At 41.9% G+C, this 144179-nt stretch overlaps 1 non-coding gene across 1 annotated transcript; it reads right to left on the reverse strand.

Moving 5' to 3' along the window:
• Positions 1-57121: 57121 nt before the first annotated feature.
• On the reverse strand, positions 57122-57193 carry Trnat-agu (transfer RNA threonine (anticodon AGU)). The gene has a single exon. It is a non-coding gene; the product is annotated as a tRNA-Thr (tRNA).
• Positions 57194-144179: the final 86986 nt, after the last annotated feature.

The raw sequence follows: 144179 nt of genomic DNA on the forward strand, positions 1-144179 counted from the left end.
CCTACCAAAAATGATGATTGTATTACAGTTAATGAAGATGTCCTTTTCAGTTTGTCACCTGGAGAAGCAAATATTTACCTGTGTTCTGATTCTGTCCAACGTAAAAGAACTCTTTAAATCACTTCGGTTTGCAAGCTCATGAATTCGTTTTAAAGAAAAATGCTATTATCATATTAATTAGACATTTTAACGCTGATCATGTATTAATTAATGGTGCACAATTAGTGGCAAGTCGCTTAGGTGAGTACATCGTCACTGCTAAATCAATGTCTCCGATGACACTGTGCTCACACCACGTACTAACTTCACACCTTCTGATCCTACCATGGCATTCCGAACGATAAGATAGCAATTCCCTACAAAAGTAGCCTTCGCTATGACCATAAAGTACGAGGTCAGACGATTAAAAGGGGAGGATTGTATTTACTAGAACCTCTTTCTTTGCAAGGATAGCTATACATGGCTTTTTCACGAGTTCGCATATTCAGTGATATGATACACACACATACAGACAAAAAACAAACGGTGATCTCATTATAACTGTTGACATGGCTTTCAAAAAAGTTTTATAAAATAAAGAAGTTTCAAAAAACAAATTTCACCTGATAGTGACAGTATATGATTTTTATGTTTCACATCTACCCATATTGCGTTTAATGATATCGATTTTTTACAGTGAAACTTACGTTTGCTACTACTATTCCAAATATAATACCTTTTATTAATAATACTTATGCTGTAGCTGTTTCAGACCTACAGTTAGGCGGACACTATTAATGTAAATTTATATATTTCAGATGCACGACTCAGATGATGTAATGCACATGGTTCATTCATTGTTGGTGTACGTCGTAAAGTCACCTGATACGATTACTCGTCAGCTAGAGGTGATAAAGTATTGTAAAAAAACATAAAAAATCAAAACACTCTGAGATAAGAATCTGATACGGGTGTAGATTTAGACTGATAACAAGAGCAATTTCTTCTTTGTCTTTTTTAAAGTGTTTCAGGACTGTTACAGTGAGAAAGATTTCATATCAGGAAGTTTCACTCGGAGTCTGCTGCGAATAATTTTACCCTGTGACTAATAACGCCATCAATAATAATTGTCATCCGACGCATAAAGTTGTTTGGCCGTCGGCCTTAGATAAAGTACTATCACAGAAACAACTATCTCACTTTCATCCACTTAATCATTGGTCGATTATACGTTACTTATGCGTCATTCACATCGTACTAACGACACAGATGTTGGAAAAGAAGTAACGAAGCAAGGATGGCTGACGATTCATTTTTAATATTTCGTCGGCGACGAGGTCGTTAAAGACGGAGCACAAGTTCGCTTTGGAGAAGGATGGGAAATGAATCCAGCCTTGCCCTTTTCTCAGGAGCCATCTCGATATTTACATTAATCCATTTAGGGAAACAACTGAAATTTGAATATGGATAATCGGACAGTGATCTGAGTTGCCATCCTTCCGTACGATAATCTAGAGTAGCAACCACTGCGCCTCATTCCTGAGTAGAGGTGTTGGAAGATCTTCGATGTTCAGTTCGAGTAGCTCGGTTTTGATTGTAATCATTGTAATTGTTACTGGTGACGAATGACTTACGTAGACTCTTGATCTCCATTAGCTCTACGTTTTGCAGCACTCACGTTTGAAAGGAGAGAGTATATTGTCAGAACTACCTCATGAAACGATACTGCCATGTAGATGACTTTGCATTTACATGCTACTGCACACAATGAAATTAACTGTTAGGTTTGACCAGGTATGCTCAGTAGAAGTTAACGCTGTCACAATCATATTTGTTACATTATAGCTAAAGCACTATCTCAAGCAACTCGATGTTATCAAACAAAAATTTGTTATACTGTACAATGCTATATTACTACACGATAAAATATACTAAAATTATTGTTCAAAATACGAAATATGAATGACACTCAATGCGCTAAAAAGGACTATTTAAGTTATGACAAAAAACTAATGATTGGCGGACAAGTCAGAAAGAATGGCCGCAACTGGTTTCACACATGCTACAACACTGAAAAACAGAACCAGAGAGACTTATGGAGGCCGGTCTCTCATCGCCGCGGTAAGTGGAATGTCATGAGGCGTAGCTCAAATAGCTCTAAGCACTACGAGACTTTAACATCTGATTAGATTAGGTTAGTTTTTCGTTCCATAGATCCGTGTTGAGGAGATCCTCGTGGATGTGGAACATGTCACCTTTTTTATATACATTTTTAAGCTGAAATAATACTAATAGTATAAATGTATACAACACATCATTTGTTTCTATTAAAAACTTCGTCAATGGAGTAGAAGGAGTTGGCCACTAGTACGTCTTTTAGGCTCCTTTTAAACTGATCTCTATTTGTAACTAAATTTTTTATGTTTGCTGGCAAATTATTGAAGATGAGTGTTCCTGAGTAGTGGACCCCTTTTTGAACTAAAGTAAATGCTTTTAAGTCTGAGGTCATCAGTCCCCTAGACGTAGAACTACTTAAACTTAACTATCCTAAGAACATCACACACATCCATGGCCGAGGCAGGATTCGAACCTACGACCGTTGCAGCAGTGCCTAGAACCACTCGGCCACCGCTGCCGGCTGGGGCGTAGCGTACGAAGCCAGTAGTCATACCATGTACGTTCAGTGGACATGACACTCGAACGACGGACGAGAAATCGCGTTTTAGCACACTCTATTGCATCTAGGTCGTAGATGTCCGACGCAATGCATGCACAATGTTTTTCGCGTATCATACTATCAGGGGTGTACCGTGAATGCCTCCATACGAGGTAAAAGTATCTTCATGAAGTATTCCTTCGCGGGGGGTGTACCTGCGATTAAAGGCGTTCCTAATACTTCTCTCACTGGCGAACAACAGATGAACTTACTGTCAGAGGATGTACGACTTCAGGATGCCCGACAATGCACCACCTCATCACTCCGAAATTGCGTCAGAACAATTTTCGAGCCACTCCACGGATCTATTTTGCAAGATAAATTCGACTCATGTTGTAATAGTGATTTTGCTCAGGGCAACCATCAGAAATAAAAACTTCTTTTCACTGTAGGAGATAGTAATTTATGTGTTTGAACGATATGCAACAAACTCCATTGCCCTTTCTTATACATCTCTTCACGTTAAACATAGGAACATAGATTTGTGGTGCCACTTACCGACTGAAACAGAAACACCACGAGTCGGTGACTTACCTCGTAGCTCAATACAAAGTAGTTTAATATAGGTTTATATTTTCGAGACTTCGGATTTATGTGGATTCTGCAGCTAACGATTCAAGTATGTCCTGAACTTTTCTGACGTGAATCTATTGTATTCTCGGTTAACCATTAATAAAAGCGGGAGTTTCAAATTCATATATGAACAAATACACAGCTAATAAAGCACATTAGTCCTGTGTTATGGTCTTCAGTCCAAAGACTGGTTTGATGTAGCCCTCCATGCTACTCTATTCTGTGCAAGCCTCTTCATCTCCGAGTAACTAGTACAACCTACGTCCCTCTGAACCTGCTTACTATATTCATCTATTTGTATCCCTTTAAGATTTTTACTCCCCATGCTTCCCTCCAGTACTATACTGTTGATCCCTTAATGCCTCAGAATGGGTCTTACCAACGTGTCCCTCCCTTTAGTCATGCTGTACCACAAATTTCTCTTCTCGCCGATTCTATTCATGAACTCTTCATTAACTACGTGATCTATCCGTCTAATCTTCACCTTTCTTCTGTAGCACCACATTTCGAAAGCTTCTATTCTCTTCTTGTCTAAGCTGTTTATTGTCCATGTTTCACTTCCATACAAATGCTTTTAGAAAGGACATACTGACACTTAAATCCATAATCGGTATTAAGAAGCTTCTTTTCTTCAGAATCGCTTTTCTTGCCATTGCCCGTATACACTTTATATCTTCCCTACTTCTACCGTCATCAGTTATTTTGCTTTCCAAACAGCAAAACTTATTTACTACTTTAAGTGACTCATTTCCTAATCCGATTCTCTCAGTATCACCTGATTTAATTCGACTACATTCCATTATCCTCATTTTTCTTTTGTTGTTGTTCATCTTATGTCCTCCTTTCAAGAGACTATCCAGTCCCTTCCAAGTCCTTTGCTGTCTCCGACAGAATTAGTGGCATCGACAACCCTAAAAAGTTTATATTTCATCATCCTTGACTTTACTTCAAATTTTTCTTTTGTTTCCTTTACGGCTTGCTGAATGCACAGATTGAATAAAATAGTGGATAGGCTACAACCCTGTCTCATTCCATTCTCAACTACTGCTTCCCTGTCATGCGCCTCGACTCTTACAACTGCCATCTGGTTTCTGTAAAAATTGTAAACAGTATTTCGCTCCCTATATTTTACCCCTGACACCTTTTAGAATTTGAAAGAGAGTATTAAAGTAAACATTGTCAGAAGCTTTCTCTAAGTCTACAAATGTTAGAAACGTAGGTTTGCCTTTCCTTAATCTTTCTTCTAAGATAAGTCGTAAGGTCAGTATTGCCTCACGTGTTCCAGTATTTCTACGGAATCCAAACTGGCCTTCCCCGAGGTCGGCTTCTACTAGTTTTTCCATTCGCCTGTAAAGAATTCGTGTTAGTATTTTGCAGCTGTGGGTTATTAAACTGATTATTCGGTAATTTTCACATCTGTCAGCACCTGCTTAATTTGGGATTGAAATTATTATGTTCTTCTTAAAGTCCGAGGGTATTTCGCCTTTTTCATACATCTTGCTCACCAGATGGTACAGTTTTGTCAGGACTGGTTCTCCCAAGGCTGTCAGTAGTTCCAATGGAATGTTGTCTACTCCGGGGGCCTTGTTTCGACGCAGGTCTTTCAGTGCTCTGTCAAACTCTTCACGCAGTATCGCATCTCCCATCTCATCCTCATCCACATCCTCTTCCATTTCCATAATATTGTCCTCAACTGTATCGCCCTTGTATAGATCCTCTATATACTCCTTCCACCTTTCTGCTTTCCCTTCTTTGCTTAGAACTGGGTTTCCATCTGAGCTCTAGATGTTCATACAAGTGGTTCTCTTATCTCCAAAGGTCTCTTTAATTTTCCTGTAGGCAGTATCTATCTTACCCCTAGTGAGATAAGCCTCTACATCCTTACATTTGTCCTCTAGCCATCCCTGCTTAGCCATTTTGCACTTCCTGTCGATCTCATTTTTGAGACGTTTGAATTCCTTTTTGCCTGCTTCATTTAGTGCATTTTTATATTTTCTCCTTTCATCAATTAAATTCAATATTTCTTCTGTTACGCAAGGATTTCTATTAGCACTCGTCTTTTTACCTACTTGATCCTCTGCTGCCTTCACTACTTCATCCCTCAAAGCTACCCATTCTTCTTCTACTGTATTTGTTTCCCCCATTACTGTCAATTGTTCCCTTATGCTCTCCCTGAAACTGTGTACAACCTCTTTTTCTTTCAGTTTATCCAGGTCCCATCTCCTTAAATTCCCACCTTTTTGCACTTTCTTCAGTTTTAATCTACAGGTCATAACCAATAGATTGTGGTCAGAGTACACATCTGCCCCTGGAAATGTCTTACAATTTAAAACTTGGTTCCTAAATCTCTGTTTTACTAATATATGATCTATCTGATACCTTTTAGTATCTCCAGGGTTCTTCCATGTATACAACCTTCTTTCATCATTCTTAAAGTATTAGCTATGATTAAGTTGTGCTCTGTGCATAGTTCTACCACGCGGCTTCCTCTTTCATTTCTCTCCCCCAATCCATATTCACCTACTACGTTTGCTTCTCTCCCTTTTCCTACTGCCGAATTCCAGTCACCCATGACTATTAAATTTTCGTTACCCTTCACTATCTGAATAATTTCTTTTATTTCAACATACATTTCTTCAATTTCTTCGTCAGCTGCAGAGCTAGTTGGCATATAAACTTGAACTACTGTAGGAGGTGTGGTCTTCGTATCTATCTTGGCCACAATAATGCGTTCATTATGCTGTTTGTAGTAGCTTACCCGCATTCATATTTTCCTATTCATTATTAAACCTACGCCTGCATTACCCCTATTTGGTTTTGTGTTTATAACCCTTTAGTCACCTGACCAGAAATCTAGTTCCTCCTGCCACCGAACTTCACTAATTCCCACTATATCTAACTTTAACCTATCCATTTCCCTTTTTAAGATTTCTAACCTACCTGTCCGATTAAGAGATCTGACATTCCACGCTCCGATCCGTAGAACGCCAGTTTTCTTTTTCCTGATAACGACGTCCTCTTGAGTAGTCCCCGCCTGGAGATCCCAATGGGGGACTATTTTACCTCCGGAATATTTTACCCAAGAGGACGCCATCATCATTTAACCATACAGTAAAGCTCTGTGCAAAGCTCTACCAGGTGCCTTCCTCTTTCTTTCCTTTCCCCCAGTCCATATTCACCTACCACTTTTCCTTCTCTTCCTTTTCCTGCAATCGCATTCCAATCCCCCATGACCATTAAATTTTCGGTTCTCTTAACTATCTGAATAATTTCTTTTATCTCATCATACATTTCCTCAGTCTCCTTTCCATCTGCGGAGATAGTTGGCATATAAATGTGGTGGGTGTCGACTTTGTGTCTATCTTGGCTACAATAATGCGTTCAGTTTACAGCTATCTTCCGCTTTCCGCGTTCCTACTTTTTTGATGATTATTAAACCTACCCCGGCATTACCTCTATTTGATTTTGTATTTATAACCCTGTATTCACCGGACCTGAAGTCCTGTTCTTCCTGCTACCGAACTTCATTAATTCCCATATATATGACTTCCACCTATCGATTTCTCTTTTTAAATTTTCTAACTTAGATGCCCGTTTAAGGGGGCTCACATTACATGCTCCGGTCCGTAGATCGCCAGTTCTGTTTCTCCTGATAACGACGTGCTCCTGAGTAGTCCCCGCCCGGAGATCCGAATGGGGGACTATTTTACACCCAGAATATTTTACGCAAGAGGATGCAATCGTCATTATACCACACAGTAGAGCTTCATGCTGTCGGAAACAATTACGTCTGTAGTTAGTCTCCCCTTGCTTTTCACCGTTCGCAGTACCATCACAGCAAGGCTGTTTTAGTATATGTTAGAAGGCCGGATCAGTCAATCATCCAAAGTGTTGCCCCTGCAACTAGTGAAAAGGCTGCTGCCCCTCGTCAGGAATCTCATGTTTGCCTGGCCTCTCAACGCATGCCACTCCGTTGTTGTTCCCCCTACACTATGGCTATCTGTACTGCTGAGGCACGCAAGCCTCCGCACCAACGGCAAGGTCCATGGTTGATTAGGGATGAGGGGGGATGGGGAGGGGAACATTATTCTTAGATTCCGCCAAATTTGTAATCGTGCTTTGGATAATTACACTTAGTATAGGCATGACTTGAAGTGTACCAGATTAATGCACTAGTGTTGTACATTTATGTCCATTGCCATACCAGGAGAGTGTAATGATATTTTCTCGAATAATAGACCTACAACTACCAACAGGCTTCAAGGTAGAAGACTAAAGTCAGATTGTTCGCTTTGAATGTCGAATGTTGACACCATACATTACGGCGAAATTAACGATGGTAATGTACCACTCACTAAACTACTAATAATTATTGTTGGCTCGACAGGTTAACTATCTCTTACGCGTATAGTTGGAAATGTTTATCATTACTCACCCAGGTGTTTCTCATAAGGTATCACAAACCCTTCCAATACATCAAGCACAGGTACTCTGTTCTGATATTGTGTATTTTCCTACGTTTCAGAGCTTCTCGTTGCAGCCACAGACCATAACAATATACCCTTTCAGAACCGCTCATCTCAGAGAACTTCCTCATTTACGGCCTGTATGTTCGCTTTAATGGCTGCCCATTCGTCTCCCTTCGGCCTAAATTCTCTCCTTCCGGCGTCATGTGCACACCACACCACCAAGAGGCATTCAACCTCGTGGTGGGCAGTGGCCATAATGTTTTGGCTCATCAGTGTAAAATAAAAATAAGAAATGAGGAGACATAGACGCATGCAGCGACTAATGTAAATCTGCTCAATCTACCTTCTTATGGTTCAAAATTGTTCAAATGGCTCTGATCACTATGGGACTTAACTTTTGAGGTCATCAGTCCCCTAGAACTAAGAACTACTTAAACCTAACTAACCTAAGGACATCACACACATCCATGCCCGAGGCAGGATTCGAACCTGCGACCGTAGCGGTGCGCGGTTCCAGACTGTAGCGCCTAGAACCGCTCGGCCACCCCGGCCGGCCTACCTTCTTAATCGAAATTAATTGTGCGTGTAAATCGCTTCTCTCGACTTCTCGTCTACTGCAGCAGTAGTTGGACACACCAAGGCCAATATTGATTTAACAGCAAACGAAACAAAACTGCTTTTCCTCCACACTAATGAATTACTTTTAGTTTCATTTGTTGTTTATCCACCAGTCCTTAATGAGGTCAAAAAGCTTCCCAGAGACGGGACTATTGTTACACCAGCAAATAAGCCCGCTACTGGAGGATGGGTTATATAATGCAAATTCTCATTTCTACACTTTATGCCATTCTGCTCGATTAACTCCCAAACCTGTCAGAAATTTTTAAATTAAATTTCCACAAAAAAATTAGTACATGCTTTTAAATGTTTCCAATCACTCAAGGTATATTGTTGCAAGAGTGCATTTGGTGTAAATGAAATGATTACATAGCGCAAGCGGTTCTGAAGTAACAGGTGTCGACTCATGCTGAAACACTCATATTAGTACGTGGTGTAGCTTCCATGGGCGGCAATGCAGGCGCTGAGCCTGGTATCCAGTCGATCGTACAGATAGAGAATACTGTCCTGGAATCCACTGTCCGACGCCTGCTCGAACTGGTAACGTAGTGTTGTAAGAACTGTTGGTTGATGACTCGCAGGAGTCACTTCTCGTTCCATCTTATCCCCCACGTACTCGTTTACAGACAGGGAAATTGCTGTACGTCTCTCAGAGCAAGTTCAGTTTCCCGGCTAATACGTGGGTGATCATTATCCTTTTGCAACAACACATCACTTTCCGGTTGCAAGAGCGATAAAAGAACGGGCCTGCAACTTTCAGCACATACCAACCGCTGGTTAGCGTCCCCTCCAGAAACACCAAAAGAGGGTTGTAGCTTATCGCACGACAGACTGTAAGGGTGGGGTGGAAGTGTCTTGGACGAATGCACTCTACTAGACAGCGCTCACTAGGTCTACTTCGTACTCGCAAACGACCATCACTTGCGTGCGGGGAGAACCCACACTACTGGCTATTAAAATTGCTACACCACGAAGATGACGTTCTACAGACGCGAAATTTAACCGACACGAAGAAGATGCTGTGATAGGAAAATGATTAGCTTTTCAGAGCATTCATACAAGGTTGACGCCGGTGGCAACACCTTCAACGTGCTGACATGAGGAAAGTTTCCAACGGATTTCTCATACACAAACAGCAGTTGACGGGCGTGTCCTGGTGAAACGTTGTTGTGATGCTGCATGTAAGGAGGAGAAATGGGTACCATCACGTTTCCGACTTTGATAAAAGTCGGATTGTAACCTGTCACGATTGCGTTGGTCTGGTTGCAATGACTGTTAGCAGAATATTGAATCGGTGAGTTCAGGAGGGTAATACGGAACGCCGTGCTGGATCCCAACGGCCTCAAATCACTAGCAGTCGAGATCACAGGCATCTTATCCACATGGCTGTATCGGGTCGTGCAGCCACGTCTCGATCCCTGAATCGACAGATGGGGACGTTTGCAAGACAACAAAAATTTGCACGAACAGTTCGACGACGTTTGCAGCAGCATGGACTATCAGCTCCGAGACGATGGCTCCGGTTACTCTTGACGCTGCATCACAGACAGAAGCGCCTACGATGGTGTACTCATCGACGAACCTGGGTGCACGAATGGCCAAGCGTCATTTTTTCTGATGAATCCAGTTTGTGTTTACAGCATCATGATGGTCGCATCCGTGTTTGGCGACATCGCGGTGACCGCACATTGGAAGCATGGATTAGTCATCGCCATACTGGCGTGTCACCCGGCGTGATGGTATATTGTGGCATTGGTTACACGTCTCGATCACCTCTTCTTCGCATTGACGGTACTTTGAACAGTGGACGTTACATTTCAGATGTGTTACGACCAGTGGCTCTACCCTTCATTCGATCCCTGCGTAACCCTACATTTCAGCAGGATAATGCACGACCGCATGTTGCAGGTCCTGTACGGGCCGTTCTGGATACAGAAAATGTTCGACTGCTTCCCTGGCCAGAACATTCTCCAGATCTCTAACCAATTGAAAACGTCTGGTCAATGGTGGCCCAGCAACTGGCTCGGTACAATACGCCAGTCACTACTCTTGATGAACTGTGGTATCATGTTGAAGCTGCATGGGCAACTGTATCTGTACACGCCATCCAAGCTCTCTTTGACTCAATGCCCAGGCGTATCAAGGCCGTTATGACGGCCAGAGATGGTTGTTCTGGGTACTGATTTCTCAGGATATGTGCATCCAAATTGCGTGGAAATGTAATCACATGTCAGTTCTAGTATAATATATTTGCGCAGTAAATACCCGTTTATCATGTGCATTCCTTCAAGGTGCATCAATTTTAATGGCCAGTAGTGTACTTTCATCGCTGAAGACGATAGCTTGCCATTCCATCTTCCAAGTGATCCTCTGACGGCACCAGTCGGGCCGTGCACGTCGATACTGTTTAGTGAGTGGAAGAGGGGGACGAGGTGTGCGTGCCCGTAGTCCCAGTTCTAATAAACGACCCGCAACAGTTCATGTTGACACGTCTGGGCTCACAAAGCCTCTTATGTGTGCTGTGGTAGCTGTTCGATCCGCTATTGCTGCCCTTACAACACGATGGTCCTGCCGGGCGTCTGCACTGCGTGGACGTCCGAAACCTCATCTACGGGTGTGAGAATGTTCAACTGACCACTGATACGAGCACTGTTCCACAAATGCCACAGTGCGTCCGACTTGCCTGGCAATTCTCTGAAAGGAAAATCTCGTCAGTGGGAGGCACACTTCGACCCCTTTAAAACTCTATCAGTTGGGTGTAGATAGTACTAGTCCGTCCCTACGGCATGGTTACGTGCTTGCTTCACACGATTGCAAAACACAGAAGCCTCTGGCTGTAAGAAGTCCGTGTTAGAGACGACGTTGAAATCATTATCAGTACATCTACTATAACCCAGGTGGCATATGCCGCCATCGGATGAGAATCAACGTCGTCTTTCCAGGTTACTATCCTTTTTCCGGCAATGTATGTTTTTCTGATTGTTAAAGGGATAACTAGTACACGTCACAAGCATTTGATGGAGCGATCCAAGTGATAGAACAATGATTAAGTATGTCTGTAGATAAGTAAATTCTAGAAGAAAGAATTGTGTAAAAAATAATTTAGCTACCGTTCACTGAACATGCTTTCGTCCCTGGACTCCTTATTCAATCTAAATAAATGAACCCGTGGAAAAAAGTCAAATAATAGTTACAGAGCTTGCAGCAGGTCTATTTGGTTGCAAGCCGGAGGTAGTAGAGACACCACTAGAAGATTCCAATACTAGGGTACAACGCCTACTGTAAAGATATTTCATGTGATGGAAATTGTGTTTTCAAAGGATTTTAAGGACACAATTGTCACGTCTACATCTCGTCAGATCTTGTCACTTGCTCTAAATCTAACATTGCTTTTGATTGTCTCGGATTTTCGTTGGACATATTAAAATTTAACAGTAGGAGACACTGTGGTTTGCTGAGATAATGCATCAAGTTTTTGCCTGTGTTATGAGAATGAATGTTGTGGTTACTAATGCAGGGGACTGCTATGTTGCTGTTATCATGGACGAGAGAGGAATCTAATACAAGGTAGCTGGTGAAAGACAGTACCGCTTCTAGTTTAGGTTATTGAATCAACATTAGTGAAGTCATAGGGATTAATGTACCTATCTGACAGATGGATCGCGATCGAAAATGAATCTTTCACTCTACGGCGTTGAGCGTCACTGTTTTTAAACTTGCTTGCAGATGACAATGGAGTAGCGGGTCATATTGGATCCCAGTACCTTACCGTGCACTGCCATTTCTCCTACTGACCGTGGTAACCAGACAGGACATGCGACCTGCCCTCAAAACTTCGATTCCGTGAGTCTCTTATTTTATATACTTGACGTAAGCGCCTCTGTATATCTTATTGGATTTGCAGTCCTCAATGAAAAGAGATGGCGAAGTTGTGTCTTTGTGACGACCTAGGTGTTTGTGCCTATAACGAACGAAAACCTCTGCACCATAGTGTGTACAGTTTAAGGAAAAGTCGCCAACAGATTCGGACAATGAAACACAGTGTGTTGACCCGGAATGATACACCACCTACCCTCCTTCAACCGTCACCCAAATACTTATGAAATATTTAGACGCATCACCGCTATCTCTGAATGGATGATCACCTCTCTCGTGTTAATTAGCAACCTGATCATAGTGGATAGGTTCTTGCTCTAACAAACTTCAAGTTAAAGGGAACTTTGTGTTCCTTTACGCATCCGCTCTTAGAAATGAACATGCTGCGACTAACGACTGATCTCTGAATAAAAATAAGACTGAAACATTGTGCGCTGCAAATATCATTTGTTCTTGGAAGTTGTATGCAGTATACTAAGCAAGCATTACATTATATTTAAGCAGTTGGCGGTACGCTAGTGAGCCTGACCTAGGACCGCTTTGCTACAATTTATCAGAGACATGTTGTTGGTAAGATTTAGTTAGAGTATAAATTAACCTACCCAAGTGTGTGTGTGTGTGCAAGGTCCACGATGAAGTTTTGGACTACTGAAAAAAACAATGCGTACAATGCATCTTGGTCCCTTAGTAGTTTGTTAATGTTGCTGAGAGGGAAGAACAATACGGACTCAGTGTAGTGCAACGCAGCACAATCGAGCTGCCTTCGCCGGTAACACACTTTTCTTCGTCGGCCTGTAAATATATCAAAGAATACTAGTGTGTTAGGTATATTGACAGTATGAGTATTGAAGATGGCGTGGTTGTGCACACGAAAGGTAAAAGAAGAATATCAGCGTCCAGTAAGTTAACAAAAATCAGTCCTCTGTCGTTACCACCGGCTAACATTCATGAGATTGTCGCCAAGAACATAAACGTGAAAGGTTTCTACAGTGAATAATCAGAGATTTTGTATTATGGGTGTAAATAATTGTGTCTATTTTTACAACTACATACCATGTCGCATGTGTATTTGGCGTCGCAGACAGGGAGACGGCACTATATTTGTCGTACAGTCATTTTTATTTCTCATGTGCAAAGATGTTACGTTAGCTGTGTGTTAGTAACGCAAGTGACGGTCGGACTGGTTTCAATCTATGACAACGAGAGGAGTGGTTAATTTTCGTCTTCACGGGTATTGGGTTTCTAAGAGATAATATCGAATAAAGGAGCCCCTAGCTCAGATAATTGTGAAGGAGCCGCCACCTTAGTCGCTCAATCTTTTGCTGCATATGGTCGAGAAATAACTCTCCGATACTTCTGCCATTTCATATCTCCCTCAGACTAATTATCTAAGTCACAGTTTACTAAAATTTACGAAATAAATAACTAGACTTTTTTCTTCAGTGGTGATTCTTCTGTAGCCATGTTGTCTTTAGCCTACTACCTAGTAATGTTACATTGCTTATTCGAGGTACAAATGGTTTGCCTTGACACATTTTATGTGGATGATTTCTGAATGTATTATCTTTGGCAACTGGCATCCTCCCTCCCCCCCCCCCCCCCCCCCCCCCTTGAACCATGGAACTTGCCGTTGGTTGGGAGGCTTCCGTTCTTCAACGATACATATGGCCGTACCGTAGGTGCAACCACAACGGAGGGGTATCTGTTGAGACGCCAGACAAACGTGTGGTTCCTGAAGAGGACCAGCAGCCTTTTCAGTAGTTGCAGGGCAAGAGTCTGGATGATTGACTGATCTGGCCATGTAAAACTAACCAAAACGGCCTTGCTATGCTGGTACTGTGAACGGCTGAAAGCAAGGGGAAACTACAGCCGTAATGTTTCCGAGGGCATGCAACTTTACAGTATGGTTAAATGATGATGGCGTCCTCTTGGGTAAAATATTCCGGAGGTAAAATAGTCCCCCATTCGGATCTCCGGGTGGGGACTACTCAAGAGGACGTCGTTATCAGGAGAAAGAAAACTGGCGTTCTACGGATCGAAGCGTGGAATGTCAGATCCCTTAATCGGGCAGGTAGTTTAGAATATTTAAAAAGGGAAATGGATAGGTTAGGTTTGGTATAGTGAGAATTAGTGAAGTTCGGTGGCAGGAGGAACAAGACTTTGGGTCAGGTGAATATAGGGTTGTATTTACAAAATCAAATAGGAGTAATGCAGGAGTAGGTTTCATAAGGAATAAAAAAATAGGAGTGCGGGCAAGCTACTACAAACAGCATAGTGAACGCATTATTGTGGCCAAGATAGACACGAAGCCCACGCCTACTACAGTAGTACAAGTTTATATGCCAACTAGTTCTATAGATAATGAAGAAATTGATGAAATGTATGATGAGATAAAAGAAATTATTCAGGTACTGAAGAGTGACGAAAATTTAATAGTCATGGGTGACTCGAATTCAAGAGTAGGAAAAGGGAGAGAAGGAAACGTACTAGGTGAATATGGATTGGGGGTAAGAAACGAAAGAGGAAGCCGTCTGGTAGAATTTTGCACGGAGCATTACTTGATCATAGCTAACACTTGGTTCAAGAATCATAAAAGAAGGTTGTCCACATGGAAGAATCCTGGAGATACTAGAAAGTATCAGATAGATTCTATAATGATAAGACAGAGATTTAGGAACCAGGTATTAAATTGTAAGACATTTCCAAGGGCAGATGTGGACTCTGACCAGAATCTATTGGTTGTGAACTGTAGATTAAAACTGAAAAAACTGCAAAAAGATGGGAATGTAAGGAGATAGGACCTGGATAAACTGACTAAACCAGAGGATGTACAGAGTTTCAGGGAGAGCATACGGGAATAATTGTAAAAAATGGGGCAAAGAAATACAGTACAAGAAGAATTGGTAGCTCTGAGGGATGAAGTAGTAAAGGCAGCAGAGGATCAAGTAGGTAAAAAGACGAGGGCTAGTATAAATCCTTGCGTAACAGAAGAAATATTGAATTTAATTGATGAAAGAAGAAAATATAAAAAAGCAGTAAATGAAGCAGGCAAAAAGGAATTCAAACGTCTCAAAAATGAGAGCGACAGGAAGTGCAAAATGGATAAGCAGGCATGGCTAAAGGACAAATGCAAGGCTGTAGAGGCTTATCTGATTAGGGGCAACACAGATACTGCCTACAGAAAAATTAAAGAGACTTTTGGAGAAAAGAGAACCACATGTATGAATATCAGCAGCTCAGATGGAACCCCAGTTCTAAGCAAAGAAGGGAAAGCAGAATGGTGGATGGAGTATATAGAGGGTCTATACAAGGGCGATGTACTTGAGGACAATATTTTGGTAATGGAAGAGGATGTAGATGAAGATGAAATGGGAGATATGATACTGCGTGAAGAGTTTGACAGAGCACTGAAAGACCCGAGTCGAAACAAGGCCCCGGGATTGGACAACTATCCATTACAACTATTGACGGCCTTAGGAGAGCCAGTCCTGACGAAACTCTACCATCTGGTGTGCGAAGATATATGAGACAGGCGAAATACCCTCAGACTTCAAGAAGAAAATAATAATTCCAATCCCAAAGAAAGCAGGTGTTGAGAGATGTGAAAATTAATGAACTATCAGTTTAATAAGTCACAGCTGCAAAATACTAACGCGAATTCTTTACAGACGAATGGAAAAACTGGTAGAAGCCAACCTCGGGGAAGATCAGTTCGGGTACTGTAGAAATATTGGAACACGTGAGGCAATACTGACCTTACGACTTATCGATTAAGGAAAGGCAATCCTACATTTCTAGCATTTGTAGACTTAGAGAAAGCTTTTGACAATGTTGACTGGAATACTCTCTTTCAAATGCTAAATGTGCCAGGGGTAAAATACACGGAGCGAAAGGCTATTTACAATTTGTACAGAATTCATATGGCAGTTATAAGAGTCGAGGGGCATGAAAGCGAACCAGTGGTTGGGAAGGGCGTGAGACAGGATTGTAGCCTCTCCCCGATGTTGGTCAATCTGCATATTGAGCAAGCAGTGAAGGAAACAAAAGAAAAATTCGGAATAGGTATTAAAATCCATTGAGAAGAAATAAAAACTTTGAGATTCGCCGATGTCCTTGTAATTCTGTCAGAGATAGCAAAGGACGAGGATAATGGAATGTAGTCGAATTAAGTCGGGTGATGCTGAGGGAATTAGATTATGAATTGAGACAATTAAAGTAGTAAAGGAGTTTTGCTATTTGGGGAGCAAAATAACTGATGATGGTCGAAGTAGAGAGGATATAAAATGTAGACTGGCAATGGCAAGGAAAGCGTTTCTGAAGAAGAGAAATTTGTTAACATCGAGCATAGATTAAAGCGTCAGGAAGTCGTTTCTGAAAGTATTTGTATGGAGTGTAACCATGTATTTATGTGAAACATGGACGATAAATAGTTTGGACTTGAAGAGAATAGAAGCTTTCGAAATGTGGTGCTACAAATTAATGCTGAAGATTAGATGGGTGATCACCTAAGTAATGAGGAGGTATTGAATAGAATTGACGAGAAGAAGGGACCGGTTGGTAGGACATGTTCTGAGACATCACGAGATCACAAATTTAGCACCGGAGGGCGGCGTGGAGAGTAAAACTCGTAGAGGGAGACCAAGAGATGAATACACTAAGCAGATTCCGAAGGATGTATGTTGCAGTAAGTACTGGGAGATGAAGAAGCTTGCACAGGACAGAGTAGCATGGAGAGCTGCATCAAACTAGTCTCAGGACTGAAGACCACAACAACAACTGGCATGCCAAGCAGACGATGGCACTAGCTTTGTTCTCTTCTCTGAATTCAATTTCCGCCACCATCGCCTTATCACGGCTATCTACCACGTCAATGAGTAATAATTTATTACAGTGAAATATGTGATATGTTCTTAACACTTTTGCGGTGCTATTTTTCTTCGTAAATTTAAGATATTTCGTACGTTGCGGCCGTTACTGACCTTCAACCCTCTCTCTTTCCATATTTTACTTCATGAGACATGGATCAGAGTCGTTCCTACGAAAATGGGATTTACTCTCATTTTGCATAGCATTTTCTAGTTAATTGAGGCAGTTTCAATATGACTGCATTCGAGCGACGGTGGGAAGCTGAAACTTCTGTGACACTCATGTCCGTGAGAAAAGATTGACGTTTGGATGAATGCATAATAGAATTATTATACGTGTGTCACGTCATACATATTGTTTCTACTGCTATTCCTGCTATTTATCATTTATGAATACACACTTAATGACAGAAAAAGTTAATCACCTAGAAGACATGGTCGAATGTGAGTGTAACGTCGTACCCGTAAACAATATCGACGAGCCACGTTGGGTGGTTTTATGGCGCCTTGCCACGGTCCGCACGGCTTCCAACCACCCCCTCCCCCTCCCGGCCACCGTCGTAGTTTCGAATCCTCCCTCGGGCATATGGGTATGTGTGTTTTCCTGATAGTAAGTTACTTTAAGTTGGATTAAGTAGTGTGTAAGCTAAGGGGCCGATGATGTCAGCAGTTTGGTCCCACAGGAACTTACCACCACCAGCAGCGACGAGAATTTACTAATAAGAATTTCAAGTCTCTATGACAGGTTGAACAAGTACCATAGGGCACGAATGTTGTTCATGTTTAGTGTTGTTACCAGACATAGAGCAGTAATAAGAGCGGTAACTGCGACAGAACGTGAATGGTAGTATGAAGGAGATGCTATGAGCTCGTGTGAGACAGCGACATCCACACCTGAACGTTTTTGAAATCAGCCTCATTGTGAGTCTTCATTGGGCCGGTTGGCATCTCCGTAGCCCCTTCACCTCTGCATTTGCCATCCAAGAGCAACTAATGAGCTTCCTGCAACATTGTGCGTCACCCCGCACCAAATGTTGGAGACAAACAGTGGCCGGACTTACAGCGCGTGTGGCGCGGCGCCGCGCAGCGGGCTTTTCTGTAACTTCACAGGTTCAAATGGCACCGCGCAAATTTGCGACGGAACGCGACTGGGATGCGACACGCGCCTGCGACAGGTCGGGCGGCTTTGTGGTTGTGTCTCAGTTCCTCGTGCCGCGCGGTAAGCGATCACTGCGGGAGGGGTGAGGCGTAGAGCGAGGAGGCAGTCCTGCCATATGCTCAGTTCGGCATGGCGCATATGGGCAGCGTAAGTATTACATATCCGAAAAATCAGCCTTACGGTATACTGAATTTTATTGCCAGTGAGCAGTGTTTCGTTTCTCACTGTTTAAGCGCTCCATCCCTTTTCGTTAGTACATAACAGTTTTCAGTTACATATATCTGTATACTTTTGTGTTTTGTTTATTCTTTAGTCAAGAACAATGGACAGTTCAATAACTGGTGAGCCATTAGCCACTGGAAGAATATCCTTTGTTTCCACATTGTTTTCAGATGGTAAGAAGGAACAGACGATACATAGCGAGGGTAATCAATAAGGAAGTAATATTAGAAAATCATGTGATCTAGAAGCAACGCTGGAAAGTAAAACAAGGTTATGTACTTGCTGTGTGTTACGCTGACGTATCTCAACGATCTGTTACAAAAAGTCGAAAAGGTGTAACTTCCACAGGTATGACCCCTTGGTGCTCCTTGTAAAAAGCATCCGAGATATGAAGTACATAAGTTTCTCTATCATTATTTGGATACGGATGTAATAAGAGACATTTACTACGTACATATGGACATCACATTTCCACTGCAAGCTAGAAACAGTCGAGAAGCTCTCACAAATAACCATTTTTTGACCAGCTCGTGGTGACGAGAAAAAGCATTTCAGTGGTTGCATACACACTATCAGCATTAATAAACTAATTACACAACAGCCTACACAAATAAAGTAGTGGTCGGTATTATTCCGAAAGTGTAAGTATCCTGAAAGAGTGTGGTGATCTGATGCATTTATTTTCTTGATATGCATTGCTGACAAAGGCAGATCTATTTTCATGACTATGTTTTTCGAACGATGTGAACTCTTCCTCTCACAAAGCACACTTGGCTATCTTCTGCATTCCTGTCGCGTGCACTATTCTCAACTGCTGGTGATACACTGGCCACTGTGTTGTGCTACGTATCAATTGCTTACTTTTCTCAACAACAACTATTTTATTCTCGAATTACGTGTTGTAAGTTTGGCAAGGCATAGGTGAGTAACCATCATCTGGCATGTGCGTGTCATTCCACCTGAATGGTACTTTGATACTGCTCATATGAAGAAAAGGAATAAAATCCTTTCTTAAGTTTTTATTTCAGTCGCTCAGTGTTAAAAATACTATGGGTTATGGGATTCAACCAAAATTCCAACAGAATTGGTGATTTATTTTTTTGTGAATGGTTAACCTTTTCTCATTCGAAGAAGCATCACCATTTATGGGTCATGGCCACATTTCTCTTGTTGGCAGGTTTAACAGTACTTATTTTACCAAAACACAGTATAATTTGCACAAACTCATTTTTGCAGTAGCTATTGTGACAATTCTGAAACAGTTTCTCATTATACAAGTAATTGGCGACGAGACAGCTCAATAGCCACCAAAAACCTCATTGTGTTGGTTTGTGGTAACATAAGACAAAAAACTTCATGTTTATTTTCATACAAGGAAACTCTTGTTTCACTAGCTGTCGATTAGTATTAAAGATTTACAATCACTGGAATGAAAGAAAAGAAAGTACAACATATGATATATCGTCATAGATAAGAAAGTTCAGTGTGTTTACGAACTGGCAAAGTACTCTCTTCCTAGTGTGCCTTCATTCGCCAGAATCTCGTTTCGATGACTCGAGCGGTTAAGGAGATATGAGATATGTAAGAATATTTCATTCCGTGTGTGTGAGATCGGGATTTCATGCGCTACATAGAATACATTTGCTCGAGATCGGACACAGAGGCCTCCCCGCAAGTCTAAACAAAATTTAAGTATGGTAGCTAAATTTCATACGCAGCAACATATGATGTAATACTCACCAAACGCAAAATCATGGCGACCCCTATTTTTCATTGCAAACGTTTTGAGTTTTGCATCGTCTCATACCAAAATGTGCCGGCCGGGGTGTTCGAGCGGTTCTAGGCGCTACAGTCTGGAACCGCGCGACCGCTACGGTCCTGCCTAGGGCATGGATGTGTGTGATGTCCTTAGGTTAGTTAGGTTTAAGTAGTTCTAAGTTCTAGGGGACTGATGACCTCAGAAGTTAAGTCCCATAGTGCTCAGAGCCATTTGATCCATTTACTAAAATGTGTATATCATAACAAAACTTCGGGACAGGTTCCTTACACCAAAACAATAAAAAAAGGTCTAGCAAACAAAGGCTACAAACCGCATACCTGAAGAGATATGAGCAATTCTTCGTCTTCGATATTATGAAACACATCTCCTGTACTGCAAGCTCTTTGCTTTTCATATTTTGGGAGGAGGTACTACGGATCAAACAAGAAAAAATGTCCTTTAAACACAGGCTCTGAAATGCACACCTTAAGAGCTATGGACACTTATTCAGTAGAAGAGCTGTAGAAGGGATGTGTTTCACACAAGAGAAGATCAACAAGTGGCTGATAGCCGTAAGGTATGCGTTTCAGAGCCCATGTTTAATAGACGTTTTTCTTGTTTGGTTCATACTACTTCCTCCCAAAATATGACTCGCAAAGAAGTTGCAGCAGAAGAGATGTGTTTCATAGTGTCGAAGATGAACAAGTGCTCATACCTGTTAAAGCATACATTTTTGAGACAATATTTACTAGATGCTTTTTATTAAGTTTTGTTTAGGGAACGTGTCTCTAAGGTTTGTCTTATTTTTTTTGGGAAGGGGGGGGGACACCCTGTATATGAAGCTCAAATAGGATGTTGTAATGTTCCAGATTTAGACTCAAACTACGTTTAGATAACTGCACACACGTTGATCGCATGTACGACAGGACAGATACCACACACACACACACAGGGTTGGAGCGTCTTGTGCGAATACAGCACTCTCTGCGAACAAGTGGGTAAATGGACAGTGGATGCGATGCTATTTGCACGTGATAAGTTAAGAATATGAGTATGTCGGGAGCGTGTCCAGATGGCCGAGCGGTTAAGGCAGTCGTTAACGCTAAGGGTTCGAGTCCCGGTGCGGCATAAATTTTTAACTTTCACCAATAGAAATTTTCCATGCCCGATTGCGGCTCGTGTCGGTATTTCCTTCGAAATGCTCGTTAATCTGTATTGAAATCATTATATACTGCACTTCTTCATCACATGTAATCTTTATTCGCTGTGCGATCTTAAAACCGGCATTTTGCTTCAGACTGAAGTCACTATTTTAGGAGAAAAATAAGAAACGTTTTTTGCGATTTTCACGTAAAATTTTGGTACGGATAATCTTCATCTTGAAAGTGGCAAAATATTAATACCAACGTGTTCAGGACGAAGATAGTCAATTGTACAATCACTTGTTATAGGATAACATAGCATTATTTCTCTTTCAGCTTGTAGTTCCAGTGTACAGCAGTCTACAATCAGGGTCACAGGTAGGTGGCAAATTGTCCTCTAATTGCAGTATCACAGTGCTGCTAGGACCTTGCAAATGTGATTAGGTACAGAAGAATAGGTAAGATAGTATGTATTACTTCGCTGTAGTCAGAATCGGTAACTGCTGTGAGCTTTTGATTATAAGACAGTTACGTAATTTCACTGTGAGTGACAGCTTCGTCTTTTGTGCATTTTTAGTGAGCCTTTCTAATTAATAGTTTGATTGGTGAAGTTGTTTTCCGTTGTTCTTCAACATTTTAATCTTGGATGTAATATTCAATCTTAGTCAGATGCACTGGAATATTCAACTTTAGATGGATGCAACTTTACAACAACTCCAACACAGAAAAACACTTTCAACCTATGAATCGACAGAATAATATAATATTGAAAAGATTATTTTTTATCTCCTGTTTCGTTTGTAAAATAGTAAGAAATGTCTGTTAAATATGAATTAATGACTTTTTCTAACGCACATAGTGTAGTACTTATAGCTGGGGTGAAACCTGCAGATAAGGGTTTTTAATGAAACGCTCAACAGTTCACCAACAACAGACGGTTAACTGTGTGATACAAAAGTATTAACTAAAGATTTTATGAATTGTAATTCGAGCCGCGCTCTGGACGTCCTTCAAATCACTGTCAAGACAAACTGCGTTTTATGGTCGGCGAGCATTGCACGTTGCGTGGAGCTGACGAGGCACGTTGTTATACAGTTTGCCCGGCACGTGGCCGGATATTATGAAACTTGTAACGAGTAGTTTACTGTGTGATGAGTATCGGCAAAATCTGTAAGCAACGAGAGAAGCTGCCGAACAACCGAGAATGGGTCTGGCTCATCGGATTTACGCGTCACTTCGGTGGGCACGAATTGAACTTCGGCCCACGGCAAGTGAGATCAACTCTGGCGAGCTACGTATGGGAAACATTTTTGTAAATAAGATTGATTTACTTTAAAATGGCAGTATTTCCGCTGTGGAGTATACAAGCAGTTTTCCTATAAAATTATCTTAATTATTTTTTCAGGTAATTTAAAGCTTCGATTTCGTATTTCATAAAGTAAAAGCAGTACACGTAATTTTTACAGTCTGTGATGAACTGTTACCAGCTAACTCACCGTGTCAAGTTTGACATGATGATTCGTTAAATATCTACATCTACATCCATACTCCGCAAACCACTCGACGGTGTGTGGTGGAGGGTACCTTGAGTACCTCTATCGGTTCTCCCTTCTATTCCAGTCTCGTATTGTTCGTGGAAAGGAGGATTGTCGGTACGTTTCTGTGTGGCCTCTAATCTCTCTGATTTTATCCTCATGGTCACTTCGCGAGATATACGTAGGAGGGAGCAATATACTGCTTGACTCTTCAGTGAAGGTATATTCTCGAAAATTCAACAAAAGGCCGTACCGTACTCCTGCAGAGTCTTCCACTGGAGTTTATCATCTCCGTAACGCTTTCGCGATTACTAAATGATCCTGTAACGGAGCGCGCTTCTCTCTGTTGGATTTTCTCTCTCTCTTCTATCAACCCTATCTGGTACAGATCCCACACTGCTGAGCAGTATTCAAGCAGTGGGCGAACAAGCGTACTGTAACCCACTTCCTTTGTTTTCGGATTGCATTTCCTTAGGAATCTTCCATTGACTCTCAGTCTGGCATCTGCTTCACCAACGATCAACTTTATATGATCATTCCATTTTAAATCACTCCTAATGCGTACTCCCAGATAATTTATGGAATTAACTGCTTCCAGTTGCTGACCTGCTATTTTGTATCTAAATGATAAGGGATCTATGTTTCTATGTATTCGCAGCACATTACACTTGTCGACATTGAGATTCAATTGCCATTCCCTGCACCATGCGTCAATTCGCTGCAGATCCTCCTGCATTTCAGTACAATTTTCCACTGTTACAAGTTCTCGTTATACCACAGCATCATCCGCAAAAAGCCTCAGTGAACTTTCGATGTCATCCACAAGGTCATTTATGTATATTGTGAATAGCAACGGTCCTACGACACTCCCCTGCGGCACACCTGAAATCACCCTTATTTCGGAAGACTTCTCTCCATTGAGAATGACATGCTGCGTTCTGTTATCTAGGAACTCCTCAATCCAGTCACACAATTGATCTGATAGTCTTACTTTGTTCATTAAACGACTGTGGGTAACTGTGTCAAACGCCTTGCGGAAGTCAAGAAACACGGCATCTACCTGTGAATCCGTGTCTAAGGCCCTGTGAGTCTCGTGGACGAATAGCGCGAGCTGGGTTTCACACGACCGTCTTTTTCGAAACCCATGCTGATTCCTACAGAGTAGATTTCTAGTCTCCAGAAAAGTCATTATACTCGAACATAATACCTGTTCCAAAATTCTACGACTGATCGACGTTAGAGATATAGGTCTATAGTTCTGCACATCTGTTCGACGTCCCTTCTTGAAAACGGGGATGACCTGTGCCCCTTTCCAATCCTTTGGAACGCTACGCTCTTCTAGAGACCTACGGTACACCGCTGCAAGAAGGGGGGGCAAGTTCCTTCACGTACTCTGTGTAAAATCGAACTGGTATCCCATGAGGTCCAGCGGCCTTTCCTCTTATGAGCGATTTTAATTGTTTCTCTATCCCTCTGTCGTCTATTTCGATATCTACCATTTTCTCACCTGTGCGACAATTTAGAGAAGGAACTACAGTGCAATCTTCCTCTGTGAAAGAATTTAGGCAAAATCTGTGCAGAACTGGGACGTGTAAGCAAAGATTGATGAAAACTGATACCTGTTTATTGTTGAATAATTCTGAATCACTGTCATTTTGTGATATTGGTCCAACGGTCAGTTATTCAGTACAAATGGCAATATAGTTCGTTTAAAACTCTTCTGCTTAAGAATGATGTGTCATTTGTCCATGAATAACGTGTTTTAGATACGTATTACATAGCTACGACATAAAAAGTCGCACGTCAGTGAGTTGATTTTTATAGAACAGGAATGTATGTTACATTAGAGTTCCTTTTTTTAACAGTTTAACTTCTTCTGGATTAATTTCTTATTTCCTACAGCTAAATACACCTTGGAAATTAATGTTATCCTATATCTTAAGTTGTACATATAAACAAATCGTGCTGAGTGAGGCAATAAACTCCTAAAATATCTGAAAAATTATGTACTACATTTAGATTAATATAGTGGATCGCAACTCTGCTCATTTACCTATCGTATTGTTGTGCTTCATTACTGTAGCAGCAACATTTTCAGCTTCCTTGTCAACTACTTTACATTCTATCGAATTAATTTACAAAAAATGGTTCAAATGGCTCTGAGCACTATGGGACTCAACTGCGGTGGTCATTAGTCCCCTAGAACTTAGAACTACTTAAACCTAACTAAACTAAGGACATCACACACATCCATGCCCGAGGCAGGATTCGAACCTGCGACCGTAGCAGTCGCTCGGTTCCGGACTGCGCGCCTAGAACCGCGAGACCACTGCGGCCGGCAATTAATTTACAGCAAATGCTGCTGTGCCAATTGCGTAGAATGATTAACTGGAAAATTATCATTTGCTTATTACTGGCTAAGAAAGGCAGAGTTGACCGGGTATTTATTTATTCCAGTCTTTTACTAGACCATCTCCTCGTCCACCCTCTTTCTCTCTCTCTCTCTCTCCCTCTCTCTCTCTCTCTCTCTCCCCTTCATCTGTCTATCTCCTCCTACCCCATCTTATTCCATCATCTTCCATCTTCCCCATCTCTCTCTGTCAATCTCGTGATCCCCCTTCACTGTCAACCTCTTCCTCCCCCTCCTCTGCCTATAACCAAATTATCAACCTACCCCCCTACCCAGGTGGGAGGTTGGATGTTTGGCCATCACAGTATTTCTTTCCAGGTAATACGTAATGTGTCTACCACCTTTGGCTGAGATCGATCCAGAAGCGTAGAACGCGACGTTGAACATATGTGACATAATACACCCACATACGCCTGATTGTCTGCCGTTTTACACCATAGGACCGCAGGGCGGATGTTAAATTTGTCTATGATATCCAGCCGTTTGGCTTCATCTTAGCTCCCGAAACATTGACAAAATTGTTGTCTTACTGCAGTGCTCATTCTCGCTATTTGATTGACTCAGTGAACAAAACAGATAAGGGACAAATTACACCTTATACTTTTAAAAGAATTCCAGATGAACCAAATACAGTAAATGAATACCAAGTCTGTGAATATTCCATACCCCACATCTGTGCTAATGGGGTCTATCACTCCCACAGATTTTATGCAAATAACAAGCCATTCAGCTAACAACTTTGGTTGAAACTGCTCTAGGTGCTCGAGAGTTATACTTCTATGTCATTCGTTACCATTCCAACTCCTATGGGCAAGTCGTTCTTAAATCCAAAGTGCTTCTTTCCGTATGGTAAGTAACCAGTAAAGCTGATTCTTTAAAAAAAGGTACAATCTTCTGATTACTTTGCATATAAGTTAATATGTTCCGTATTTGAAATTAAGTATGCAAGTGAGAAACAGGTTAGTGAAGATTTGAAAACATTATTTAAAGTTTGTTGTGAGACGTCCCCTTAGAAAAATTATACATGACTGTGCTTAAACTGACACACAATATTTTTTTTTAGCGCAACGCAATCTGACTTTCAAAAATCCCTACAAAAGAATGGCCCTGACTAACATTAACCTATACGTTTCACAAATCACTTACCCCACAAAAATCTTGGTTACTCGAACTACTGCAATACAGCGAGCGCCACTACTGCCAGCTAAATAAAAGATTCAAACTACGGAAGGCACTAACTACTGATAGGCATAGTTAGCAAATGAAAGATTTTTATAAAGAACAAACAATGTATTTACCTTCATAGTCATAATATATATAGCAGTTCATGACATCCATTCTTACAAATTTCAAAACTCCGCCATCTCACTCCCCACATCCACCACTGCTGGCGGCTCACCTCCAACTGCAGAACACTACGCGCTGTTAACATCCAGCTTCCCAACACTACAATGGCAGACAACAATGCAAACGAGCCACAGCTGCACACAGCACAGCCAGTGATTTTCGTACAGAGCGCTACGTGGCGTTACCAATAAGAAAACCTAAACAGCCTACTTACAGTTGGAAGTCGGTAAGTGCTCTCATTATTGATTACTGGATGAGCATAGCTGTCAGCAGCTCGTGATTGTGCGGTAGCGTTCTCGCTTCCCACGCCCGGGTTCCCGGGTTCGATTCCCGGCGGGGTCAGGGATTCTCTATGCTTCGTGATGACTGGGTGTTGTGTGATGTCCTTAGGTAAGTTAGTAGTTCTAAGTTCTAGGGGACTGATGACCATAGATGTTAAGTCCCATAGTGCTCACAGGCATTTTTTGAGTACAGCTTGGGTAATTTGCACTCCGCTTTAAGAAAACCTAGTTTATCAAGCAGTCACTGTTTCTGACGTCATACCTCCAAAACTATCTGTCACATAATGATATAATTTTGCAGTTACATTCAGTGTTATACACTGAATCACCAAAGGAAGTGGTATAAGCATGCGTATTCAAATATAGAGATATGCAAACAGAGTACATAGCTGAGGTCTCCAACGCCTATATAAGACAACAAGTGCCTAGAGCAGTTGTTAGATCGGTTACTGCTGCTACAATGGCAGGTTATCAAGATTTAAGTGAGTTTGAACGTAGTGTTATTGTCGACGCACGTACGACCATTTCACGAGTGTACCCTGAATCCGGTAAAACATCAAATCTCCAACATCGCTACGGCCGGGAAAAGATTCTGCTAGAATGGTACCAACGACGACTGAAGAGAGACGAAAACTTTACAGAAGTGCAACCCTTCCGTAAAATGCTGCAGATTACAGTGCTGGGTCATCAACAAGTGTCAGCGTGCGAATCATTCAAGGGAACATCATCGGTATGGGCTTTCTGAGCTGAAGGCCCTCTCGTGTACTCTTGATGACTGCACTACACAAAGCTTTACGCCTCGTCTGGGCCCATCATTACTGGCATTGGTCTGTTGGTGACTGAAAACATGTTGCCTGGTCGGATGAGTCTCGTTTAAAATTTTATCAAGCAGAAGGAAGTGCGTGGGTGTGGAGACAACCTCAAGATTCCCTGGACCCTGAATGTGAGCATGGGACTGTTCAAGTTCAAATGGCTCTAAGTACTATGGGACTTTACATCTGAGGTCATCAGTCCTCTAGACTTAGAACTACTTAAACCTAACTAACCTAAGGACATCACACACATCGATGCCCGAGGCAGGATTCGAACCTGCGACCGTAACAGGAGCTCGGTTTCGGACTGAAGCGCCTAGAACCGCTAGGCCACAGCGGCCGGCACTGTTCAAGTTGGTGGAGACTCGGTAATGGTGTGGACCGTGTGCAGTTGAAGTGATATAGGATCCCTGATACATCTAGATACGACTCTGACAGGTGACACGTACGTAAGCATCCTGTCTGATCACCTGCATCTATTCATGTCCATTGTGCATTCCCACAGACTTGGGCAGTTCCTGCAGGACAATACGACACCCGCACATCGCGAATTAATACAGAGTGGCTCAATGAACACTCTTCTGAGTTTAAACATTTCCGCTGGCCGTCAAACTCCCCAAACATTAACATTATTGAGCATATCTGGGATACCTTCAACGTGCTGTTCGGAAGAGATCTCTACCCCCTCATACTCTTACGGATTTATGGATAACTCTGCAGGATTCGTGGTTTTAGTTTCCTCCAGCACCACTTCAGACATTAGCCGAGTCCATGCCACATCATGGTGCTGCACTTCTGCGTGATCGCGGGGGCCCTAGACGATATCAGGGAGATGTGCCAGTTTCTTTGGCTCTCAAGTGTATGTGGATACTAACTGCGAAATGTATTGCGAACAGAGTTACTAGTAAAGAAGGAATGAATTAAAAAGTCATGCCTGATGCGGCTGGTTTTCGCGCATCTCAATGCTTCTGACATCATACCTCGGAAGTGAGATGATCATAAGGCACTGATGGCTGTGAGTTTTCATCTAGGGAAGTTCGACTGCCAAGCTGGAAGTCTTACCAGTTGACGCCACATTGACGACTTGCGTGTCGATGGTAATGAGGAGAACACAATACGAAATCTCCGCGTTGATAAAACCTGCAACCCAGCCGGAATAAGACCCGAGGCCACTGCATGGCAATCAGAAGCGCTGACTACTCAGCTAAGTGGGCCGACATACTTCTCTTGCCGAATGAGGTTCTCACTCTGCAGCGGAGTGTGCGCTGAATTAAAACTTCCTTGCACATTAAAACCGTGTGCCGGACCGGGACTCGAAATCGGGACCTTTGCCTTTCGCGGGCTAGTGCTCTACCAACTGAGCTACACAAGCACGACTCACGCCCCGTCCTCACAGCTTTACTTCCGCCAGTACGTCGTCCCCTACCTTCCAAACTTTACAGAAGCTCTCCTGCGAGGTTCGCATTTGGGAAATTTCCCCCAGGCTGTGGCTAAGCCATGTCTCCGCAATATCCTTTCTTTCAGGACTGCTAGTTCTGCAAGGTTAGCAGGAGAGCTTCTGTACAGTTGACCATGATTACTGAAGATGAATTAAATGTAGCTACTCACTCAACAAACATGTCACAGAACACACATTTAATTTAAGATTTATACGACCACACGTAGTACAGCACTACCCCAATACGTCCAATGCTGAGATAGTATTCCAGTGTCGGAGAGCCCAGGTAAAAGTGACAATATAAGGGAAGATGTGAACTGGAGTTTATGTTTGGGAGGGTACTTGACTTGAGTAGTTCGTGCAGCCATGTTGATCATCATGCGCTGGTGGTGTAATGGTCAGCATATCTGCCTAATAAACAAAAAGAGCCGGGTTCCAGTCAACGCTGCAGCACAAACTTTAATTCACTTCTTTAGCTTCCAACGTTATGGTAGATAAATTAGAGACTTGTAAAGGTCTGAGGGAAAATTTAATTTAAGAAGGTTATGTTTTTTTTTCTATTTAGGTAGCATTGAATAGACCACTATGGTGGAATTACAAAACAAACGAGTGCGGTAGCGAAGATATTAAGGCGCCCATCGACTGCAGATGAGCGAGGTCTTTCACAACTGTGCCGTCAGCATTCTTTATGAAATTCACATTACCCAAACTCTAATTCTCTGTCATAACAAGAAATGTGAAAGATATATTTATTAGTAAACTCTCTTTTTCTCCTACATCACATCCATTTCACTATATGCACTTGACTTCCTAAAACTTCTCATGCAACAAAATCTTGAATGAAAGTAGTTCGTTAAGGTATTCGGTTTAGGAGCTTTTCTCATGTATAGGAAATTATACACACGTACTTAGCAACTATTGCTTGTTATGTAATTGTCGAATGTATCTTTGTTACAATTTCTAGAATACTACAACAAGACCAAGATGCACCAATCATATCCATAGATGTCTGCTAATTCTAAACTGTAAAAAAAAGTGTGCCGGCCAGAGTGGCCGAGCGGTTCTAGGCGCTACAGTCTGGAACCGCGTGACAGCTATGGTCGCAGCTTCGAATCCTGCCTCGGGCATGGATGTGTGTGATGTCCTTAGGTTAGTTAGGTTTAAGTAGTTCTAAGTTCTAGGGGACTGATAACTTCAGAAGTTAATTCGCATAGTGCCCCCATTTGAAACATTTTTTTGTAAAAATGTGAGGAAAAAGGTATGATTAGATCAATAAAAATATATAACTTTATATGCTTACACCCTAAGGCATTTACTTTGCTTACATTCTGTATCAACTCTGTAAACAGAACTCGCCTGCACATCATCATCAGCACTTCCATTAAATTGTGCTGGGGTATAAAATGAAAACATTGAATGCACAGCAGGGGAATGTGAGAATAGTAGCTTTGAGTTTTGAAATACTTACGACTGATGTCTTCATCAATTATCGTTAAAAATGAAGGGAGAGAGTGCTGTGCATGCAAATTTAAAACCCAAAACCGCAGATGTCCGACATCAGCTGTTATAGTTAATGGATACTTGTATTAATAACTAATACCGATGATGAAAATATGTGACATGATAAGCATGACAATCCTTGATGTATGTAGGTGTAGGAGGTAAATCTGGGCGTTCTCGGAAGTGTTCTTCATCACGTGCTCACCAGACCTTTACGGAATAGAAATACGTCTAAATTCATCTCCAGAACCAACACCTTCATACAGTTCAGTTGACGTAATACATGTCACAAGAGGCGAGGTTAGCATCCTTTGAGTGATTAATTGCTATTTAGCAGCGATCGAATGAAGTAAGTGAAGCGTGTTACTCTTACACTGGTAATGGTGATGAAAACGTGTGTTTTCGTTGTGGTGGAGGTTTAAAGCATTGATATGGAATGGATGGTCCACTGCTGTGCAGATGCCACAGTTTTAAAACATTGCTTATCATTTTTTCCCTCTTGTTGTCCATCAAAGCTGTGATACATATAGTTTCACATAGAAATGCATTTTATTGTCCAGTGACAACGTTTACACTGCGGTAATAAAACTCGTAGTTTACCTTCTAATATCATGACGGATGTCTTTCTGCTGAACGTAGTGTAACAGCTGACGTGGCATGGATTCAACAAGTGGTTGATAGTCCCCTGAAGAAATACTGAGCCATGCTGCCTCCATATCCGTCCACAATTACGAAAAAGTTACCGGTGGAGGATTTTGTACACGAACTGATCTCCCAAAAATATCCCATAAATTTTTGATGGGGTTCATGTCGGGAGATGTTGTTGTTGTGGTCTTCAGTCCTGACACTGGTTTGATGCAGCTCTCCATGCTACTCTATCCTGTGCAAGCTTCTTCATCTTCCAGTACCTACTGCAACCTACATCCTTTTGAATCTGCTTAGTGTATTCATCTCTTGGTCTCTCTCTACGATTTTTACCCTCCACGCTGCCCTCCAATGCTAAATCTGTGATCCCTTGATGCCTCTGCTTAGTGTATTCATCTCTTGGTCTCTCTCTACGATTTTTACCCTCCACGCTGCCCTCCAATGCTAAATCTGTGATCCCTTGATGCCTCAGAACATGTCCTACCAACCGATCCCTCATTCTGGTAAAGTTGTGCTACAAACTTCTCTTCTCCCCAGTCCTATTCAACACTACCTCTTTAGTTATGTGATCCACCCATCTAATCTTCAGCATCCTTCTGTAGCACCACATTTCGAAAGCTTCTATTCTCTTCTTGTCCAAACTATTTATCGTCCTCGTTTCATTTCCATACATGGCTACACTCCATACAAATACTTTCAGAAATGACTTTCTGACACTTGCATCTATACTTGATGTTAACAAATTTCTCTTCTTCAGAAACGCTCTCCTTGCCATTGCCAGTCTACATCATATATCCTCTCTACTTCAACCATCAGTTATTTTGCTCCCCAAATAGCAAAACTCCTGTACTACTTTAAGTGTCTCATTTCCAAATCTAATTCCCTCAGCATCACCCGACTTAATTCGACTACATTCCATTATCCTCGGTTTGCTTTTGTTGATGTTCATCTTATATCCTCCTTTCAAGACACTGTCCATTCCTTTTAATTGCTCTTCCAAGTCCTTTGCTGTCTCTGACAGAATTACAATGTCATCGGCGAACCTCAAAGTTTTTGTTTCTTCTCCATGGATTTTAATACCTACTCCGAATTTTTCTTTTGTTTCCTTCACTGCTTGCTCAATATACAGATTGAATAACATCGGGGAGAGACTACAACCCTGTCTCACTCCCTTCCCAACCACTGCTTCCCTTTCATGTCCCTCGACTCTTATAACTGCCATTTGGTTTCTGTACAAATTGTAAATAGCTTTTCGCTCCCTGTATTTTACCCCTGCCACCTTCAGAATTTGAAAGAGAGTATTCCAGTCAACATTGTCAAAAGCTTTCTCTACGTCTACAAATGCTAGAAACGTAGGTTTGCCCTTCCTTAATCTAGCTTCTAAGATAAGTCGTAGGGTCTTTATTGCCTCACGTGTTCCAATATTTCTACGGAATCCAAACTGATCTTCTCCGAAGTCGGCTTCTACTAGTTTTTCCATTCTTCTGTAAAGAATTCGCGTTAGTATTTTCAGCTGTAACTGATATTTCAGTAATTTTCACATCTGTCAACACCTGCTTTCCTTGGGATTCGAATTATTATGTTCTTCTTAAAGTCCGAGGGTACTTCGCCTGTTTCATACATCTTGCTCACCAGATGGTAGAGTTTTGTCAGGACTGGCTCTCCCAAGGCCGTCAGTAGTTCCAATGGAATGTTGTCTACTCCGGGGGCCTTGTTTCGACTCATGTCTTTCAGTGCTCTGTCAAACATTTCACGCAGTATCGTATCTCCCATTTCATCTTCATCTACATCCTCTTCCATTTCCATAATATTGTCCTCAAGTACATTGCTCTTGTATAGACCCTCTATATACTCCTTCCACCTTTCTGCTTTCTCTTCTTTGCTTAGAACTGGGTTTCCATCTGAGCTCTTGATGTTCATACAAGTGGTTCTCTTATCTCCAAAGGTCTCTTTAATTTTCCTGTAGGCAGTATCTATCTTACCCCTAGTGAGATAAGCCTCTACATCCTTACATTTGTCCTTTAGCCATCCCTCCTTAGACATTTTGCACTTCATGTCGACCTCATTTTTGAGACGTTTGTATTCCTTTCTGCCTACTTCATTTACTGTATTTTTATATTTTCTCCTTTCATCAGTTAAATTCAATATTTCTTCGGTTACCCAAGGATTTCTACTAGCCCTCGACTTTTTAACTACTTGATCCTCTGCTGCCTTCACTACTTCATCCCTCAAAGCTACCCATTCTTCTTCTACTGTATTTCTTTCTCCAATTCCTGTCAATTGTTCTCTTATGCTCTCCCTGAAACTCTGTACAACCTCTGATTGTTTCAGTTTATCCAGGTCCCATCTCCTTTTTAAATTCACACCTTTTTGCAGTTTCTTCAGTTTTAATCTACAGGTCATAAGCAATACATTGTGGTCAGAGTCCACATCTGCCCCTGGAAATGTTTTACAATTTAAAACCTGGTTCCTAAATCTCTGTCTTACCATTATATAACCTATCTGAAACCTGTCAGTATCCCCAGGTTTCTTCCATGTATACAGCCTTCTTTTATGATTCTTGAACCAAGTGTTAGCTATGATTAAGTTGTGTTCTGTGCAAAATTCTACCAGGCCTCTTCCTCTTTCATTTCACTCCCCCAATACATATTCACCTACTACGTTTCCTTCTCTCCCTTTTCCTACTACCGAATTCCAGTCACCCATGACTATTAAATTTTCGTTACCCTTCACTATGTGAATAATTTCTTTTATTTCATCATACATTTCTTCAATTTCTTCGTCATCTGCAGAGCTAGTAGGCATATAAACTTGTACTACTGTAAAAGGTGTGGGCTTCCTATCCATCTTGGCCACAATAATGCGTTCACTATGCTGTTTGTAGTAGCTTACCCGCATTTCTATTTTCCTATTTTTTATTAAACCTACTCGTGCATTACCCCTATTTGATTTTGTGTTTATAACCCTGTAGTCACCTGACCAGAAGTCTAGTTCCTCCTGCCACCGAACGTCACTTATTCCCACTATATCTAACTTTAACCTATCCATTTCCCTTTTTAAATTTTCTAACCTACGTGCCCGATTAAGGGATCTGACATTCCACGCTCCGATCCGTAGACCGCCAGTTTTCTTTCTCCTGATAACGACATCCTCTTGAGTGGTCCCCGCGCGGAGATCCGACTGGGGGACTATTTTACCTCCGGAATATTTTACCCAAGAGGACGCCATCATCATTTAATCATACAGTAAAGCTGCATGCCCTCGCGAAAAATTATGGCCGTAGTTTCCCCTTGCTTTCAGCCGTTCGCAGTACCAGCACAGCAATGCCGTTTTTGTTATTGTTACAAGGCCAGATCAGTCAATCATCCAGACTGTTGCAACTACTGAAAAGGCTGCTGTACCTCTTCAGGAACCACGCGTTTGTCTGGCCTCTCAACAGATACCCCTCCGTTGTGGTTGCACCTACGGTACGGCTATCTGTATCGCTCAGGGACGCAAGCCTCCCCACCAACTGCAAGGTCCATGGTTCACGGGGGGGGGGGGGGGGGGGGTCGGGAGATATGCGTGGCCAAATCATTCGCTCTCATTGTCCAGAATGAACTTCAAACCAATAGCGAACATTTGTGACTCTGTAGCATGTCGCATTGTCGTCCATGAAAATTCCATCTTTGTTTTGCAAACATCAAGTCCATGAACGGCTGCAAATGGTTTCCAAATAGTCGACCGTAATCTTTAAAGTCAAAGATCGCATCATCTAGACCACAGAACAAGCGTATCCCATGTTAACACACCCCACATCATTATGGAGCCACCACGAGCTTGCACAGTAACTTGTTGACGTCTTGGGTCCATGGCTTCGTGAGGTGTGCAGGACACTCGAACCATACCATCAGCTCTTGGCAACAGAAACCGGGAGTCATTTCACCAGGCCACGGTTTCCCATTCATATGTGGCCCAGAAGAGTTGCTGCAGGCGATGTCGTGCTGTTAGCAAAGGCACTCGCGTCGGTCGTCTGCTGCCATAGCCCATTAACGCCAAATTTCGCATCGCTGTCCTAATGCATACATTAGTTACACGTCCCACATTGATTTCTGCGGTTATTTCACTCAGTGTTGTTTGTTTATTAGCACTGACAGCTCTACGCAAACGCCGCTCCTCTCGGTCGCCAAGTGATTATCGTCGGCCACTGCGTTGCCCGTGAGAGGTAATGCCCGAAATCTAGATTTCTCGGCACGCACTTGACACAGTGGATCTCAGAATATTGAATTCCCTAACGGTTTCCGAAATGGAATATCCCATATATCTCCAATTATCATTCCACGTTTAAGCTTCGTTAATACCCGTCGTGCGGCTGAAGTCACATAAGAGACAAATGGTTCAAATGGCTCTGAGCACTATGGGACTTAACATCTTAGGCCATCAGCCCCCTAGAACTTAGAACTACTTAAACCTAACTAACCTAAGGACATCACACACATCCATGCCCGAGGCAGGATTCTAACCTGCGACCGTAACAGTCGCGCGGTTTCAGCCTGAAGTGCCTAGAACCGCGAGGCCACAAGCAGCTGAAACTCGAAGATATACCGAGTGCAGTGCTGGCCAGCTGCATGTAGAACTCACTTCCAAAGCAGCTAGAAGGTGTGACTTGAATCTTAAACTAACTAGGCAGGGCTATAAAGTTATCACTGTTTTTAAAACAACAAACAACTACTTCGTCAAGGATTTTCAAACCCCTGAAGAAAATTTGATTGCACTGTATTAAGCGTCAGTAACTGACAGCAGGAATTTCGGTAGACTGTCGATCCTGCTCATATAACGTTCATTGGTGGACTGAAATGCAGACCTGATCTCATTCATTTAATAATATGCTTGCTGCAACATGCCCCACGCTCCAAATACCTATAGGCATATTGGTCTTGACGACCGAAAAGTCGAAAGAATTGGTTGTACGCTTTTACGTAGCTGTGAGCTCTCTGGCTGTTTAATGTACCTCCAAACATGTGCAGTAATATATCTTACAGATATTACTTTCACATAGAAAGAAACATAGCATTTCATTACTTGATAATAATGTTTATTTTACTCACTTTCATCAGTATTATACACATCATATTCTTGTAACAAATATTGAACCCACTTCACTTCCTCCAAACTCTTCTCGAAGACATGCAATTCAGCTGGAATAACTAGGCAAATCCAATTCAGCACCGCCTCCAGTGGAATACCAGCTGCAGTCACATTGTATATTATGGCGAATAACAATACTCTTGTGGGACTTGCCCGCGACTGAAGTTCCGGCTACAGCAGTGGCAAAGAGACCGGGTCAAAATATGGGGAAGACATCCTGCAGCCAGTGGCTGCTGTTGGTGCTGTCGCCGTGGCCCGGTATACCTGAGTGTTCTCGTCCAGCACTGGATCGGAGGCTCGTTGCCGCTGGTGCTGCAGCTGTATTACCATGTAACTGAATGGCACTAGACCAGGAAGACATCCTGTGAACGGTGGCTGCTGCTGCTTTTTTTGTTAGCAGAAGAGCCAACACCGTGTTACGAAAAAAATGGCTCTGAGCACTATGGGACTCAACTGCTGTGGTCATTAGTCCCCTAGAACTTAGAACTACTTAAACCTAACTAACCTAAGGACATCACACACATCCATGCCCGAGGCAGGATTCGAACCTGCGACAGTAGCAGTCGCACGGTTCCGGACTGCGCGCCTAGAACCGCGAGACCACCGCGGCCGGCACCGTGTTACGAGTGGAGGCCGAAATGCACGCTTTTTAGCTCAAGCAGGCTAGCATGAGGAGGAGGAGGAGGCGAGTGCTAGGAAGTGTCTCTAGACTAGACCTGCTGTGTGGAGGCGCTCGGTCTGCAATCGCTGATAGTGGCAACACGCGGGTCCGGCTTATACTAACGGACCGCGGCTGATTTAAAGGCTACCACCTAGCAAGTGTGCTGTCGGGCGGTGACACCACAGTAATAACTACGTGTCCTTGTCTGTAACAATAATAACAAATACCGTAAGTATAAAGACATACAAACACAATAAAGATAAAATAAGTATAATAATAACTAGTGATTCATGGAAAAAATAGTTACTGAGAGTCTTGGCCTTCCCAGCTGATGGCTGCTGCTGCTTCTGCTGCTGGCGAAGCTTTATACTGGACAAAGCACAGACTGTGCACACACAACCATATAATAAAAACTGCTCAAAGAGTGGGGACTTGCACGCCATTCGTGATGACATTGACGAGAATTGGCGAAGGGTGCAGGTACGCTGTGGGCGCAAGGGCAGGTGGCACGGGGTGGGAGTTGCTTTCATACGGCAATGATGCGATGTTGTCAGAATTCCTGGAGCGATGTAGTCATGGGCTTACCGACGAAATGATGTCAGAATTCTGAGAATGATGATGTCATGTACTTAAAGCACGTGACCAGACGTGTGATGATGTCACAATTCCAGGAATGCTGATGCTGATGTGAGCACTTTCGGGCCTAAAACTGGCATACCCTCTAATCATGATCTAATTAAAAATCGACATCAAAGTAGTAATTTTAACGTTCAGCATAAGCTATTACGTAATGTAAAAATATTCACCTCAACTACGAATATTGTTGTTTTCAAATTATTGATTGGGGTAAAGGAGCATAGTCTTATAGTCAAGTTAATACAGTAAATAATAAAGGCATTTTATTATATTCGCGGAATAAAAATGTTACAATAAGCCACTATTCAAATTGTGGTGAAATAAGTACAGTAGAGTAGTGATACAGTTTTCATGTTCCTGTCTCGTACTAAATGAATTTAATGGCTCTGGGGAAAGTGCCTGCCGCAAGTTATCTAAAATTCTTACATTTTTCTTCGTTACACAATAAATTACTAGCTTTATTTATATAAAGAAACTGAACTGCTTCTACAAAAACTTTGCACAACGTATATGACCATTTACAACTAAAGGTACGGAATCCGATTACTAGTTTTCACCTTGATAGAGATGGATGTTGGTCCCTTTATTCTGAGCGTTCCAAAATTTTGAACTATATAAGGTAAGAAATAAAATAAGGATACCACTTTTCATCTTCCCAGTCATTACTGGGAAGCTTTAGATAAACATTTCCCTAATAATGTCTTAGCGACTGTTTGGGAGAACGACGGTTTAATCCCACGTCCGGCCATCCTGATTTAGGTTTTCCGTGATTTCCCTAAATCGCTCCAGGCAAATGCCGAGATAGTTCCTTTGAAAGGGCACGGCCGATTTCCTTCCCCGTTCTTCCCTAATTCGATGAGACCGATGACCTCGCTGTTTGGTCTCTTCCCGCAACACAACCCAACTCTTAGCGTCTATCCAGCGTGTTTAAACGTGACAAAACAACTGATTACAAATCACCTACAAAAGCATGTACGCATCGCTATTGTGGCCAGTAAGAGCAAAATTACTTACAACGTAGTAAGTAGTCCGTCACCACGTTGCTTCTGAGACACCCTGTTTGAAATAAAGAGGTTATCTGAGGCAGTTACTGCTTTTTAGTTTTTCATGCGTGTCAGTCAAAGCGATGCAATAACGTGCGAATATTTTCTCGTGTGTGGTCGGTGATGGCACAACAGCCACGTACAGTACCAGCTCCATAAATAGCAGCTCCAGCTTTCAACGAATCGGCGAGGCTGGTTCTTTGAGCGAGCGCGCTCCACAATTATTGATCTGCGGCTGCGTGGGCGGGTGTGAACCAGGAACCGCTCTGCCCGCAACTCGCAGCTTAAGAGACGCGCTCAGTCTAGCAGCTTACTCGCTTCAGCAGCCAGATGCTTTAATAAGTCGCTACGATAAATGAGATGAAAAATATTTATTTTATGTTTGCTTATTAATATTTACGGTCCTGTGGCTGGTGTTCGTTACCGATCACGCGAATGTTTACCTGTTTGAACATATGCACTTCCATTGCTCAACAGATAAATGGTTTATTTATGAATTTTTATATTCACAGTTATGGAAAAGGTATATCAGATATCATTAATGTTAAATGCAAAATTTGTCCGCTACAGCACGTGACTCGTTTAAGCCATGGAGTTGTCCACCGGATGTCTGAACATAGCAGTTTATTGCACCGTATTGCTTGGTTAACAAATATAACAGGTCACTTTTTATGCCAGTGAGATTCGGATCTTGCATATATCAGGATGGAAGTGGATATATACCCAGACGTATATGATGGAGAGATGAATACGATCTAGGTTTTACTTAGAGAGCATAATTTCTGCCACTTAAAAGGAAATAGCTCTACATCTCCGACCAACAGTATTTTGTACACAACTGATAGTTTCAGATCACTGATGAGTTATCTCAGTTATTCATTATGCATAAAAGATTATTAAAAACTCTTGTTGGACTGACGGATATCAAATGAATAGGCACTTAAAAGTAGACATTAAAAGTATCCACGTCAGTGATTCCAGGCACATAGGTCCCATTTATGGCGTTCTTGTAGGTTATTGTATCGCAACATCCAATATCTGATTGCAAATAAATTAGGTTACAGTGCCAGCCAGAGTAAATTGGCTGTAACCCTTTCAACAAAGCCGAAATCGAATCCCACGCAAAAGATGGCAATCACTACAAGTTTGAGGAGCAAGAGGTGACGGAGAGGAGGAATGTGAAAGATCACTGTATTACACAAGTGTTGCTATAACATTTTGAAATGTTTCAGAAATCTACCAGTTCACATTGATCAAAGTAGAATATCTAGAAGTAAACCACAACACGGACTCCGTTACAAAAATGAAACATCGTGCTGGTGTTTTCGTTGCATGTATAAAAGTGCATATGAGAATATTGTTGGTGAAGTTCCGTACTAGTTGTGATTACGTTCTACTCTGTGTTCCGTTAGAACTGTTTTTGTCAATATATTTCTTGCTAACGCCGTGTTGTAAATCATGGATGATGGAGAACAATCGTTTTGCAACGTATTGTGGAAGAGTCAAAACTTATGGGCCGAGAATTTATAAGCTATTGGACATGCAGTTCTCGATTCATATAGTAATCTTCAAATTCTTGAAAGCGATCACGTTATACAATAATGCATTTCGTTACGCCATTTACGGGGAATGTGAGGGTAAGCCATTGACGTCAGTAAAGAAAAACTGACGCTTGGAAACACAATAGAGCTGACATATCTCATTAGTTGACTTGAGGCATATTTAACAACACTGTTGGCATTTGTGGCGCGTTTATCTGTTAAGCATACAACTCCCTACCGAGGAAATTGTTAAGTACATTTTATTGTTTCCGTACACGTACCGGCGCCTGCAGAATTTTTAGTAGTCCGCAGGAAGTCGTTTGAATTATATACAAGCTTAGTTAGGCTATTAATTCATATTCACTTGCTGCTCTCCTACAGGTTTTAGAATAGTTTTGTTCTGTTTTATTTGATTGGTTCAAATGGTTAAAATGGCTCTGAGCACTATGGGACTCAACTGCTGTGGTCATTAGTCCCCTAGAACTTAGAACTACTTAAACCTAACTAACCTAAGGACATCACACACATCCATGCCCGAGGCAGGATTCGAACCTGCGACCGTAGCAGTCGCACGGTTCCGGACTGCGCGCCTAGAACCGCGAGACCACCGCGGCCGGCTTTATTTGATTGTTAGACCATTAACAGCTCTTAATCTATACGATTACTACCAATGAACACTAAGGATCCGATGATGGTTTTTGTACATACAACACTTCAAACAATGATAGATGGCGTCCTAATGTGTGGTATGTTAACTGGGTTCGTGTTTGTTGCTCGCTGAGTTCGAGAATGGTAACGACATTTTTCCGTAGTATTTAATATGAAAGACTCATTGCAGTTCGTTACCATATTGTATTTTCAGACTAGAAAGAAACCATAATAAGCAAGAGCCAAACTGTAATAATCAATTTCTCCTCGCTATCAAGATCATTAATCACCGGGAATTTATACGGTACGAGAACTATTAGGATAGAAAACGACTATGTCATTTAGGATTCGTTACTGGCTTAAAATAATTTACAGAGACCATCAAAAAACTGTAGCGGTATGGGCAAACGGGGATTTTGAACTCAGATCCACCGTGCAAACCAACTCTTCAAATTAATCACTTGCTGGTCGGGGCAGTCGCAGTCCCATTGTGCTACTATCAGGCGTGCCTATAGTAAAAATAATAAATGTGTTGTGGTCTTCATAATGCATAACGAAAACGTTTGCGTATGACCACTAAAGAAACATACCACATAATTAGGCGCATCACATTTGGTTTTCGGTATCTAAAGGACGAGTGAGGTCAGTAGCACCAGCCATTTGAATTGTCTGCTTGACAATAAAAGTTCGACATAACTTCGTGTTGTTTCAGAGTTTAAAACAAATATCCTTCATCGGCTGTCAGTTCCTTCTCCGCCTAAAGTCGTACGAGCAATATTATGTTAGTGCATTCTTCAGTGCTACAGAATATGTTATTATTTTATTATAGCCAACAAAATAACAAGGTGTAACGCTATTGCTAACCAACGCTTGGTATTTCCATTGTGCGTCACAGCCATTCCAAAACATCCTTCGCTGGAAATGGAATTCAGGGAATTGGGGCATGGAGTGGTGGTCATTGTGTCGCCATCAACAGGCTAGAGACAAATCCGTCATGCAGCGTGGCAGCCGGCCGGCGCTTTATCGGCGCTCCCCTGGCCCTTTGGCCCTTCCTGCCCGCTGCCCGCCTCCCTCCACCCACGCATCCCCACCTTCCCACCCCCAACACCGGCCTCACTCGCCAAATCCTCTTATCCCATTGCAGCAGGCCCTGTCTGAGTCTGTTGGCTGTAATAACGCTCTGTGGTGGCCGAGGGCATTAGTCCGTCTGCGAATGTCCCAAAAGCCACTGTTACTTCCACTTCACATTGTAGAAACTTTGTTTTACACGCTAGTTTCCTTTTCGTTCTTTCTGCACGTTTATTACCGTGTCTGGTAACATCCATCCTATATAAAATATTTGAGTGATGTTCTTGCGTATTTATTGTTATTTATTACAAGTTAAATATATCGATGGTACTGACTCGCCAAGGTAGCCGCGCGTGTTAAATCGCTGCGTTCGTGACAGGGATATGCGCCGGCCACGGTTAGAATCCACTCGGTCGGTGTGTCGGTCAGCCTAGATGTGGTATTTAGGCGGTTTTCTGCATCCCTCTAGGTGAATACGAGACTGGTACCAAAGATACGTCTCAGTTACACAACTTTGAAACATTTAGCGCTCTTTCGGTCACTTTCACATGAATAAAACCAGAGGCAGCAGAGGGGGCACATTCCCTCCGTCACAGGAGGGTAGGGGGGGGGGGGGGGAGGGCGGGGGTTGAATCCGGGGTGAAGAGAGGACGTCGTCAACTTCACCATACCGAATCTGTTAAGAATGCCAACCCTGTGCATACGCGGGACAAAGTCACAAGAACAAGAAGAAAGGTATCGTATGTAGTACTTAGTACTTAAATTTTCCAGCAATGTATCTGCAAAGTACGCTGACGGAGGGGAATCATTAACATATTCCGAAATGAACTATATTTTGCGGCTACCCGTCTCAGCAACTCTTGCCCTCATTTCAGTATTTCCTGAAAGTAACTACGAGATAACACCGAAAAAATATGTCGGGATGGGTACTTTAACTCAGATCCACTGTATTAAGCAACTTGCCAAATCACTCTGTTTCCTTTACGAGACAACCACAGTCCTTAAATTCAAATGGTTCAAATGGCTCTGAGCACAATGGGACTTAACATCTGAGGTCATCAGTCCCCTAGATCGTAGAACTACTTAAACCTAGCTAACCTAAGGGCATCACACACATCCATGTCCGTGGCAGGATTCGAATCTGCGACCGTTGCGGTAACGTAATTCCAGAATGAAGCGCCTACAACTGCTCGGCCACTGCTGCCGGCCAGTCCGTAAGTTACTATTTAACTTTTCTGTATAAAAAATAACACGGACTTAATTAAGTTTGACAATCAGTACTGGACAACTACTCATTTATCAATATATCAGTATCTGAAGGACAGAAAAGACATGAAGTACAGATTTATCCTTACACCTGGCTCTGAAGAGGGAAAAGAATAAAGATTACAGTTTTGCGTCCCGTCGACGATGAGGTCAGTATTAGCTGGAGCACAAGTTCTGCTTGGGGAAGTATGCGGAACTAATTCGGTAGTATATTTTTTAAATACTGTCATTTTTTCAGTAACGCTCATTATAAAGGATGCCACGGAAAACCTAAATCTGGCTGGCCGAACGGTCTTTTAAACCAATGTTCTGCTGACTTCGAGTCCAGTATCTTACGACTGCACCACATCACACGATACCACGTTATTCGTAAAAACAGTGGTAGATACAAGCTCAGATATAGCGTATGAGAACGGGGATCGGCAGTGCTGTTTCAAAGCATCTTGGCATTCATCTTGTGTTGAGTGATCTATATTTCTATACGGGGTGTTTCAAGCATTTATGTTCAACATTATGCAGATGCAAGAATTTCCTAAAGTGGGTGTTTAAGATAAAGGAGAAATCACCAGAAACTAATATTTCACGCCTCGCGGGCTGTTGTGTGAGCAGTGCGTGTTAATATTGTGTTTGTAAATTTCTTATGTTTCGTAACAATAGCTGCCTACTGTATCGAAGTAGGTGAGGCTACCTCTAAAAAAAGTACAGGGTTATTCAGAAGTGCCGGCAGAGTTTCAGATAACTACTCTGAAGAAAGTACAAGACAAGCATAAAGAAGACATATACCAGTGGATAGAGCATCTAAACTTGCAAGTGCTCAGTACGGACACTGTTTGTGAGGTGGCAGATTTCACTACAGGCGGATAAGCATCAGTGTGCATAAACTGAAGTCGGTGAAGGCACAACGACAGGTTCCCGCTTTCTAAATCTGTTCGTTAGGTTGCGTATCTACAGTGGCGAACTAACTTCGTTCGCTAACACTGAGAGGTGATTTGTCTACATGTTCAGCCACGCCTACCCCATAGTGGTGCGCCCTTTGTCAATGTGTTACGAATCGAAACTTGTAAACGTGCTCTATCAACTGATGTGTGTTTTGTTATGTAGTTTTCACGAAGTCGTTTTCGGAAACCCCAGAGTCACTTTTGCTTAAACCTGTCCCTAACTTTCCCTGCCTCGTGATGGCTGGGTGTTGTGTGGTGTCCTTAGGTTAGTTAGGTTTAAGTAGTTCTAAGTTCTAGGGGAGTGATGACCTCAGAAATTGAGTCCCATAGTGCTCACAGCCCTTTGAACCGCCCATTTACGTGCCTATAAATTGCATATTACCGTACGAAGAGCAGCGATACAGAAACAACTGCAAACGTGTCATAAACAACAGGTGCAAAAGTGAGACCATATGATTCTGAACCCGGAGTTCTACCCATTTGCGACCTTTAGTTTCTTATCTCAAGGAATTCAGCATAGGATTCACTCCAAACCATGTAAGTTTTACTCTTGTGGCTTGGAACACCATGAATGCTACACAGAATAGTTGTGTGACATATCTTCTCTTCACGTTGTTCAAGAAACTGCAAATCCCATTTCAATGCCTGGTAGAGGGTTCATCGAACCAACTTCACAATTCTCTAGTATTCCAATCTCGTATAGCTCTCGGAAAGAACGAACATTTATATGTTTCCGTACGAGCTCTGATTTCCCCTATTTTATCATGGTGATCATTTCACCCTGTGTAGGTCGGTGTCAACAAAATATTTTTGCAGTCGTAGGAGAAAGTTGGTGACTGGAATTTCGGGAGCAGATCCTGCCGCAGCGAAAAACGATTTTCTTTTAAAGACGTCGACCCCAAATCCTGTATCATTTCAGTGACACTCTCTCCCCTATTTCGCGATAATACAAAACGTGTTGCCGTTCTTTGAACTTTTTCGATGTACTCCGTCAATCCTCCCACACCGCGCAGCAGTCTTCTAAAAGAGGAGAGACAAGCGCAGTAAAGGCAATCTCCTTACTAGATCTGTTACATTTTGTAAGTGTCCTGCCAATAAAACGCTGTCTTTGATTAGACTTCCCAACTACATTTTCTGTGTGTTCCTTCCAGTTTAAGTTGTTCGTAATTGTAATTCCTAGGTATTTAGTAGAATTTACGGCCTTTATATTTGACTGTTTTATCGTGTAACCGAAGTTTGACGGATTCCTTTTAGCATTCATGTGGATAATCTCTCACTTTTTGTTATTTAGGGTCAATTACCAGTTTTCGCACCATTCAGATATCTTTTCTAAATCGTTTTGCAATTTGTTTTGATCGTCTGACGACTTTGTTAGTCGATAAACAACAGCGTCATCTGCAAACAATGTAATTCAGCTGCTCAGATTGCTCCAAAATCATTTATATAGATAATAAACAGCAAATGGCCTATAATACTAACTTGGGGAACGCCAGAAATCACTTCTGTTTTACTGGATGACTTTCCATCAGGTACTATGGACAGTGATCTCTCTGACATGAAATCACGAATCCGGTCACATAACTGAGACGATATTCCATAAGCACGCAATTTGACTGCAAGCCCGCTTGTACGGCAAAGTGTCAAAATCCTTCCGGAAATCCAGAAATACGAAATCCATTTGAAATCCTTTGTCAGTGGCACTCAGTTCTTCACGCGAATAATGAACTAGTTGTGTTTCACAAGAACGATGTTTGCTAAACCCATGTTGACTCTGTGAATGCTGCAGGTCTGTCCATAAATCCACCTGAAACTGATTTGCTTTTATTCACTGCTTTGTACGTATTTGCAAATGTGAAACATAGCTGTTGATATGGGTCCTTCTCGAAATTTGTTTTCAAAAATCAGCTTAATTAATATTTGTGAACTTTGAGAAATTCTCAATCTCAGTTAGTTTCTCTGTACATTTGATCGAACTATGGTTTTTAGTTGTGTTGAAAAATCTAACATTTTGATTTTTAGTAAAAGTATTTTGTTGGCCTTCAGTTTAAGGAGTTGATCCATAGCTAAATTTTCTCTTAGTGTTTTGCAGAAATGATGTGAATGCAGATCTTCACAGCTACAACACACTGTTTGCTGTATATATTCAATAGACCGTTTTCTCCCAGGTAATTCATAATGTTCGAACGAGTGCCAGAATTCTGCTGCATATCGACGTTAATGATATGGGCCTGTAATAAAGTGGATTACTCCTACTATCTTTCTTGAATACCTTTGTGAGCTGTGCACCTTTCCAGTCTTGTAATGATATGGGCCTGTAATAAAGTGGATTACTCCTACTATCTTTCTTGAATACCGGTGTGAGCTGTGCACCTTTCCAGTCTTCGGGTACGGATATTTCGCAGAACGAACGGTTTTATATGATTGTTAAGTATGGAGCTATTGCATCAGTATTGCCGGCCGCGGTGGTCTTGCGGTTCTAGGCGCGCAGTCCGGAACCGCGCGACTGCTACGGTCGCAGGTTCGAATCCTGCCTCGGGCATGGATGGGTGTGATGTCCTTAGGTTAGTTAGGTTTAAGTAGTTCTAAGTTCTAGGGGACTGATGACCACAGTAGTTAAGTCCCATAGTGCTCAGAGCCATTTGAACCATTTTTGCATCAGTATACTCTGAATGGAACCTAATTGGTATACAGTCTGTACCAGAAGACTTGCTTCATTAACTAGTTTAAGTTGTTTCATTACTTTTACTTCTACTTTACTCGTGTTCCAGCTATTATTAATTAGAATTCTGCAATATTTACTTTGTCTTCTCTTGTGTAGGCATTTCGGAAGGCTGTGTTTAGTAACTTTGCTTTGGCAGCATTGTCTTCGACAGTATCTCCAGTGCTATCGCGCAGAGACGGCATTGACTGTGTCTTGCCGCTGGCATACTTCACATACGACCAGAATCTCCTTGGGTTTTCTGCCAGGTTTCGAGACAAATTTTCGTTGTGGAAACTATTATGAGCATCTCGCATTGAAGTCCGCGCTAAATTTCGAGCTTCTGTAAAAGATCGTCAATATTAGATATTTTGTGTCTGTTTAAATTTGGCATGTTTGTTTTATTATTTCTGCAACAGTGTTCTGACGCGTTTTGTGTACCTAAGAGGACCAGCTCCGCCGTTTGTAAATTTATTTGGTATAAATCACTCAACTGCAGCCGACAGTATGTCTTTGAATTCAAACCACATCTTGTGTACACTTATAATGTTAATTTGGAAGGAGTGGAAATTGTCTGTCAGGAAGGCGTCAAGTGAATTTTTATCTGTTTTTCTCAACAGGTATATTTTTCGTTTGTTTTTGGAGGATTTTGGGATTACAATATTCAATCTCGCTACGACAACCATGTGTTCACTAATCCCTGTATCCGTTTTTATGCTTGATTTTAACTCAAGATTATTTGTTGCTAGGAGGACAAATGTGTTTTCACAACCAGTTACTATTCGCTCTGGCACATGAACTAACTGCTCGAAATCATTTTCAGAGAATTCGTTTAGCACATTTTTGGATGATGTTTTATGCGTACCTCCAGAATTAAACATATCGAGGGTAAATTAAAGTCACCACCAACTAGAATCGTATGAGTCGGGTACGTGATTGAAGTCAAAGTAAAGTTATCTTTGAACATTTCAGTAATTGTATCATCTGAATTGCGAGATCGGTAAAAGGATCCAACTGTTATTTTATTCCGGTTGGCAGTAATGATCTCTACCCATAATAACTCACAGGATCTACATACTTCAGTTTCGAGACAAGATGAACCACTTCTAACTGCAACAAACCTGCCATCACCAACATTGTTTAACCTATCGTTTCGGAACACCGTTGATTCTTCACAAAAATTTCGGCTGAGCTTATCTCCGGTTTTAGCCAGCTTTCAGTGTCTATAACGATTTGAGCACAAGTGCTTTCTATTAGCGCAGGGAGCTACACAGCCCCTGCTACCCGCGTAGCCACCTGCTGCGTATAGTGGACTCCTGACCACTTCAGCGGAACCCGAAACCCAACTACCCTTTGCCGTAAGTCGAGGAATCTGCAGTCTATACGGTGAAAGAACCGTCTCATCCTCTCATTCAGACCCTCCACTCCGCTCTGTGCCACAGGTCTGTAATCGGTCCTGTCGACTAAGTTGCAACTCGTCAGCTTTGCTTTCATCTGGCAAACAAGACCAGCAGCCTTTACCACTGCTGTTAACCGCTGAAACCAGAGAGAATCTCTTCCGATCCAAAGTGACACACATCACTGGTAGCGACGTGTGCCATCAACTGCAGTTCGCTGCACCCTGTGGCCCTTATGGCGCCGGAAAGACCCATTCCACGTCTGGATTGACTCTATCTTCTATGCACACAGAGTGCACATTGAATTTCTTCCCCTTCTTGGCAGGCATGTCCTTAAGGGGCGGCTAACTTTGGGGCTCCCAACTATGAATAATCACACCCTCTGTGACTGTCGGGTTCATGCAGGCTGAGAGGTTTCCTCAGACACAAGGACAGGCGACGGCATCTGGCTCAGCGACAGTGTCAGCCACAGACGGCTCCTGGAACTTGTTTATCAGACTAACCAGGGAAGCCTTACGTGGCGAACCCTGGGAAATCTTTCGCTACCTGCTACATCGCGGAACGACATCCCACTCGACCATAGGTGAGGGGACAACCTCACTGCGAGCAATAACTGGGCTGGCCACCAGGGAAGACCTACCGGTATACTCGGATGTGCTGCACGTCCATTGGATCCCCACAGCCGCTCCACAACAGTGGTGACCATGCACTGCAGCCTCAATCTGTGTAACGGAAGCCATTACAGCCTGGAGCTGAGAGCAAAGTGTCCCCAGCTCTGCTCGTATCCGCACATGGTAAGCGTCAAGGAAGGCTGGTTTCTTACCAGACTTCAGGACTGGGACAGTAGAAATAGCCTTTGAATCATCTGAATGTGAGCCCGGGGCTGAGTCGTGGGCCAGGGCAGGAGCCTTAAGTAGTTCCCAGTCAGTAAACGGCTCATTATACACTGAAGAGCCAAAGAAACTGGTACAGCAGCCTAATATCGTGTAGCGCCCACACGAGCACGCAGAAGTGTCTCAGCACATTGTGGCATGGACTCGACCAATCTCTGAAGTAGTGCTGGAGGGGACTGACTCCGTGAATACTGCAGGACTGTCCATAAATCCACCTGAAACTGATTTGCTTTTATTCACTGCTTTGTACATTATTTTGACATTGGTCAACTTTCATATAGCAATCTGTACCCCAATTTAAACATTTTTGTTCCTACAGTAAAATGCTAAGAAATCTAGTACATTATGACTTCTTAAGAGAACGGAGGTAATTTTTAGGATCCGCTCGAACGTATTTGCAAATGTGAAACATAGCTGTTAGCATAATTAATATTTGTGAACTTTGAGAAATTCTCAATCTCAGTTAGTTTCTCTGTACATTTGATCGAACTATGGTTTTTAGTTGTGTTGAAAAATCTAACATTTTGAATTTTAGTGAAAGTATTTTGTTGGCCTTTAGTTTAAGGAGTTGATCCGTAGCTAAATTTTCTCTTAGTGTTTTGCAGAAATGATGTGAATGCAGATCTTCACAGCTACATCACACTGTTCGCTGTATATATTTGTGGCACATGTTCGATCAGTGATGCTATCATTGTAGTTACCCATTTCCTCGATTGACGAAGTATATGTCAAGACAGCGAAAGATGTTTACGTGAATGCTAGTCATTTTAGCTGTGATAATTGCCTCAGTGTTTTCAGGCCAAATTATGTTAATATTCGGCGTTCAGATTCATCTAGAACCTCTGTTAATTTATGAAGAAACATTTATACACTTCCATTATTTGATCGGTACACACACAGAATTATTTCACTCTTGTTGACTTAAAGTGCTACTATTTCGATATTAAACATTTAAAAACGTATTTTTTTCTTGTAAAATACACCAAGTTCATTGCTCAATTTTCTACATTAATTTTCTGCCATCAATATAGTATCCTCTACTCTTTGATGAAGTTCTATGATAAGAGATTGTTGTTTCAGTCTTTGGTAATACTACACCGCGCAAGGAATTAAAGGATGACTTTTTCTAAACCCCGTAATGCCCACTGCGTCTCTTAAGTTTGATATTTGGCTGGCACTTAAACCTTTCTCTGTAATGGTGTAAAAGTGTGACGCCCTGCGACGGTACTCTCAGGTTCTATGACGTATCAAACACCTAGGTGTCGACACATACTAAAAGAAGAAAAGGCTGCAGCTCAGAAGTTCATGTGACGTGTAAGATGAGTTAATGATGTCACACTGGCACCACATTTCATCAAAATTCTACACTACGCCACCGTGAGCGTTTCACGCCATCATAATGTCGTCACACGCCATCTTACCCACATTTTAATGTTTCTTTTGACGCTTCTGCGGTGGACATCAGAAACGCGACGCCTAGACTTGAAACCACACGGTTTGGCTATGAATGGCCGAAGAAATCAGTTCAGACACCCGTCGCTCAGATTCGGCACGAAAAACACACAGGGGTGGTGTAAAGGGTGTCAATATTAACACCCATTTTCCTGAGGAGTTGATTCCCACACATTTCGCTGATGGAAAGAATAAGCTTCCCTTGGTAATTCGGATCACAACTGAATTTCGTCGTACGGTGTTAAACGATCCCTAGTGGCTCCAGCCTATATACAAGACCAAAACCCGCGGTTACGTTGCGCTCCGTAGGGGCAGATCACGTTTATTGGGGATACAGACTGGCAATGTCCTTAGAGCAGCGCTGTAATACCCGAAGGCGTCAGCAGTGTCGACAGTTGTCTAGAACCTCTTCCTGTTGCTTACTGCACTGTGAACTCTCGTTGTAGACCTCGAAATGTGTGGGAATCAAAGCCCCAGAAGAACTGATGGTTCCATTGACGCTCTTTGTGTCATGTCTTGAGACCCTTACGTGCCGATTCTGAGCGGCGATGTGTTTTCTCCCGTCACTCGTAAGAAAACCGAGTGATTTCAAAGCTGGGCGTCGGTGTTATAACCACCATGACAGAGGTGTCAGAAGAAGGAGTAAAATGTGAGTAAGACGAGATGTGACGACCTTTTGATGGTGTGGCACTTCCACGGTGGAATTGGGCAGAATTCAGAATTTTGGTGAAATATGGTGCCCACCTGATATCATTAACCCTAGGACGCCTAAGGGGGGGGGGGGTGGTTCGTTGAATCCACCATTTCTTTATGTCCTTTGCATTTTGCCCAAATAACTTTCATACTACATATTCTGTTTGAGTTATTGTTTGTTGGCTATTTTATGAAACGTTAGTGCAAATATATTTTATAGAAAATTCCTACTTTGAAAGAAAAGATAAATAAACTTATTATGGGTCCAACAACCCCCTCCCCCCCTTAGGTTTCCACGCTATAGAAAACTTCCCTTAGTAGGATTTCGTATTTCTCATCTCTGCAACAATGCAAGTTAATTTCTTGTTGGTTGGTATTCTTGGTATTCACAACAATCGGTTTACTTTCAGAGGAAGTGATTGTTGATGTTAGTCAGCCGTTATTTATCTTGTAAACTTGCAGTGAGTTAGTGCAGTTCCCTACTGTTCACACTCAGAAATTACTGAATTAATACATGATTCATCTTTAGAAACAGTTGTGAATGAACTTTTAGATGAAGATTCTGACTCGCGGAGTGAAAGTGAATATGAGCACGGTGTTAAGGAGTATCATTCAGATCGGGAAAGTGATGTGGATGTTAGAGAAGATGAAGATAGCGCAGCTTCAGGCAGTGACCATCAGGATGTTATTGTAGCCAAGTCTGGAAGAAGGTACGTAACCACACAGCCTAGAATTCCTCGGAGGTCTGTTGCTAATATAGTAAGAGAGCAGGCAGGCGTAACTCCTGCTGGTGTTTGCCATTCACCCGGAGAAGCCTTGTAGTTACTTCTTTCGCCGGACATTATGGATGTTATAGTAAAACATTCAAATGAAGAGGCAGTTAGGCGAAATGTTACTTTGACTAATGAGAAAGAATTGTAAGCCTTTATAGGAATCCTGATACTTATGGGGGAAAATAACGACAATTCTGTCAGTGTACACTATCTTTGGTCAGACCTAATGGGTCGGCCAGTTTACAAGGGTATTATAGCAAGAGAACGTTTCAAGGAACTTATTGCAATCAAAGCCAGCTAAGAAGGGAAGCAGACAAGTTCACAGCAATCCATGATGTTTTCAACAAAGTGAATGATAGACTTCCACTACCGTATAAACCAGGGGTCCACCTGACCATTGATGAGATGCTCAGGTTGTTTCGAGGGCACTGCCCCTTCAAGGTATTTATGAATGATAAACCGGGCAAGTATGGCATCTTTATACGCATGATGTCCGATGCAGTTGACAGATACGTCTTGAATATGGAATCCTATGCAGGTAATGTTCTGAATTCGTCGAAAGAAGAACGGGGTTCAGCAGCTGTCGTCAAATGTCTGGTAGCAACTGTGAAAAATACTGGTCGAAATATTACTACAAACTGAATTGGCGTAACAGTTATATCAAGACTACAAAGATACTACAATAGGAACTCTCCAGTCAAACAGGAAGCATATACCAGACATAATGAAAAACACGTCAAATCGAGAGCTGTTGTTGTTGTTCTTGTGGTCTTTAGTCCTGAGACTGGTTTGATGCAGCTCTCCATGCCACTCTATCCTGTGCAAGCTTCTTCATCTCCCAGTACCTACTACAACATACATCCTTCTGAATCTGCTTAGTGTATTCATCTCTTTGTCTCCCTCTACGATTTTTACCCTCCACGCTGCCCTCCAATACTAAATTGGTGATCCCTTGATGCTTCAACAGATGTCCTACCAACCGATACTTCTTCTAGTCAACTTGGGCCACAAACTTCTCTTCTCCCCAATCCTATTCAGTACTTCGTCATTAGTTATGTGATCTGCCCATCTAATCTTCAGCATTCTTCTGTAGCACCACATTTCAAAAGCTTCTATTTTCTTCATGTCCAAACTATTTATCATCTACGTTTCACTTCCATACATGGCTACACTCCATAAAAATACTTTCAGAAATGACTTCCTGACACTTAAATCTATACTCGAGGTAAATAAATTTCTCTTCTTCAGAAACGCTTTCCTTGCCATTGCCAGTCTACATCTTAGATCCTCTCTACTTCAACCATCATCAGTTATTTTGCCCCCCAAATAGCAAAACTCCTTTACTAGTTTAAGTGTCTCAATTCGTAATCTAATCTCCTCAGCATCACCCGCCTAAATTCGACTACATTTCATTATCCTCGTTTTGTTTTTGTTGATGTCCATCTTATAACCTCCTTTCATGACACTGTCCATTCCGTTCAACTGCTCTTCCGAACCTCAATGTTTCTATTTCTTCTGTATGGACTTTAATACCTACTCCGATTTTTTTCTTTTGTTTCCTTCACTGCTTGCTCAATATACAGATTGATTAGCGTCGGGGAGAGGCTACAAACCTGCCGTTCCCAACCACTGCTTCCCTTTAATGTCTCTCGACTCTTATAACGGCCATCTGCTTTCTGTACAAATTGTAAATGGCCTTTCGCTCCCTGTATTTTACCCCTGCCACCTTCAGAATTTGAAAGAGCATATTCCAGTCAACATTTTCAAAAGCTTTCTCTACGTCTACAAATGCTAGAAACGTAGGTTTGCCTTTCCTTAATCTAGCTTCTAAGATGAGGCGTAGGGTCAGTATTGCCTCACGTGTTCCAACATTTCTACTGAATCCAAACTGATCTTCCCCGAGGTCGGCTTCCACTAGTTTTTCCATTCGTCTGTAAAGAATCCGCGTTACTATTTTGCTGCCGTGACCTATTAAACCGATAGTTCGGTAATTTTCACATTTGTCAACACCTACTTTCTTTGGGATTGGAATTATTATATTCTTCTTGAAGTCTGAGGGTATTTCGCTTCTTTCATACATCTTGCTCACGAGATGGTAGAGTTTCGTCAGGACTGGCTCTCCCAAGGCAGTCAGTAGTTCTAATGGAATGTTGTCTACTCCCGGGGCCTTGTTTCGACTCAGGTATTTCAGTGCTCTGTCAAACTCTTCACGCAGCATTATATCTCCCATTTCATCTTCATCTACATCCTCTTTCATTTCCATGATATTGTCCTCAAGTACATCGCCCTTGTATAGACCCTCTATATACTCCTTCCACCTTTCTGCTTTCCTTTCTTTTCTTAGAACTGGGTTTCCATCTGAGCTCTTGATGTTCATACAAGTGGTTCTCTTTTCTCCAAAGGTCTCTTTAATTTTCCTGTAGGCTGTATCTATCTTACCCCTAGTGAGATAAGCCTCTACATCCTTACATTTATCCTCTAGCCATGCCTGCTTAGCCATTTTGCACTTCCTGTCGATCTCATTTTTGAGACGTTTGTATTCCTTTTTGCCTGCTTCATTTACTGCATTTTTATATTTTCTCCTTTCATCAATTAAATTCAATATTTCTTCTGTCACCCAAGGATTTCCCCTAGCCCTCGTCTTTTTAGCTACTTGATCCTCTTCTGCCTTCACTACTACATCCCTCAAAGTAACCCATTCTTCTTCTAATGTATTTCTTTCCCCCATTTCTGTCAATTGTTCCCTTGTGCTCTCCCTGAAACTCTGTACAACCTCTGGTTTAGTCAGTTTATCCAGGTCCCATCTCCTGAAATTCCCAACTTTTTGCATTTTCTTAAGTTTTAATCTACAGGTCATAACCAATCGAGAGCTATATTCATCAATGTTCTTGTTCACAGACCCATCAACAGATAAGCCTCCAGCAACTTTGTTGTCCTACATAGCAAAAGCGAAACCAAGTAAAAACTTACTGATGTTGTCAACAATGCACCATGATAAAGGCACTGTTGGAGGAGAGAAGAATAAAACTGAGGTAAATGCATATTATAATTCTACTAAAGGTGGAATTGATACCATTGATCAAATGGCTCATATGTACACTTGCAAGAAGGGAACAAAGAGACGACATCTGTCTGTATTTTACTCTGTCATTGACATTTGTGCTATCAATGCAACCACCATATTCATACAGCAACATCCGAGATGGAATGACAAGAAACACAACAAACGGAAACTTCTGCAAGCATGGATGGAAGTAGTGAAATTGCAGGTAGAAGAAAGAATTGTCAATGCAAGAGGGTTATCTAACCAAATTGTTCAATCAATGGAGACTATTCTACAAAAGAAAATCAAAGAAGTTACAACAGAAACACGTCAGCCTCCTGCAGGGAAAAGTCGGTGCCATATTTGTGAAAGAGAAGCTAAAGCAAAGAAGCAGAAGTACAACAATACAAGTAAACCAAAACAGTATTGTGGACAGTGTCATAAAAGTGTGTAAAACACATTCAGAAAATTTTTTGAAGTGAGTCTCTTGCCTTGAAGTTGAGGACTCAGAGTAGTCTATTGTATATGAACACATCTGTATTTTGTATTGCAATATGTCAATTTTTATTCACTCAGTCCAATATTTATAACAATTAACAACATTTATAAACGGATGCCTTAGTTCCATCTCTGTTTCCGTTGTCCACATGTGACGAAAGTAGCTCTGTTTCGTACTTTCCGAGTCATTTAAGACAAATGCTGAACTCTCCGTAATCTCTACTATGAAACTCCCCCCCCCCCCCCCTTGCCACACGAGAAAAAAACATATATGACAAATTTTCTCTCTCAGACTGTAAAGCAAATGCTCCCGTTTTTCCTCGGATGCAAGTGTTTAAGTTTTCGCTTCTCTGTCGCTCACAATCATCATTCCTCGTATTCTACTGAGTTCCCCCTTCCACCCTTCTCCTTACTGTACTCTAACGTCCATAGCCACTAGTGCCCTCAGCATAATTCTATCTGCCTTTTATTTGTTCTCTGTGTTTTTATGCAGTGACTAATACCAGTATTTTTAAGTGTTGTATTCCATATTAAATGTAAGACTTCCTATGACACGTGTGTGATAATGAATACAATCTAAAAATTAGCACAATACCGAGTAGCATGTGAGAGAGAGCCTGTTGAGCCTTATCTTATGAGGAAAAATAAATAAATCAATAAAACCAACTACAGTAATTTATGACAATGTAGAAAAAGACATGCACTGACGGAAAAATCTCAGCACCAAGGAGTTGCGTGAGATAAACGAAAGTTTCTGCATCCAAAAGATTTCTATTGAAATTTTGTGCCAGTCGGATAAGAGTGGTGCTAGTGGCGTCAGTATGTGTTTGGTTTTAAATATGCACAGTAACGGTCCGGACGTTATCTACCTGTGAGAATGGCCGTGGTGAGTTAATGTTAGTCAAAAACGCTTTTAAGACGTCGCCTACGCCATTGTCGACAACTCACTGAGTTCGAATGAGGTCGTGTACGAGAAGCTGAATGTTCCTTCCGCGATATTGCAGAAAGATATGGTAGGAATGTAGCCACTGTACATGACTGCTGACAGCGGTGGGCACAGGATGGTACGATAGCAGGGAGGCCGAGCTGCGGATGGAGAGGTAAGTCCTTTGTGTTCTACGTATGGCTGTGACCTATCGTAACCCGTCCGTAGCAGCAGTTCGAGCAGCAGTTGGCAACACTGTGACACAATGAACTGTTACATATTGGTTACTTAAAGGACATGTCCGAGCCAGGCGCTCTGTTGCGTAGATTTCACTGACCCCAAATCACCACAATTAGCGTTCGGGGATGTCAAGCGAGAGCGCATTGGAGGGTGGAGTGGAGGTCTGTTGCCTATTCGAATGAAAACTGATTCTGTCTCAAATATGATCGAAGCAGACTAAATCAATTAAAATTTGTGCCGCGGCCGGGACTCGAACCCGGGTCTTCTTGCTTACTAGGCAGATATGCTACCACTACACCACCGAGGCACTATGGCAGACATAGCAGCACGAACTACCTAGATCGAGTTCCAGTTGCCATTGACGGTCGTGTGTTGGTTATAAATAGGGCAGTTGGAAGCCTGCAACCCATACGCCTAAGTGCTAGACACACTGGGCCTACATCTGGAGTTATCGCCTGGGGTGCCGTTTCGTATGACACCAATAGCACTCTCGTGGTTATCCCATACACCATGACTGTAAATTTGTACGTCAGTCTGGTGGTTCGACCTGTTTTGCTGCCATTCAAGAACACCACTCCACGGGATGTACTCCAACTGGATAACGCTCGTCCACATATCGCTGTTGTAGCTCAACATGCTCAACAGTGTATCGATATTTTGCCTTGGCCTGCTCGATCACCAGGTATGTCTCCAGTCGAGCACGTACGCTACATCTTCGGACGATAACTCTAGCGTCATCCACAACCAGCATTAACCGTCCTCGTTTTGACCAGCCAAGAGCAACAGTCATAAAACTCCATCCCACATTCGGCACCCACATTTACATGCTTGCATTAAAAATTTTGTTAATTACGCTAGTTATTAGTACACCAGAATTTCACATCTGCAATGACTTTTCCCGCGTTTGCATTAACCTGTGATCATGCAACGTTAATCACTTAAATACACTACTGTCCATTAAAATTGCTACACCACGATGATAACGTACTACAGACGCGAAATTTAACCGACAGGAAGACGATGCTGTGATATGCAAATGATTAGCTTTTCAGGGCATTCACACAAGGTTGGCGCCGGTGGCGACACCTACGACGTGCTGACACGAGGAAAGTTTCCAACCGATTTCTCATACAGAAATAGCAGTTGACCGGCGTTGCCTGGTGAAACGTTGTGATGCCTCGTGTAAGGAGGAGAAAAGCGTACCATCACGTTCCCGACTTTGATAAAGGTCGGATTGCACCGTATCGCGATTGTGGTTTATCGTATCGCTACATTTCTGCTGGAGTTGGTCGATATGCAATGACTGTTAGCACAATATGGAATCGTTGGATTCAGGAGGGTAATACGGAACGCCGTGCTGGATTCCAACGGCCTCGTATCACTAGCAGTGGAGATGACAACAGATGGGGACGTTTGCAAGACAACAACCATCTGCACCAACAGTTCGACGACGTTTGCAGCAGCATGGACTATCAGCTCGGAGACCATGGCTGCGGTTACCCTTGACGCTGCATCACAGACAGGGGCGCCTGCGATGGTATACTCAACGACGAACCTGGGTGCACGAATGCCAAAACGTAATTTTTTCGGATGAATCCAGGTTCTGTTTACAGCATCATGATGGTCGCTTCGTGTTCGGCGACTTCGCGGTGAACGCACATTGGAAGCGAGTATTCGTCATCGCCATACTGGCGTATCAATCGGAGCGATAGTATGGGGTGCCAATGGTTACACGTCTCGGTCACCTCTTCTTCTCATTGACGGCACTTTGAACAGTGGACGTTACTTTTCAGAAGTGTTACGACCCGTGGCTCTACCATTCATTCGATCACTGCGAAACCCTACATTTCAGCAGGATAATGCACGAACTAATGTTGCAGGCCCTGTACGGGCCTTTCTGGCTACAGAAAATGTTCGACTGCTGCCCTGGCCAGAACATTCTTCAGATCTCTCACCAACTGAAAACATCTGGTCAACGGTAGCCCCGCAACTGGCTCGTCGCAATACGCCAGTGAATACTCTTGATGAACTGTTGTATCGTGTTGAAGCTGCATGGGCAGCTGTACCTATACACGCCATCGAAGCTGTGTTTGACTCAATGCCCAGGCGTATCAAGGCCGTTTTTACGGCCAGGGTTGGTTGTTATGGGTACTGATTTCTCAGGAGCTATTCGCCCAAATTGTGTGAGAATCTAATCACATGTAAGTTCTAGTATAATATATTTGTCCAATGAATACCCGTTTATCATCTGCATTTCTTCTTGGTGTATCAATTTTAATGGCCAGTAGTGTATATTACACATACAAATGTATTCCCGAAATTTCATTACACTAATTTACCTGAATTTTTACGTTGTGATTTTTTTCCCTTCAGTGTAATAGTGTAAAAATTGTAGTCTCAGAAGGGAAGGTTACGGCATTTATTGCAGCATAAATGTCACTTGGCTCAGAGACTGGTAGTGCCAGCGTCTCGTGGCTGGGCGCGACGGATCTCGGCGTGGGAGGTGATGATGGCGCGGCGCGGTGCGGCGTTTGACGTCAGCGCAGCGCGAGGGTACGCACCGGACGGCTGACTAACTGATAGCTGAAATGCGCGTCATTACCGACCCCGGCCGCAGCCGCGGCCACGGCTTTATTAGGCCCGTTTCGCTGACATCTACCGACTGTCGCAGACTCGTGTTTGGACTTGCGGTTATGCAGATAACTGCAAATTTTGCTACTGCGAACGTTTGCTTCTAATGATACGCTAGCGAAGCCAAACCGTCGATAACATCGAAATATTACACTGTTTAAAGGTATCTACAAATATTAATCGTCAATACAGATTCACTGTTGGTAAGTGCACGGTGACATATGAACGCTTTACGAAGAGCAGTCGACTGTGATTTACTGTGAACTGTAGTAAATCAATTTTGCCTCTAATTAGTTGATAATAACCCGTATAACATTAATGAGTCCTCAGACTTTAACATACACAAATACAATAAAATAATTTAATTTTAGTCTACAGGTGTTTAATGAGCTGTCACCCAAAACTGAAAAAAGATTATTTCAGGCACGTTTGCTACGACATTGGATAGAAGAGACTAACACCTCCGGCAGACCGTTAGTAAGTAGACAAATTTTTCTCTCGCTTTGTCAGTTTCGACTTTTTTGTGTCTGTTTCAAGTTGAATGTGCACAATGTTTTCAAGCAAGACACTCTACTTTACGTAACTGCATTTTGATTTGGAAACGAATGTCGCCGGCCTCGGTGGTCGAGCGGTTCTAGGCGCTTCAGTCCGGAACCGCACGACCGCTACGGTCGTGGGTTCGAATCCTGCCTCGGGCATAAATGTGTGTGATGTCCTTAAGTTAATTAGGTTTAAGTAGTTCTAAGTTCTAGGGGACTGATGACCACATAATGCTCAAAGCCATTTGAACCATTTGGAAACGAATCTCAGTGCAGTGAATCTCGAGAGTGCACTTTCTGGAAGATATGACATGGATGGCATATCTAATGAAACGCTTCTCGTATTCCTCCTAACGGACTGTACGCTGAAATGAAATGAAAAGTCTCTTCCGGAACAAGCTCTAACGTGGAGCTTTGCCCTCCGCCGAGTCCTTCCTACGAAAGATGGTCTCTGCAGTAACAGGACATTGTTTCTGAACGATATTACAAACTTTTACAGGAGAGGTTTTACATTACAAATGTAATTTATTTTGTAAATTTTAGTTGTACACGATGTCTCACTAAACTCTGGCTTCTGCTACAACCTTGTTCAAATTGGCGTGTAAAAAGCATGGTAAGACAAATTTTGTTTATTTCAAAAACTTCTATCTGCTTACGCTGCTGAAAACCACTCAAAAATATTTAAAAAAATACAAAGAGCACTTGACTTTTAAAGGTATTTTTTCCAGAACAGCACAGCTGTATGTGACAAAATCAGTGATACAACTCATTTCAAAATTTGTTAATAAATGAGAGCGTAAAATGCACTGAATGTGACAGACACGCCGTGCGCCAGTTTTCGTACCTTTCCCTCGATACCTCCAGTACACGTAATTTCACAGTCTTCTTAAAGGAATGAATAATTAATTTATTTAGTTTTAATAAAGAAATGCAGCCGTGACCTCTCCAGAGACTGTAGAGTACGAACATCAAATAACTCGGTGAGGGTGATTGAGAACTACACTACTGGCCATTAAAATTGCTACAGCAAGAGGAAATTCCGATGATAAATATATTATACTAGAACCAACATGCGATTACTTTTTCAGCAATTTGGGGGCATAGATCCTGAGAAATCAGTACCCAGAACAACCACCTCTGGCCGTAATAACGGCCTTGACAAGCCTGGGCATTGAGTCAAACAGAGCTTGGATGGCGTTTACAAGTACAGCTGCCCATGCAGCTTCAACACCATACCACAGTTCATCAAGAGTAGTGACTGGCGTATTGTGACGAGCCAGTTTCTCGGCCACCATTGACCAGACGTTTTCAATTGGTTAGAGATCTAGAGAACGTGATGGCCAGGGCAGCAGTCGAACATTTTCTGTATCCAGAAAGGCCGATACAGGACCTGCAACATGCGGTCATGCATTATCCTGTCGAAATGTATGGTTTCGAAGGGATCGAATGAAGGGTAGAGCCACGGGTCGCAACACATCTGAAATGTAACGTCCACTGTTCAAAGTGCCGTCGATGCGGACAAGAGGTGACCGAAACGTGTAACCAGTGGCACCGCATACCATCACGCCGGGTGATAGGCCATGTCGAATACACGCTTCCAATGTGCGTTCACTGCCATGTCGCCAATCACGGATACGACTATCATGCTGCTGTAAACAGAATGTGGATTCATCCGAAAAAATTACATTTTGCCATTCGTGCACCCAGATTCGTCGTTGAGTACACCATCGCAGGCGTTCTTGTGTGTGATGCAGCGTCAAGGGTAACCGCAGCCATGGTCTCCGAGCTGATAGTCCATCCTGCTGCAAACGTCGTCGAACAGTTCGTGCAGATGGCTGTTGTCTTGCAAACGTACCCATTTGTTGACTCAGGGATCGAGACATGGCTGCACGATCCGATACAACCATGCGGATAAGATGCCTGTCATCTCGACTGCTAGTGATACGAGGCCGTTGGGATCCAGCACGTCGTTCCGTATTACCCTCCTGAACCCACCGATTTCATATTCTGGTAACAGTCATAGGATCTCGACTAACGCGAGCAGCAATGTCGCGATACGATAAACCGCAATCGCGATAGGCTACAATCCGACTTTTATCAGAGTCGGAAACGTGATGGTACGCATTTCTCCTCCTTACACGAGGCATCACAACAACGTTTCACCGGGCAACGCCGGTCAACTGCTGTTTGTGTATGAGAAATCGGATGGAAACTTTCCTCATGTCAGCACGGTGTAGGTGTCGCCACCGGCGCCAACCTTGTGTGAATGCTCTGAATAACTAATCATTTGCATATCATAGCATCGTCTTCCTGTCGGTTAAATTTCGCGTATGTAGCACGTCATCTTTGTGGTGTAGGAATTTTAATGGCCAGTAGTGTATGTGCTACAAATACCACACCATTCAAATTTTCTCGTTATGTTACACATCTCGTCCTCACATTTCAATATGTATAAATAAACAAATAAATAAACAATAAATTGGAAAGACCAATAATCAATGTTTGACAGTGACTGTGTCTAAGTATTAATAAGATGGAATTGTTTATCTTACAAATACCTTCGTCGGTTGTTCACGATATACTAATTTGTGTTTGTTCACGCTATTGGTCCCAGAAATGTTATCTATGTTCCATAATGAGGCCACTATAATAACCAGAAGGGAGTAGAGGGTCAAGTACCGATCTTCTGAGCGAACAACATATTTTTCAGGTCGTTATTTCATGTGAAGAAGCGTTCAACTATTATTTGCTGTCTATGCTACTTTTGTTATTGTACAGTGCAGCTGAATATTGTAAACAGGTGGCAAATATTGTACAGTGACTGGATTGTTGTTTGGGGCAAGTATGGGAGAGGATGTTGCACGTACCTTGCACCAAGAGACTGCTGAACTCGGGATATCGTGTAGAGGACGAACTGGTAGCGCCTTTTCAGTTATTAAGGCTTTTAAGGTGGTGGTGGTGGTTAGTGTTTAACGTCCCGTCGACAACGAGATCTTTAGAGACGGAGCGCAAGCTCGGGTTAGGGAAGGATTGGGAAGGAAATCGGCCGTGCCCTTTCAAAGGAACCATCCCGGCATTTGTCTGAAACGATTTAGGGAATTCACGGAGAACCTAAATCAGGATGGCCGAAGACGGGATTGAACCGTCGTCCTCCCGAATGCGAGTCCAGTGTGCTAACCACTGCGCCACCTCGCTCGGTGGCTTTTAAGGTGTATGGGGTTTAAGTGAGGACGGTAGTTCACGTATCAACCAAATTCATTACAGAGATATCATTATCTCGTATTTGGCAAAGACAGAGAAACGAAACGGTCTTGGCGATATTAGACGCAACTTCCCGACAATCACGAGCAACAGTTTATGAATACCGCGTAAAATTTAATACACAGACACCGTAAGGAGGTCTGAGATCCGCTTCTCCCGGAAGTCAGTGGAGTCACAATCCAGCGATATGGTGTTACTCTTTCAGCCACATACCACTCTCGTAACGTCTCTGCTGTACATGGGCTGGTGTATCAGATGTACACTAAGGTGACAAAAGTCGTGGGATGGAGATACACATATATACAGACGGCGGTAATATCGCGTACACAAGGCATACAAGAGCGGAGCTTTGGCGCAGTTGGCATTTGTACTCAGGTGATTCATGAGAAAACGATTTTACGTGACTGTGACCGCACAAATGGAATTAACAGACTTTGAACGTGGAATGGTAGTTAGAGCTAGACACATCTGACATTCCATTTGCCGGCCGCGGTGGTCTCGCGGTTCTAGGCGCGCAGTCCGGAACCGTGCGACTGCTACGGTCGCAGGTTCGAATCCTGCCTCGGGCATGGATGTGTGTGATGTCCTTAGGTTAGTTAGGTTTAAGTAGTTCTAAGTTCTAGGGGACTGATGACCACAGCAGTTGAGTCCCATAGTGCTCAGAGCGATTTGAACCATTTGAACATTCCATTTCGGAAATCGTTGGGGAAGAATTCAGTATTCCGAGATTCATAGTGTCAAAGGTGTACCGAGAGGAACAAATTTCATGCATTACCTGTCACCAAGAACAGCACATTTGCCGACGCCCTAACAGACAAGCAATACCGCGCGAAATAACCGCAGAAATCAATGTGGGACGCACGACGAACCCACCCGTTAGGATAGTGTGGCGAGATTTGACGTTAATGGACTGTGGCAGAATACCGCCGACGCCAGTTACCTTCGCTACCAGCACATCGCCTGCAGTCCCTCTCCTGGGCTTGTGGCCATATCGGTTGGACGCTAGATGTCTTGAATTCCGTGACCTGATCACATGAGTCCCATTTTGAGGTGATATGAGCTGATAACAGAGTTCGAGTCTGGCGTAGACCCCACAAAGCCATGGACCAAGACCAGCAATCTTTTACAGAAACTCGAAATTTAGCGCGGACTTCGACGCGAGATGCTGGTAATAGTTACCCCAACGAAACCTGGCAGAAAATCCAAAGAGGTTATGGTCGTATTGTAAAGTATGCTTGCGGCATGACACGATCAGTGTCTTCTCTGCGCAATAGTATTGGAAGTACTATCAATGACAGTGCTGCCAAAGGAGAGTTACTAAACACAGGCTTTAGACATTCCTTGATCCAAGAAGACGAAGTAAATATTAAAGAATCCGAGTCAGGTACTCCTCGGAGTAGTGAACCAACTTAAATTGCTTAACGAAAACAAGTCTTCCGTCCACACTGTATACCTATTAGGTTACCTTCAGAGCATGCAGATGCAATAGCTCCACACTTAACAATCGTTTACAACTGCTCACTTGTCGAAAGATCCGTACCCAAAGACTGTAAAGTTGCATACGTCAGACCAATACTCAAAAAATGTAGTAAATTACAGGTCCATATAATTAACGTTGGTATGCAGCAGTATTTGGGAATCTATATTGTGTTCGAACATTCTAAGCTCACTCGAAGAAAACGTTCTATTGACACATAGTCAACACGGATTTAGAAAACATCGTTCTTGTGAAACACGACTATCTGTTTACTCGCACTGAATGTTCAGTGCTATTGAAAGGGGATATGAAATGGATTCCGTATTTCTAGATTCCCAGAAGGTTTATGACACTGTACTCCACAAGCGGCTTGTAGTCCAATTGCGTTGACGGAGAGTCATCTAGTAAAACAAGTGATTTCTGATGTTCCCTGAGGTAGTGTTATAGGCGCTCTGTTATCCCTTATGTATATAAACGATTTAGGAGACAATCTGAGCATCCGTCGTAGGTGGTTTGCAGGTGATGCTGTCGTTTATCACCTAGTAAAGTCATCAGAAGATCAAAATCAATTGCAGAAAGATTTAGGAAAGTTGTCTGTACGGTACGAAAATTGGTAATTGACATTGAATAATGAAAAGTGTTAGGTCATCCACATGAGTGCTTAAAGGAATCCGTTAAACGTGGGTTACACGGTAACTCAGTCCAACCTAAAGGCTGCAGATCCAAATCAATACCTAGGGATTACAAGTACGAACAGCTTAAATTGGAAATAACATATAGAAAATGTTGTGGGAAAGGCAAACCAAAGACTGCGTTTATTTGGCCAACACTTTGACAATGTAACAGATCCACTAAAGGGCCTGCTTACGCTAACCTTGTCCGTCCTCTTTTGGAGTACTGCTGTGCGGAATGGGATCCTTACCAGATAGAATTAACTGAGCACATCGAAAAACTTCAAAAAATATCAGCTCCTTTTTTATTATCGCGAAATATGGGAGAGAGAGTTACTTACACGATACAGGATTTGGGGTGGATATAATTAAATAAGGGTCGTTTTTCGTTGTGGTGGCATCCTCTTACGAAATTTCAGTCAGCAACTTTCTCCTCCGAATGGGAAAATATCTTTTTAACGTCGATCTTATAGGGAGAAATTATCATCATAATAAAATAAGGGAAACCAGATCTTACACGGAAAGATGTAGGTGTTTTTTTTGTTTCACCCGCTGTTCGAGATTATAATATTAGAGAATTATTGTGAGGGTGGTTCGATGAACCCGCTGTCAGGCACTTAAGTGTAATTGGCAGAGTATCCATGTACATGTAGATGTAGATCCAGGTTGTTAACAAGGCACTGTGTAAGCAGATGGTGGCTCCATAGTAGAGTGAGCTGTGTTTACATGTAATTAACTGGATCGTCTGGCCCAGCTGGCCGATAATTGACTGTAAATGACTATGTTCGGCTACTTAGACCATTTACAGCCATTCATGGACTTGATGCTACCAAACATGTCACGAGGCCACAATTGTCCGCGAGTTGTTTGAAGAACATTCTCAAAAGTTCAAGTGATTAATATTGTCCCTCAGATCGTCCGACCTGTCCCAAATATATGGGACATAATCGAGAGGTCAATTCGTGCACAAACCCCTGCAACACTTTCGCAATTATGGACGGAAGTAGAGCCAGTATGGATCAGTATTTCTGCAGGGGACTTTCAATGACTTGTGGAGCCCACGGCACATCAAGCTGGTGCATTACACTATGCAAAAGGAGGTCAGACACGATAATGAGGATGTAAGCCATGACCTTTGTCACCACAATGAATAAGATTACCAGAAAGTTAATGAAATTAGAATTGTAAGTAGAAAGTTAATGAGGTTTCTAACTGTGATACACACGTGGTTTCTACTCCTCGAATGGTAATTATAGGTGCATTAAGATAAGTACCTGATTAAGTAATGGGAAGTGTTCCTTTCTTTTCCAAGCAGTTCACTCAAGATAAAAAATCTCGCATCTATTTAATCTTTGACTGAGTCATACGAGGTTTACCAAAAAGCCACTTGGGAAAGTTCAAATGGCTCTGAGCACTATGGGACTTAACATCTTAGGTCATCAATCCCCTAGATCTTATAACTACTTAAACCTATCTAACCTAAGGGCATCACACAACACCCAGCCATCACGAGGCAGAGAAAATCCCTGACCCCGCCGGGAATCGAACCCAGGAACCCGGGTGTGGGAAGCGAGAACGCTACCGCACGACCACGAGATGCGGGCACTGGGGAAAGTGTTTGAGGTGATGTGTAAGGTAACTTTCTTGACAGATCAGAATCTTCTCTAGCAAGCTATGTCTAACAGTTGAAACATAGCTAGGTGCCACAGTGCTTGACACACGAAACTGGAGATGGAGCAGTAAGATTTAAATCCAAGGCTGACCATTATGCGGTTCCCGTCAATGTCCTCGCTTGTTTCCTTCCTCTCTAGTTACCTCTAAGTCGATGAGAGACTGAAAACCAAGCATATCCCATACTTTGCGTCGATAACTGTCTAGTGTTAATCAAAATTTTTTATCTACATTGCTGCGTTTGTACACAAACAGCGCCATATTTGTAGACCATCGGGTAAATTTGTAATATCGACTGAATTGCAGTTAATGTAAACGCACAATACACAGTTTGTGCTGCGTTACCCTTGACTGATCACTAGCTATACTACTAGCGCGACAACTAATGAGACTGATGTTAAAGTAAGTAGCTGCTTCTATCTGGTGAGCTATAAGCCAACATCTCGTCACATAGACATCTGAAACATCCACTTTAATACTAAACCAATCGATCTAGGCAGTACGCCTTTCTGGCGCCAGTTTACAATGGAGTTCTCCATTCCCAAGTTTCTTGCTGTGCAGAATCTGAAAACAGACAAAGGACTGCCTGGCCTTTTAAACTTAATTCATTTTCATGAAAAGGAAGGCGAACAGGTATCGCGAACGTAGTTTACTTCTCGCAAGGGACGTCTCAGTAAATGGATTTCCTTAATTGGCATTGATAACTTTCACACCAAGATTAGAATAGGATTTAATCAGAAGTTCGAAGTTTCCTTTAATTAAAGCTTTCTGGAAAGCGTCAGACCTTAGCTTTCAATGATTTTATGCTTGCAAATCGTTGCTGAATGATAAGTTGTTGTACACTGATACTAATTTTCTGAAACAGAGTTAAACACATATTTCACGACAAGTTGTGTTAAATGTAAACTTCTAATAAACTATATCCTGCCCTAAACAAAACAAATAAATACCCCACTCATACGGTTATAGTTGGTGGGGACTTCAACCTACCCTCGGTATGTTGGCAAAAATACTTGTTCAAAACCGGTGGTAGGCACAAAACGTCTTCCGAGATTGTCCTAAATGCATTCTCCGAAAATTATTTAGAACAGTTAGTCCACGAACCCACGCGAATTGTAAATGGTTGCGAAAACACACTTGACCTCTTGGCCACAAACAATCCAGAGCTGATAGAGAGCATCATGACTGATACAGGGATTAGTGATCACAAGGTCATTGTAGCTAGGCTCAATACCATTTCTTCCAAATCGATCAGAAACAAACGCAAAATAATTTTATTTTAAAAAGCGGATAAAGTACCACTAGAAGCCTTCCTAAAAGACAATTTCCATTCCTTACGAACTGACTATGCGAATGTAGACGAGATGTGGCTCAAATTCAAAGATATAGTAGCAACAGCAATTGAGATATTCATACCTCATAAATTGGTAAGAGATGGAACGGATCCCCCGTGGTACACAAAAAAGGTCCGAACGCTGTTGCAGAGGCAACGGAAAAAGCATGCGAAGTTCAGAAGAACGCGAAATCCTGAAGATGGGCTAAAATTTACAGACGCGCGAAATTTGGCACGTACTTCGATGCGAGATGCCTTTAATAGGTTCCACAACGAAACATTGTCTCGAAATTTGGTAGAAAATCCGAAGAAATTCTGGTCGTATGTAAAGTACACAAGCGGCAAGACGCAGTCAATACCTTCGCTGCGCAGTGCCGATGGTACTGTTATCGACGACTGCGCCGCTAAAGCGGAGTTATTGAACGCAGTTTTCCGAAATTCTTTCACCAGGGAAGACGAATGGAATATTCCAGAATTTGAAACACGAACATCTGCTAGCATGAGTTTCTTAGAAGTAGATACCTTAGGGGTTGCGAGGCAACTCAAATCGCTTGATACGGGCAAGTCTTCAGGTCCAGATTGTATACCGATTAGGTTCCTTTCAGATTACGCTGATACTATAGCTCCCTACTTAGCACTCATATACAACCGCTCGCTCACCGATAGATCTGTACCTACAGATTGGAAAATTGCGCAGGTCGCACCAGTGTTCAAGAAGGGTAGTAGGAGTAATCCATTTAACTACAGACCTATATCATTGACGTCGGTTTGCAGTAGGGTTTTGGAGCATATACTGTATTCAAACATTATGAATCACCTCGAATGGAACGATCTATTGACACGTAATCAGCATGGCTTCAGAAAACATCGCTCTTGTGCAACGCAGCTAGCTCTTTATTCGCACGAAGTAATGGCCGCTATCGACAGGGGATCTCAAGTTGATTCCGTATTTCTAGATTTCCGGAAAGCTTTTGACACCGTTCCTCACAAGCGACTTCTAATCAAGCTGCGGAGCTATGGGGTATCGTCTCAGTTGTGCGACTGGATTCGTGATTTCCTGTCAGGAAGGTCGCAGTTCGTAGTAATAGACGGCAAATCATCGAGTAAAACTGAAGTGATATCAGGTGTTCCCCAGGGAAGCGTCCTGGGCCTCTACTGTTCCTGATCTATATAAATGACCTGGGTGACAACCTGAGCAGTTCTCTTAGACTGTTCGCAGATGATGCTGTAATTTACCGTCTAGTAAGGTTATCCGAAGACCAGTATCAGCTGCAAAGCGATTTAGAAAAGATTGCTGTATGGTGTGTCAGGTGGCAGTTGACGCTAAATAACGAAAAGTGTGAGATGATCCACATGAGTTCCAAAAGAAATCCGTTGGAATTCGATTACTCGATAAATAGTACAATTCTCAAGGCTGTCAATTCAACTAAGTACCTGGGTGTTAAAAGTACAAACAACTTCAGTTGGAAGGACCACATAGATAATATTGTCGGGAAGGCGAGCCAAAGGTTGCGTTTCATTGGCAGGACACTTAGAAGATGCAACAAGTCCACTAAAGAGAGAGCTTACACTACACTCGTTCGTCCTCTGTTAGAATATTGCTGCGCGGTGTGGGGTCCTTACCAGGTGGGATTGACGGAGGACATCGAGAGGGTGCAAAGAAGGGCAGCTCGTTTTGTATTATCGCGTTATAGGGGAGAGAGTGTGGCAGATATGATACACGAGTTGGGATGGAAGTCATTACAGCATAGACGTTTTTCGTCGCGGCGAGACCTTTTTACGAAATTTCAGTCACCAACTTTCTCTTCCGAATGCGAAAATATTTTGTTGAGCCCAACCTACATAGGTAGGAATGATCATCAAAATAAAATAAGAGAAATCAGAGCTCGAACAGAAAGGTTTAGGTGTTCGTTTTTCCCGCTCGCTGTTCGGGAGTGGAATAGCAGAGAGATAGTATGATTGTGGTTCGATGAACCCTCTGCCAAGCACTTAAATGTGAATTGCAGAGTAATCATGTAGATGTAGATCGACCAGCTCAGGCGTAGCCTATGGGTGGTTTCCGATTGTATTTGTCACAGTCCTCAAACATTTTGAGGCAAACAATGATTGACCTTCGGACACGCTCCCGGCTGCATGTTGTCAATAAAGAAATGCGCCTACTTTGGGGTGAAAAGAGTCATCAAACATCCACAGTTACGTCGACGAGTAGCGACTCAGTTTTGCTGATAAGACAAATCTCATGTCTTTCGCTTTGATGGTGTCGCCCCTGGGTGAATTTATTTCCATCCGCGTATATGTAACAGGTGTGAAGCATTTTACTCGATTTCCAATCCAGTGACTTCTTAGATACGGATTAATATCACTAATAATCTTAGTATTGTGTTCATTATATATAAATACTCAATGAACAACTCGGAAACGGCAACATATAGATCTGTTACGTAACCAGCGGAATAGTGTACATCATCAAATGAGACGAAATGGTGCCACTAAAATCGTTCAGATGGTTTTAATAGTGTCTATCAGTTTTTGGACAATTAAACTGGAATATTTCATAAAATATCTAAGTAAAAAACTTCATGCTTCGGCTATTGTTTAGTCATTACATTTTACTTTATATTAATCTACTTATCTTAGACACAGTAGCCGGCCGCGATGGCCAAGCGGTTGGTTCTTGGCGCTTCAGTCCGGAACCGCGCGACCGCTACGGTCGCAGGTTCGAATGCTGCCTCGGGCATGGATAAGTGTGATGTCCTTATGTTAGTTAGATTTAAGTAGTTCTAAGTTCTAGGAGAACCTAGAACCGCTCGGCCACCCCGGCCGGCTTCTATAGCACAATAGGAGGTTATAAAGAGAATTCACAGAACAAGCTACACAAAGAGTGTAGCATTTCCCCTGTCTTACAATCTGTCAATTTATACTTATCTGAAATTACACGTAATGTAGTCTTTAAATGGACGTTATTACGTCTTGAAGTCCGAAATTGAACTAAACATTGCATACTGAAGTCCTATCCACATTTGGAATTTTTATATGACTATGTGTCTTACTCGTGGATTTGTTATTACCACTTTTGCTAATGGTGTTCTCAAATTGCGGCCTACATGGATGTCCGTGAGTATGATGACTCTGGACTTTCGACACGAATCTTTTCCCTTACTAAAGCTCTGCTAGACTGGCGTCTACAAAGTATTTAAACTCAAATGGTTATAAATAATTTGTTTTTCTTGAAATTATAATATCTCTTCCAGACCTATTCATTTACGCACAAACTTTCAGCATTAAGCTAACATGGTGTAATATTATTAACATCGTCTGCCCCATAAAATTAACAACTAAATATGACCATACAGACGGGAAGAAGTCTAAAAAATAGTTCTTTAAAACATGACTTACTGATCATTACAATTGGAAAATAAATGGACGAATGAGACTAACAATCTTTCATCACAAAGAGACGACGGAAAACCTAAACGCCGTGCTCTTTCTTTTCTGGTAAACATTTACAGTAGGAGAAATCGCCACTTAACTGAAATCCTTTACGTCCTACGCTACTGTCAATGAGTACCAATGCGTAAAGCATCGAACAATCTTAAGCTCCGCTTTCTCAGTTGAGCTATCTTGTGCCCTGCCATGAAACGATGATTTGTGAAAATCTTAAGAAGGGAACTGTTTCAACTGTCAAGGTTACTGAAATGCTCTATTGCCTATTGATTTTAAGTAGTCGAGCCCAGCTATTTAATGTTACAATCTGAGCAAGGAGACGTATATTGAATGGTTGACCACTACACTTCATCCTGACAGTGGGGATTTCATCCGGTCGAAATACAAGGACGTTACAGTTTAGCACCTCGCAGACACTGAGATCATACCAGGCGGAGCGTGATCTCGATTGGGCTGTGCCTGGAAGAGAAATCAACCAAAGAATATCTGAAGAAACTATGCAAGAAAGGTGACACTATGGAAAATTAAATCAGGCTACCTAGGCAAGTAATATTATCTTCACTCTATCTAAATAATACATAGTTTAAGACCTCAACTACCCGAGAACAAAGGTTTCCAAGGCATGCTCTTGAAACAAACAACTGTGAAGGCCATATCCTAGCTCTACTGGCACGTCCAGAGCCCTTGGCTGCCGCATTCCTAGCGTCATCTCGTGCAATGGCTGCCCTTGCGGTTATCATCCTGCACAGAACTCGCTCAAACAGTTAATTTCAAGTGTTTCAAAATGCCACGGTTATAGGTTCTACAGAAATATGGCCTTTCCCATAGCGGTAGGAAGCTCTCTCTTCGGTCAAATAGTTGCCGCTTTTACAATTACTCATCGCCGACTTATACATATTGTAAGTAGGCTGTTTAGTTTTTTATGTCGGTAATGTCACCTAGTGCTCTGTATGAAAATCACTGACTGCTGTGTGCACTCTGTGGCTGGTTGGCATTGTTGGAATATTCGCCATTGTAGTGTCGGGCAGTTGGCTGTGAACAGCTCGTTGCATTGCGCCGTTGGAGGTGACCCGCCAGCAGTGGTAGATCTGGGGAGTGAGATGGCGGAGTTTTGAGAGCGGATGATCTGGACGTGTGTCCATCAGAGAGAGTAAATTTGTAAGACTGGATGTCATGAAATTATATATATTAACTTTTGAACACTATTAAGGTAAATACATTGTTTGTTCTCATTCAAAATCTTTCATTTGCTGACTATGCCTATCAGTAGTTAGTGCCTTCAGTAGTTAGAATCTCTTATGTAGCTGGCAGTATTGGCGCTCGCTGTACTGCAGTAGTTCGAGTAACGAAATTTTTGTAAGGTAAGTGATTCATGAAAGTTATAGGTTATTGTTAGTCAGGGCCATTCTTTTGAAGCGGTTATTGAAAGTCAAATTGCGTTGCGCTAAAGATATTGTATGTAAGTTTAGTGTTGATCAGAATAGGTGAAGAGCGAAACGTCTGACTACGTTCAGTTTTGCTCAGCTGTTTGAAAATCAAATAATGTAAGAGGTTTCTCGGCACAGTCATTCATAAATTTTTCTAAGGGGACGTTTCAATATTACTCCGTGGTTAATGCTTCACTTTTATGAATATGGTAGCGTTCCTGAACTGCGCAATATTACACTCCTGGAAATTGAAATAAGAACACCGTGAATTCATTGTCCCAGGAAGGGGAAACTTTATTGACACATTCCTGGGGGCAGATGCATCACATGATCACACTGACAGAACCACAGGCACATAGACACAGGCAACAGAGCATGCACAATGTCAGCACTAGTACAGTGTATATCCACCTTTCGCAGCAATGTAGGCTGCTATTCTCCCATGGAGACGATCGTAGAGATGCTGGATGTAGTCCTGTGGAACGGCTTGCCATGCCATTTCCACCTGGCGCCTCAGTTGGACCAGCGTTCGTGCTGGACGTGCAGACCGCGTGAGACGACGCTTCATCCAGTCCCAAACATGCTCAATGGTGGACAGATCCGGAGATCTTGCTGGCCAGGGTAGTTGACTTACACCTTCTAGAGCACGTTGGGTGGCACGGGATACATGCGGACGTGCATTGTCCTGTTGGAACAGCAAGTTCCCTTGCCGGTCTAGGAATGGTAGAACTATAGGTTCGATGACGGTTTGGATGTACCGTGCACTGTTCAGTGTCCCCTCAACGATCACCAGAGGTGTACGGCCAGTGTAGGAGATCGCTCCCCACACCATGATGCCTGGTGTTGGCCCTGTGTGCCTCGGTCGTATGCAGTCCTGATTGTGGAGCTCACCTGCACGGCGCCAAACACGCATACGACCATCATTGGCACCAAGGCAGAAGCGACTCTCATCGCTGAAGACGACACGTCTCCATTCGTCCCTCCATTCACGCCTGTCGCGACACCACTGGAGGCGGGCTGTACGATGTTGGGGCGTGAGCGGAAGACGGCCTAACGGTGTGCGGGACCGTAGCTCAGCTTCATGGAGACGGTTGCGAATGGTCCTCGCCGATACCCCAGGAGCAACAGTGTCCCTAATTTGCTGGGAAGTGGCGGTGCGGTCCCCTACGGCACTGCGTAGGATCCTACGGTCTTGGCGTGCATCCGTGCGTGTATTTTATTCCAACTGGTTTTTGCTTAATAATTCGCTTTACTGCAAATGCTTGGATAATTACACTACAGGATCACAGGTTACGACTATTTCTACAGTGAGTTTAACTGCTGGGCATGAAAGCAGTTATGTACGGCGCGATCCTACGATTATATCAAACCACATTTCTAAATGAAGCCGTGCATCACCCAACCATGTCTATTGCAAAATCTGATATAACCAATTCGGTAAATAAAAGGATTATTAAAGGCAAGTCGCAAATGAAGGGTCTGAAGCCCTTTATTTACAATAACATCCATGAACCATTTCAAGATTTGAAAGAGTTCTTGATGGTGTATGGCGTATACGTCCGTTTACTCGTTCTGAAATTCAAGAACGATGCTGGCCAGTGAATATGGTGGAGATGATCGTCTACGAAAAATCACCCGCCAGGGCAGCTTCATACTGACGGTCATTACGTACCTCATGACGAAGTCACAGAAGTCGCACATATGGCTGCAGCTACGTTTATATGCCAGTATGCCGTATACTGATTCCATTGTCACTGAACTGGTATGTTTCTATGATGTAGCTGTGACTGAAACTGCTATTACGTGTCATCCACATGAATATGCGACGAGAATCATTCTGAAAGCTGATGCTGGATGCGTAAGGCTACATATACGTGGATCTACATGGATACACAGCAAATCACATTTAAGTGCCTGGCAGAAGTTTTATCGAACCATCTTCACCGTTCTCTATTAATCCAGTCTCGTATAGCGTGCGGAAAGAACGAACACCTATATATATCGGTGCGAGCTCTGATTTTCCTTAAAATTTCGTGAGAAGATTCCGCTGAAACAGAAAACGTCTTTGTTTTATGATGTCCACCGCAAGTACTGTATCATTTCAGTGACACTCTCTCCACTATTTCGCGATAGTACAAAACGTGCTGCCCTTTGAACTTTGTCCATATACTTGTGTTTCGTTGTGGAAACTATATCAAGCCTCTCGCATTGTAGTCCGCGCTAAATTTCGAGCGTCTGTAAATGGGCGCAAGTCTTGGAAATTTTTGTCTGTTTAAATTTAGCATGTCTTTTTCGTTGTTTCTGCAACAGTGTTATGTCCCGGTTTGTACACCTTGGGGGATCAGGCTCCGTCGTTTGCTAATTTATTTGGTATAAATCTCTCAACTGCTGCCGATACTATTTCTTTGAATTCATGCCACATCTGGTCTACACTTATATTGTTAATCTGGAAGGAGTGGAGATTGTCTCTCAGGAAGGCGTCAAGTGAATTTTTTTCAGCTTTTTTGAATAGGTATTTTTTTCGTTTGTTTTTGGAGGATTTGGGAGTTACAATATTCAGTCTCTCTACGACAACCCTGTGTTCATTAATCGCTGTATCCGTTTTGATGCTCGTTATTAACTCAGGATTATCTGTTGCTACGAGATCAAGTGTGTTTTCGCAAACGTTTACTATTCGCTTGGGCTCATGAACTCACTGCTAGAAATAATTTTCAGAGAATGCGTTTAGCACTATTTCGGATGATGCTTTTGCGTACCTCCGGAATTAAACATGTATTTTCACCAACATATCGAGGGTAAATTAAAGTGACTACCAACTACAATCGTATGTGTCGGGTACATGATTGAAATCAAACTCAAGTTTTCTTTGAACCTTTAAGCTATTGTATCATCTGAATTGGGAGGTCGGTAAAAGGATCCAATTATTATTTTATTCCGGTTGCCAAGAATGACCTCTGCCCAGACTGTGGAAAGCAAATCACTTCGTTCATCTTGGTCTGATCAGTGAGCTGTCTTCAGAGATATATGTATTGCTGGACATCTGGCATGTAGATCATCTGTTATTGTCTTCCAGTATATGATAAGTACCGCTCTGAAAATTGAAAACGGTACCACTTCGAACTTTACTGAGTTTTGTGTAGTATCTAAGCCGAGCAATGGATCTTGTCGAGTCGTTACTGTTGGTCTATTTTATGATGCGCTTTGCCGAACATTTTGGCATCGCGGACCCATCAAAAACACCATGAAAAGTCATCTTGCTGCACATTCAGTTTTCCTGATGAAGCAGATTCTATCCGACCCGCTTAAAGTTGTCTCAGAAAAACCTGAAGAACGGTATTACGTTGCAGATTTCAACGAGATACGAAGTTCAACTGAGACATGATCAGTCTGACGTATTATCTCTGAATCAGGTGACTATTCGATGTATCAAATACTCTTTTCCTCTATAGACAGCTGGAACGTAAGGGGCAATTTAAGTGGCTGCACAACTCTTCTCTTTCCGTTTTACTCTTTCCTCTAATATTTTTAATATTTGGATACTAATCTTGTGGACTGTATCTAGACATCTGAAATACTACCTATACAGCATTCTGAGCAAACAGTATTCGACAAAAGGGTGGTGAATTTACTCTGTAACTGAGACTCGTGTAATTTCGTATGTCAAGGTATTTGGACAACAATGCTCTCTTCGAATAAGGAAATATAAGATGTATTTCCAAAAGAGGCGTTTCGTTGTATGACACATAACACTCTCTACGCTTCAACTACTTGCTTAAATAATTAGGAAATGGCAAAAAATTTGTTTGTGTGGCCATCCTCCACAGAAAGCATATAAATACTTGTTTTGTAAATTGAAAAACGACATACTGACATCAACAAGATACATAAAAATATAAAATTCACAATTGAAAGAGAACAGAAAAACCAAATTAACTTTCTGGATATAACAATCAAAACACAAAACAAGAAGCATATGTCTGAAATTTACCAAATCATTCCGCAGTCCTCGAACCACCCACACGCACAAAAGCAAGCAGCACTTCGACACATGCTCCATACACTCAACACAGTACCACTCATCAAAGAAAGCTACCAAAAAGAACTGTGCAGATAGCACAAAATAATGGTTACAGTAATAACACATTCACAAAGCTAAACAACAAAATTAAAAGTAAAATAAAAGCAGAAAACTCCAAACCACATACAACAACACAAAAGAATCAAACACACACGCTGTCCCATTACAAGTACACAGGAGAATCAGAAAAAGATCAAAGAAAACACAAGATGGTACACAATGACATACAAACACAAACTCACCCATAAAATCACCAACATTTTCAAAAGACGCAATAAACGTAGCATACACAACAGACAATTCTATACAAAAATACACACCAAAACTGACAATAAAGAGACACATATACCAGAAAGCAGGTAGAAATCAGCTACAGTGTAACATTTGTGAAGGCACATAAATAGGGCAAACAGGGATAACATTTGATGTCAGATACAAAGAACACATGAGAGCCTGGAAACATGGGACATACCACTCCACATTTGCAGAACACCTAAGAGAAAATGACCACAAACCAGCCACTAGAGAAGATGACATGAAAATAATTATAATCAACAATAAAAAAACACCTCCTAACCATGAGAGAAAATTGCCACATACAGAAAACCAAAGCAGAGGGGAAACTCCTGTTGAATCACCAAGTATACAAGCCAAGAAATTCATTATTTACACTAATAGATAAAATAATAGAATAACGTTCGGGAAAAGTAAAATACTGTCCCATTAATAATGATAGAACCCAACATCTTTACAGTCACTCATCCATGAACTCCTCCACAGAATAATAATAAAAATAATAATAATAAAAACACCTCGTCGGCTCTATCCCCCTCTCTCTCTCTCTCACTTATACACACACACGGTATAAACATCATAAACAGAAGTTAGTCTCAAACATATACTTCGTTAGGTTGGCAACAAATACGTAAACATACCAAAGAAGATGAAACACGTAACGGAGTCGCAATATTTACATTGTGAAAAATAGTGTATGACGAAATAGTTGTATCGAGTGACAAAAGAACTACAGTCCACCACAAAAAGAGTGAGAAACATGGTGAACAGTGTGTGGAAGGCGAGAACGCAAATATGTGATTATATAGCAGTCATAAAAGTGGTAGTGCGACCTCGAGACCAGATGTGAGGAAACGCAGATCAGCAAATTGTAAGTAATTACTTTTTTTACAAAAAGAATCGCGAAGTGAAATGTTTAATAATCTAAAACTAACAAAACTATATCGTTATAGATCCTACTCATGATGCCTTAGAACAGGAGAAGGCGAAACGCGTATGGGATAAATAAAGTAACTATCAGCAGGAAAAGGTAGTTTCATTTACAAAACAAGTAATTAGGAAATGTATTAAATATTAACCCCAGAAGGACTGATAAGCTTGCTTTCGGCTTGTAATTTAACTCATTAATAGCGACTGACTCTTTCAGTACGTCTCCGAATTGAGTTTGAATAAATGTTATCAGGAATGCACCGAGTGTCCGAATTATCATTGAAAAATGCTACAGAATAGTTAACAATATTGTTACAGATAAAATTCAATGTCAAAAGTTCTTTTTAATTTTACTCAGGTGAATTCTAGGTGGCTTTTTTGATTAAGCATTGTCCGGTTTCCATTTCTGTCATTGCTTAACTGGTCTAATTCCCCGTCTTCAATGCTCTCGACGTGGAAGGAACGCTAACATTGAACTTTTTATCTTCAGGACTTATTTGCTATAAATGACCAGAGTTATTAAAATACAGAAAGCAAATAAGTATGAATAGCTAGCTGGAAACTGAATCCGAGCGCTGTAGCGCACAGAATGTGAGCAAAGGCTAGGGACCGTTGACGGCCTCTTACGCGCCCCTGCGACTTGGTAAACCCTGTCACCAGGCGTTATCGGTTACCCATCCCAAGGCGGCTAACATATTTCTCAAAGAGCTCCAAAACGTTTTTTACTAGCGCTAGAAAGCAGACAAGCTGTTTACTAGATTTAAATACATGATTTTTAAGAACTAACTCTGCCAATTAAAGTACGAGGGTTGCCCATAACGTAATGCACTGCATTTTTTTTTCTCAGCCGAAAACAATGCTACGAATGCGAAACGTTACGTATGTATTATTTGAAGTCTCCTGAGTGAACGCGCCAAGTTTCTGTCACTTTCGACAGACAGAGCAGCTGCAGGATAGTTTCAAAATGGCTTCTGTAGGTGATGTACGTTACAAGCAACGTGCCGTCATTGAATTTTTCACTGCAGAGGAAAACACTGTGGGGAATATTCGCAAAGTCTATGGGACATCTGCTGTCAACAGGAGTACAGTTAGTCGCTGGGCACCGTGGGTGAGGTCATCAGTAGGCGGTTCGGCGGAGCTCCACTATTTGCAGCGGTCGGGGGCTGTCACACCCGACATGTTGCAGCGAGCTGGTGTTGTTTGGGCCATTAAAGGACAGCATTCGTGGAAGACATTTTGAGGACCACGATGCACTGGCTCAGGCCCCAGGACAGGGATTGGTACAGACAGGGCATACACATCCTTATTTCGCGCTGGTGGAAGGAGATTATGTGGAAAAATAGGATGTGTAGATAAAACACCATTCTTTCTTGTGTGTAATTCTTATTACGTTCAGTAAAGAACTGTTGAAGAAAAAATGCGGTATATTACTTTCTGGGCAACCCTCGTAGAAGGCCATATAATTTTTTTGAAAGCATTTGTTTAATGATATCTGGCATCCATATCAGTATGTGGTCTGTTATTTAATACGATTAATGTCCTGTGATCGATATCTGTAGGTTACCATGTCTGAAAAGAATTATTCAGAATATTTTCATTTACAATTGACGTGACAGAATTACAGGCTTGATGTAGATCAAACTCTATATAAACTGTTACTGTCTCCCCATAGAGTGATGAAATTGGTCTATTGCCTGGAGGAAAACAATAGTGTACTCATACCATAGGATTCTTAATTAAAAATCAGAAACATGTTTAAATGAATTAGTAGCTTTATGACTAGTTTCAGATTCTATAAAACAGGTTAGACTGTATGTGCGGTCATCAACAAACTTAAGAGTTCACATTAAATCACAACAATATGCACGTGAAATTATGATACCTTTGAAGCAGGCCGTGAAAACGTAGGAAAAGCTGAAGACCACTGAACTGTTGCCGCACTACGACACTCTACTCGAATCTGAAAACGTAAATTCAACTGCTAGGAAGCATTTTACGATGTGGTAGTAAGCGGTTTTTAGAGTCGTGTTTCTCAGTAGCAGGGACGACAGATACAGCACTCGCTATGAGTTGCAAATCCTAAGTTCTCTGAAATAACCAGTAGTTAACGCCAGTTGTCCTTGGAATGGAAATTTTTCTTGCAAGGTGTTTTGATGAAAACTCGAATTTGCTCGTAACTTTAGCTGTATCATGTATCTGACTGTAATGAGTGTGTGTCTAGTGAGGTGTCATTTTTGTACTGTTGGTGGTCATAAGGGAGGGGAGAGGATGAAAACTTAGTTCGGTACATATTCTACACCTCTCGGACTTCATCCAAACGGCCCTGAGTTTAGCGCCTACGCTAACGGAAGGGACACCATTAATAATGTCACATGCTTCCATCCTGTAAGCCAGAACACTGGTATAGAATACGGTGATCATGGGCTGCAATCCACCACCTCTTCCCGCCTTGCCGGGTATATACTGGCGATGAAAACTTTTCTCCTCTAAGGCACGAACCAGCTCCCTCAGACTCGTGTGCCCACTTCAGATCCTTGCATTAGTGAGCTCGGCGTCGCAAGCGGTTTGTAAGACATTACTTTCAGAAGATAAAAACGTGAGTTCACTAATTGTATGGCGACTGTGTGGTCAGTATTTAAATGAGCCAACACGGAAATCGTGCTCTGGCCAAGTATGTGACTAGTAAGTAGATTAACGACTGAAAAGGCCCACTGTGGTTTAGCAATGTAGTTTGGAAAATGGTAAGGAAGCAGTAGCTACAGCACTCTCGGTTAAAGAGAGAACGTTGAAATGACGATAGTCAATGGTTAGCAAAGATTCGTTCGTATGTGAAAGTGTGGTTCATTCGTAAAGGAGACCGCATGTAGGACGCTAATGCGACCTATTCTTGAGTGCTGCTCGAGTGTTTGGGATCGGTACCAGGTCGGATTGAAGAAAGACATTGAATCAATTCAGATTCGGGCTGCTAGATCTGTTACGAGTTGATTCGAACAACACACAAGTGTTACGGAGATGCTTCTGGAAATCAAATGCGAATATCTGGGGGGGGGGGGGGGGGGGGCACGAGTCTTTCCGAGGAACACTGTTGAGAAAATTTTAGGAAACGGCATTTGAAGCTGACCGCAGAATGATCCTGCTGTCAACAGCGTACTTTTCACGTATGGACAATGAAGATAAGGTGCGAGAAATCAGGGTTCGTACAGAGGCATATAGATAGTCGTTTTTCCTTCGCTCTATCTGCAAGTGGAACAGGGAAGGAAACGACTACTAGAGGTAGAGGGTACGCTCCGTTACGCACCGTACGATGGCTGGCGGAGTGTGTATTTAGATGCAGATTGAAGCAGGAAGAAAGATTAGAGAATAACGTACTGTTGACGAGACGTTATTAGAGATAGAATTCAGGGTCGTGTTGGGAAAGAATGGACAAGGAAAACAAACAGCAATCATCCCGGCTTTTTCCTCTAAAGATTTAGCAAAACCTCGGGAAACCATTTCGTGGATGGCCAGACGATGATCTATACTGCCGTCATCCCGAATGCGAGACCAGTGTCTTACCACAGCGCCACTGCGCTCTATGAGTCAATGATGAATTTGAAGAAAAGTCACGTATTCACTAAATACCCGAAATTTGACGATTTTGGGACAGTGAATCGGTGGGTTTTCTTCGACGGTGTAGTATGACTAGGGACCAAAAATGAAATCCAGCATATTGGTAGAGGCTGTCGCCTTTCTCTCTCTCTCTCTCTCTCTCTCTCTCTCTCTCTCTCTCTCTCTCTCTCTCTCTCTCTGTGTGTGTGTGTGTGTGTGTGTGTGTGTGTGTGTGTGTGTGGTGTGTGTGTGTGTGTGATCTTTCTGCCTTTCTCAGTGGGACCTGTCTACAGCAACACGCTGGTTCAAAATACGAATCGGCCTACAACAGGAATATGCGAGATTATTAACTATAAAATATCCTGGGACCCACATTAATCGTCAAGCCCTCCATCGGTTCAATCATCGTAATGTCCCCAACAGGAGCAGCAGTCTGCCTCAAAATCGGTATGAATTCATCAGAGGGAAAACAACAGTGAGTTGGCTGTGCGGTGGGTAAGTATTACATTACAAGTTAAGGGTTCGGCAGCTTGATGTACAGTTCGTAATAGCAAATTTTCTAGCACTTCACCTGAGTTTCAGCTCTGGAAACGCTTCTTGTAGGTGAAAAACGTCACGCTCTACAGAAATTTTGGCTGCTCCTTAATCTACAGCAGACCGGTTCAGGAGGTGAATGGGTGAGCACGAGCGCTCACGCTCTTTCGCCGCCTGGGCGATGAGCGTTCGTCATATCATGGGACGGTCAGAAGCGGCAGGGTAGTGTAAGCCGTGCACAGTCGTCAGGGGAATGATCGTGTGTTACAGACCGCCATAGCCTTATACCTAAGCGTATATACTTAATGGAGTGATGCTTTATATGGACAATAGCTCTTTTTAAATCGATGAAAAGGATCATTACGGCCGGATTAGGAACTTCAGAGTGAAGGTCAGATACAAACTTCACTGTACAAGACGTCAGTGTGTGACGTCTAGCTATAGTTAGAACTTAAAAACCTATAGTGGAACACACACTTTCATGATAAATTCTGTAATAAAACGAGTCTTGTAGACTCGTATAAAAATTTCCATCAACGGAAGTTTCTACTACTTCACAAGTTTGTAGCTGGGATTATCTCCATGTTAGGACCTACGCACTTGTGGGGGCGACACTTTGCTCTAATGAGGGGTACGAAGTCTACCCACAGAAGCTCACTCTGAGACCACAACTTTTAAGCTTGTGTTCGAATCAGAAGTGCTCAGAAAGTTGTTCGAGGCACTGATGCTTTAGTTACAAGCAAAATACGTAAAATTAATTTCCATATAGTGTTTTACGTTTGATCGTGCTTTAGAAAATAAATTTACACGAAAGGCATTAATTAGTCACCGCAAAACGCTACATTTCCTTAGAACAAACATTAGCGACCTTAGAGTAAACTCTTTGACAATAATAGTTTATCGTGTAACTCTGCCTTATCCGGATCCTCCCTCCCTATCCTTTCCCGCCTCACCCACCCTAGCCCTCCCCTCCCTCCCCCCTCCATTACCTTCCCTTTCCCCTGCTTCCCCTCCCCATCCCACCCATTACTTGCCGTGGGCCAGCCTGCTGTTCTCTGCCGAGGCGTGAGCACGAGCCAGCTCGCACGAACAGGCCGGTTAACAGGCCTGATGTAGAGGATAGCAATTGAGAGAAACGCAAAGGCACTCCACTTATAAAATTAATGGGCTGTTACGCTCAAACCAAATTCTGGAGATGTGAAAGATTTATTTCATTTTAACCACACCTATTATGTGAACGATAGCTTCCATAATGCGTTTTGTCTGAAGTGAAACAATGAAGGAATTCGTAGTTGTGTACAAAAAGACGCTGTGCCTTGCCGGAACCCACAGAAATGACACTTAATTCACGAAATTCGTATTGATGGATTTTGTTAGGCCCCATCTTAGAAGCCAGTTATGTAGTAATGATTTCAGTTGAAGCACCACACAGGGAAGTTTGATTAGACTTATAAATTATAGGAAAAAAGTACCTGTGTGTTACACATGCAATTAATAGGAAAACATGGTTTATGTGCACCAGCTGTAGTAAAGTAAGCAGAGTAGATAATTTTCCATCAAATGTCATTTTGGCACTAGATAGTAAATATCAGTTCTCTTTTACCCAATGCAATTAGGAAAAATTATCTCACATTACAATATTTACGTTAAAAAGACCATAACATGCCGATTATATTAATGAAACCGTCACTGGGTCGTTTGCCTTAGGTGTTTTACTCAGAGGCAACCACAGGATTTGCATGCCGACAAGCCGCGGGGATTAGCCGAGCGGTCTGAGGCTCTGCAGTCATGGACAGTGCGGCTGGTTCCGACGGAGGTTCGAGTCCTCTCTCGGGCATGGGTGTGTGTGTTTGTCCTTAGGATAATTTAAGTTAAGCAGTGTGTAAGCTTAGGGACTGATGACCTTAGCAGTTAAGTCTCATAAGATTTCACACATTTTTTGCATGCCGACTGTGAAAATGTATTTAAGAGTACGTCGCCACCAGGCCATGATTAGCTTAGCTTCTCCGATATCTGCAGGCACTGTATGCTACTGTCCACTACAAGTTATCAGCAGTCTTTGATAAGTATCTTTAATTAGCAGTTAATTACGTCGAGGGTCTTTTGAATTTGTATCTGCTATGGTCGATCGCAGGTGATGCTGTTTTAGATTAATAATAATGAGCGTATGGCATTGGTGGCCGGGAGACCCCACTCGGGGCGGTTCGGCCGCCGCTCCACAAGTTCTTTAACGCCACTACGGCGACTTGCGAGTGAATGAGGATGAAAGACACAGAGCAACCAGTCATCTCGAGGCAGAGAAAAGCCCTGACCCCGCCGGGAATCGAATCCGGGATCCCCCACGCGGGAAGCGAGAACGCTACCGTAAGACCACGAGCTGCGGACTCTTTTAGATTAGTCGGTTGTCTTCTGGAACTACGATTTCTAAACCTTCACAGTAAGTCGTTATTGTGGAACAATTGTCCCATTATTCTCTCTGTGCTCTACACTCGCAGTTTTTTGAGACCAACGCAGTGGTAATGGGAGGTGCCTACATCTGTACACTTGTGGAGCTGCTGTTTACCGTTTAATTCTGGTTTTTGAAACTACTTTCAAAGAGGATACCACATTAGTAACAATACGGGTAAAACGCGAACACAAGAAGTGTGCACTTAAAGAGACAGCGGTGTATTCTGGAACTGTTTCGGATGCAGTAGTTTCAAAGTCCCTGTTTTACTTATTATGTTGTATTCCTCCTCGAGGAGGCAATGATATGAACTATAAGATAGTACATATGTGGGCAATCTTCCGCTCAGGGGGGGATGAACAGTTCTACTTCTTCTCATTCCACCAGACTGAACTATGGTTGTTCAGACAATGCCATACTTTTATTTATTTATTTATTGTTCCGTGTGACCGAATTAAGGAGAGGTCCCCATGGTCATGGAACGAGTCCATACATGAAAATATAACACGATAGTAGAAACAGATAAAATGAAATACAAGAAACGTATTCAGGCGACAATTCTTAAGTTTAAATAAAGAAAATCAACAATGTAACACTGGAATTTGCTTAATTTTTCAGCTCTTCCAGGAGCTCCTCGACAGAATAGAAGGAGTGAGCCATGAGTGAACTCTTCAGTTTAGACTTAAAAGCGTTTGGGCTACTGCTAAGATATTTGAGTTCTTGTGGTAGCTTATTGAAAATGGATGCAGCAGAAGAGTGCACTCCTTTTTGCACAAGAGTCAAGGAAGTGCATTCCACATGCAGATTTGATTTCTGCCTCGTATTAAATGAGTGAATGCTGCTAACTCTTGGGAATAAGACAATATTGCTAACAACAAACGACATTAAAGAAAATGTATACTGTGAGGGAAATGCCAGAATTCCCAGACTATTGATTAGGGATCGAGAAGAGATTCTCGAACTTACACCACGTATAGCTCGAACAGCCAGTTTTTGAGCCAGAAATACCCTTTTTCAATCAGAAGAATTACCCCAAAAAATAATACCATATGACATAAGCATATGAAAATATTCAAAGTAGACTACTTTTCGTGTTGAACTGTCAATTATTTCAGATGCTGTTCGAATGGTAAATAAAACAGCATTTAGTTTCTGAACAAGATCCTGAACATGGGCTTTCCACGACAGCTTACTATCTATCCGAGCGCCTAGGAACTTGAACTGTTCCGTTTCGCTTATAATATGCCCATTCTGTCTGATCAAAATATCGGTTCTTGTTCAATTGTGAGTTAGAAACTGTAAAAACTGAGTCTTACTGTGATTTAGCATCAAATTATTTTCCACAAGCCACGAACTTATTTCATGAGTTACATTATTTGATACTAGAAGGCATATCATTTATATAAATAAGAAACAGCAGTGGCTCCAGCACCGACCCTTGTGGAACGCCCCACTTAACAGTGCCTCATTGGGGCTGAACATCACTACGACTCTCAATACTGCGGAGAATTACCTTCTGCTTTCTGTTCTTAAAATAAGAGTCGAACCAGTTGTAAGCTACTCCCCTTACTCCGTAATGGTCCAACTTCTGCAGTAATATTTTGTGGTCAACACAGTCAAAAGCCTTCGTTAAATCAAAGAAAACACGTAGCGTTCGCAACCTTATATTTAATCCATCCAAAACTTCACAGAGAAAAGAGAATATAGCATTTTCAGTTGTTAAACCATTTCTAAAACCAAACTGTACATTTGACAACAAATTATGTGAATTTAAATGCTCCAGTAACCTTGTATATACAGCCTTCTCGATAACTTAAGCGTACTTTGAGTGCTGAAAGCTCTTAATAACGTTAAAATCTTAAAAAACGGAATCGCGTCCTAATATGAAATGGGGAGTGACTCTTCAGGGCGAAAGAAAGCGGACTGGAAAGAAGAGAAATGTGAATTGCTGGAGAGAAGTCACGGCGCTGGGCGCCAAATGTGGAGTTGGTCTGCTGTGGCGAGGGGACGCCCCCTCGTTTGCACGTAAAGTAGTACTTGCCTCCGTATACGCTTCTTGATGAGGCGATCTATCGCCAGATGTGATCGTTCGCCGAAGCACGGGGTAGGCCGCTGCGGAGGAGAGGCGATGGCGATGGAGAGTCACAGCGGAGGGAGCTGACGTGAAGGTCGGTGGGCCCGCGTAACAGCGCGCGTGGCCTGCATTTTGCTGGGCTCTACGGCTGACAGAGCGACGCAATGCCGATTCCCCGGCGGCTCCTTTCTCAATTCATGACGATCTCTGGGATCAGAATTTTATAGGTTATGTGTCCACGCTTTATGGAGAAAGGCGGCGTAGCCGTGGAAACCAGCGCCTTCGTCTCCATTTTCATATTTCACTCACGAAAGAAGAGACCGCACTGGAATAAAAAATGTCGTTGTCAAATCGAATTTTCACTCAACTGTTACGATTTCTGTCATCTACTAGCTATAATTAACTCGGAAAACGCACTCAGATTGTATTCTAAATGAAGTCCTCATCTTATAATACTGAATTCCTTTAAGAATTCAACGTCACTGTCATTCATACTTTCGCCCTCAATATAAGTGGAATTACCCTTTCTCTTTCTATTTTTCATCCTGTTTTACACTCATTTAAAATCGTTGAATTCTTTTATCCATGATCACACTGAGGTGAAAATAATTCATAGAAGACCGATATGGTCATATACAGAAGGCGACAGCATAGCATACACAAGGTATAAAAGGGCAATTCTTGGCGGAGATACGATTTGTACTGAAATGGTTCAAATGGTTCTGAGCACTATGGGACGTAACATCTGACGTCACCAGTTCCCTAGAACTTAGAACTACTTAAACCTAACTAACCTAAGGACATCACACACATCCATGCCCGAGGCAGGATTCGAACCTGCGACCGTAGCGGTCGCGTGGTTCCACACTGAAGTGACTAGAACCGCTTGGCCACACCGGCCGGCACGATTTGTAATCAAGTGATTCATATGAAAATGTTTTCGACATGATTATGATCCCACAACGGCAATTAAGAGACTCTGAACGCGGAATGGTCAACGGAGAGACGTCTACAGACGTTAAATTAACTTCTGGCGTGCGACATGGGAGTGTTATGGGACCATTCAAATGGTTCAAATGGCTCTGAGCACTATGGGACTTAACATCTATGGTCATCAGTCCCCTAGAACTTAGAACTACTTAAACCTAACTAACCTAAGGACATCACAAAACACCCAGCCATCACGAGGCAGAGAAAATCCCTGACCCCGCCGGGAATCGAACCCGGGAACCCGGGCGTGGGAAGCGAGAACGCTACCGCACGACCACGAGATGCGGGCTATGGGACCATTGCTTTTCACGATATATATAAATGACCTAGTAGATAATGTCGGAATTTCCATGCTACTTTTCGCGGATGATGCTGTAATATACAGAGAAGTTGCAGCATTAGAAAACTGCAGCGAAATGCAAGAAGATCTGCAGCGGATAGGCACTTGGTGCAGGGAGTGGCAACTGACCCTTAACATAGACAAATGTAATGTATTGCGAATACATAGAAAGAAGGATCCTTTATTGTATGATTATATGATAGCAGAACAAACACTGGTAGCAGTTATTTCTGTAAAATATCTGAGAGTATGCGTACGGAACGATTTGAAGTGGAATGATCATATAAAATTAATTGTTGGTAAGGTGGGTGCCAGGTTAAGATTCATTGGGAGAGTCCTTAGAAAATGTAGTCCATCAACAAAGGAGGTGGCTTACAAAACACTCGTTCGACCTATGCTTGAGTAATGCTCATCAGTGTGGGATCCGTTCCAGGTCGGGTTGACAGAGGAGATAGAGAAGATCGAAAGAAAAGCGGCGCGTTTCGTCACAGGGTTATTTGGTAACTGTGATAGCGTTACGGAGATGTTTAGCAAACTCAAGTGGCAGACTCTGCAAGAGAGGCGCTCTGCATCGCGGTGTAGCTTCCTCGTCAGGTTTCGAGAGGGTGCGTTTCTGGATGAGGTATCGAATATATTGCTTCCCCCTATTTATACCTCCCGAGGAGATCACGAATGTAAAATTAGAGAGATTGGAGAGCGCACGGAGGCTTTCCGGAAATCGTTCTTCCCGCGATCCATACGCGACTGGAACAGGAAAGGGAGGTACTGACAATGGCCCGTAAAGTGCCCTCCGCCACACATCGTTGGGTAGACCGGAGTATAAATGTATATGTAGAACTAGAAGCACTGGACATTTAATTTCGGTAATCGTCAGGGAATTCGGTATTCTGAGAACACAGTGGTCGACGGCATTCACATTAGGACCGAGAGCATCGGTGTTTGCGTAAAGTTGTCACTGCTAACAGACAAGCAACACTGCGTGAAATAACCGTAGAAATCAATGTGGGACGTATGATGAATGCATCCGTTACGACAGTGCTGCAAAATGCGGTGTTAATGGGCTATGGCAGCAGATAACCAACGTGACTGCCTTTACTAACAGCACGACATCGCCTGCAGCGCTTCTCCTTGTGCCGTGATCATATCGTCAGGACCCTAGATCACCGTAGTACTTACTGTGACCTCGTCAGATGAGTCCTGATTTCAGTTGGTAAGATGTGGTGGTAAGTTTCGGGAGTGGCGCAGATACCACGAAGCCATGGACTCAAGTTACCAACGAGGAGCTGTGCAAGATGCTGGTGATTCCATGTCGGTTGTATTTACATGTAATGGAATGGATCCTCTGGTCCAACTGAATTGATCACTGACTGGAAATGTTTGTGTACGGCTACTTGAAGATCTCTCTTAGCCATTCATGGGCTTCGTGTTCCCAGACAACGGACGGAGTTTTTACAGACGGAAATTTGCTTTGACACCTGGCCACAGTTGTTAGCGATTGGTTTGAAGAACACTTGACAATTCCAGCAAATGATTTGGCCACTCAGATATCCTGAAATTAGTCCCATCGAACATAAATGGGACATAATCGAGAGGTCAGCCGTGTACAGAATCCTGCACCCGTAATATTTGCGCAATTTTGGACGCCTAAAGAGAAAGCATGGTTCAATATTTCTGCAGCGGACTTCCAGTGACTTGTTGAGTCAATGCTATATCGAGTTGCAGCACTACACTGGGCAAAATGAGGTGCGACACGACATTTTAAGAGATTTGTAATGACTCAGTGTACGGCGGCTTAGTTCCCTGGCAGTGGATAAAATCCAGCAACCAGCAACTTCATTTAACTTCATTAATGCTACTTTACGTCTCGGATGTTCTGCTGTCTTTAATTGATTTGCTGTAGTTAGAGATTTAACATCATTTACCCGCCAGGTTAGCCGAGCGCGCTAACGCGCTGCTTCCTGGATTCGGGTAGGCGCGCCGGTCCGCCCGGCGGACTAACGACGAGGGCCGGTGTGCTGGCCAGCCTGGACATGGTTTTTAGGCGGTTTTACACCCCTCCCCCCACCCAGGTGAATACCGGGTTGGTTCCCACGTCCCGCCTCAGTTCCGCGGCTTGCAGACGTCTGAACACTTTCGAACTATTCCATGGATTACAGTAGTCGCAGGCAGTTGGGGTACACTAATTCCTTCGGGGTGGCGCTAGGAAGGACATCCGACCACACCTTCAACTAACATTGCCACATCTGATTAACCATGCCGACCCTGCACATCCGCGGGAAAAAGAAAGAAAGAGATTTAACATGATTTGAAGAATGTCTGTTACATTTTGTAATGTTGCAAGTTTCCTTCATTTTGCATCCAGAAGCTTGTTATTCCAGAAATTGTTACACGAGGAGGCAAGTATGAGCGTGAGAAAGACAGATACCGACTATAGGAAAAATGGAGAGGTCTCTGTAGGAAAGTAGCACTAGTATGAATAAAGAGCTCACAAGAGAACGTTCGTATATAAACCGTAAGAAACACAATGTCAAAACTTATCTGCTAAGGCACACTGCATGCACTTAAAAAATTGTTGAAAATTGCCAAATTCGTAGCTCACTAGGCGTCTTGAGGAATGTACACCCACACGGCAGCTGTTGCAGACAAGACACGCGCAACATGGCAGGCACATTGACTTGATAGATAGCACTGGTAAACACGGATCGCGGCGCAACGCGATCGTAAGTTGTAAAGCGAGTTTCAGTTCCCACTGATAGTTTCACTGACTCAGTTGTTCATAGTTACTAATTGCTTGGATTTGCAACACATTTAATGTCCATAATAATTAGCAGTTGCCTTTTCGGTACAGCTAAGTGTTAACAATGGATGTAAAACTGAATTAACTGTGTGTTTCCTTCGTACATGTTAGCTAATAGCATTTATCTTGTGCGGGTTTCAGAGTTTTACAGTAACGTAGAATCCTTTTTTTCTCTATTCTGCATGGTGTAGGTGGAAACTCTTTATCGTCACTTGATCCGGTGGGTACACTAAACCACACGGAAATAAACACACTAGCCCGTAAGTCCGTCATAGACGGAGCTCAAGAAGTGAACGAAGCACTGACAAGTCTGGGACGTAGTGATTTCGGCGTAGTAAGGCAATAGTTCCAAAGCAGTAACCATTCGAGACGGGAAGCAAAGTAAGTCAACTCGACTGTGCAGTGGCGCCAACAGCTACAGTGTACTGTAAGGAATGAGCCCGGGCCACAGCCTCAGCGGCAAACAGTCGCCATCGGGTGGTGCCACGTGACGTGCACACCTCAGCGGTGACTTTCCTTACGACGGCGGCCCACAGCCGCCGCTCAGAGCCTTAGTTCCTCTGGAATGTGCACGTCCGTGTCACATGGAGAATGCGGATCACAGTCGAATACAAACATTTTCAACCCCTCAAAGATAAATAAAAAGAACAACATGGTATGCAATCGAAATCACCTACTTCCCCTGAAACTGTACATATGTGTCATTGATTAAATTATTGGAAATTCATTGGAGTTATGTCGACATTTCGTTTGAAATTGCGGAAACATTAGAAGAACGTGGAAGTAACTCTGACGACTACGTGAATTGCGGTGACGATGATTGTTTTGCTAATTAAAGTCCAGATCAAAAATACAATACTCTCCTAGCCTAGAGAAAACATGGAGAAAAAATGTTCAAATATATGTGAATTCCTAAGGGACCAAACTGCTGTGGCCATCGGTCCCTAGACTTACACAATACTTAAACTAACTTATGCTAAGAGCAACACAGACGCCCATACTCGAGGGAGGACTCTAACCTCTGGCGGGAGGAGCCGCTCAATCCGTGACATGGTGCCTCAAACCGCGCGGCGTCTCCACGCTGCAAAAACATGGAGAGTAATAGGATTCAGTGGAAAAGAAAAGCTGTTAATTTTTTTGGTTAAACGAAGGAGGTAGATTATACGCAAGCAGTATCCAAAGCCGGTTTCGTTTCGTAAAATATGAACTGTGTGTATAGAAGAAAGATTTACAGAAGTACGCAATTTGTGCCAAAATGGTACTCACAAAAGTGTGAAAGGAAAACTACTAAAAACATTTAGAACTGCTCGTGAGTGTCAAAGCACAGTTACAGAGGTAAGTCTACGAAATCAGGCTCACTGAATTGCGAGTGAAATGAACATTACTGATTTACACGCTCCTTCGACGTAGTCAAGCAGATTCAGAAAATTATACGGATAAAGAAGTAACAAAATTACGAAGTTTACTTCAACTAAACGTGAAGAAGAGATAGCACTAACAGATAGTTGTATAGACAAATTTATAGTTTTTCTTGTTATCCCCTAGAACGCTACACACAAAGCCAGTCAGTCTGGTTTCATGCAAGAACTATGTGCAAAGTTGTATACATTCGTGTAAACCAATTGCAGTCATATGTATCAGTGGATCACTGTTGCCGCTACTTTATATCTGTCTTCAGGAACCTCAAGGCAAATTAGAGCCAAAAATTTTAAAAAAAGAGTGTTTAGTTGCAAAAACGTTGTAATCGATGCAGCAAAATGTGGAAAATGGTGGAAAACAGTTTTCAATACTATATCCGCAGGATATTTTATCAGTTGCAGAAAATAATTCATTGCTTTTGTTGGGCTTTTGGCCTGGACATAACGACGTCTTTGTCTTTAGAAGAAGGGTGAAAAGACTGTTAATACAATTCGGATTCAACCCAGAAGTAGTAGTGTAATTCAGCTCTTCAGTAAAGAAATTTTTCAAGAGTGCAAAGCAGTTTTTTTCAGAAAACTGTACAGCCATTTGTGCGTTATCGGTTTGCATCATCACGTTTTACGAATATGATCAACTATGCCTGCTGCGCAGCACAACATGCAGAAAAACCACTGCGACCATTTCTTACTCCATCCCAATTCCGTTTAAATAAAACTAGTAGTTACTGTCTAACGCATTAATTTTTCTTCTACCGGGTGTGACTTTTCTAAGGAAAATATTTGTTTTCATCATCCAACACACAATTCGCATTTTTGTGACGACTACAGTGAATAAATAAGGAGCTGTTTCATTGTTAGTGAAATATATAGTATTCAGAAATTGTCATAAGAACTGTCCTAACGAATTTTCATAAAATACTTCTTGTCAAAAAACTAAAGTTCCGATTCATAAAATTCGTCTATAATGTAAAGTAATGCACTTCAGTGATTATTTTTTTTCTGTGCCAGTCATCTGTGTAACAATTAAATTTGTAATAATTTATCTGTCAATATTAGTTTTTCGAAACATTAACGATTTGAGATATTTTTGGTATTTAAAATTTGCACATGTGCATTTTGGACTTCGCGCGCTGAGCAGAAAGGAATGTTTTTACAAACCGCTTTTATAAGCTGTCCTCCGAGCGGCAAAATTGAGTAGAATTAAAATTTCTTAAAAATACTGGCAGTGTGCCTTAGAACATAAAATTTTGACGGCGAATTTCGTTCGGTGTATTCTTCCTGTGCGAAAAATTTCCGGGTAGATTTCGACATGTCGGATGTATCATTCCCTTGTGAGATGCAAGCCAGTACTAAGCAAAGAAGGGAATACAGAGACGTGGAATTACAGTATATAGTTTCTACACAAGAGAAACAAACTTGAATATGACAGAAAGAGAAAGCTAGTTGCTGAGGATAATATGAGTAACTTGATACTGGGAGGAAAACTGGACAGTGTACTAAGTGTCGGAAAATGTCCCGTGGTGTAGACGACATTCTTCAGAATCACTGACATCCTTGAGAGAGTCAACCCTGACTCAACTATTCCACTGGAATGCAGTACCTGTGAAACAAGCGAAATAGTCTCAAACTTCAGGAAGAATGCCATAATTCCTAACCTGAAGAAGGCAGGATCCATTACTGTAATAATTCATGCTTACAGAATACTAGGTAGAATTAGGTACAGCCGCGCGGGATTAGCCGAGCGGTATAAGGCTCTGTAGCCATGGACTGTGCGGCTGGTCCCGGCGGAGGTTCGAGTCCTCCTTCGGGCATGGTTCAAATGGCTCTGAGCACTGAGCACTATGGGACTCGACATCTGAGATCATCAGTTCCCTAGAACTTAGAACTACTTAAACCTAACTAACCTAAGGACACATCCATTCCCGAGGCAGGATTCTAACCTACGACCGTAGCGGTCGCTCGGCTCCAGACTGTAGCGCCTAGAACCGCTCGGCCACCCGGCCGGCCCCTCGGGCATGGGTGTGCGTGTTTGTCCTAAGGATAATTTAGGTTAAAGTAGTGTGTACCCTTAGGGACTGATGACCTTAACAGTTAAGTCCCAAAAGATTTCATACACATTTGAACATTGGAGCAATTAGCTACAGACGAATGGAAATACTGGTAGAAACCGGTGTGACAAAGGATAGCTAGGAATCCGTAGAAATGTAAGAACATGCCAACACTGGCACTGCAACATATCATAGGAAATGGTTTGAAGAAAGGGAAACCTACATTTATAGCATTTGTAAATTTAGAGACTGCTTTTGACAATGTTAAATGGAACACTTTGAAATTCTGAAAGTAGGTAGCGCATAATACAGAGAACTAGGGATTTATCACAACTTCAAAAGAAATTAAGCTGCACTAAGGATTCGAACACTCCCCCATGAACAATGGACCTTGCCATTGGTGGGAAGGCTTGCGTGCCTCCGCGATACAGATGGCCGTACCGTAGGTGCAACCACAACGGAGGGGTATCTGTTGAGAGGCCAGACAAACGTGTGGATCCTGAAGAGGGGCAGCAGCCTTTTCAGTAGTTGCAGAGGCATCAGTCTGGATGATTGACTGATCTGGCCTTGTAACACTAACCAAAACGGCCTTGCTGTGCTGGTACTGCAAACGGCTGAAAGCGAGGGGAAACTACAGCCGTAATTTTTCCCGAGGACATGCAGCTTTACTGTATGGTTAAATGATGATGGTGTCCTCTTGGGTAAAATATTCCGGAGGTAAAATAGCCCTCCATTCGGATCTCCGGGCGGGACTACTCAGAAGGACGTCGTTATCAGGAGAAAGAAAACTGGCGTTCTGCGCCTCGGAGCGTGGAATGTCAGATCCCTTAATCGGACAGGTAGGTTAGAAAATTTAAAAAGGGAAATGGATAGGTTAAAGTTAGATATAGTGGGAATTATTGAAGTTCGGTGGCAGGAGGAACAAGACTTTTGGTCAGCTGAATGCGGGGTTATAAATACAAAATCAAATAGGGGTAATGCAGGAGTAGATTTAATAATGAATAAAAAATAGGAGTGCGGGTAAGCTACTACAAACAGCATAGTGAACCCATTATTGTGGCCAAGATAGACACGAAGCCAACACCTACTACAGTGGTACAAGTTTATATGCCAACTAGCTCTGCAGAAGATGAAGAAATTGATGAAATGTATGATGAGATAAAAGAAATTATTCAGGTAGTGATGGGAGACGAAAATTTAATAGTGATGGGTAACTGGAATTCGAGGGTAGGAAAAGGGAGAGAAGGAAACATAGTAGGTAAATATGGATTTGGGGGAAAGAAATGAAAGAGGAAGCCGTCTGGTAGAATTTTGCACAGGGCATAACTTAATCATAGCTAACACTTGGTTCAAGAATCATAAAAGAAGGTTGTACACATGGAAGAATCCTGGAAATACTAGAAGGTACCAGATAGATTTTATAATGGTAAGACAGAGATTTAGGAACCAGATTTTAAATTGTAATACATTTCCAGGGGCAAATGTGGACTCTGACCACAATCTATTGGTTATGAACTGTAGATTAAAACTGAAGAAACTGCAAAAAGGTGGGAATTTAAGGAGACGGGACCTGGACAAACTGATTAAACCAGAGGTTGTACAGAGTTTCAGGGAGAGCATAAGGGAATAATTGACAGTAATGGGGGAAACAAATACAGTAGAAGAAGAATGGGTAGCTCTGAGGGATGAAGTAGTGAAGGCAGCACAGGATCAAGTAGGTAAAAATACGAGGGCTAGTAGAGATCCTTGGGTAACAGAAGAAATATTGAATTTAATTGATGAAAGGAGAAAATATAAAAACGCACTAAATGAAGCAGGGAAAAAGGAATACAAACGTCTCAAAAATGAGATCGACAGGAAGTGCAAAATGGCTAAGCAGGGATGGCAAGAGGACAAATGTAAGGATGTAGAGGCTTATCTCACTAGGGGTAAGATAGATACTGCTTACAGGAAAATTAAAGAGACCTTTTGAGAAAAGAGAACCACTTGTCTGAATATCAGCAGCTCAGATGGAAACCCAGTTCTAAGCAAAGAAGGGAAGGCAGAAAGGTGGAAGGAGTATATAGAGGGTCTATACAAGGGCGACGTACTTGAGGACAATATTCTGGAAACGGAAGAGAATGTACATGAAGACGAAATGGGAGGTACAATACTGCGTGAAGAGTTTGACAGAGCACTGAGAGACCTGAGTCGAAACAAAGCCTCGGGAGTAGGCAACATTCCATTAGAACTACTGACGGCCTTGGGAGAGCCAGTCCTGACAAAACTCTACCATCCGGTGAGCAAGATGTATGAGACAGACTTCAAGAAGGATATAATAATTCCAATCCCATAGAAAGCAGGTGTTGACAGATGTGAAAATTACCGAACAATGAGTTTAATAAGCCCCAGCTGCAAAATATTAAGGTGAATTCTTTACAGACGAATGGAAAAATTGTTAGAAGCCGATCTTGGGGAAGATCAGTTTGGATTCCGTAGAAATATTGGAACACGTGAGGCAATACTTACCTTACGACTTATCTCAGAAGAAAGATTAAGGAAAGGCAAACCTACGTTACTAGCATTTGTAGACTTAGAGAAAGCTTTTGACAATGTTGACTGGAATACCCTCTTTCACATTCTAAAGGTGGCGGGGGTAAAATACAGGGAGCGAAAGGCTATTTACAATTTGTACAGAAACCAGATGGCAGTTATAAGAGTCGAGGGGCATGAAAGGGAAGCAGTGGTTGGGAAGGGAGTGAGACAGGGTTGTAGCCTCTCCCCGATGTTATTCAATCTGTATACTGAGCAAGCAGTGAAGGAAAGAAAAGAAAAATTTGGAGTAGGTATTAAAATCCATGGAGAAGAAATAAAAACTTTGAGGTTCGCCGATGACATTGTAATTCTGTCAGAGACAGCAAAGGACTTGGAAGAGCAGTTGAACGGAATGGACAGTGTCTTGAAAGGAGGATATAAGATGAACATCAACAAAAGCAAAACGAGGATAATGGAATGTAGTCTAATCAAGTCGGGTGATGCTGAGGGAATTAGATTAGGAAATGGGACACTTAAAGTAGAAAGGAGATTTTCTATTTGGGGAGCAAAATAACTGATGATGGTCGAAGTAGAGACGATATATAGAATGTGGAATGGCAATGGCAAGGAAAACGTTTCTGAAGAAGAGAAATTTGTTAACATCGAGTATAGATTTAAGTGTCAGGAAGTCGTTTCTCAAAGTATTTGTATGGAGTGTAGCAATGTATGGAAGTGAAACATGGGAAATAAATAGTTTAGACAAGAAGAGAATAGAAGCTTTCGAAATGTGGTGCTGCAGAAGAATGCTGAAGATTAGATGGGTAGGTCACATAACTAACGAGGAGATATTGAAAAGAATTGGGGAGAAGAGGGGTTTATGGCACAACTTGTGAAGAAGAAGGGACCGGTTGGTAGGAGATGTCCTAAGGCATCAATGGATCACAAATTTAGCATTAAAGGGCAGTGTGGAGGGTAAAAATCGTAGAGGGAGACCAAGAGATGAATACACTAAGCAGATTCAGAAGGATGTAGGTTGCAGTAAGTACTGGGAGATGAAGAAGCTTGCACAGGATAGAGTAGCATGGAGAGCTGCATAAAACCAGTCTCAGGACTGAAGACCACAACAACAACAACAACAAGGAGTCGAAGGACATGAAAGGGAATCAGTAGCTGAGATTGAAGTGAGACTAGGTGATAACCCCTCACAGATGTTGTTCATTTTGTGAAAATTGGATCTAAAGTACAGGAAGGTAAAACAAAATCTTTGAGGTTGCCAATGAAATTGTAACTCTGTCAGAGACGGCAAGAGACTTGGATGGTCATTGAAACGGAATGGATAATGTCTTCTAAAGAAGTTTCAAGACGAACATTAACAAAATAAAAACAAGGAGGATTTAATGTAGTCTAATTGAATAAGGTGATCACAGATTAGGAAATGAGACACTAAAGGCAGTATAAGATTTTTGCTGTCTGAGCAACGAAAGACCTGCCTGTGAACTAAGTGGGAAGAATGCTGACAGTCAATAGAAAGAAAGTATTTTAAAAATACATTCCTTACGGTGAATATAAGATATGTATTGGGGAATCTTTCCCATTGGTATTTGTATGGAATGAATCAAACGAAAACAAGACAATGGCTACCAGTGGGCACTGAAACAAGTTAATAGGGAAAGTTGAACTTTCGTGGCTGACTGGGACTCGAAAACTTATTTACCGCTTCTCATGAAACCGCTTAATTTATAAACTAAAAAACAAACTCTTCCACTGGACATATGTTTGTATGCTTTACATTTGACTGTTGTGTTGCATGGCCTATTACAACTGTGTGGTACGGATTTGTTAATAAAAGCGTATACATATGTTCACATACCATGCTATATTCGAGTGAAACAGTGAAAACTATTAACAATAGCATGGCATAGGCAGAAACATATTTCCCCTGAAGTTACATATAGTTTTAATGATATAAAATATGTCTTTTTGAGCCTCTTACATAGTTAACATGATACCTATCAATTCTTAACGTATGTTTTATATTTTATGTTAAAATACATTTGTTCTACTCATTGAATAGGGGCCTGAAGATGGCATCAATGTAATGCCAAAACTGGTAGCACATAAGAAGTTTATAAAATAAATTTCTACAATACATACGGTAATGACTACATCAAGAAATACATGCCAGTCGTTGTCCAACTGTCCACAATGGATCAACGAAGAAAAATAAGTTTTCGCAGAGTCACTCGAAACCACTACCCATTTTTTTTTTAAATTGCAAACTAATTACTATTTCTAAATGCTGTGAAACCGGTAAAGTACAGTCGTTTTTAATTTTTTTGTCTTTTTACCCCATCGGTCATCTAGACACAACCCTGAACAACAAAGACTTTCAAGTTCTCCATAGACTACTAACGCAGTACCCCTGCCCATTATCCTTCATACTCGAGCGAATCGCTTATTCCCGTACGAGGTCGAACGTATGTACTTATCTGAACGGAAGGGAACAGTGGCCCTCTAGCCCTATTTTATTCTTCATCCATTAATTTACAGTCGTATACAGTTTTACAGTCCCTGGAGAATGCTGCTCTGCAATTTCATACCAGTAAGTGTAAAGTATAAACGATATTTATACAGTGCTGTAATAGGAAGCTACTGGATGCTAATGAAAGACGGATTCGAATGAATTTTGAATACTGAAAATTAAAATGCTACTACGCTAAGGAAGCTGCAGGTGGATGAGATCTCTAATTACGTAGCGCCGCAATGGTAACACCAGTTCCCGTCAGATCACCGAAGTTGAACACTGTCGGGCTTGGCTAGCATTTGGGTGGGACACTGTCCGTGTCTGCCAAGTGCCGTTGGTAAGCTGGGTGCACTCAGCCTTTGTGAGGCCAAATGAGGAGCTACTTGAGTGAGAAGTAGCGGTACTGGTCACGAAAACTGGCAATGGCCAGGAGAGCAGTGTGCTGGCAACATACTCCTCTGTATCCATATCCAGTGACGCCTTAGGACTTAGGATGACAACATCTGGTAGATACCTTTGGACCCTGAAGGCCTATTCACACGGTGTCCTTTTTTATATATAAACAAAGTTAATGAAACAATGTCCAGTTCTGCGTCTTTCCAAGTGACTTAAATATCGGGTTCGATAACTCCTATTAAAAAGTATTAACTTCTGCTGGTTACAGAGTAAAAAAAAAAAATACTGTGGTTTTGATCAGAGCCATCCTACGTCTTTTGCTACAGCCCATTATCGGTTAACTTCCAGATTCAAGGTTGAGATTGTCTATCTACAACATTGTATGATATAGTGTACGAAACACTAATGATCACAAAAATTTTGAGATTTCGATACATCACTGTTTTCAGCTGCACGCATCCTCTATATTACTTACATGTTTTCATTAACTCGCTTATTTGTCTATCAGTCTGTCTGCTCAGTACAAATATTACACTTTATTTCAAATGACCTTCCTACTTCAAATTAAAACATACCTCAGAACTGAATGACAACGTATTATTAACTGGCTTTATAGTCAGTCTGTTTGGTAGGAATTGGGGTGGCGGTGAAAAAGTTTAGCAATGCCTGACGTCTAGGCAGTCCTGCATGATTGACATGGTGTGTGGTTAGTATTGGAAGGCATTTCGGAGCTATACATACGTATGGGCACGACTGAGCCGAGAGTGGAGGAGGACAGTAGACGGATTGAGAAAGAGGGGAGAAGATGAAATGGACAGAGACAAGGGCAGAGAAGGAGAGGAACAAAGAAGAGAGGGGAAGAAGGAGATGTACAAAGAGAGGGAGGAGGAAGAGATGGACAGAAAGGGAGGGGGGAGTAGCAGATAGACATAGAGTGGAGTGAGGAGCAGATGGATAGGAAGACTAGGGAGGAGAGAATAAAATGAGATGGATGGGGAAGGAAATGGGTTGAGAGAAGGGAAGGAGGCGGTAGACAAAGAGAGGGAGAAGGGTAAGGACTGAGAGTGGGGAGGACGAGATGCTCTGAGACAAGTAAGGGAAGGGAAAATGTGTGCAGTATATGTGGCATATGTATACAATGGCGAAGCTCCTGCTTTAAAGCTACTATTGAAGAAAATGTTGTAGAAGATCATACAAATGTAATTTTCGTCTTTCTTTCTTTTGTTTCTTAGGAAAATAACAATTAAACATATTGATGTATTATTAGTAGATATGTATAACACTGTTCTATTTAAGATACTGTCAGGCTAAAATACATTGATGAAATAACCCCAAAATCTAACATATGTCTCTTTTATAATCTCATTAGCATGTTTAAATGCACTGAAAAATTTTACACACTCAAGCCAAAAAGTCAGGAAATGATTATTTAGATGGAAATAAATTTTCAATTTGTGGCTGTAAATTTATAACAATGGTGAAGGTACTTGCAAGTATTTAGACGATAAACGTGTGACACATGCAGTGCATAACTAATGCATGAATAGTCGGCTTCCTTGCTATTATTTACCATATGCACCGAACGTTTTTCGTTTTAATTCTTACGAGTATACAGTGGCTATTAAAAATTCACTAACACAAATTTTTAGGGCCATCTGTACGTGGCTATAAATCTGAATGAGGCTAGCAGAAATTATTTTATGCGTTTCAGATGCATTTAAAACAGTGGTACAAAAAATAATTTCAATAATTATCTAATAGCAACTACCTGTTCTCCAATAGGTCATCATCTTGATCATCTCTATAATGCAGCAAAGTACTTCCTTAAGTTCCATTCGCCTCTCTGCATGCTGAAACTCTGCCGTACGGTGATCTGGGAGTTCATAGAACACTTTGACATTGGTTTAATGCCCTGAAATTCACTTCTTTACAAAAAATTTGCCTTCTCAATCCTAGATCATCTTCTAACCAGAAAACCCTGAGGAAGTGTGGTAGCAGAATCTACCTCGATGCCTCTGTCTCCACCGTCACGTGTCTCGAAGTTCAACAGCGATACAGACTTAGCAGCGTTGCTGAAACTGCTATTTAAGATTCAGGCAATCGCTGCTCAAGGCAGGTTGTTTCACTTCAGCTTTGAATAAAATTTAAATGAATAGGGTATGTTTGAAGGAGGTGTTCCTTGTTTGAACAGATGTGTCGTTAAGGAACACGTAGAAATACTCACTAAAGGAATAGCAGAGATGAGGATAATGAATGCTTAAGATGCCATTTATACTGAAACGTAACATAATTATTAATATTCATGTACAAGATAACATAATTCGTGAAAAATATAATTCCACGGCCCATATTCCTTTGCATTGCTGCTACATGTAATACATAAAAAAATTACAGCTTATTATTATCAATTCCTGAGACATTGTCTTATGAATGGAAGCGCCACAAGATACGTCACTTGAAGCCCTGGATGACTAAACGCAAAATTGTTATTGACTTCCCGATGTTCTAAGGAAGTTGATAGAGCAAACAAAGGCGATGCGAAACGTTTTGTGGTCAGAAATATAATTCTCCGTGACATGAAATTCCAGGCAGTATATAGTAATGTAAATACAGCACAAAGTCCAAAGCCAGTGACGATCTCATCACAATATAGAAAGAATAGGATAAATGTGCTCATTTCACTATTGCAGGACAAAGCCTCTGTACTACGAGAAAAATCGGCACGTCCAGTCATCACAGCAGGAGGAAGAAAGAATGCCTTTGTGTGCGGGCCACGAGGCCTCGTGAAACGAATTCTGCCGCCTAGCGTTCCTATCGACTGGCTCCAGTCAAAGCTCACACGTCCCGGCAAGAAAGAACTCGCTGTTTCACCCAAAGGTCTATTGCACCAGTAGAGAGATGGGTGGCTATATCTCTTTCAAGTTGACAACTGACTATCATAGCTTGCACCAATACTCTGAATAAAAGCTCTTTCGCGCCGATGCAGATGCATTACATTGTGCTGCCAACTTTATTTAATTACCATCAGCGTATTAATTACGTTCTATACTCGAATCCCTTCCGTGATGTTCACAATGGCGGTGAAACTCAGATTGCATGCGTTCCCCATTCTACACACGGACAGCTCACTCACAGATACTACATGCACCGTGCGTGTATATGACTAGCAGCTCAAAAAGGGTTCAAATGGCTCTGAGTGCTATGCGACTTAACATCTATGGACATCAGTCCCCGAGAACTTAGAACTACTTAAACCTAACTAACGTAAGGATAGCACACAATACCCAGTCATCACGAGGCAGAGAAAATCCCTGACCCCGCCGGGAATCGAACCCGGGAACCCGGGCGTTGACTCGAGAACGCTACCGCACTACCACGAGCTGCGAACTAACTAGCAGTCATTCCTTGCCGGGTGACGCTGGTATCCCCTGGACGGGATTACATCGTTAGCAGGTCGGCGCTAATAATGTTATAGCTGATCAGTAAATATGTAGCTTTACTCTGCCTTACCTATCTCCTTGTTTGTGAACGAGAACAATGACAGTTTGACTTCAGTTTAGGAATACCTTTCCTACCCAAACACGCTGTGAATAACTTTGCAAGTGTTTATTGTAGTACTTTTTAAGAGGCTTTAAAAGTTTCACATCCCACCGTCGTCTGTAAGCAACTTACAGGTTGTTTCAAAAATGACCTGTATATTTGAAACGGCAATAAAAACTAAACGAGCAGCGATAGAAATGCACCGTTTGTTGCAATATGCTTGGGACAACAGTACATTTTCAGGCAGACAAACTTTCGAAATTACAGTAGTTACAATTGTCAACAACAGATGGCTCTGCGGTCTGGGAAACTCTATAGTACGATATTTTCCACATATCCACCATGCGTAGCAATAATATGGCGTAGTCTCTGAATGAAATTACCCGAAACCTTTGACAACGTGTCTGGCGGAATGGCTTCACATGCAGATGAGATGTACTGCTTCAGCTGTTCAATTGTTTCTGGATTCTGGCGGTATACCTGGTCTTTCAAGTGTCCCCACAGAAAGAAGTCACAGGGGTTCATGTCTGGCGAATAGGGAGGCCAATCCACGCCGCCTCCTGTATGTTTCAGATAACCCAAAGCAATCACACGATCATCGAAATATTCATTCAGGAAATTAAAGACGTCGACCGTGCGATGTGGCCGGGCATCATCTTGCATAAACCATGAGGTGTTAGCAGTGTAATCTAAGGCAGTTTGTACCGCCACAAATTCACGAAGAATGTCCAGATAGCGTGATGCAGTAATCGTTTCGGATCTGAAAAATGGGCCAATGATTCCTTTGGAAGAAATGGCGGCCCAGACCAGTAGTTTTTGAGGATGCAGGGAAGATGGGACTGCAACATGGGGCTTTTCGGTTCCCCATATGCGCCAGTTCTGTTTATTGACGAAGCCGTCCAGGTAAAAATAAGCTTCGTCAGTAAACCAAATGGTGCCCATATGCATATCGCTGTCATCAATCCTGTGCACTATATCGTTAGCGAATGTCTCTCGTGCAGCAATGGTAGCGGCGCTAAGGGGTTGGCGTGTTTGAATTTTGTATGGATAGAGGTGTAAACTCTGGCGCATGAGACGATACGTGGACGTTGGCGTCATTTGGACCGCAGCTGCAACACGGCGAACGGAAACCCGAGGCCGCTGTTGGATCACCTGCTGCACTAGATGCGTGTTACCCTCTATGGCTGCCGTATGCGGTCGCCCTACCTTTCCAGCACGATCATCCGTCACGTTCCCAGTCCGTTGAAATTTTTCAAACAGATCCTTTATTGTATCGCTTTTCGGTCCTTTGGTTACATTAAACCTCCGTTGAAAACTTCGTCTTGTTGCAACAACACTGTGTTCTAGGCGGTGGAATTCCGACACCAGAAAAATCCTCTGTTCTAAGGAATAAACCATGTTGTCCACAGCACATCACTTGCAGCGCCATCTGTTGTTGAAAATTGTAACTACTGTAATTTCGAAAGTGTGTCCGCCTGAAAATGTACTGTTGTCCCAAGCATATTGCAACAAACGGTCTATTTCTATCGCTGCTCGTTTAGTTTTTATTGCCGTTTCAAATACACCGGTCATTTTTGAAACACCCTGTACCTCGCTTCATTCATAAAGTGAGACTCTACAGATTCTTTTACACTAGTGCGATATGTCTAATTTTTATATTGTGTCTAACAGTATGAGTACTGTCACGACTTTTCGTCTTCTCTGCTGAGAAGTAAGAGAGGGCACGGGAAGGAGGTGGAGAGAGATAAGGGAGAGAAGGAGATGGACAGAGAGTGGGGAAGGGGGAGGTGAACAGAGAGAGGGGCAGGAGGAGATGTGTGTAATAAAAGGGCATATTCATAAAAGCTAGTATCGTAATAAAATCCTTACAAAACGCCATACAAAACTGATTTTGCCAAAGTAACTATTTAATTTTTTAGGAAAATAACAATTACATAGATTGATACAGTATTTGTATGTATGTGTAATACTATTCTGTTTCAAATATTACACTACTGGCCATTAAAATTGCTGCATTAAGAAGAAATGCAGATGATAAATGGGTATTCATTGGACATATATATTACACTAGAACTGACATGTGATTATATTTTCACGCAACTTGAGTTCGTAGATCCTGAGAAATCAATACACAGAACAACCACCTCTGACTGTACTAACGGCCTTTATACGCCTGGGCATTGAGTCAGAGTTTGGATGGCGTGTACAGGTACAGCTGCCCATGCAGCCACAGTTGATCAAGAGTAGTGACTGGCGTATTGTGACGAGCCAGTTGCTCGGCCACCATTGACCAGACTTTTTCAATTGGTGAGAGATCTTGAGAATGTGCTGACCAGGGCAGCAGTGGAACATTTTCTGTATGCAGAAAGGCCCGTACAGGACCTGCAACATGCGGTCATCCATTATCCTGTTGAAATGTAGGGTTTCGCAGAGATCGAATGAATGGTAGAGCTCCCGGGTTCGATTCCCGGCGGGGTCAGGGATTTTCTCTGCCTCGTGATGACTGGGTGTTGTGTGCTGTCCTTAGGTTAGTTAGGTTTAAGTAGTTCTAAGTCCTAGGGGACTGATGACCATAGATGATAAGTCCCATAGTGCTCAGAGCCATTTGAACCATTTGAATGGTAGAGACACGGGTCGTAACACATCTGAAATGTAACGTCCACTGTTCAAAGTGCCATCAGTGCGAAGAGGTGACCGAGGTAACCAATGGCACCCCATACCGTGATGGCCGGGTGATACGCCAGTGTGGCGTTGACGAATACACGCTTCCAATGTGCGTTCAACGCGATGTCGCCAAACACGGATGTGATCATCATGATGCTGTAAACAGAACCTGGATTCATCAGAAAAATTGACGTTTTGTCATTCGTGCACCCAGGTTCGTCGTTGAGTACACCATCGCAGACGCTCCTTTCTATGACGCAGCCATGGTCTCCGTGCGGATAGTGCATGCTGCTGCAAACGTCGTCGAACTGTTCGTGCAGATGGCTGTTGTCTTGCAAACGTCCCCATCTGTTGACTCAGGGATCGAGATGTGGCTGCACGATCCGTTACATCCATGCGGATAAGATGCCTGTCATCTCGACTGCTAGTGATACGAGGCCGTTAGGATCCAGCACGGCGTTCCGTATTACCCTCCTGAACCCACCGATTCATTGTTCTGCTGACAGCCATTGGATCTCGACCAACGTGAGCAGCAATGTCGCGATACGATAAACCGCAATCGTGATAGGCTACAATCCGACCTTTATCAAAGTCGTAAACGTGATGGTATGCATTTCTCCTCCTTGCACGAGGCATCACAACAACGTTTCACCAGGCAACGCCGGTGAATTGCTGTTTGTGTATGAGAAATCGGCTGGAAACTTCCCTCGTGTCAGTGCGTTGTAGGTGTCGCCACCGGCGCCAGCCTTGTGTTAATGGTCTAAAAATCTAATCATTTGCGTGTCACAGCATCTTCTTCCTGTCGGATAAATTTCGCGTCTATAACACGTCATCTTCATGGTGTAACAATTTTAATGGCCCGTAGTGTATAAGGTGAAAAAACACTAAAATAAAGCTCAGATCTATCGCATCCTTCTCATAATGTCATCAGAATGTTTTAAATATGTTGAAAAGTTTCACCCGCACGGGACTAAAATTTTGTAAATAGTTATTTAAACAAAAATAAATTTTTAATATAGTACGTTTTTCAGACAGGCCTAAAAGTACAAAATAATTTCTCCTAGCCGCAAGCAGATTCCTAACTCCATACAAGTAGTTCTAAAATTTTGTGATTGTTAGTAAATTACTGCTATAAAGATACCTGTAAGATTTAAAAAGGAAAAAACGTGCGATTGATGCCGTATATAACTAATTTACACTTTCTTACTCTTTCATTCGGGAGGACGACGGTTCAATCCCGCGCCCGGCCATCCTGATTTAGGTTTTCCGTGATTTCCCTAAAACAATCCAGGCAAACGCCGGGATGGTTCCTTTGTAAGGACACGGCCGACTTATTTTCCTAATCCGATGAGACCGATGACCTCGCTGTTTGGTCTCTTCCCCCAAACAATCCAATCCAATCCTTACTCTTCGGTTGTTGGTTTGTGGGGGGTTAAAGGGACCAGACTGCTACGGTCATCGGTCTCCCTTACTCTACCCTACAGCATACACCTCACGTTATCGTTTTTAGTCTTACAGGTATTTTCATGGTTAATAAAAATTTACAGTTAGAACTTCTCAGGACCATCTGCATTTCATTAAAAATCCGAACATGGCTTGGAGAAATTATCTGTACTTTTTAGTACGATTAAAAGCATTGCAAAAGTTTATTTTTATTCTAATATTAATTCATAATACATTACTTCAGTAAAAAATTCACTTGATAATTTCACCATGATTTAATTTCGGACCGAAACCATTTCACCCGAATCGAATTGTTTTCAGTGTATATATTCTTAGGGTGACTAAGCTTTTTGTCTAGCGTCTATGTGTGGAACCTACCTCCCTGTACACTAGATTCGAGAAAACCATGAGGTAAGCTTATTGTATTTTTGAGAAGAAAAAAAGCAATAATGTAGGTAATCAAGCATTGCGTTTCCAGTATATTTTGAAGTGTACTGCGTTTCTGAGCACACATCCGTACGCCTCGACGTACTGAGAATATCCACATGACATTAGAAGTAACTCTATTTGTACGGAATATGCTACGAACTACTTAAATACTGCTGCAGATTTTCTCCAAATATGAAAATACCGTTTTGTATGTACGGGTAAGAGAAAATTGTTTCCATGTCCGTCTTCCCCGAGTTTCTTACGTCCTAAGCAACACTCGATCTTGCACGAACAGAGATTACAGCTTGTCCAATCTTAGGGTGTGTTGAGGGCGTATTAATCTTAGTTGCCGAGATCTGTGGCACAATACGACAACGCCTCTGCTGGTCTCGATCGATCACTTTCCTGTGAACGGCGTTCCATAGCTCTAGAGGGCTACATCAAAGAATGGCATGCAGGCTTTCTCCCTCTGTCTTCATCAGTGCTATTTAAGGAAGCGTGCGTGGACGGATGGCGCTTCTCTGAAAGGCGGCGCAAAAGCAATTTCCGCATCACTGAACGAGAACCGCCAGTCCGCCCTAATATCCACAATGACCTAGTTTGCGCTAAGGAAGGATTCACTCTCATAATAGGCATAAAACCCCAAGCCATAGAACCTCCACTTTTTTGTATTTCAGATTCAAAACTGTTCAGTGTTCCTATCAACAACAACAATGAACACACATATTAACTACCTATTACGAAGAGCCATTAGTGAAGGAAGTTGTGTGTGTCGTATATTTCTGTTCAGAAACTTACTTGAATCAAGTTGGAACACCATCAATGAGCCTAAAACTGAACGTTAACTAAATATTACGTGAAACGAACGAAAGTCATTCCGGCCGGCCGCTCTGGTCAAACGGTTCTCGGCGCTTCAGTCCGGAACCGCGCTACTGCCACGGTCGCAGGTTCTAATCCTGCCTCGGGCATGGATGTGTGTGATACCTTTAACGGTAGGTTTAAGTAGTTCTAAGTCTAGGGAACTGATGACCTCAGATGTTAGGTCCCATAGTGCTTAGAGCCATCTGAACCATTTGAAAAACAATCCTATTTGTAGGAAGGGGTGGATACCCCTTTAAACAAATGGCAGCAATGAATGGGAAGGATCGCCTTGTGCAGTTAGTGTGTACGCCTTGGGGCCTTATTCAAGAAGACAATGTTCCAGCAGTCACTGAGGTAAAAGAATACAAGCAGCTACAAATTGTGGCACCTCTTGTCTCGTACGCCCTCCGAGCTCATAAATGGATCATTCTAGCGATTACCATAGAAAGTGGACAAGACAGTTCCTGGCGTAAAATAACGTTGAAGTGAATCAGCCATTTCTCAAAAGGTTCCTTCCAAAGGTAATAACTGGTTTCCTACGCCAAGTTTTTTCAATTCAGACTTTCGATTCTCCTGAACTTTATCTCAACAAGAAGCTACAAGCAAAACAACGAAATGTCTAGATTATGAACTTTGACGATGGAATATTTCCGTGCTGTGACTTCTAACTCCACGCAGAACAATATTTATTCTGCATTCAGAGAGGGATGTTGTCCGAACAGTATGCAGCATCTTTCCTTTTCTTATCTGTGTAGTTAAATTCTACCTCAGCAATGAATCACTTTTTCTGGCAGTATTCAACGGCCTTTCTGTACATTACGACTGGAGTCCACTACTTTCCCTTATCCTAGTAGAAGCGTGTTCGAGGAGAAACTAAAATTGTGTTCCTCTCTTTCGTATCACTTCTTTAATCCTTTCTACGAATGCAAAACTCCCAGTGAAGATGTCTTAGTTCCAACTCGACCTATCTTGCGCATGATTTTGAAAGTTGAACTGGAACAACATCTGTTCTCGTCTAAACATCATACTGAAGATCTACACATGACAGCTGTGGACTGAAATTTCTTTTAACTTTGAGCATAGGTTTCCTAGGAAGGTAGAATCAACCACCTATCAACACGTATGCTGCCTGTTATTTACGTATAAGCGAGGAAAATCTGGTTAGTTTTGCCTCCAAATTAATAATTTCGTAACACCATTACAAATATGTACGCCATCTAGGTATTTGACATTCCGTCTGAAATATCATCCCCCCTCCCCCATACCGCAAGGGTAGAAAGGGTTCGTTCAAAAAACTAATTATAAAATATCAGGCCGCAGGTAAAGACCATTTAGTACTGCGTTTCATAACCTTCAGTTGCAATTACATCGCCGGCCGGAGTGGCCGGGAGGTTCTAGGCGCTACAGCCTGGAACCGCGCGACCGCTACGGTCGTAGATTCGAATCTTGCCTCAGGCATGGAAGTGTGTGATGTACGTAGGTTAGTTAGGTTTAAGTAGTCCCAAGTTCTAGGGGACTGATGACCTCAGCAGTTGAGTCCCATAGTGCTCAGAGCCATTGTTGAATCATACGAACTGTCAACAAATGCCCACACGATCGTGTTCTGCACGGAGGATGGCATTCCAGTCAATGGACAACCACGCCAATGATGGTGGCAGGGCACCTGTTACAAGGGGTAGTCCCACATCCACAATCGCTGTGTACACAGTCACAGCCACGCGTCTTCACAGAAGGGGATGTCTAGAGTGAGGTCATCAACATGCCACCTGGACAGTCAAATAGCAGGCAAATGTAACTGATGAGTCCCGATTTGTTCTAGAGAGTGATTCTCGACGGATTCGCATCTGGAGGGAACGTGGAACACCATTTCAGCACCCAAACATTGTTGAAAGAGACCAGTATCGAGAGGTATCCCTAACAGTGTGGACAGGGAATATTTTTACCACTCGAACACTTCGGCATGAAATTGTACAAGTGAATTGCCAAGGTTTAACTGCTGTCATATCTTGGAACCTTATGTGCGGTTGTTGCGAGGTGCTGCGGGCCTAGACTTCGGGTTGACAGTCGATAATACTCGACCTCACAGAGCACGTGGTTTTGATGTTTTCATGGAAACGGAAGATACTACAGAGACGGCGAGGCCTGCTCGCTCTCCCGATTTCAGTCAGATTGAGCATGTCTGGGATACACTAGGGAGATGAGTTGCATCACGTCAGAATCCACCAACCACTTCGACTTTGCAAGCAGCTCTGCAGGAAAGGTGAGTGTTATAGCCTCAACATGAGATTGACGACATCATTCACAGCCTGCCACGTCGTTGTCTGGCCTGTATTGATGTCAGAGGTGTTCGCACCCCATACTGAGCCCGTTAACCAGTTGAGCACATTAAACAGCTGTCGGAATGTGTGCGCAAATCCGTTAATTTGAAAAGAAAAAACAAAGGACTTTTTGTCTACCACTATTCATGTTGCAGTTGTTTACTATCTGTATTCTTCACAGTGTTCCTATTTTATTATCGTCTGTCTGAACTACATTGTGTCAAAATAAACTCAACCTTGCTAAATTTCTGCTCGTTGATATAATTTATGACGCAAGTGTCGTATTTGAATACATTATGTCGCGTCTACACAGACTGCGCGGCGTCAAATGGTTCCTTTATTTTGTCGGTACATAAAAGGAAGTAGAGCGTTGTGCGGGCTCATTTTGACTGTGGCTACATCGTGCTGCGCTGAGCTGCAGAATCAATGTTTCCATTCACCACTAGAAGGAAATGGCATAGAATTCACTGGGGCGGCTAACCAATTCATCACAGGTCAGCCACTTGGTTCGAAATACCGTCCTCTTAAATCAGTCTGTTAGATAAGTACATACCGTAATCCTCTCAATAGTTCCTTGAGAATATACCATATGTACAGAAAGAAGCGAGCAGGTGACTTGAACATATAGTTTGCGGCTGCATACACGTTTACCGTAAGTGCTTGTACACTAACTGTGTCACTTGTCCGACGTCACCTAGACTAGGATGAAGACCTTTCATTAAGGAGCACAAATTACAAAGACGTGGGACAGTTTTTAGGCATGAAGCTTTGTCGCAGTCCTGAGGAGCAATATACTGACAGATGCGTCCTATGCATTGGATACGAAGACGAGCGAGGCGACCGCGATGCCTACGCGGAAGTAACTCCTTTTTGATGCAGTATTGACCATGAGCACGTGGCAACACGACCTGAAGGCGAGGATTCGTCAGTGGTGGCACACGAGGAGGGAGACCAATGCGGCAAGCTGTGCGTTGGCAGTCGTGGTGTGCGATGGTGTTAGGTTGTTAGGTCTGGTAGCCGAATGGAATTCTTCCCGCAGTCTCTTGATCTTATTCTTTAATCGCGTATCTGACCAGTGAACTGCAACTGATGATTTCTGTTGAACGTTATTGTTAACGCGTGGGACCTATCATTGACGAGAGCTATTCGAAAAGAAAGGTCCGATAGGTCGCGAAATGGAGACAGCAGTGAAAATCAGATAAAGCTTTGCGCAGATGTGTTGGGCAGTGTCTCTAGTATAACTGTCGATCGTGTCCTACCGCGTTTTTCAGTTCTGAGCCCGCAGTGAGCACGTAAAGCTGCCTAGAGCAAAAGTGTCTCCGGCCAAGTGTGTGTGCTCGTTCCGAGGTTTCGCCTGATTTCATGTAGCGAAAATGGTTCAAATGGCTCTCAGCACTATGGGACTTAACACCTGAGGGCATCAGTCCCGTAGACTTAGAACTACTTAAACCTGAGTAACCTAAGGACATCACACACATCCATGCCCGAGGCAGGATTCGAACCTGCGACCGTAGCAGCAGCGCGGTTCCGGACTGAAGCGCCTAGAACCGCTCGGCCACAGCGGCCGGCCCGGAAGTGCAGAGAAAGACAATTGCAAGCCCAGTGGAATGGAGTGGACTTTTACAAAGATGTTACAAGTTTTGTGCACGATGAAACTTCTACGCTCGGCGGTTCGAATCCTGCCTCGGGCATGGCTGTGTGTGCTGTCCTTAGGTTAGTTAGGTTCAAGCAGTTCTAAGTTCTAGGGGACTGATGACCTCAGATGTTAAGTCTTATAGTACTCAGAGCCATTTAAACCATTTGAATCTGCACTTCCGGGTCGTTCTCCGCACATGACTGTGACTGACTTACATCATTTTTATATCAGATTACGAACTACAGTTTCAAATATTGAAATGTATTCCTGAAGTTCAACTTAACTCTAATAAGTATAGACGTAATACCGAAAGGGACATAAGGAAACTTGTGCCGGACCGGGCCTCCAAGTTTGATCTCCGGCTTATCGCCTTACTACTTAGGCCAATCCGAGCACGCTCCTTAGACCGACTGAGGTTTCCATATGTCACCCACTTTCCTATTCTTTTCATAGATTTGCAATTTCGTTTAACTACACTTGCACGTATTGTAATTCCCGTGCAGGTTTTTAAGCCCATCTGGAACTGATCGTCATATGCCACTTTACGTAGTATACCTATACCATTATTTATCCTTGTACCTATTACAATAAAGTTGAATTTGAGAAATAAATTGCTTTGCTTTAGTCTGTGGGCACTTAGTTGTTCTTCCATAGTTTCTCTTGTGGTTATAGTTGCAATATCTCTCTTCAGTTTTTCTATCACATCCAAGTGTGGAAATTATTTATTGCTGCCTGGGTAGCATATTAATATTTCATTTTGTTCATTGGCACTAGGTCAACACGTCGTCACCCAAAACCTTACTAGATAGGTGGTATACCTGATTAAGAAACTGAGTAAGGACATCCAGAGTATACAGTTCTTGATAACAGATGCAAAATCATGCTAAACGAAGAAATTACAATTGTTTTAAACTAATTTCTTTCATCTTAAACGATGTTTTTTGAAAAGCCTGGAATAATACCTTTCATGTTACAGATAATCAAACACTGCACCAGTTGTATATTTTCTCACGCTTAGCTCAACACATTATTCTCATTTATCAAGCGCAAATACTTATGTATGTATTTTGTGTGATATCTGCATGTCTTTTGCTGTGCCTCTTGTTCCTGTACTCGTCTTTTGGAGGTTTTATAGCAATCAGAAAATAGGACAAATAAATCTTGAGATTTCCTTTGTGTTAATGTTAGAAAATATTATTGTACCCTTTCTATTTACAGTCACCGCCCCTTCTTCATTACGTAAAGATTTAAACACATGCAAACTATCTCTCACATTGTATGTTCGTGATATCAATATATGGTACAAAGATATTATGACAGTATGTGTTCACAAAGAAGTTGGATATGTTCAAAGGTGTTACATTTTCTGTGGATTACGTTATTTAATAAAACTGTAATTTATAATTACCATTACTCACCATTAGTGACTTTCAAATTATGTATTATACCTTACATTCTATTTTCTTATCTTTTGTTGTAAATATTGAGTAGAACGTATGAAGAAATGAAGTATATATGAAATTCGGTATATTTATTCTGTACAGGAGAAACATTTGAAGAAATTATCCTATTCATTATCACTGAGAATTTTTCCCAATTGTTTTTGCGGTGCACAGGAATTTCCTGCTCCTTAGTTAATAAGTTGACTGCCGCTGGGTTGTTGGCAGTCAAAGCACAGCTTCACGACTGGTGCCATGGCCTGGCAGTGAAACATGCATCTCTATGCATATGGCATTCAATGTTAATCGTATGTGATTTCCGGAAATGATGGAATATCTTAATATCTGCTCCTAATTTTTTGTATGTGTGTCTATTATTTTTGTTTGTGTTACTATTGATGATTCTGTGAATTGTTTATGTGTGTAATAATTGATGGTTCAGTGTATACAGTACGATAGTTTCTGCCAGTCTGCCATATGTAGTAACTTGAGAAAATTTTACATGCGATTTTGCATGTTCCTGCGTCTGGGAACGTACCTTTTTTATTGGTTAAGGTGTGGACTAATACCTGTTGTGGTTTCTTTGCGGACAAAACTGATTTCACATTATATGACCTAAGTGTGTTTGCTGTTTCTTGAGAAATTTTACGAAATGTTACCTAGGTAAAGTATGCTAGCCACACATTTGATTGCAGTATAGGTCTCTTTCAAAGACCCAGGAATTTCTTTCTTTTTGGATACTTCGTTCTGCATTTTGTGTATCACTTCTGCGGAAGTCTTTAAGTCATTAACCACGGCAGTTTCCATATTGATGTCTAACCTCTGCTGCCTTTCGTGTTTGTTCAGTAGAATTTTGTTTACTCTGTGTACTATCATTTTATTTTTAGGTTTCTTGTGTACATCTGGATGACATGATGTAGTGTAAATTGTGGTTCTGGGAGTTTTCTTTTTTCTGAATATCTTGAAATTGTCTCCATCATGAGGTTCTATGCACAAATCTAGGACATTTATGCTACTATTTTTCTGACACCCAGATGTCAAATTTATTTCTTTCTTGTATAAATTATAAAAAATTGTTATAGTAGTGATTCCAATAAGATTAAAGTATCATTTACATATCTATGCTATTAAAAACCAACATGCAGTTTAAACGAAAAACTGTCAGACAATCAGGCAAGAAACACAAAATAAAAAAAAGCCATACAATTTCCATTATGAAATGAAATGAAAGGAAATGAATATATTGAATGAATTATTACATTTTTCACAGGAAACATGGTAAAACTGAAAAAAAAGGTTCAAGAAAGCAATTCCACAAGAAAATCAATGAACAACCAAAGAAAATAACTCTCTTACTGACAGAGTGCGGTAAGAAGTACATCACCTCTATGAACCCTAATGCCTCCGTATTAAGATCCCAACTTTAACTGCACAAGGTTAGATGTCCATTCAGACCAATAGCAAACTGCATGAACAGCCATGCAAACAACCTATCTCAATGAGTTTCTAAACAGGTACGTCACACATGAAGCAATATACACTGCAAAGAACAGTCGCTCAAATGAAGGTAATAACCACTGTAGAGAACGTTTATTTTTATCGATAGATAAAAAAGTCTATATCAAAATCTACCTATTACAGAATCCATTGCTGTCATGAAGCACAATAAGTGTTCAACAGTTGGAATTATTAAACTTACAGGTACACTACAACAAATCTTAAACTGTAGCTACTTTTTATTCCGTGGAGATATTTATCAACAACCATATGGACTCGCCATTAGCTGATTGCTATCTTTCACAGTGTCAGACATGTTCAATAACCACTTAGAACAGAAATTATTCAAGAACCAGGAACCATACTTAAAAAAATTGTTGTGCTACAAGTGATACGTATGTCATACCTTAACGGTAGTCAAAGATGACACCAATGTCACCAATAACATACTGGGTTTATTCAACAATATACACAAGGAAACAAATTTCACGGCTAAATATCAGGGAAATAGTACCATAAATCTCGTACATTTGTGCATAGAAAATCACGCCAGGTGCGTTTTTTAGGATATTAAAAACAAGGCAACATCCAGCTCCCTGCCACATCATACCACCCACATAAACACAGGAAATCTGCAGACAAAATGATGGAACACAGACATAGCTAAATACCACCTGAACAAAGAGAAAAGAGAGAAGGAATTAGACATCACTGCACAAATTGCAGTCACTAATAACTCCTCCACGTCCACAATAAAGAAAATGCAGATAGAAATATCAGAAAAGGATGAAAACACTGCCTCTTTAGAAGGAACTAATAATACAGTCAAAGCCGGCCGCGGTGGTCTCGCGGTTCTAGGCGCGCAGTCCGGAACCGTGCGATTGCTACGGTCGCAGGTTCGAATCCTGCATCGAGCATGGATGTGTGTGATGTCCTTAGGTTAGTTAGGTTTAAGTAGTTGTAAGTTCTAGGGGACAGCAGTTGAGTCCCATACTGCTCAGAGCCATTTGAACCATTTGAATATAGTCAAATGCGTGGCTGTCATACGCTATATAGGCAACATTCCTCAAAAAATGGAAAACCTAAGTTGGTTACATAAAGCGGAAGTAGCTTCCTCCACAAACAAAACACTCTGACAGAAATTAGTGCACGCCTTAGAAAATCAAAAGATAATTTCTCAGATTCAGGAGTATGCAAAACCACATGTAAAACTTGCTGAAGCTACTACGTAGGGAAGTCTGGCATGAACGTTCATACTAGATAAACTGAACACATAAACTATTACACACATAACCAATTCACAAAATCAGCAATAATATCACACATAAAAATACTGGACACACATTCAACTACACAGATGGCGATCTTAATATAATCTATCAATTCCTGCACCCTCATACGATGTATTAAATGGAATAACTGGAAATTTCCGCATTTCACAAAAACTAAGGAGAAAAAATTCTCAATGGCAAATGACAAATTGAATCAGTTTATCTCTTCACATTTTTCTGCTTTATATAATAAATATAATGAATCGCATAAATACTTCATTTCTTCATACACATTTCCAAAAAAATAGCAGAAAATAGAACGTAAACCATAACTGGTAATTTAAGTCATTGATAGTCCATATTTGTAAGATAAAAGTTATCAGTGAAAACTTTATGTTAGCAGCTCTTTGTGTAGCGATACTATCACAGTATCTTTGTACCATATTTTGATTTCACAAGCAAAGAGTATGAATGTTGGTTTCCGTCTGTGTGGATTTCTGCGTAATGAAGGTGGCAGAGTGCCTGCAGGTAGATGGACAAAAGTACTGTTTTCTAACGTTAGAACAAAAATCTCAAGATCTATTTTCTCTGATTTTTCGATTCCAGTAAAACCTCAGAAAGATGACTGCAGAGCAAGAGGCGCAGAACAACAAGCATGCAGACATCACACAAAATTTTTATGTAAATATTTGCACTTGGCAATAACAACAAATTTTCGAAAAGCATTTACCAAGAATGAAAAAAACAGGTAATTGGAACATTAAATGACGACAACTCTTTTAGATTATTGAGGAAACCAAAATAGTAAAACAATTGTAGAAATAGACAGATTAGTTCTGAAGCTATATTGCATCATGGTTTTCAGGTTATTCAATGGCTCAATGGCTTAGAAGAGGTAATATATATATATATATATATATATATATATATATATATATATATATATATATATATATAGAGAGAGAGAGAGAGAGAGAGAGAGAGAGAGAGAGAGAGAGAGTACATTCGAACATTCCATATGATGATACAGAAGCTCATCACAGTTATACACACAGGTTACCACTCCCTTAAAACCAATGATGATTCTCTAAGTTGCTGTGTTTTCTGAAAGATGGTGGTGAAAACTAATGGAATATTTATGTCTGAACTGTCTTTCTCATTTATATAAAGTTACATGTTGATTGCGATACCGCTCACACGAAAATGAACACCTAATGGCGCTGAGTCGCACCAACAGCTTGAGTTGTTTCTAACGCATATCACATGGAGCTTACTGGAAAATTTTGTGTTATGAAAGATTATCTCTGTAATGGACGCTACATATCATCTACTGCATGTCCATCCATATACCACGATGTCCGGGGGAGCTACGTGGCAGCTATAGCATGGGTGTCCTGTATGCCTGCCATCACTTTAAGTTAAGAGATGTAGGAAAATGCATTGAATTTGGGAATGAGTGAGTGTATGTTGGGTTTGTGTCCTTTGCGAGGAATTCCTACTATTCGGTTATGTTGACTGTCGTTATCAAAAGCCACTTGCGTGGAAAATGTTTAATGGTTAATTGAATTTAAAAAAATAATAAATGATTCCTAGCCAATTATTTGTTACTGAAATTGATAAGCCACACTTCATGCAGCTCATGACTTGACAAAGAATTCCTCCAAGTATCTGTCTAAAATATAATTACAAATAGATAGAAGACTAAAATTTTACGAGTTCAAAATCATCTAATAAGAATGGTTTGTGTCATGTACTGAGATGCCTGTTCAAAGATACTACATTTTCGTTTCCAACATAATGAATCTGCCAAAACCTCTATACACTACGTGATAAAAAAACTGAATTACTAAGAAGTGGAGAAGAAAATGTCCTGGATGGAACCGTGTGTGATATTGTTTCAGTGATTACAAAGAACTTGGCGGTATGTGCTCACATATCACAACGACGTAGCAAACCCTTCTGGCCTGATCTCAAGCGCTGAGTCTCATGTAAGGGTGTCTTAGACCTGTTTTATCCTCCTCTGCGGCAATCTGGCTTAGATCTGTTGTAACGGTTCCTTGATATCCTGGATACTGGCAATACTGGCATATACATAAATGACGAGCAGAGGTCTGCGTCTGTTTGCTGATGATGCTGTGATGTACAGTAAGGTAACGTCGTTGAGTGACTGTAGAGGGATACAAGATGAGGTGCGCAAAGTTTCTAGTTGGTGTGATGAGTGACAGCTGTAGAGAGATGTAAGTTAAGCCCGATGAATAGGAAAGACATTAACGTAAGGCTCGTATCCAAAATTAATAGTGTGCTCTTGGACACAGTCAGGTCGATTAAATATATTGGCGTAATATTGCAAAGCGGTACAAAATGGAACGAACATGTAAGGATTGTAGTAGGGAAGGCGAACGATAGACTTCGTTTTTCTTGGGGTGTGGGGGGGGGGGGGGGGGGGGAGAGGCGAAATTTTTGGAAAGTGTGGGTCATATGTAAAGCAGGTCGCATACAAAACTCTTGGGCGACCCATTCTTGAATACTTTTCGTGTGTTTGGGATCCCCACCAGGTTGCATTAGAGGGAGGTAACGAAGAAATTCAGAAGCGGGCTGCTAGATTTTTTTATCAGTGGGTTTGATCAACCAGTAAGTTTTACGAAGATCTTTTGGCATCTCGATTGGGAATCCGTAGAGGGAAGGAGAGGTCGTTTATCGAGGATCGCTACTGAAAACATTTAGGGAATCGATTTGAAACTGACAGCAGAAAGATTATATTCCCGCCAACGTACGTTCCGCATAAGGAGAACGAAGACAATGATATAGAAATAGGACTCATACGGAGGCATACAGACAGAAGCGTTTCAGTCCCTTTGTTTGCGAGTTGACAGGAAAGGAAATGACAAGTAGTGGTACAAGGCAGCTTTGCGCCGTATATACGTAGTTGTAGATGTAGCATGGGACAGAATTGACGTCCGAGATGGTTCCACACATGTTCAATAAGGGGAAGACCTGTGAATCTTGACAGCCACGGCAGCACCCAACATCTATGTGTGAAAGAGCGTTGTTGTGTTGAAAAATGTCACAACGATGCTGTTGCAAGAGAGGTATGACATTAGGAAGTTGAATGTTTGTGAGGTACCGTTGTTCCATCAATGTTCCCATAATCACTGTAAGCTGTGAAGTCATACACGACGTCTCCCGACACTATGACGCCAGGAGTAGCGCTGCTGTGCCTCTCCAAAACATTAGATTAGTGAGATTTCTCCCCAGGTCGTCGCCATACTTGCCGACGGTGGTCACTGAAAGGAATGCAGACCTGTGATTCACCGCTGAACACAATGCGACGTCACGCACTTCGTGCTCCCCGGTCGGGGCAGCACTGGAAACGCAGTCGTATGTTTTGTAGCGTTAATGACAGCCTAGAATGGGACAATAAATCCGTAGAATGTAGCATGGAGCCCGTTACTGATTCTAGATTGGCAGGAGCAAACTTTAATGGGATATAATGTGTTCGGTGCACAATATAACGATCCTCTACTATGGTGAACAGACGTGGTTGACCGGGACCTTGACGAATATGTCTGCTCTCACGTTCACTTGCAGTCCAACATTGGTTTACTGTCACATCCGATTGCCCTACAAATCTGGATGGCGCATGGCCCAGCCTCTCCGAACGTCTCTGGTGGTCTGAAGTGCCAGCCGACAAAGGGGTCCGGCCGCGGCCATCCCTTTAGTTTGACATGACATAAACACCTTCCTTAGGGGCTCCGGCTGTGTTCCAGCCTCTGAGCCCATCTCGTTAGTCTGACATGACACACACAACTTCCTTTTCTGTGTCCATTCTCTCCTCTTGGTGGGCCAATTATCAATTATTATTCGGTGTATTAGTACTGATTTTTCATCATGTAAGGTGTAAAAATCTGCTACCGTACAACTTTCATAAATTCTTTCTTAGTAAAGTGCAATGGACACCTACAACAACCAGGCAAACTACACAGGGGGTAGCAGTAGTTATCAATTGCATAAATGATCGGTCACAGAAATATAAATGAAACTTTCCCCTTATTAATTACAGTCGTCACCTCAACCTTTAACTAATTCAGCACAAAATTGTTCTCAAAGACATCACGAGACTAAGTGACATCTGACAAGAGTTCAAATTAGACTAGCACTGCCGGCCGCGGTGGTCTCGCAGTTCTAGGCGCGCAGTCCGGAACCGCGCGACTGCTACGGTAGCAGGTTCGAATCCTGCCTCGGGCATGGATGTGTGTGATGTCCTTAGGTTAGTTAGGTTTAAGTAGTTCTAAGTTCTAGGGGACTGTAGACCACAGCTGTTAAGTCCCATAGTCCTCAGAGCCATTTGACCCATTTTTTTTTTTTTTTACTAACACTGATATACACATCACAAATGCAATAATACGACACTGAAATAAGACATTTCATATTCATTCCACAGTGGTAATGTTTCACATTCTTGAGCAAAAAATCCAGATTCAAATTAACTTTCTCCTGCCATTAAAGATTAAAGTGGGGGCCCTTAAACTGTTCCTTCCTTCATCATCAACTATGCACGCCTTACTTTTCATTGTAATAATACTGATTTTCAATCCCACTTGATATGAACTATTTTGCAATGCTTTATAGCCATTAGCACAGACAATATACTTACTCAACTTCTAAACTGATTTCACGTTAGAGTTAAATTTCAGATAGGATCAAAGTTAAGTGCCTTATAACACCAGTTGTGAACTAAGTGATTTTAACTAACCATAATATGTTCATTAGCACTAAAACTTTGGCATTTTCAAAGTAAAAGCAGATCATAGCAAATTAAAGATTTTCACCAGTTCAATATTATGTGCCTCTTTCACTATTTGAGAAGCAAGTATTTCTAACTAACAACATTTATGCTCTTTAGCACTAAAATTTAGGCACATTTAACTTTAAAAAATTATTAGTTCTTCACAAGCAGGATACTCGGTCTTCAGCAATTTTAGGATAGGATCCTACTTGGTATCATGAAGAGGATAATTTCAATGGTCAAACACAAATTTTGCAACAGTTGAATTATTATTGCAAAAACACACACCAGCACACTGGTTCACCTACTGGTATACATATCTGTTATCCAAAGTAGTTGAAGCAGTGGCGCATTAGTAGTGGCAAGCACGTGGCGGCTATCTGGACTCTTCTCTGGCGGTTTAATGCTCTATTTCATTTCTTCTGGGCGGCGAATTAATCACTTTTAGAGCAATTCCAAATGCGAGAGCACCATTTTACAGCCGGAACCGCATCCGAGGCCATTCCATCATAGATTTGGTATCAGAACGCCTCACTTGGCACATGTAGTGTTGACTATGCGACTGCTGGTCTCTGACTGCCTAACGTGCTCTCCCTCCTGCCGCCCAGAATGACCGCCACTTCCACATTTTCTTGCGCACCAAGCCTCTTCCGTAGTGGAGGGGGTTCCCCACGCCTTCTAAGTTACATCATATAATTTCCCTAAGTATGAACCAGTTATTTACATACAATTTTGTTTTAACAAACAGACATATTTAATAAATATTTCATTATTTAAGCACACTGTTAAGTTAAGCAAATTATACATCATAAAGTTCCATTTCCCTCCAGCAATTCAAAGATCTTAACTCGTAAAGAATAAATACTCCATGGTTACATACAATTAATTACACTGAACCAGTTACTCACAATCGATAATGGTGTTAGCCGGCCAGGGTGGCCGAGCGGTTCTAGGCGCTATAGTCCGGAGCCGCGCGACCGCTACGGTCGCAGGTTCGAATCCTGCCTCGGGTATGGATGTGTGTGATGTCCTTAGGTTAGTTAGTTTCAAGAAGTTCTAAGTTCTAGGGGACTGATGACCTCAGACGTTAAGTCCCAAAGTGCTCACAGCCATTTGAACCTTTTTTTTTTTATAATGGTGTTACAAGTTGTTGCCTTGCACCGTCAATGGAGGACGCTGCTGGCAAGGTAGCTCGAGTTTCTGGCTGTGGTAAGGTGGAGCTGAGCTGACGATGCAGTGCTGACGCACGAGCACTGACGCGCGCTCGGCCGACGGAAGAGCAACGGTGTCCTCACACCCGCTGTGAGACGAAACTCTTTCGAATCTTTACGTATTCACACTGCATTTAACACAAAATACTTATTTAACTAGCTTTCACTAATTATTGAACAGCTTGGTTGCCTGAAAAAGGAAAAACCGATTGCCGACGATAAATTTAATCGAGTAAACAGATACAGAAAACGGAGCTGCATCGTGTTAAAATCAGGAATTAACTTACCGACAAGCCTCTGGCCATCTCTCAAATGGTTCAAATGGTGCTGAGCACTATGGGATTTAACTTCTGAGGTCATCAGTCCCCTAGAACGTAGAACTACTTAAACCTAACTAACCTAAGGACATCACACACATCCATGCCCGAGGCAGGATTCGAACCAGCGACCGTAGCGGTCGCGCTGTCCAGACTGAAGAGCCTAGAACCGCTCGGCCACAACGGACGGCTCTGGCCATCTGTAAAGAGTATGGCTGCACGTTACAGCAAAAGAGACTAATTTGTGGTTTTTAAAAATAATATGTGACAGAAGGAAAGATGGAAGGAAGATTGAGTTTAGCGTCCCGTCTACATGGAGGTCGTTAGAGACGGAGACCTAGCTCAGATTGTGTGAAGGATGGGGAAGGAAATCGGCCGTGCCCTTTCAGAGGAACCATCCCGGCACTTGGCTTCAGTAGTTTCGAGAAATCTCGGAAAGCCTAAATCTGCATGGCCAGACGCGCGTTTGAAGCGTCATCCTCACGAATGCGAGTCCAGTGTGCTAACCACTGCGCCACCTCACTCTGTAGGATGTGACAGCAATCCATAGCATTTTCGTAAAGCACAAGTCAAGTTGTGATAAGAATTTCTTCTGAAGGAAGCCACAATAATGTGTTAATATTGACCTATGATGGAAGACACCCAAAATCCGACTATTTTCGGAAAACAGGCACACATGACCTATAGGAGCCTTATTTAGATCCATATGAGCCTCTAGAAATTCCTAACAACTCATAAAATAGGCAAAACGTTTTTAAAGGGCCTAATTCTATTAGAGAAAACATTTACACACGTGTTTTACCACTGTATAAGGACATTGGTTTCGAACTAACTGCAGGAACCGTGGACACAGCAGTTAATAACGTGCCTGTGCAGCGTGAATCTACTATTAATCTTAAGATACGCAAGGAAATAAATTGGCAGTCTCTTTGTAAAATTCTAACATTATCTTAATGTTATCAATGGAAATTACTAAAACTGAAATGAGATGACCTCGCTGTTTTGTCCCCTCCTCCAAATCCACCAATCATGAATATGGGACGTGTATTTCAACTGCGGTTCACTTGAGTACGTAAACAATTTTGTAACCGTGGCTTCAACTCGCATCATCATAACCTCTTACGCAAATCGATAAAGCCGGAAAACCGAATACAACGGCTCTGACGAAGTTCCTATGTTGTGAGTCTTCTATATACCGTTACCATCATCATTCGACAAGTATGATGGTTTAGTTATGAATATCCGTAAAACGTACAAATGCTCAAAAAATTTAAAATAGCAATAATTAGCATAGCAAAGTACGATAAACCAAAGATGATTTCCCTGACTGGAAATGCTCAATACGTCCACCATCATTCCTCAACAACAGCTGTTGTCGAGGTATAATGTTGTGAACAGCACTGTAAAGCATCTCCGGAGTTATGGTGAGGCACTGGCGTCGGATGTTGTCTTTCAGCATCCCTAGAGATGTCGGTCGATCACGATACACTTGCGACTTCAGGTAACCCCAAAGCCAATAATCACACGGACTGAGGTCTGGGGACCTGGGAGGCCACCATGATGAAAGTGGCGGCTGACCACACGATCATCACCAAACGACGCGCGCAAGAGATCTTTCACACGTCTAGCAACACTTTGTTGTTGTTTTTTTGGATCTAATAAAACCCCATGTCTTTCCAAGCATGTGTGTCAATGTTTACCTCTCTATCTACACTATTACGTGGTTTATTAATTTTTCAAATTTATACCGACCTTTTGATGACCCAGTATGTCTAGATTACCATGTTGTGTTTTTAATTTCGATATGTTTTGCATAATATTACTTTTACTTGTACATATTTTCAGACAAGTTTACAATTCATCCGAAAAAGTACTTTCACACTATCTATTGTTACCACATCATTGGTCACAGTCCACATACACACAAACACACACTGCCCTCCACTTCACTACACTGCACCGCACACACACACTGAACCCATTCCCCTATCTGCCCACAAACACACACACACACACACACACACACACACACACACACACACACACACACACACACACACACATCTGGGTGGCATCAAGATCTTGACTATAGTTCCATGTTTCTCTGCATTTCTTCGTGTTGTCCACTTTGTCAGACTGAAGGACCTTTACAATGAATAAGCGGTTGAGTTCAAGAAAGTGGAATGAGGTACGAGTTATCCACTATGACAGTTTAATGGTGGTCATTTTTATGTCTGCAGAGGTCGTGAAGTAATCTTGAAAAACAATAGTCAGAGAGGTTGACAATTATCGTTTAATTTTCTTTAGCCAGTGCGGAAGTGTCTCAGAAACGCTTGGCTATTTTGTAAAACTGTGAGAATTGTCTGAATAAATTGTGCAAAGCTACAGCTCTCAAAGACTATCACGGTAGTCATCTTCTGGAGACAATTTTTATAGTACGCAAAGCGATCAAGCTTTTAAATAGGTCAGATACGGCATGCAGTGTTTGTGAATATACCATAGAAGGTATCTACTGTTTTAAACAACTTACCAGCATCGGAGTGAAAATTATTGTGATGGAGTATACGAATCAAGATTTGACTGTTTTCGTCCAGTAACCCCGAATATAAAATAAACTGAAACATCTACATCTACATGACTACTCTGCAATTCACATTTAAGTGCTTGGCAGAGGGTTCATCGAACCACAATCATACTATCTCTCTACTATTCCACTCCCGAACAGCGAGCGGGAAAAACGAACACCTAAACCTTTCTGTTCGAGCTCTGATTTCTCTTATTTTATTTTGATGATCGTTCCTACCTATGTAGGTTGGGCTCAACAAAATATTTTCGCATTCGGAAGAGAAAGTTGGTGACTGAAATTTCGTAAAAAGCTCTCGCCGCGACGAAAAACGTCTATGCTGTAATGACTTCCATCCCAACTCGTGTATCATATCTGCCACACTCTCTCCCCTATAACGCGATAATACAAAACGAGCTGCCCTTCTTCTTAACTGTATAAATATTACAATCAAAATCACATGGATCCCGGTCGGAAGAAAAGTGCGGACTGACTGCAAGTAGAGCCTGGTAGTACGGAAGAAGACTGCAAGGTCGTCGATAATTGCGCAATGTTTAACTGGAACTGCTCGACAAATGTTCCAAAAGACAGGCATGCTACACAGTTCATGGTCTTCGAACATTTCAATACGTGTATAACAAATGGTTCAAATGGCTCTGAGCACCATGGGACTTAACTTCTGAGGTCAGAACTTAGAACTACTTAAACCTAACTAACCTAAGGACATCACACACATCCATGCCCGAGGCAGGATTCTAACCTGCGACCGTAGCGGTCGCGCGGATCCAGACTGTAGCGCCTAGAACCGTTCGACCACGTGTATAACACACAATAAAAGCCCAATATACGCTGCAAATCGCCGAAAATTAACATCTTTCGATGATTCGAACATTTATTGATGTTGCTATCTGTTGAAGTGTTATTCACAGAAAACTCTATATGACGGATTGCCACCAAAATCATTTAGTTCACTGTCTACACTAATCAAAATTGTCCGTCGTAACTCAAAGAACAAACTCTACGTTAGTCAACGCTACGACATAACGTCAATACACGTTCATGTCATTTACTTTGGACGTATGATTGCACAGTCCGTTGATGAATATAACGAAATAAAATAACTTGTTTAGATAAGTCGAGATATTACGAACCCGCTTCCTAATGAGTTGCGTGGAAAAATAAAGCTGGATGTCGCCTATAGGTATGGGAAGCAATTGATTTGCTATCTTCGTACATTGTCTTTCGAATGAAAACTAAAGTTTAACGTAATGCCGTTGATGAGATCATGAAGGGTGGAAGGCATGCTCATATTGGATATCGATGGACGTAGAGGAATTATGGGCAAAGTTTAAGCAGATAGCAGATTGTGGTCTCGAGAGTTATGTTCTTAGTAAATCGATAAAGAATTGAAAAGACCAGACATGGTTTAATAAGGAAATTCGCAGGATGCTGAGGAGCCAGAGGCTGTGGCACTCTCAGTTCAAAAGCTAACGTATAAATTATGACGAGTGAAAGTTGGTAGAACTTCGTGCGTCTGAGAGAGAATATATGAGAGAAGCATACAATGGCTACCACCGTCACTCATTAGCTAAAGACCTGGCAAAGAACCCGAGGAAATTCTGCTCTTACGTAAAATCGGTGAGCGGGTCTAAGGTTTCCATTCAGTCCGTTGTTGATCAATTTGGTGAGGCAGCTGAAAATAGCAAAGTGAAAGCCGAAAATTTAAATTTCGTTTCAATAATTTGTTCACACAGGAGAATCGTACAAACATAGCGCCATATGACCATCGACCAGACACCCATATGGACGACAGTAATTTCTTAGAGAAACAATTGAACGGTTTGAAAGGAAATAAATCACCTGGTCTGGATGGAATCCCAATTCGATTTTGCAAAGAGTACTCTACGGCATTGTCTCCTTACCTATCTTGCATTTATTACGAATCGCTCGCCGAGCACTAAGTCGCAAGCGACTGGAAAAAGGCACGAGTGATTCCATAAATATAAGAAGGGTAAAAGAACGGACTCGCAAAATTACAGATCAATATCCCCAACTTCAGTTTACTGTAGAATCCTTGGACACATTCTCAGTTTAAATACATCAAGCTTTCTTGAGATTGAGAAGCTTATGTCAACGAATCAACATGGTTTTAGAAACCATCGCATGTGCGAAGTTCAGCTTGCCCTTTTCTCACATGACATATCGTGGATGAAGGGCAACATGTAGATTCCATATTGCCAGATTTCCTGAAAGCATGTGACACAGTGCCCCATTACTGGCTGTTAGCGAAGATACCAGCATATGGAATAAGTTTACTGATACGTGAGTGGCTTGAAGACTTCTTAAGTAATAGAATCCAACATGTTTTCCTCGATGCCGAGTGTTCGTCAGAGACAATGGTATCGTCAGGAGCACCCCAGGGAAGTGTGATAGGACCGCTGTTGTGGTCTATATACACAAATTATTTGGACGACAGGATGGACAGCAATCAGCCGTGGTGTACGGTAACGTGTCGAAGTTGAGTGACTTTAGAAAGATACGAGATGACATAGACAAAATTTCCATTTGGTGTGATGAAATGCAGCTAGCCCTAAATGTAAGTTAATGCGGATGAGTAGGAAGAACAAACCTGTAATGTTAGGATACACTATTACTTGTGGCCTAGTTGACACAGTCAAGTTGTTCAAATATCCGAGCGTAACGCTGCAAAGTGATATGAAATGGAATGAACATGTGAGAAATGTGGTAGGGATGGCAAATGGTCGACATCTGTTTATTGGGAGATTTTAGGAAAGAGGAGACCGCATATAGGACGCTGGGGAGACCTATTTTTGAATACCGGTCTAGTGTTTGGGATCCGTACCAGATGGGATTGAAGGAAGACATCGAAGCAATTCAGAGGCGGGCTGCCAGATTTGTTACCGGTAGGTTTGAACAACACGTGAGTGTTACGGAGATGCTTCACGAACTCACATAGGAGTTTCTGAAGGGAAGGCGACCTTATTTTCGAGAAACACCGTTCAAAAAATTTAGAGAACCGGCACTTGAATGTGACTGCCGAATGATTCTACTGGCGCGAACATACATTGCGCATAAGAACCAAGATAAGATATAAGAAATTAGGGGTCGTACGGTGGCATATAGATAGTCGTTTTACCCTCGCTGTATTTGCGAGTGGAACAGGAAAGGAAATGACTAGCAGTGGTACAGGGTATCCTCCGACATGCACCGTGCGGTAGTTTGGGAAATATGTAGGTAGATGTAAGTAAGGAGGAAATAGGCAGTAACCTAGTTTAACAAACCATACTGACAAAATCAATTAAGAAAAATCATCAGAAAGTTATATCAAAATAATAAGAGGGGCTTCTTGCTGGTTATAAGTTCAGTGTGTTTCATGAGTTTTCAAAAAAGGAGCCGAATGATTGCTATTACCTGTAAAAATGCTTAGGTTTCAATATTCACACCATTATGCTAATAATAGTGACTAGGATTCATGTTAAATATTTATAATTGTAATTTTCATGTGAAATGCTGTGTTGAGACAGTTTCTGTTAGAGGTGCTTTCAAATTTTCAGTTACCTTCGGGTATAAGTGCAAACTTTGTGATGCTTCCTTAAACATGTAACAGTTGAACGCAGTGAAACCGACAGGCTACATCCGGCAGGCGACTTTTTACAACCAAAGAGAACCGTTCGACGACTATAGCGCTGTGCTTTCGGAAATGAATTGCTGCACTGAGTTGACACTGAATAACGAAGATCTTATAGGCATGTAAGTTCGTGGGTATGAAGGTAATAATCATTGAATTGGTAATGAGTGTTTACGCATGATCATGATGTAAAAGACGTCTTCCGTGGCTACGTAGGACAAATTCTGGTAATCTACGTGGAAATGCGTATGGCGTTTTCGAAAACTGATGAATTGTGGGACACTTAATGTGAACATGAGAAAAGCCTCCATTGCCGTTTATTTTCTTTCGAACACATTACTGTGAACAGCCTTTTTATGTCTGGCTTCAGATACTTAGGGATATGGATGCAACGTGCATTGTGTATACAATCCAAGACAATGTTGGCTTTCATGAAATCCTATGCATTTACATGAAAAGAACTTGGGTCATCTAGCTTCTGCAGAAAATGCATGCTGTATCCAGAGATACGATCACACAGTGTAAATCCTAAAATGTGGCAGCTGTTAATAACTGGAAATGATGTATTTCGAAATAACAACATTTCTAGCCGTCCTGAGCGGCATTTGTTCCAGAAAAATAGCTCGGATGTTCATCGTCTCCTGTGGCTTTCAAACCCTCCCGAACAGAATTCGCGTCGTTAACCACATGTGGTACTTCAGTGATGGTGACTACTTGATATACCTTCCAGTGACTTAATAAAAGCTGTTCCCTACGCTCCATGTCATACAGTCACTAATATGCCGGATGTCATAAGTCTGACGAAAAAATATTTTAATTCATACCCATTTATTGTAATGTTATGACTGAATCGTGCATTACATTGTTCTCCAATAATACCAAAACATTGCAACATTTCATTGTCATTCTCCTAGCCTTCTTCTAAATTATGGTTGAGTAAGATTTTCCCTATTGTATAATGAGACAAAGTTTTCTCCATTCTTTAAGTTTTCTACAGATGCCTCCATCATCCTTATCAGGAGGAAGAAATTATTATAACTGCGAAGTGAATACGTCATCTACAACATAACGAGCAGGCAAGACACGATGGTGGAAATACATACTCGTGGAATACATCCTTGTAAGTATTCCTCCTCCATATCTTCGTATCGGGCACTACCTACCACGCACAGCTCAATGCGTAGCCATTGTCTCTGGTGTAACTGTCGATGCACATTTAAATTTCGACGTCCAGATTCTTGGTACATAAAAAAAAAAACGCGGGCCAAAACATTCATTTGCTCAAACATAATCTGGTGCTTTCCTTAAGGCTGTGATCTGTATCCGCTGATTACACTACATTTCTATATTTTCTTGACCATTCAGCACCATTAATTTCCTCAAATTTGATAAAGCCAGCCTTTCCCGCTCATCTCTGTCAAACCCAATCACAAACTAAGTCATCATCTAGTAAAATATTACCATCTGATAACTTTCTTTGATACATAAATCAAGAGGTCCTTGATTCGGATTCAAGCAGTCACTGTCCATTTCATCTTCCAGTTCAAAGTAACGTACCACATTAGCATTTCAAACTCGTAGTAACCCAACAACATTACGCCACCACTCAGTGGCTGTCAGATGACGTACTATAGCCTCTTCAGTCTGTGGGAACACTACACTGAGGTGACAAAAGGCATGGGATAGCGATATGCACATACACAGAAGGCGGTAGTATCACGTACACAAGGTATAAAAGGGCAGCGCATTAGCGGAGTTGTCATAGGTGAGTCATGTTAAAAGGCTTTATGTTCCACTGGGTCTGCAGCATAGTTCAAATGACTCTGAACACTATGAGATTTAACATCAGAGGTCATCAGTCCCCTAGACTTAGAACTACTTAAACCTAACTAACCTAAGGACATCACACACATCTATGCCCGAGGCAGGATTCGAACCTGCGACCGTAGCAGTCGCGCGGTTCCGGACTGAGGCGCCGCGGCATAGTATACGTCAGTATAAGATATAATGAAAAGGAATGCTGCAAAACGAGTAGCAATAAGGAAGTATACTTTAATGTTATACACGACAGGCTTGTTTCGGCTTACTGCCATTATCGAGTGTTGTCTGTTCCGAAGTGACGACCATACTGCATCTATAGTAACTATTTTTCTGCCATTTCGTGATAAGTATAATACTTTTGTTGTTACGAAACGTAAAATATAAGATTTTGTCAGATATTTTGACAGCTGAAGTTTGAACTTTAAAAATATCTGACAAAAACGTATATTTTTATGTTTCGTAACAACAAGAAGAATTATACTTACCAAGAAATGACAGAAAAAATTTACTATTGATGCAGTAAGGTCTACATCTACATCTACATCTACATCCGTACTCCGCAAGCCACCTGACGGTGTGTGGCGGTCGTCACTTCCTACTAGACGTTACTGGATAATTGCAATAAGCCGAAACAGGCCTTAAGTGTAAAGTTAGTTTTGGAGCATTCATTTTCATGTTAAAATGTTCCCAATGTGATTATGCCCGCATGGCGGGAAGTAACGAACTATTAACGCGAAGTGGTAGATGGAGCTCGATGCACGACACATTCCATTTCGCAAATCGTTAGGTAATTCAGTATTCCGAGATCCACAGTGTCAATAGTGTGGCGAGAACACCAAATTTCAGCCATTACCTCTCACGACTTACAACGCAGTGGCTGACGGCCTTCACTTAACGACCTAGAGCAGCGCCGTTTCCGCAGGGTTGTCTGTGCAAACAGACAAGAAATACTATGTGAAATAACGGTATAAATCAATGTGAGACATAGCACGAACGTATCCGTCAGGAAAGTACGGTGAAATTTTGCGTTAACGGGCCATAGCAGCAGACGACAGACGCGAGTGCCTTTGATAACAGTTCGACATAGCCTGCAGCGCCTCTCGAGGACTCGTGAGTATATCGGTTGGACCCTAGATGACTGGAAAACCATGGCCTGGTCAGATGAGTCCCAATTGCAGTTTGTAACAGCTGATGGTAGGGTTCGAGTGCAGCACAGACCACAACATGCCATGGACCTACACTGTCAAGCTGGTAGTGGCTCAATAATGGTGTGGTGTGGTGTGAACCGATCATTGACTGGAAATGATTAAGTGCTGCTACTTGGAGATCATTTGCAACCATTCGCAGACTACATTTCTAAAAAAAACATGGATTTTTTTTATGAATAACAATTTTCCCTATCACCAGACTACAAATGTTTGCAACCGGTTTGAACAACTGATGTATCCTCATTGCCATTGCAGTGTCCTCGTCACCACTGTAGGGTCTTGTACCATAGGAATCAAGGGAGAGGAAGTTGTTTGGTGGCCGGTATCCTCTTTCTACAACACAGCTGCAAATATATTATCAGGGTTCTTTATTTACATAAACGGGAATCTACTTATCTTTAAGAGAGTTCATGTGTTGTGGTACAAACTCTTCAATATTAGTTCGTGTTAACCTCACTGTTGGTGGAGTACAATTCCCTCTATGTGCAATAACCTGGTCGCGATTTGCTGACAGACGCCAACTTGAAGTGGGAGTTAGTACGCCAGTGACTGAATGGCTGAGCTAGTGACTGAGCTATTAACTGAGTGACTGAGTTAGTGACAGACTGCGACTGAGTCTGAGCCCTCTGGTCTATGGCGGTGATCCAAATAACTGCGGTTGAGAGGGCGTTGGTGGCCTGCTGCTTGCGAGTCTGTCTTTGGCCTCTCTCCTGATAGGCGCACTTGATCCAGAGCCTGCTACTGATCTTCTTACAACATCTTTGCCAACCGGTATGCGGGCGACAGCTTTCACTACCACAAGAACATTCTGGGCAATTCGAGCGAATGATTTGGCCACCCATATCACTTGACATGAATCCCATCGAACGTTAGTGGGACCTAATTGAGAGGTCAGTTTGTGCAGAAACCCTGCACCGCCAACACTTTTGCAACTATGGACGGCTGGCTACAGAGGCAGTATGGCTCCGCTCCGCTTAAGGGGGGTAGGACGTCAAACAGGCCGACTTGGAGCAGGAGAGGCACCACAGAACATTTTATTTTCTACAGTCTATACTTTTACAAATACATTCATAAAGTGCAAAAATGTAACAAAATATTTTTTTTTTAGATATGAAGTTTCATCATTTTTTCACTTACTGTTGGCTGCACTTGTTGCTATAGGTGCATTTTTCATCACAAGTAAGAGAGATTCTTCGATGAATTTTGCACAGCATACAAACCATACTAACAGGTGTGTGAAACTCAAGAATTTACCCAATCTATTAAAAACTGAGGTAAGAATTGAGACACTTAACTACAAACTTTTGAATTTTTTCTAAACATAAAGTTTAAAACGTAACAACTCATTCATTTTTTCATAAATTAAACAGATTCTAGAGTTTCAGACACCTGTAAGTATGGTTTGTATATGCAAAATTCATCGATCAGTCTCTCTTACTTATGAATAAAAGTGCACCTATAGCAATAAATGCAGCCAATAGTAAGTGAAAGAAATGATGAAATTTCACACGCAAAAAACTATTTTTTTTGTGTTTTGGAACTTCAGCTGCTACGAGTGTGAATCCTGAATCCTTCCTGGCCATACTGAAAAAGTTTTATGAATTTACTTGTAAAAATATAGACAGTGGAAATTAAAATGTCCTGTGGTGCCTCTCCTGCTCCAAGTCGCCCGGTTTGACGTCCTACCCCCCCTCTTAAAACAACTTTTTGAGGCCCTGACACTTCGAATTGCTGGTCTACGCCGTGCAAAAGGAGGTCCTATGAGACATTAGGAGGTATCCCATGACTTTTGTCACCTCATTGTATGTGGACCTCAACAGTTGAAGCCGTAATAAAAGTTTATTATCAACTCAAGACATGTATCATGCTTTCGTGTCGGATACATACTTTCAGTTTTTGCCCCTATGTTGCATTACAATCCGTTTGTAATGCCGTTTACGATATTTTGGAGATGCGACTCAGCAGACTGGCGAGGAGTGCCTCTAAATGTAGCTACGGAGGGTGTAATTTATGCACAAGCAGAGTATACAAGAAGTGAAATGCATATATATGTACACAACTGCTTTATAAAATTCCATGGACAAAGAACTTAATATGTGTTATATAATATATTTTCTTCCACTGGTAAAGACTTGCAATAGACGTATGCATACCTTAAATATTTTGTAAAACCTAAAAAAATAAAAGAATGCAACTTAGAATTTTACTAAATGGTTTCTCCAAAAATTATTTTGAGCAGTCAGTAGCCACTCGAAGTGTTAATGACTGCGAAAACATATTCAACTTCTTAGCAATAAATAATCCTGAGCAAATAGGGAGTATCATGACGGATACAGTTAATTAAATGATATTATCGCATGGTTTTTTATGTCCGAGTGTTCCTTCTGGGGAAATGTGGCCTGCAAGTTGCAGGTCTTTTCACTTGACGCCACATTGGGGAACTTGCGTCTCGATGATAATTGAATGAAGACGAGAACGACACAACACTCAGTCACCGAGCGGACAAAATCTCCGATCTGGCCGACAATCGAACCTGGATTTGCTGCATGGTAGTCAGACGCTCTGACCACTCAGGTAAAGGATTAGTGACCGCAAGAACGTGGTAGCAAGACTGTCAACAGCAAAATGAAAATCCACCTAAAGTATACGCAAAATATGTCCGTATACAAAAGCATATAAACATATGCTTGACGCCTTCCTAAGAGACCGTAATTTATCGTCCACACTGTTGCAGTAACAAAAAAAAAAAAAAAAAAAAAACGTGCCAATTTTAAAAGAACGCCAAATCTCCAAGATCAGGGAAGTTTTACAAAATCTCAAAATCTAACGCGATCTTCAAGGCGAGATGCTTCTAACAGTTTCCACAAGGAAACTCTGTCTCAAAATCTAGCATAAAACTCAAAGAGATTCTGGGAATACGTAAAGTACATAAAGCGCAAAACAGAATAAATATCTTCATAGCGCGATTGCATAGGTAATAATATAGATGGCAGCGCCTCTAAAGCGGAATTACGGTTAATATTCAACAATTCTAATAATAATCGATGCCAACATGAGTAACTTAGAAGTTGACATCCTCAGTGTAACGAAGTAACTCAAATCACTTAATAAATGCAAGTCTTCCGGTCCAGGAAGTACAGCATTTAGCTTTATTTCAGTGTATACGGATACAATAGCCCCGTACTTAGCAATAATTTACAACGTCAAACTCGGCGAAAGATCTGTATCGAAACACTATAATGTTTAATATGTCACACTAACACTCAAGAAAGGAAATAGGAGCAATCGAAGGAACTACAGGCCCTTATCACTAAAGTAAATTCTGCAGTAGGATTTTGAAACATGTGGTTTGTTCGACCATTACGAATTATCTTGACGCTGACGGCCTATTGACACACAGTTAGTGCAGAATTCTTATGAAACAAAACTAGCTCCTTCCCCACATGAAATAATGAGTGCTGTCCACAGGGGATCTCAAATTGATCCCATATTTCTAGATTTCCGGGAGACTTCTGACAGAGTTTCTCACAAAATAATTCTAATCAAACTGCCTGTCAATGGAGTATCGCACCAGTTGTGAGACTGAATTCGTGATTTCCTATCATAAAAGCCAACGAACGTAGTAACCGAACGAAAACTCTTTCAGTAAAGCAGAAGTGATATCTGGCGTTCCCAAGGAAATGTCCTCTGCTGTTCCAAATTTGTATAAACTCTGTAGGTCTCTTAGGTTTTTTGGAGATAATGCTGTAATTTGCCTTCCAGTAGAGTCATCAGAAGATGGAAACCAATTGCAGAATGTTTCAGACGTGATATCCGTATTGCGAAAGGTGGGAATAGTCCCTGAATAAGGAAAAGTGTGAGGTAATCCACATGTGTATGAAATAAAATCCATAAAATTATTCAACAAATCTAAATACTGTCAGATCAACTCAATACCTGGTAATTACAATTACGAACAACTTAAACTGGAATGATCACATAGGTAATCTAGTGAGGTAGGCAAACCAAGGACTTCGTTTTTTTTATGTAGAAAACTTAGAAGATGCAAAAAATCCACTAAAGAGACTGCCTATACTACTGCACACTTCTCCGTCTTCTGGTAGAGTATAACTGTGCGGTATCCGTACAAGATAGGATTGACGGAAGACAACGAAAAAGCTCAAAGAATGACAGTTCGTTTTGTATTATCGCGAAACAGGGCAGAGAATATCACGGATATGAGGGGGTGGTAATATTTAAAATAAAGGCGTTTTGTATTACGACGAGATCTTTTCACGAAATTTTAATCATCAGTATTTTCATCTGAATGCGAAAATATTTTACTGTCGCCAACCCACATAAGGAGGAACTATCATCGTAACAAAAGATATTAGAGCTCTTATAGGAACATGTTCACTTTTCCCAAGCGCTGTAAGCATGTGGATCGGTAGTGAAAGTTTGAAGGTGCTCCGAAAAACATTCTGCCAGGTACTAAACTGTGAATTGCAAAATAGTCATACAGATGTGGATGTAAATGGTGTAAGAGCAGTGAAACAAATGATGAAAATATTTTTCTTTAATTATTTTATCACCGGGACTGAAGTGGTGAAACTGAATTGAAGTTATTGTTCTGGTCCAATGCTGGGTGGAAAGTACGGGGCGCAGTGACTGCGGCCATGTGGAACTGTCAGATCTTCGCACTACCAAGGTACGACGTTATATTCACCTGCCTGTAGTCACAAAGAGATGAATGTCTATTTACACACATGCTCATGTGCATCGCGAACTGCTATTATTACAGTAAAACACAATGCACTGTTTTAGTGAGGAGCAAAGGACGGATCTGCAGACATGGAGATACGCTATGGATATAATGTGTGAAAGAAGTCACAACGCCGAGAATGTTCTTTCAACGGAAATTTAGTAAAAAGTTAATAAGTTATGTAAATTTCACATAAAAGAAATTTACTTACGAAATAATACAGCTCATCAATACACACAGACTAAGCCAGTTTTCATATTTTATTATTTAAATAATTAACCTGAGAGACTTTTAATTGCACATTTGAATAAAATTAATCTATTTTTTAAACCAAACAGTTGCGCTATCAGCAATGTCGTATTTCTGGGCAGACCTATAAACGCTTCACCAGAAACATTTGGTTTATACGATTTATGGTATAACTGTTACTTTTAATTAATTTTTATTATTTTACGTAGATTCGTCGTTAATTTAAAAATGGTTAGAGGTACATAAAATTTGATTGCTGCACAGGAAAGTATGGGTGTATTCCTGTAAGAAAGAGAGGCCATACGTATATCAACAATAATTTTTCAAGACGTATAGAGGAAAAACAGAATTCCTCCACTGTTATAAAAACATACAATTGTGAAACTTTAGTTTGTGGGCAAACTATTTCCTTAGAATCAATTATGATATGTCAGTTTGTTCACTTTTTTTTGCTCGCATCTAATGGCAGATCCAAATTTGAAATTGCTTTAATGTCTAAAGAATTCTAAAATAAAGCTTCTGACTGCTCTAAGTCGTTAAGTGACGTAGATTCTTGGAATTGCCTGTGAACGGGGAGCCAAACATATATAAGGGTATGACCATCACGCCTGTTTTGCATTTTTCTGGACAGATTTGTTGAGGCAAGACCTTTGCTGGGTTGAGTAGTGGTATAGCCGCTCGCTTTTGGTTCTAAGTTTTTCAGAAATGGCAGTCTCAGATCTCGGTGATGTTCCGCAAGAGTTCAATGTGTCAGGACTGATTTTATTCTGCGAATAACTGAGTGGAACTTGTATTTGTCACGAATTAAGCCGGATCAGGGTTGCAATTATTGCCACGGTCTGTAACCCAGTCTGCTAGTGGGACTGTCTTGATTTCAGTTCTGGTCACATCAAGTAATTATTAGTCTTTCATTTTATTATTTTATCATGATAGTTTTCATTTGACTTGGAACAATTTAAGTAGTGCATTTGGGCTTCTTTTGCATTTTAATTACAAAGTGTGCTTGTCAACCACTTTATCAGAGAATTGAGCTAACTTCATTTTGCTTAAACTACGGAGTGGAATTTAACCACCATTCTTCAGTCACTATGTGATAACCTTAGGAATACCAAGGCATTTTCTGTAACGTGCATCCTCAAGGTGGGGTACTTCATGTACACACAAAATAGAAATTTTTAAAAATTCAAGTTCGTCAATTCTTGTTGAATTATATTAACTAAATAATTTTTAAAGAGGTTCTCATGTGTTAATATGGTGCATAACGTGAAAATACCTTTCAACGCTCTCTTAGCAATATCAGTGACATTTCAGTAGCACGTACTACCGAATTTATGAGCATCACAAGAAAATTTTAAATTACGATTTAGTTAATTGTTGTTGACTTTTACTCGGAAAATACTTTTTAAAGTAATACTGGTGTGAAAGTAAGGCCGTGGACCAGGAAATATTGAATACGTCAGTCATTGGGAAGACAGTTATCTAATCCAGAGCCTTAAATTTTTGGGTTAAGTCTGACTGAAAAATTCAAAACATACATGAAATCTGGTAGAAGAATTCATTTGAAAGAATATTTTTTTCAAAACTTTAAAATTTAAGGTAACTCTCGAGATTACAACATTTTTGAAAGTTGTGCATAAAGTACCCTGCTCCCTCATCCCCCTCCACTCCCCCTTCACCTCCTCCCCACTACCGATATTCCGAAAATTAACCAGTTGCCTCACATATCATATACAAAACAGCACAGACACCTAACGATTTAGACAGGGTATTGAAATTTGGACTAAGCTCTGCAGAGAATACTCCTCAGTCGAGACGTTTTTAAGCGACTCTTGACAGTAGGTTCCCCGAGGGTCTCGCGAAAGGAAGTAGTTTGATGTTTCTGAGCTTCTAATCGTTAGTTTACCTTAGAAGGGGCAATTTTCTGTTGGAGGTTTCAGTAACCTGTGGCGCAGGGAACCAATTCCGTGCGACTATTATGGGATGGGAAAGTGTGTCAGGTAAGCCGAATCGATTGGGACTGAGAGTTGGAAAGGCTAATGCGGCATTCAGGCGCGTCGCCGCTATTGACAGCAATCTCTTTTTTCGTGCAGCGTCACTGCGGTGGTTGCAGGCCCGCGCGGATGTAGGCAGTCAAATAAGCAACCTACAGGCGAACATAATTACTTTCCTTCATCTGAGTAATTAGCGAGCTCTCGGGAACAATGCAAGCCTTAATTGGCGTTCAAGCACGCCGTCGCGTGCTCTTAAAATTAAATACGTGACAACATTAATAGCGGAGTTGGTTAATTTCCACAGTGAAATCTAACCAATAGGTAATGTAATTTTCAGTCTCAACCCGGTAATAGCTTTGCTGTTTTAGCATACATGTACCTAAAAATTTCCAGTTAGAATCAGTAACGTGGCGGATATGATATCCTTACGTTAAAAAACGGTTCTCAATAAGTGGCAAGTGAAAATTTTTGCCCCTGCAGCTTAGTAATTAATGGCTACGTTATAACTAAGCTCGCCCTCTTCGTACATGGAATCCACAGGGCCGTCGTAGAGAACGGCATCCTAATTCATGCGGTGCTCGTTGATTTCTGGAAGGCATTCGGTTCACTTTCACGCTGTCGCTTCTTGAACACATTACGATCTTTTTAAAGGGATTCAGGACTTCCCAGCAGACAGAACTCGACAATGTAGTTCTTAAAAGAGTGAAATCGTCGGATTTCAAAGAACTACCCAGGAGAAATGGAGTGTTACAAGGCCGCTACTGCTCTCTTGTCGGAGAAGTAAAATTGTCAATACAAGCAAAATCGTCCGACAATATCTAAGATATACATTTTTTGTGGTTTATAACAATTTTCTTCATTTTGCACTTGTCCTTAGCTATTTGAAAGTTGTCTGAATCCAACAGGAGTTAACAATATTATTAAAAGTAACCAATGTCAGTCTTGTCGTTATGGGCAAGTAATGGGGGCCAACAAGAGGCCCTCTTTCCAAATCTCGTAGTTGTTTATACAATGCTTTAGGAAATGTAACCTCCTCCCTAAATTTTAGAAATATTTTAACGAGTACATATATATTTTTTTTATAAAAGAAGAAAGTTTTGAGTATGATGAAGCCAAGCAAAACAAGTGGTCAGTTTTTTATTGGAGCTATAAATACCTGTAGATGTTCCCAGTTTCCAGTTGTCCATAAGATGGAATAAAAATCCCAACACTTTGCCAAAATGAAATAACACTGGGATCACTAATTTCTCTCAGTCTGAAGCCAATTTACTTGGTTTTAAATTTATATACATTGAAATGAGCTATAGGTCTCAAGGGGCTAACGACCTGATATGTAATGTTAACTTAAGAAACTCTGTACCATTTGGCAAAGGACGTTTTAAAGTTAATTTATATTTGTTTCTTAAATATTTCCAATTAAACCGTATTAAGAAAGTGAAACTCCAGCCGGAGTGGCCGAGCGGTTCTAGGCGCTACAGTCTGACACCGCGGGGCCGCTACGGTCTCAGGTTCGAATCCTGCATCAGACATGGACGTGTGTGATGTCCTTATGTTAGTTAGGTTTAAATAGTTCTAAGTTATAGGGGACTGATGACCTCAGAAGTTAAGTTCCATAGTGCTCAGATCCATTTGAACTATTTTTGAAGAAAGTGAAACTTCTTTTCCATCACAAATATTCAACCTGTCGTAACTCACTCAAATTTAGAAATCGAAATGAATTTCTTTTTCGGAATAAGGTCTCTTTTCGTTGGCCGTCTCACGTTTTTCGGTTACACTGTTGGCAATAAATCACTACAGACAGTAACCGTAATATATCTCGGATTAATTAACTAGAGTAACGTAATGTGTAACAATTACATAAAACTACAGGAGGATTAGGGAAAGTTGGTGTCAAGTTGACCTTCAATGGAACAGTCGTAAAAGCCTACAGTAATAATTTAAAACGCTGTGACAGCTACCGACCGCGAGACTTAAATGCCGCCTAGTAGCTACAGGCACGCGACGCGGTGAGGAAAATGCAGTGACTAAATAAAAGTGTCCCGGAGAATATTTACAAGACTTTTGCGATATGGACCCTGTTAATGAACATCACAGAGGATGCTAGAAATGGCCACCGTTTCACTCCATTTTGCCACTATGTACTGCACTGCATAATTTTAGGAGGTTTCGCCAAAACACTTCCAGTCTTAAACTTTTGCGCAAAGTAGTTCCCCAAACGTGTTCCACTAACTGCGCCTCGCATAAAACTAGACAATATAAACGTTCATTTTTATCGTGAGTTCAATTTTTGTGTTGAATTCACCTGATCACTAAACACGCTTCCGCCTGTCACTCACTCTAGCGTAACGACACAGCGAAGTACTCGGAATGGAGTATGCGGGAGATTCACATGTGCAAAAATGTGATAACAACCTATTGGTGTGTCAAGGAGACAATCTGCAGCATTTTCTGTGACAAGCTATTCTCCTGTCCACTGACAGTGATCCACTCTCCTTCGTCGTTGTTATAAATATTATTCCAGACCACTTTGGTTTTGCTCACCCTATTTGTAAGTAGACAAGAGACGAATGTGGAATCATTCTAGCGACGAAACGAGCCGGAAATGGGGAAATCCATAGACATAAGTGACTTCGATTGCCGCGCGGGATTAGCCGAGCGGTCAGTGGCGCTGCAGTCATGGACTGTGCGGCTCGTTCCGGAGGAGGTTCGAGTCCTCCCTCGGGCATGGGTGTGTGTGTTTGTCCTTAGGATAATTTAGGTTCAGTAGTGTGTAAGCTTAGGGACTGATGACCGTAGCAGTTAAGTCACATAAGATTTCACACACATCTGAACATCATCATCTGACTTCGACTGACAGAAGACCGTTATGGTCCAGATCCTGGGAAGGACTACCTCGGAAAAGGCGAAGCGGTCGGTTATTCTCGTGCTGCAGTCGTCAGCATCTATTAAAAGTGGCTGAAGGACTGTGAAACCATCAGTAGGCAACAATATGTTGGTCTCGCAGTTAAGGCGCTCTGTCCGGAACGGCGCGACTGCTACGGTCGCAGGTTCGAATCCTGCCTCGGGCATGGATGTGTGTGATGTCCTTAGGTTAGTTAGGTTTAAGTAGTTCTAAGTTCTAGGGGACTGATGACCACAGATATTAAGTCCCATAGTGCTCACAGCCATTTGAACCAACAATATGTTGACCGCGAAGATCAGAGGCTTGCCAGCTTTGCAGAGCAGGATAGTCGGCGACGTATGGCCGATCTGACGACAGAATACAATTCCGGTGCATGCACAAGTGTGGCTGACCACACAATCCAGCGCACGTTGTTGAATGTGTGGTTCCGCATGAGACGACTATTATGTGTTCCAGTGATGACCAAACGAAATAGTTAATTGTGATTGCAGTGGACACCGGATCATCCAGTTTGGACCACGGGCAACTGAGGCTTGCCACCTGGTCGCGTAAATCACGTTTCTTGTTGCACCAGATCACTGGTCGTGGCCACATACGCCGTTATCCAGGAGACCAGCTGCTCGAAACATGGTCTGTCATGGATGCAGGCTACTGTGGACGGTGTGAAGGTACGGGGGACATTTATATCGATTTCCGTGGGGCTTCAGGTAGGAATCGTAGGCACTATGAAGACTGTGAACTATGTGAACATTATTGCGGACCACTTGCATCTCTTCATGCTTGATATATCCCCCAACAGCGATGGTATCTCTGAACAGAATGACTGTCCGAGTGACAATGCCACAGTCGTGCTGTAGTGTTTTGTAGAGAATGATAATGAATTCTCGTTGATGTCTCGGCCATAACATTCGCCCTGTGGAACACATATGGGTCGCTATCATGCGTTGATAGCGCTCCCATAACACAGTTTATATCTACCAAGGAGCCGTAGAGTCGATGCCACGCGTAACTGCTGCTGTATTGGGCTCCAAAGTGGATCAACAGGTCGTTACGCAGACTGTCATAATGTTTTCCCTCATCAGTATGTACTCACATCAGTGAGTAGCAACAGATTGTAGTTCATACTGGTTCCAGAATCTTGCAAGCAAATCATTCGGGGATAATAGAATCAGAACAACAATTGACAAGTATGTAACTACTGTGCGTTGTTTGCTAGGACCAATATCCCGCCTACATGTACGAAATGTCTGCGAGAGGTTTGTCAAATCACTAAGAAGGAGCTCAAGACCTCTATTCCAAGAGAGTGTGGGTGCAATAACATGAACGGTCCCA

The sequence above is a fragment of the Schistocerca gregaria genome, chromosome X (genome assembly GCF_023897955.1).
Source record: "Schistocerca gregaria isolate iqSchGreg1 chromosome X, iqSchGreg1.2, whole genome shotgun sequence".
Lineage (NCBI taxonomy): Eukaryota > Metazoa > Arthropoda > Insecta > Orthoptera > Acrididae > Schistocerca > Schistocerca gregaria.